Below are 144,179 nucleotides of genomic sequence, written 5' to 3' on the forward strand. Positions count from 1 at the left end.
CTTTTCCGGGCAGATTCTGGCTCCTGGACCTTATGTTTGACACCCCTGCATTAAACGGTTAAATTATTTATTTATGATCTATGAGGATATTAATTGATAATCACTGTGTTTGTGACTAACCAAGCAGATCTTATGAGAATGGCAATTTAATAATCTATTAAAATGTGCTTATATAATTAAAATGGGAAAATACTACACAGTAAAAAAGTATCACACTCATTACATTATTCAAGCCATGATTCATTATGTTAAACTCGGCTGAGGATGAATTGTATTCATTCACTACCCGCTGTACCTATCCATATGCATGTTCCTGTCTTTTTTTAATAAACTATCTGGAGCTGTCTAGCTCACAGACGTACACTACTGATTAATCTTCTGGCACAGTTTAATCCTCACACCTCACCTCAGCCGCCCATTAATTTCCCTTGGAAATGGAGGAACAAGGACTGAATATATGGCTATTTAGGAGAGAGTATGTGTGTCAGGAGCAAGAGGAGTTGTAAAGGAATAAAAAGAGCAAGGTTGTTTAGATTAATAGCTTTGGACATCCAGCTTTTCTCATCTGTACGCCGCCCAGCTAAACAGGCTTCTGGACCAGACTGCTTTGTTGGGTTATCACTGGAACAATGTTTCTGCTTTTAAAGCTTTGCATCCAAGGGGTAGCAAATCAGAGACAGGTGATGGGTTCTGCCAGCAGGACTGGGCTCAAAATAGACTTCTTCCTAACAAATACCCTAACTGTATGGTGGCATAGCTTCTTTAAACAAGCGGCTCATTTTGTAAAGTGACAAGTCCAGAAAATAAAATCTTCTCCTTTTACATTGTTCTTTTTGATATAGATTACTAATTAGCAAAGGAAGAAAAGAAGATTAATTTGAATTTTAAAGACACATGTAAATAGACAGCTGGTGTATGCAATCCCAACCTCGGTGAGCCGAGAGGACATTTTCCCCTGCTTTTTGTAGAAATTGCAGTTACGAATGTCGACAGTGAGTATTGCACCCACATTGACACTCTTAGCAACACTCTCTGTAACCTTCTTAAACTTCTGTGTTTACATTTGTTAGGCGTTACAAATGAACAGTTAAATCATTCATTCAACATAGTCACAAATCGCCACAAAGCCAAAATGTCGGAGCACTTTCTGCATCTTAAACTGTGATGCGATTCAACAAAGGACACTGTATTCTATTGAATTCGGTATGCAATACTCACAGTATAACCTGTGTCCTTGCTAAAATGACTCAGCAAATGTAGTGTGAAATATCACAGAAAAAAAAATTTGAGGAAACTGGACAAGAGGAGGAGAGGAGACAGTAACAGGAACCCGTCTTTAAGAAAAAATCTGACACAGGACATGAGAGATGCATGTGGCCTTTCAGTTGATCCATATACTGCTCACTGAAGCCTCATCCAAAATGGACTCAGTGGAAGGATGGCTGTCAACAACAATAATGAGATATGCTAGATGACACGAGAATTAGACTGAAAATCAGCAGAAACAGGGCTTATGGAGGGATGAATCCAAGTTTGACATTTTTGGCTGAAATCATTGTTAGTTATGCTTGGTGAAGGTCAGGATAACAGTCACCTGTGAAACACAGTGGAGGCTCTGTCATAGTTTGGAACTGCATTTCAACCTTAATGAAATTATGAACATGTAACAAATACGGTCATATTTTCATCTTCAATGCAATACCATCTGGCAAGCATCTGATTAGTAGCAACTTACCTGGATAGAAAAACAAACAACGAGGCACTCAGTCATGGACTGACCTCCCCAGAGCCCAGACCTTAATATTACTGAAGCAGTAGAAAAGAACAGAAGGCCCTTGAATATCCTCCAAGAAACCCAGAGAACTATTCCTGAAGACTCTTTAAAGAAACTACAAGAAAACTTGTCTAACAGAGTTTAGGCTATGTTGAAGAATAAAGGTGGCCATACCAAATATTGACATTCAGCCAGACTTTGTTTTAAATATTGTGTACTGTATTTTCATGTATGTTTGCACTTTTTTAAATAAACTACTTGACCTATTTCCCATTCCCCAGAAAAATATTAAGAAATGGAAGGTGTCTCAAGATTTTTGCACAGCACAGTTGTAGACCAGCTGAAGTTTCACTTTTGCTAACTGTTTAAATTTAAAGGAAATACAGACATGCAGCATGTGGGAAACGTATTAGATAAGAGTTGGGGATGCATAATGGTGACCTCTCATTGAGAGAGGTTAGAAACCTTTGGGAGTCATCTCATTAACTGCAAGCATGTGTGCCTGCCCATAGATAGACACAGCCCTGGTCTAATTTTACTCCAGCACTCAGGAGATACTCTGAGGCTTCCGCAATTAATAAGTCTAATGGTTATTGGCAGGAGCTAGAAACCACTATATGGGATGTCTGATTGACCTGAGGTAAACATGACACTTTACGGGTTAACAAATCCCTAAACTGGAAGGAAATGGAGCTTTTACTGATGGAATATAAGGTGCCATTTATAGAAAATCACAGAGAGTATTATACTAATGCGCCTTATAGTCTACTTGCATGGTTGTGATTTAATTAAGACCTATGGCACAAATTTTTCTTAAGCTAAATACACCTGGGTTTTCTCTGGTGCAAAGGCAAGCCTGCAGCATTTTTTTTTAAATTTAACTACCCTGCAGTATTTGACGGAGTTAAAGCTGACTTTCATGTTAATGAGACAAGTGATAGTTTCATTTGAAAAGTACAGCATCTTACTTTTTAGCAAGTGCTTTAGGATCTCTTCACTCATAAAGGCAAGCAGAAAAATCAGACAAGGAAAATGATGATTTGCCACGATTCTTCCAGGTGGCAGAAACTATTGATGGTTTGTTGGACGGATATTAGCTGTGCAGGACTGTCACCTTCAGCTCTGATTGGCTGTGACGCTACTGTGCTCTTTCTCCCAGGTTTTGGTGCACTGCAGCCCTGAAATCTTGTAGACGTGCTGCATTGATATTCAGGGCCTGTTTCTGATCCCCATCACTGCTCTCATTCTCTCTCTCACCATACTTCACCATAAGCTTCTTAACTAAACTAAGTCACTATACAGGAAATAATGTTATAAAATGTGGTGAAAAGTTATCCAGTCACTACAGTACTGTATGGATCCATTCTAGGTTTTCTGTTCTGTTCTGTTCTGTTCTATTCTAGTCATGATCCCGACTTTTGCGAAGATAATTCTATTCACATTATCTGCTTTGTGTTTGTTACCTGCCAGAAACGTCTCTTCACTTCAGACACATCTGCTTCTTACTTCCCTGCAGTTACTTCCCGTTCACCCATTCACTCCCCACCACACAGGACGTTCTCGTACTCTTGTCATTTCGAAGGATGTTTCGTTTCTTAAGGATGAAAAAATGTAATTAAAAGCATCTCATTTTCAAAACCAACTCAAACATTCGGTGTCATTGTTCCCAAACAAACAAGCAAAAAAAATTTTTTCTCTGTCAGTCATTCTGTTGTAGGTATTACTGCTGTATTTGGAATCACTGTCTTGTTGCATGATTCAGTTTCAGTTAGGTTTTAGCTGTCAGAAAGATGGTTTCACATTTATCTCTAGAATGCTTTGGTATACAGAGTCGTTCACCTTACAGTCACTGAGTTGTGACAATGTAATGTACACGTTGAGCAAGAGACAGGAATATAGGCATTGGTAAAGCAGAGTGTGTGTGTGTGTGTGTGGGGGGGGGGTGGGGGGGGGGGTGATGAAGACATAAAGAGTGTGGGGGGGGGGTGATGAAGACATAAAGAGTGTGAGGTTGTACCCTCTCTTCCTCCTCCTCCTCCTCTCTCCCTGCAAGCTGTGGTAGGATAAGATCTGGGATACATGAGTGACAGTGTCATGAAACTGTTGCTGTTACCTTCTTCTGGAGCGCCTGGCTTACACAAAGGTCTTGTGTCCTGCAGCTATAATGTCCACTGGGGTGAGCTGTATCCAGGTCTGTGGGTCTTATATGGGAATCCCGATCTGCAGAATGCAAGAATAACGCATGCCCTTGAAAGTTATCCCTCCTCTCCATTTTTATTCACATACTGGCTTCTTCTTTACATCTACAGCTTTTTATCGCGTTTCTGTCTTCAAGGCATTTCAAATCTTGTCCAATCACCTTCTAATTTCTAAATTCTTTGCCTTTCCTTTTTCACTTTGCCCCCCCCCCCCTTTTCTTTTGTACATCGTTTATTTATTCACTGTACGTCCCACCAGCCCACCCCTCCTCTTTTTTTTTCTTTCCTATCTCTCTTCCTTCTTCTGATATTTCTAAAAACTAGGTTGCATGCATGTCTACACTGGACCTGCTGTTCTGTTCTCGGGGCAAAATGTCAATGAGAGGGAGTAAGAGACCCACAGGGATGTAGAGAACAGGATTCACCATCATATCCTCTCCTTCCTGTCTTTTATCCTCTCTATTCTTATCAATCCAGTTATCGGTCTTTCTGTCTATCTATCTTGAGTGATCCAGTCAGATAGTGGAAGATCTGCTATGCAGCACTGTCCACACACACACACTTTCTCTCTCACGCACACACACAAACACACACACACACACACACGCACACATACATACGCCCACCCCTGCTGCCTGCCGACATGGTACAGGCTGTGCATTGAGACAGCCCCAGCTGAGGCAGTAGCAGTGAGAGTGCAGCTTAGCGAGTCTCCACACACACATGCACACCTACACTCACACACACATGCACGCACACATATCGCACGTCGCTGTTGTGCCTAGTCCCCTGCTGCATGTGCCGTTGCAGTATCGTTTTTAGGTGGGATGGTTTTCACGTCACGGTGACGGTGCTTTTAACCTTTCTGCCATGTAAGTATGCGTTGCTCATGTATGAAAATGTAAATTAATCAGCACTTTTGTTTCGGGTATTTTTGTGTGTGTTTGCTGGTTCGATCATTTGCTTTTGATTCTGTTAAATAAATCAGCTGCATGTGAAGACACTGAATTGTACACATTGTTCCATGTGTGTCTCTGGTTTGTGACAAAGAGGACAAAGATAATAATGTAACCCTGTACTGTTATCCAAAATGGTCTAGGAGCAGGTGGTCTGTGAGAGAGGGAGAGGAGAGATGAGGAGATCTGTTAGAGCTGTCTGCACGATCCATCAACACGTGCATAATATATGCAGCGGTGACATTTTTTAAATATGCAGATATGTTGTACAAGTTCTGTCGGTCAATGCTGTGTGTTGGTCTTTGACTTTCAGGTGAAATCAAATGCCCTTGTCTGCAGTTTCTGTATATAAAGATGTTTTATTGCACACCCCTTCTCTCTCTCAGGCCATCTGTTGGCAGAATAAACTCTGCAGTTTCTCTTCTCTGTCATACTTACTGACTGGTTCTGGCATGGCAGCAGGTTTCACTGCTGTAGCTGATCATGTGTTTGCTGTCATTACTGCATTAGCCAACTGACTATTTGGCATGGCCACTGAATTAATTGGGAACATTATCACTTCTCCTCCTTACTCTGTTGGCTGTCAGTTTTTCTTGTCTTGCTGGCTGGGTCTGTGGCACATTCCAATCAGTGGTCAGTGAATTGGTAATTGCATTGGCTGGTTAGTTGATTGGATTTTTGCTTGTCTGATCAACTGACTGGACTGATCATCTCTGCAACTGACTGACAGGGTCAATAGCTTTTCGTCTGGTTGGCTAACCAGAATCGGACACTTTGGTTCACATGTAGTCAGTGTGACAGTTGTAAAAAAAGTCAGCCATTTGCATAGCCACCAAGTTATTCATGCATTCATTCATACAGTCAGTCAGCAAGTCTGCCGTCCAATCATTCAGCTGTACTCTAAGATAGGCTGTCATAGGAAATTGATCGTGCCTCTATTAGGGCTGCGATGACTGTGTGACCTCAACCATCATCTCCACTGCACCAAGACAGCCGGGCAACTCAAATGAGTGTCCCCATTTTATTGCCGTGTTCTTGCTTTTTCCCCTCTTCATGTTTTGCTTGCTCGTTATGTTCAGATAATAAGACATAGATAATAAAAGTGCAAATGTGTGCATAAAAATTAAAAATGGAATACTTTGGAGGCAAAAAGAAGAAAAAAGGTAACATATTCATGAGAATTTAAAAATGTTGTGCCAAAGTGTGTATCTGTTTAGAGTAAACCTTGTGAATTCAATGTAATTACTTTAACCAAGTTTGTAACTCGCAAAAAAACCCAAATAGCAATTTCCATAGCCACTTGTTCCCCAGGATGGAAGAGTCCCTACAAATTAATACATTTTTTGTGTATAATGACCTTTAACCTGTGAAGAAATATTTATACACTAATAGTAATGGTAAATGGCCTGTATTTGTATAGCGCTTTTACTAGTCCCACCTAGGGACCCCAAAGCGCTTTACACACCCAGTCATCCACCCATTCACACACACTGTTGGAGGCAAGCTACAGTTGTAGCCACAGCTGCCCTGGGGCAGACTGACAGTAGCGAGGCTGCCATATCGCGCCATCGGCCCTTCTGGCCAACACCAGTAGGCGGTAGGTGAAGTGTCTTGCCCAAGGACACAACGACTGAGACTGTCCGAGCCGGGGCTCGAACCAGCAACCTTCCGAGTTACCTTACAAGGCGAACTCCCAACTCTTGAGCCACGATCGCCCATAATAGTGGTGGTCTTTCCTGGATGATTGTCCCTCCCTGCATCTATGGAGGTTCACTGAATTATGAGTATGAGTATTATGATACGATTCCCATATATGACCTTCACAGTCATATCATAAATGCACACAGAATGTGCTCTCCACCCTTGTTGAAAAAAAGAGTACCATCCTTCCAAAAGATTTTCAGAGAGCTGGACAATCATTTCCAAGACACATTGGATGAGTTTAGACTGCATGTGGCATGACTTTTTGTCATTTAGTTTCTTGCCTGTCTGTAAATATAAATTATTTTGTCATTGTATGATTTATTTATCACTAGGAAGGATAACTAATTACAGTCAATGCATATCACCTACAGATACAATCCATATGTTGCTCTGCTTTCTTATACACTTCTGTAGCCGAGAGTGGTGCATGCACCTCATTATTTTTGCTGTGTCATCATCACGTCTTAGGATCTTACAGCTTAAAGACAAATAAAAATGATAAGCAAGGCTAACCCTTAACCCTATTTTACCTTAAAAAAGAACTAATATGTAATGTAATGTGATCAATTCTTGCCTTAAATGACAGGAATTGATAGATAACATATAGCAACTTCATTGCTTATTTTTCTTTTATAAGCATTTCTGTCAGTGAAGGAAAGCTATTTTAAAAACCTGATTAGTGGAAAGAAGAAAAAGAGGAGACTGAGACGTATAAATATAGGATTTGGCTGAAAGGGACAAGGCTGCCATTGAGCCAGTTTAAATTCAATTCTTACTCCTACTTCAGCCAAACAATATCATGTCTGGAGTAAATGCAGCAACGAAGGCAGGAACAAGAATAAAAGGTGGAGAGGTACGATGAAACTGAATGAAAGAAGGAACATTGCAATCCAATGAGGTGGCCATCATTTTCTAGGGTTAGTGAGTATTGATATACAGTTGTGTGTGGATTGTACAAGTTAGTGGAAGTTTAAGATCTGTAATTTAAAAACCAAAATGAAACCAAAGAAAAACTTGACTTAAAATCTCTACGTGTGATTTAATGTAATTTCCATGGACTAATGATTTATTGTGCTTTATGTGCAGTTTAGAAACATTAAGTATATTAAGTAAATTATATATTTTATATATTAAGCTGAGTTCCTTAAATAGAAAAGGTATTCTGTTAAGGACAAATTCATATCAGGTACCATATCCATGCCAACTTTATTTATAAATCACTTTAAAAACAGCCTCGCAGGTAGAAGTGCTGCAGGTGATGGAATAAAAGTTTGAGCACTTTTGTTGTTGATGGTTTTTGTTTCCTCCAGTCATGAAATCTTTCAAATTTTTGAAAGAAAAATATTTTGGCTGGTGAGACAGTGTGAAAAAAATGCACCTCTGATAACAAGTGTTCATAAGATGGGTTGAAAGCCTGGGTGTGAAGCAATTGAAGACAGCCACTTGACATTGACACCCACTTGCTTTGAGTGTAGTGACACATTAGAGAGTCCAGTGTTTTTTCTTTCCAAATTTTTCTCAGGTGAAAATACTTTTAGTTTTCCTACTGTGTGAAAATCTGACAGCACAAAGTGGGTTTGTACATAGGTGTATGACACAATGACTAATAATTTTTCCTCCATGTCTATTCCTGTCTTGTAAGCGATCATATTTTTGGTGTCTTGCCTGCTGATTGTTTGAAATCACTTTTTATAGTGTCCTGGTGATTCAGGATGTGTTTGACATGGTGAGCTGTGAGCTAGTAGTTGATGTTATTTTCTCGGCTTTCCTTTGTGTAAGTGTATAATCTGAATTGATTCCATAAATTGTTGATTCCATAAATTAAAGTTGAAATGAGATATAGATAGCCGTGTGTTGAGGACTAGAAGCACGCGTTGCTGTTTGATAATGGGACAGCAAAGGCTGAAACGTTCAGATCTTGCATCTAGGAGCTTGTGCCAATACAGCAGTGTAACACGTGACATTTGTTGGATGTGGTATTCTCTTGAAGTGAAATTGTTTGCATTGCTTCTGATAGTATTTTTTCATCTACTTTGCTTTCTTCGCTGCTAAGAATTATTATGAGGAGAAAGAAATAGTGACGTTATAAACCCAATAAAATATCATATCATCAGCAGCTCATGCTTGATGAAACATTGGTGCCGCACTTGCTAACACTAACACATACATGTAGTGTTAGCAAGCTTTTTATAAGGTCTTGGTTATTGCTTTACTGGTTACTACTACTGGTTAAAAAGACCAACTTCATTCATCATGAATTGATCATTGCAGCATGATAAATGGATGCTTTTTCTATTTTTTTCTATGTATTTGATATTTCTGTGAGAAGGTAATGAATATTTGTAATTATAATTAGGATATTTGGATTATCGCATAGAACGTGTTGAATTTGTTTATTGATGATGGGTTTTTATGTGTATTTCTATTTATTTAACTGCAGATGGAAACTAAATGTGGTGAAGTGCATCTTTCTATTTAGATGAATGTTTTTTCATACATTGCGCCTGACAGAAAGAAGAAGAAAAAAAAAAAGTCTAAAAAAATCAATAAAAAAATCAAATCGAATCCACACCATAGTTTTTAATCAGCAACTCTATTATTTAGACCAGTCAGTCATTTCTAAGATGTTGCAAATCAGAATGTTATTTTAACATCAACATTTTCTGTCGTCCATGAATCATGTCGTTTTTGTAACGGCAGGCTCTGAACAAGCTAGCTTAAGTTGATGTTTATCAATTTAGTAACAACAAGAGGTTGGCTGTTACTAAAGGATCTCAGAGTTATGGTTGTATAAGTACCTAATACTTGAATTTAAAGTATGATAAATTAAATAATGTTTTAGATTATTAGTATTATTAGATAAGGGGCGATCGTGGCTCAAGAGTTGGGCGTTCGCCTTGTAATCGGAAGGTTGCCGGTTCGAGCCCCGGCTTGGACAGTCTCGGTCGTTGTGTCCTTGGGCAAGACACTTCACCCGTTGCCTACTGGTGGTGGTCAGAGGGCCCGGTGGCGCCAGTGTCCGGCAGCCCCGCCTCTGTCAGTGCGCCCCAGGGTGGCTGTGGCTACAATGTAGCTTGCCATCACCAGTGTGTGAATGTGTGCGTGAATGGGTGGATGACTGGATATGTAAAGCGCTTTGGGGTCCTTAGGGACTAGAAAAGCGCTATATAAATACAGGCCATTTACCATTTATAAAATTAAATGTAATGGTGTCAAATGTAGGGATGTCGATCCATAAAGTTATATAGGCTAACTACTGTTAAAGTTAAATTAGTTACTACTAATAATAAAAAAAATATCATATTTTGTTTGAATGACTTGAAAAATTTTAATTTCCAGGCAAACTTCAAAGGAAACTGTAGTGCTTCCCTTCTCTCCTCTTCTTTTGTCTACTCTCCTACATCACAGTTCGCTTCCATGTGTTGAATTTAAATAGCCCAATAACTCCCTCATGATTTTTTGAAGCCTCATCTGGAGCAAGGAGAGGGCTACGGCAGCCTTTTTTCTTTTCGTCTAGCAGTGACCTTGCAGTAGGAAGTTAATATAACATATGTGTGTGTGTGCAGGCATGTTTGTGTCCATGTGTCAGAATGCACAGAATACAGCATATGCATATACATAAGAAGTATGAGGTCTATGATTTTGCTTAATAGACGATAACTATGGGTAAATATACATGAATGAATGTATATATGGCTAATATGTCTAAATTATCAGTACATCCAATTTCCACAGGGGAAAAACAAAAACAAATCAAATTCTGCCTTTCAGTCTTCAGATTGCATCTAATCTTGATACTTAATCAAGATAAGAAAACTATGTGTCACATTATAATGTGCTTATTCAGTTCTAATTTGAAACATGTGAAACTGAACAGACTGCTGCTGGTGCTAATTCCGGTGATAAATGGGTTCTGGTGGACTAAAATGGCTACCAGTAAAGCTTTTGTAAGCCCGCTCTTTTGTTCTATTAACAGTTAGATAGATGTGCTCTACTGCATGCATACTGCAGCCAGTATTACACAATTTCAGTTCCTTCTTATCTTCCCGCAGACAGCTGAATTCAACGTTGTCTCTTTCTCTATTTTTGGACTATTTCTCAGTGAAACCTGGAACATCGGTATGATTCCTTTTATTCTTTTGCCTGAACAGATGATTTCTACACCAGACACAGACAGTGACACAAACATATCACCACACTGAGACATTCTAGCTGTTTTGTAGATGTGCACGGTCTCATCAGGGAGATTGGTTACAGAACCAATTTGTCACATGCATTTGTCAAACTCCGCCTAATGTAAGATCCTAACAGACTCTAGTCCGTCTCCAGGAAGATTCCAGCATTATATAATGAACCACTGGTGGGCAGAGAAGCACGCAGGCACAAGGAGGTGAGCCGACAAAGGAGAAGTTTAAAGAGAGCACAGGCAGACAGATGGGATGGTTTATTTAAATCCAAGTGGGGAACAAGACAGGAAAAAATTAGAATAGTTATATTCTGATATTTAGAAGTAGACATAAAAACATAATACCTGTGAACTGATTTGATGTCACACAAGAATTTCTTTTTGTTTTCATGACTGTCTACCTGAAATGACTAAACACACACACACACACACACACACACACACACACACACACACACACACACACACACACACACACACACACACACACACAAAGATGTGCATAAGTGTGCATATGTCATCTGACAGGTATAAGTAATTCTAGCCACAAGTTTCTCTGTGACCAGTATTTAAAACAGACCAGGCTTGTATAAAATGAATAAATGGATGACACAGCTGGCGCTAATTAGCTTTCAGCTGGAGGATTAACAGCTTTATTTGCTTGTTTTCTGACCTGTATGTGATCATCAGTTGTACCGCACTGATTTTTTTTTAGACGTTTAAATCTTGCAACGTTAAGTCCAAATGGTGACAGGCTACAGCGTGTGTTTGGATTAGATGCTGACGAGTGCTCGCATTAAATGTTGTGCTTCCACCACACACAACACTTTGTTTTTTTTGTGTATGACTTAGATGATGATGAACGAGGTCTAGCAGTCTGCGATCCTTTTAATCCTATGCAGGCTTCCCATGTTGGACTTGTTAAAGTTAAATGTGACACCCAGTGTTTACAGCAATGTTAATATTCTAAAGCTACTTTTGGCTGCTCCCTTATTTACAAGGGTCACCACACACTCTAAAAAGGAATTCAGAGGCTTAGTAAATATCACTATAAATATAAGTTAGATGAGCCTGAGATAAAATATCCTTATAGTAATTATCTGAGTTTGATAAGTTGAAATAAATGTCTAAAATGTTAAATTATATTTTGTGTTAAATTAAGGTATTCATTTACATCTCAGGCAAAAAATTCAGTATGTGGTTCACAGAATACCTTCTTTGCATGTGCTTAATATTTTTGTTTAAAATGGAATCAAAATATTTGAGAAATAGGTGTCTATACTCATCAGTATCTTGTACTAAAATCATTCAGTAATTCACACACACATTCAGGATGACTGAATGTAGTGTAAAGCGCTTTGGGGTCCATAGGGAGTAAGTAAAGCGCTATACAAATACAGGCCATTTACCATTTCTAATATTAGGTATAATTTTAATTACGTTCGGTTTACAATATTAAGTAAATGGAACAAAATTTTGGATTAACTGACCATCTATATTTCAGTTACATTGACCAAGCAAGTCAGTGTTATTTACTCAATTTTTTCATGTTTGTGTAACAACTACAATTATTTATTTCAACTTAATATGTTTAAGCTTTAGTTATTCAATTGATCAAGTATATTGAACAGATTTGACTGGTTTTGAATCTACTCAATATTTATACGTGTAAAAGTGTTGCCTCAAAAATTCAGTTTTAGTTTTTAGAGTGCAGTGGGTACCTCCACATGTTTGATTTGTCAGATTTTTAATTCTTATGGAAGCTTGTTTCTGCCACTGAAAAAAAAAAAAGTGTGAATATTATGTCAAAAGTAGGGCTTAATAACTCAAAATTTGAAGATATCTTCTTAATTTCAAGCCATTTTCTCAGAAGTCTGAGTTAAGAAGTTGAAATTTTCAGCCTGAAATTTTGAGATAGTAATTTGAAATTCTGACTTTGGGATGGCAACAAAGGTATTTTTCAATAGCAGAATCAAGTTTCTCTACCTTCCTGACTAAACACCAAAGGGATTTATCTCTCTTCCTGGCTGGCTCTAATTAAACTGGAGATCTTTGACTTCTGAGCCACAGGGGGGATAACTGGTAGATCACTTGGGTTAAACTGAGTTTTGATACTTAACATTTAGTACTTGTATAGTAGTGCTGGTGTAGTGACAAATTAATTTCAGGCTCTATATTAAAGTCATCTCTAAAAATTGCCAGAAACCAGAAGGCTTCGGGCCATTCGTGCGACTCATGTGTGGCTCTGCACATTTCCTTTTCTGTGACATCTACAGATGTGAAAGAATTGCTCGAGCTGTCGTCTCTACTTCCATCATCATATACTGTAGGTAACCTCTTCTGGCAATGAAACAGCATGAACTTTTGACATTTGACATAAACCACTTTTTCTATAAACCATTGCTTACGCGCTAGACTTGGCTTTAGTGGCATTTGTGAAGAACCGACATAAAATTTCACTGTCTGTGCACATGCTCATATGAGTAGTCAGAGCCTTAGGTATATCATTATGTCAGAGATTTATCCCAAAACCAGACCTTACAAGTTGGAATTCACAGTCTCTGCCTCATGAAATCTAAGCTTTGACCATTCATCCCTGAAAATGGTGGTGACTCAAATACTTTGCAGGCTCTTTCTTGGTTTGAAACCCTCTGCAGCAAGTGCCAGGCTCAGTGTCTTTTCCTATTCACCATACCACGTGTGGACTGGACCATGTGACATAATATGTATGGATTAGTAAAATCCCCATAAGCACATGTGTCATTCACTTGTTTAATGTGATACTTTCCTCGAGGAGTAAACCAGAGTTTGAAATAAAATAAAAGAGACTTCTTGTAGGTTGGACTAGGTTCAGGCAGGTAAGGTTATGATAGCTGGATGTGAGCCTGAAGCTAAAAGGGTGTGAAAGTTGTTATCCATCAGAAAGGTCAAAAGTGAAAAGGTTGACCCCATTACATTTTCTTGGTTCTTTGTGCTCATGTTTTAATTGAGTCTGCCAGGTATTGCCTGCCATACATGTTTCTGGCGATGTTCAGGGAGGCTGTTTAATATTTGAACAATGTACCACAGATATGGGTGAGGCAGTTTAAACTGGCTTTAATTAAGAAACAAAACCTAGAGCCAGATTTATTAAGCAGTGCAAATTGGTGTGATGCTACAGTCTTCAAAAAACACACATGGAAGTGGAATGTTTTGTAGGTGCCCAAATTTATATCCAGGTCATTTTGTTAATGACAAGTGCAAGCTAATTAGAGCTGCACAAACTATTAAAATATTGAAAGAAAAATAAATAAAAGTGTATTTATGATGTTGCAGAGCTGCAAACCGCCCCACTGGCTGTTAAAATGAACACATCAGTGTTTTAAGTAATGCATCCCTGGCTTCTTGTATAGGGAAACCATATATTCTCTCTTCCTTGTTAAGCTCTGTTACATTATAAAAGTAGCGTTGCAGACCATAAATATGCAGGGTCAGCTCCAAAGATTTAGGCCGAGTCAGTGGAGAGCTACAGTACAGAGCCAAAGCCTTGGCAAAGTGTACACAGCAATCCACCCGTGCCAGTTACATGCCCATTTTGATAACGTCGCCCTCTGTCATTCCAAATAAATCCACACACCTAGTGGTAACTATTGCATATATGATGTTTTGTCACTATTGCATTGTAATGTTTGCAAAATAATAAGATTTGTTTTTGTTTCGATAATAAATAAGAAAGAAAATTTAAATTCCCACCTGAAACCCTTAGTTACAGTTAAATCGGTAGATCCATCCCAACTGTCATAACGTGAAAGGCAAGCTACAACCTAGGCAGGTCACCTATCTATTGCAGCTCTAATACTGAGACAGGCAGTTAACTGTTCGTGCTCACATTCAATCACCAGTTAACCTAACCTAGAGAGAACCCACACAAGCATGCTGAAAACATTTAAACTCCACACGGAAAGGTCGTACGCGTCAGAAGGAACGATTATCCAGGTTGTGCGTATTGGCTAATGGCTATGTGACTGACTAATGAGATTGACCCCTTGCTAATTTTCAGTTTCAGCATCTCATGGCCTCATGTAACATAAACAACTGAAAAGTTGAGAAAGACTTGAATAAATAAAGTAAGGTAAAGGAGACAGCTGGCTGGAATTGCCTGTAATAAGTAAAGCTAGTAATGAAAAATGTAGTCCTTAAGATTTAAACAGGCTAGTTATAAAGGACACATTAGTTATGAAGGGCGAATTAGAGCTAATTAGAGCAAAATTATTTTTGCACTGGGCTGCGAATGTATTCACTTGAAAGTACAAAAAAGTTATTTGTTGCAAGTCTTCAAATAATGAACCAATGTTATGGAAAAAAATGCTGTACTTAAAAATAACGGGAGAGACTGAGAGTGTCCAGGCAGTATAAGAAGAGCATAAAAGCATGGGCATGGCAAGAGAAAATGTCACATCGCTGTACCTGCCAAAATTGTACGGTGTGCTTCAAAAGAAGAAAAGCAAAAGTAGCAGGTGGAAGTCAGGATGCAAGCAAGAGATGGCATTGCAACAGCGACACACCAGAGATGCAAACTCATGGTCCGTCAGCAAAATATGCCTTATTCTGTCTCACTACTAAACAAGTTAACCAACAAAGTCAGCGAGTATTAGCAAGTCTGAATGGGAGTGCAGGTTGGAGAAAAAGACCTCAGTATACACGTCCTTGTTCAAGATGTGCTTATTCTACAAGTTCTAACAATTCAATGATCAATAGTTTGAAGGTATGACATTGATGTGTTGGTTATTGTAGTGGTGGTGAGGTCAGCAACAATATCTGCTTATCACCTTTTATGTGTTTTTTTTGTGGCCCATTTATCACTCTAGCTGTTGCAGACGTCCTTGATCCCTCTCCTCTTTCCAGATCTATCCTTTTCCTCTTTACCTCTTTGGATTCTTTGCATCACGTATGATTGAGACACTAGTCGTCTTCTAAAAGAATTATTTTTCTTGTATAGCTAAAAGATGCCTTTCATGAGAGCTTCACTATTTGGTGCAAATGTTTGCATTACTCACTGCCTTGTCCTCTGTCCTTTAGCCCAGTCGTTTTACAGCTATAGCATATTATCATCAGGTCTCACCTATTTGCTTCTTAATCTTAGTCTGGAGTGACACATAGCAACCCCTGCAGCCATTGGCATTGTCTGGCCAACTGACTGTCTTCAAAAGCCCCTCATCAGCTACCCCTAGCACACAACCACAAACAGAGTTAGGTCCATAAATACTTGGGCAATGGTCAGTGGATTTAAAATCAAGATGTGATTGAACTGCACACTTAGCAATTTAGAAAATGCATGTGATACAACGCCTTTTTCTTATATTTTTATAGACATTTCTCAGTTGTAAAAAAATAATTGGTTGGACTAGCATCATTTACAAGGTAAGGATTGTTTGTTTTTAATACGTGGGTGAAAATTCTTTGCAGTCATCCTTTTGCAGACTGCCTGAATTTTAGAACAAATCACCAAATGCTGTTTCCTCCCCTAAGAGGCTTTGCGAGGTCTTTAGTGCAGCTGCATTCAGTTGCTTGTTTACAGATCACAGTATAGCCTAGAGTATAGCTATGTACACTTCAGAAGTCATCCATGTAATTCTAACAGTAATCACGTTACCACCAAAGACCAGTGACCTGTTTCTACTGGCAGCCATACATGCCCATGCCATAGCATTGGCCCCACCATGTTTGACAGATGATGTGATATGGTTGAGATCATAATCTGTCTCTCTTTCCATCATTTTGATGCCGGTTCATCTTGGTTTAATCTCTCCTAAGATTGTTTTTATTTATTTTTTGCTTCCAGATCTGTTCGACTCTGGCCTTCCTGTTTTCAAGCGTAACAGCTCTCTGTATTTCCACTGATGAAGGCGTCTCTTAATTGTAGATTTTGACACTGATACACTTAGCTCTTCAAGTGTTCTGGGCTTGGTTAGAGTTTGTAGTTGCTTTTCTCAACCATAGAAATAATTTTGTCATCTTCTCTTTAACTGACTTTTGTGGGCTTTCAGGCCTTTTGGAGCTAATGAGCAAGCCAGTGCTTTGCTTCTTTTTAAAAAATAAACCAGACTGTTGATTTGGCCAGTCCTAAAATTTTTAACTGTCTAAGAGGGTTTATTTTAAGCCTAATTATAGCTTCGAGATCTCCAGTTAAAAAATATGAAATGCAAGTTTAATACTTGGAATTATCTCCTGATTTTTTGTCTGCTTAATGTCTCATGAAATATTGAGGGATCATGCCTCACCTGGCCACGAAACTGCTTGTCAGTCAATTCTAGTGTTACTTTTGTGCCTCTGAAAATAGTAGACTCTTTTAAAATAAAGCTTTAAATCTGTACTTCAATCACATCTTGATTGTTTGATCTAAAATCAGCTGCGGTGGTGTACAAAGCCAAAATGATACTACCAAGTACTCATGGACTAACTGAACAAGTACATATTCACATGGGTATTTGTTGCTCTTCCTCTTCCTGTGATACCTTTCTTGCTTTCTTTATCTTCTTTTTAGCTTGACATGGGTTGGATCTGCAGTCGTTATCGAGCTCCTGCATTGGTTAGTGAAGAAAAAATGTATTTATTTTTCGTCAGGCTCTGTCTGCACATAGTTAGCGTGACAGCTGTTTTCAACCCAATTAGAGAGCACTGATGGTGGCTGAAAGAAGAATCTCTGTGTGGTTGTTATATAACAATTCACCTCTGAGACAATGTCAGTTAATGTGTCTTTCTCTCTGTCTGGTTGTGTGTTTGTGTGTGTATGTGTGTGTATGTGTTCCACAGCAGCTGCTACCTAATGCACCATGTATCTGCCTTTTTTAATTGCAGAAACTGGCAGTCTTTTGCAGGTTATGCATTATGATGCTGTTTTAGTGATGGAGTTTATTGAACTTATCATACATCACTGTTTATAAGTCTTTGCATTGTAACTCAACCCCACTCAAACTACATGCAATAAATGGTACATTTGAGAAGCTTGTATTATATTTTTTTGAGACTTTGGTAGTATGCTGTTCATTTTTTCCTTTCTGTAATTTGTAGTGTTATTTTTGTCCCGCCTGCATGAACGCCTAAAAAAAAAGAGTGTTTTTAACATTTAATAAATTTAAAGCATGATGTGATTTCACGAACTTGTGAGCATTTGTAATACTGAAATTACGATGTGACATCTGTGAACTGGCAAAGGTGCAGAACAGCTCTTACTAAAGTCTTCTGCACTATTTTATGTCACAGGCAGGGGGGGCTGTATGCCAGCTATGCTGGTGGCAATGTTGCAGTGGGCACAGCTCATACCTCAGCTCTGCCTCACTGTGCTCAAGGACATTTTGAGAGGCACAGAGAATGCACATGACTTCACTGGAGGGCAGCAAACTGCCCACTTCTTGTCAGACCAGGAACTTTACATCAAGGAGAAAGCAGCAATTATTAGAACACAGGTTCATCATTAGCACTTGTTCTTTACAGTCACAGAGCAGAAAAGAGAGACCAAGGAGAGAGAGGACTAAACATAATGCAATACATCAATGTTAGCATTAAAGGTAAGATCAATTTTAAAGTTAAATATATATTTTTATACTGTACATATTGTGCAGATTTGAAATCCGTCCTTAAAATGGTTGCAATATTGTCATCACACTGCATTTCAAAATATTATAACCTGTATCCTTGAGTGAATCTCAAGCTAAGTGTCCTAAATGGAAATCTTGCGAAGCATAATGGCTGAAAAATAGTGATAAGATAGTGGGATGACAATACATTAGTGGACTGTGCGTGCTATTTGTACTCTGTAAGTACTTAGAAATCTCTATCTGTGACTATGACATGTCACAAGCTTTATAGATAACAGCTGTTTGGTTTTATGTAAAAGGCCTTTTTTGTGTCTTACCGATAATGCGTTCCTCTGCGATTTCTTAGGAGTTAGTTAGAAGGCAAACACAATATAATGTATTATGGTCAGATGCTCTTAGCATCTGGTTGTTGGGCTCCACATTTTAATGTTGTTCCCATATGGTGTTTAAGTTCATAAAGTCCCATTAAGTGTGTTACGCACTTTAGATAAAAAGCTGTTAATTTTTGCAAAATGTGCACTTTCTCCTTCAGTGTTTAATCAGATGTTACTCATTACTCACTGTCAGCTCATGAGGGGCATGCCAACAAATATGTAGATGAACTGGCACACAGGCAGGGAATTAGACAGAAGGATAGCACAGCAGGAGGAGTTTCAGTCAGGTGCAAATAGACAGGAAAGCAAGAACACTACATCGAAATTTGTTGTATTGGGTGGCACTATATGGAGAAAAACAGGTTGGGGTGGTAGCAGTAGAACATATTGGTGTCATCAGGATGCTAAGAAATCAACAAAAGATACAAATCTTTAGCACTTTAGTTAAGAAAGACGCCTACAACATTGAAGAATGATCATACCTTTTATCAGAGTTTCATCTCAGTACGTAAAACCACCAATGGCTCCCTTTGCAGCCACAACCTCCCTTCCAAGGAAAGAGGAAATCAATTGTGCGCATAAAAGATAGTGTAAATGTCTGTATGTTTGCAGTCCATAAAAGTAGAGCATCAGCTGCTTTGAAGTTACTCGGCTCAGGTATTAGCATTACACCTCACCTTTATCTACCCTCTGCTTTGCACTTTCTCTGCTTTCCCCTCTTTATTTCATGATTATGTATCACTCATTCAAACTCTTCCTTTCATCTATGCCTTCCTCCATCTTTCAACTTTCCTCCCTTGGCTGTCTCCGGGTTCCTTTTTTCTCTCTCCCTTCCTCTCATCTTATCTCCCACTCTTGCATGTGACTATAATTTAAAGATAGCCAACTGCACACCAGCAGAGTATAACACCACCATCACCAGCAGCAATGTGACCACATGAAGCTTGAAATACAAAGCTTCACGTGGTCCGTAATAAACAGATGTTGTTAAATGAGCTGCACTGACATTCTGCAGTATATTAGTCACGTTGCGCTTCATCCTGCAAGCCAATCTGGAATCAAGCTCTAGTTTGGATTAGATTTTAGCAACTTGTTGATTTTCCAGTTTTCTTTGGCAACTCATTCCTAAAAAATGTCTTTAAACTAGTTTCAGACCAATCAATATGTAGTTTAAATCCTATTATGGATAGATTAAGCAGTGTTTTATCCCCTTTTATCTCTGTGATTAGGGAATGCACCCATTCAACTTTTTTCATCAATGATAGAATATTGATACCTTGAGTACCCATCTGATACCAGTGTTAAATAAATAAGCTGTATTTGTGACAGAAGGGTAGCAACAGGAGTCAAAAGAGATGGTTTACAAGATGTTAGTGAGACCTGCTATGATGCATGGTTTGGAGAGGGTGACGCTGAGAAAAAGACAGAAGGCTGAGCTGGAGGTGGCAAAGTTAAATATGTTAATATTTTTGTTTCGAGTGGCCCGGATGGACGGGATTAGAAGTGAGTACATCAGAGGGACAATTCAGGCTGAGCGATTTGGAGTTAGAGAGGTAAGACTGAGACAGTTTGGGCGTGTGCAGAGGAGAGATAGAGGATATATGGGAGGGTGAAAAGGGGAAGACCACACAGAAGATTCATGGATATAGTGAAGAAGAAGCAGAGGGCTAGTGTTACAGAAGAGGAAGCTAGGGACAGGGCGTTGGAGGCAGATGATCCAATTTGGCGACCCCTAAAGTTAGTAGCTGAAAGCAGGAGAGCAATTTCTCACTGTGAGGCTGTGAAACATTAGTTCATGTGTACGTTTCCATCAGGATTGACTTAAACATTGCTAAATTTGCTAAATAAAATCTAGCAAAAAATCCCGTCCAAAAAAGAACATTTCCTGAATTGATATGTATCAGTAAAATTAAAGAAGAGGCAAGAAAAAATTTATTACTTTAACAGTTTGTTTATCTGCACTCATCTCACTTCAGCTCAAATGAAGTCATTAGCCGTCTGCATACTGCAGTCATTTATAGTTGCAAGTTAAATGAAATCTTCCCAATAAGTGTGAAAACAACACTACTTTTTCCTCTCTGACCATGCATTAGGGAAAGTGAGCCAGAAAGCGAGCTGGAAAGAGAAGCTTAAGCACTCCCCTCATTGGAGCTTTTCCATCACTTGAACGCACAGTTAACACACTTTGCAGTTAAATAATAAAACTTGTTCAAACATACAGAGAAAAGCTGTTGGTCTCCAAACTGCACCTATTTCAGCTATGTTAGCTAAGCCTCAGATGCTGGTAAATTAAATACATAAGAACATAGACCTGAACTGAAAGATCAGCCCATACTGTAGATCGACAAGTTGTCATCAATGTCTGATCCAACCTTTTGGATCAGGACTCTTCTGATATCTGATACAAATGTGGGATTGTTGCATCCCTACTAATGATCAATACTCAAGTCAGGTCTTTTGATCTAATGATCAGTTTTTCTTAATTGTTATTGGGTATGCTGGTAAACCCCGGAACAGTCTGTGCTTTGCCAGTTCAGATTTGCAGTTTCACAGTCTACAAGATGCACAGCCTAGTTTGTTTCCATTTGTCTCATCTGATTATCACTTTGGCTTACTGACTGATTTGCTGATAAATATAAACTTGCAGGGCATGATAATCTTTGTTACAGTGCAGGTCTACCAGCATAAAAGTGATAGTGGCCATGTCCCTGTCTTTTGCAGGTGGTCCATCTGGTGCAAAAGAGAATTACCTGTGATGTCGTTTCTGTTCTCATTCAACCACACACACACACACATTCTGGGAGAGCATTTGTTTACTTTCATCTGACAGTTTTGGAGGATCTTGCAGGCGCAGATGTCTGCCTTGGCACGCACACAGTAACGCCAACATTGATTGGACCTGAGGGGCAGGCGAGGGGTAGGGGCGCAGTATAAAAAGTTTGAGAAAAAACAGAAAGGAACATCCAGTCTTTCAAGTTCACCAAATCAAGAAACCATCAAACACTGTTCATCACAAATGTAATTAATATGCTGGTTGTTAAAAACAGAACATTTTTCTGAGTTGGAATCACTTTCTGTAATCAGCTTTACTAAAAGGGTGAACACATTTGTTGAGTCGTAATGTCCGAGTGGCTTTGCCATTGCCGTCTAACTCTATAACTTCAAAAACAGCTGGAGCTCATTAGCATTGCAGCGCTGGAGCCTGTGGAGTTACACAGTGCATCCATCCCACAGATGCATATTCACATGTTGGCAGGGTCTCTCAACACCATTCTGTGACAAGGTCGTGTCCTGCTGTTTCCAAGCACACTGTTGTGTCATTGTGTGACTAGTCCTATCATCACACTTGAATGTACACCTTGCTCACTGTGTTAGTCTGGCCAGTTTAAGCAGGTATATCCCTAGTAGTTTATTCCCATGGCTGCTTCCAAACAGGAACAAATGTGCAGACAAATGTCATAATGTCCTGTCTGTGGCTGACTTATAAATAGGGACAAACAGGGCATATTCAATGACATCATAAAGCATACAAGTAAAAAAGTAGCTCTGTTACTTCTTAGTTACAGGTTGCACTTAAAGTCTCAGCAGCGATCGCTGGGAATGTGTTTTAGCTGTTTCTTGTTCACTGAAATCACTATGGATACACCTCATTAATGACAATTTATAGCACAGATTTGCTCCATTGGCCTTTTACATGTACAAATTTGTTGCTTAGTAAAAAGGTGAACTCTTATCGCCTTAAATAAAAAGAATACTGTGTGTGGCCTCATAATTTGTGGGATGGACTGACAAGATATTGACCAGCCACGCTATTAGTTTTTTTTGGGGGGCTGACTGTGCTTTTCGGTGTGATTATATTATCTGAATAAGCCAAGTGTCTCTGAGGGCCCTCAGACAGAAATTTTTTTGCAGTATTGATGTTGTGCAGTACAGATGATGGATAGACAGTATAGTCATTGCAGCATTCAACCAAATACAAAATGGTGCTTTGATTCCAGGTCCCCCCCTGAGTGGGTGGGTGGTGATAAAGGGCAGCTGTGAGGCAGTGGTTGACTTTGAATAAAAACATCAATAATAGATAGATAGATGTTACTCCACCATAATCAACAGATAAACACTTACAATAAAATAAAGAGCAAAATTTGCACTTCAGAACAAGACACAGAACATCTAATTAGCATATACACAATATATACATTTAAATCAGTAACACTAATGAGAAAAAGATCAGTGAGAACAGTTATGCAAAAAGGCAGCAAATTATATATGTAAGAAAAACAGGGTGTTCAGATAGTATAGCAAAAGGTACACAGTGTGTCTGTTGTTAGTTTTACACAGAGGGAATGTGCAATGTTTGTCATGGAGGGGTGCGCCGATTGTGTTGAGGAGCAGGACCCAGATGCAGACACTGGAAAGAGGAGTTGGTGGTTGAACAAAAAGCGATCTTTTATTTGGATGGTGGCAGCAAAGAACAAGAAAACAATGAAACTTAAGAAAGAACTGAGAACAACTATGAACACTGTGTAAACTAAGGCTACTTTGAAACACAGTGAAAACTATGAGAAAAACCTACAAAACACTATGGCTAAGACTGTGGTGGGAATAACAGACGACCTGACAATGAGATACAGGAAACAGAGGACTTAAAAACACAGGAGGTGATTAGGGGAACTGGGAACACATGGGGAAAGCAGCTGACTGACATGAAAATAATGACGGGACAGGGGAAGTGAAACTAAATACAATGACAAAGGCACGGTAGACTCCAAAATAAAACAGGAAACATGGAGATGTAGACATGACATTAACTTGACAACAAGAACCACACAGACATGAAACATGACAGATAGACGCACCAGGGAGACTTAGTATAGGGGAGGGTGACAAAAGGAACTAAGAGACAAAGGACTAAACAGCAATCTAGAAACTAACTAGATGAGCTAAACTGGAACACAAATAAATGAAAAAGAAACATAAAAACTCAAACACTAGGCCACACGACCCAGTACCATGACAGTGTTAACATGAAAGGTAAAAATAACTTCTTAAAACATTTATGGCAGCAAAGCTGAATGTGTCTGTTTCAGGCTCCTCCTTTTTCTGTCTGTGATGAATGTTGTCGAATGGGTCGTGCATGATATAGAGCAGTTTCTTCCGTAACCTCCTGACTCCCCGTCTCCAGGTTTTGACCAATGGTAGTTCTGCCTTTGCGAATGAGTTTATTGATCCTGCTGACATCTCTGGCACTGATGCTGTTCCCCTGCAGACCACAGATGGTACTTGCAGCCACAGATTGGTACCCAGCATCTTGTTGCACAGAGCGAAAGATCTGGGCTTCCTCATAGAAAAACGTCCGTTCCTCCCCTTTATGTCAACAGCACCAGTGTTCGTCCACCCATCCAGTCTACTTATGAAACGTACCCAAGTATTTGTAATGCTGAATTCTTACCTCGTCACCTATGAGGATTAAAGGATTGTTAGAAAGGGTACATGCTACCACATAGAGTCTTTGGAGACTTTCTGTACGTAGCATGAGTCAAAGTCATCCTGGAATTAGAGTGAACAGAGATTCTCTTGTTACATGTGTATTTTACTAGCCACTTCAAGCCAGGAGGTCCCTAGTTGAATAAAACAGGGATGCTTTAACAGATAATTAGCAGCCCAGATGAGAGCAAATGCCCTGACTCCCATCCTGAGGAGTTTCTAGATTAATCTAGTCAGGATGCGATCAGCATGTGGCATGCTGGGTCACCGATGGTACTGATTAAGTCACTTAAATTATAAGGTGTAAGGATTCTGTATATATCTGTTGTCAACATATCATGCAAATTGTTGCTTTTTGGTTTATGTAATACAATAAAAGAAAACATAAGCAAACAAGCAGAAAATGAACTACATGAGCAGTCTGGGTGAAATTTTAACCTCGTGTGGATGTTTATTCCAAGCCCTGGTACTTAAGATCACCAGATGTCTGTTAACTCTTATTTAGTGATTACAGTCGTCATTGCTTTTAAATGTAAATGCAAAGAGAGAGGCGAAAGAGGTGGAGACATTGATTCAGTTCATTGCTGCAAAGCATTATAAGACAACAGGTGGAGAGGAGTGTGTCACTGAGGCAGAGTGACTGCATAGAAAAGGTCATATACTGTAGTATGAGGAAGAACGAGTGGTGAGATAGCAGCAGCAGCAGCAGCAGCAGCTTCACAGCTCAGCCCATCCTCCCATGACAGCGCAGAGCTACGTTCTGCCTCTCCGCTTTGTCGTCAGAGCAGCCCCAGCCTCCCGCCCGCGCACAACTCCTCTCCGCTCTGCACCAGAAAGGAGCATTCTCCTCTCTCCCTCGTTTTCATATCCTCTCCCTCTCGCTCTCTCTCGCTCTATCTCTCTCTCTTTTTCTGTCAGTTAGTGTGTCCTCAGAATGAGGTTAGCGGCACCAGCAGCAGCATCAGCAGTAGATAGAGACAGCAGAGGAACAGTTACTGCAGCAGCCAGGAGAGGCTGTCCTTCAGCCGTGCACCATCTACCGCTGCATTCACCCCTGCCCTGAGAACGCAACGCTCATCCCTGTGCTCTCTTTCTGTGCCTCTCCCTGCTCCTCCCTCACCTTCTGTCCTCCTTGAATTCGTCTCCTGAATTCACCCCCCACCCCTCTCTCTTCCTCTCTTTCTCCATAGCAGTGATGGGGGAGACCACCATGTAGAGACAGAGAGGCAGCGGAGGCAACAGCAGAATAGCAGCAATGGGAAGCCACACATGGAGCGGGTCTGGACTGCAGCCGTGGTGAGCCTGAGACCGACAGGACTTGCATCTACCATCACTGCCCTTCTCAGGACCTGACCACTGGGGCTGTCCAGTGCTTACCTGGATGCTCCCCACTTGTGTTTTTTCATCCCCTCCTCTTCCTCTCCTCTGCTGCTCTCTCTTCTCTTCTTCTTTTTCTTCTCTGATGGTTTTTTGTCTGCTGAAATCTGTCTTTCCTGAAACAGAGAAGCTGCTCATCAATTTATCCCCACGGATTTTTTCCGCTTTTTAATCCCTGTATCTGCTTACTTTTCTTTGAAGAGATTTTTTTTTCTCATTTTGTTGCTGTTGCCTCATTCACACCTATTTTGGATTTTTTTTTCTTGGAAGAGACTGAGCTCTCTTGTGAAAGCTTTTGTTTGATCTATAAGCAATAAGAAACACTAATCTAACTGACTTAACTAGCTGACATCATGGGAGACATGTCCAACAGCGATTTTTACGCCAAGAACCAAAGAAATGAGGGCAACCATGCAGCAGCCTTTGGCTGCTCGCTCATGGAGCTGCGCTCGTTGATGGAGCTGCGTGGAACAGAGGCGGTGGTCAAGCTCCAGGAGGACTCCGGGGGAGTAGAAGGACTGTGCAAACGACTGAAAACCTCACCCACAGAAGGTGAGTTACCGCGCTTATTTATGCATGTGCGTGGTTGTGAATGTGAAAATGGATGCAGTGGTACTTATTGTACCAAAGACCATTTCTCGAAGAATATGTCCTCCTATGCAGACTGCAGATTTCCAGTATCTGTTCTGTATTTTATTTTTTAATTTTATGGATTACCATAACCTTCTGAATGGATAACCTGCTTCTTTGATACCAAAATCACTGATAAAATCACAGACATGCAGCAACCTTGTAAAGCACCTGGAGAAATGCATAAACACAACATCAGCAAAGTACACATGGGAGGGAGTCCCGTTTGAGGGGACTAATGAAAATTTCTGTTCAGTATGCACAGAAATCTCTGTGGACAATTTAGCCCCCCCTTACTCCCCCCTCCCCTGCAAAAGCATCCCACCCTCCCTTGTCATTCTCTTTTTCAACCAATTGGCTATAGCCTGAAGGAGCAGGTCGCTGGAGCAACACGGTAGAGATTTTGGCCATGTGGGATGTGCTGCGGTTCTTGGGCATGAGAGAAATGGCATAAAAATATCCAAATCCTAATCTGTTTCCTACTTCTTATTTTTAATTAAAAAATAAAACAGTAAGAATTTACATGCAGATGTGCCTCTATGGTTTTACCCTAGTGTGCGTAGCATGTTTGCTCTTACAGATTTTCATTTAAGAACATGATGCAAAAATCCATAATGGTGGTTGTATTTCTTCCAGCCCAATCACTTAAAGCAGTTTTTTTTAATACATACCTAACATAGCTTTGTCATCATAAATCATTCATTTAAATATATACACGTCTAGTTATTCTATTTCTACGCATAACTTGCTTTTTTGGGGGGTTGCATAATCCCCACAAGCAGAAAAATTGGCCTCTCGAATAGCTACACCAGCGTATTGAATATTTATCACAGTACTTAAATCATCTACCTCCCCAGACATTGGGATAATTGATCAGTATTCCTGTAGTGTCACCAGTGTGACATCAGAGGTAGCCTGTAACGTTATAGGCTGACACCCAAAGAAGATTGTGTTTCCTGATCGTCTCATTTCTGTCAGACCATTTCTAGGTCAACTCATGGTTACGCCCACTGGCTATAAGAGCAAACTAGATAAATTTAGGGAAACTTTAAAAATAATTCTTTTATTATTATTGCACGGTTAAATAAATAGTGAATAAATATTTTTAAAGAGATGGATTAAAACAAAACTGAACACAGAATCAGATAGAACACTGATTCTTACCCTTCAGTTTTCTCAGAAGCCTGGTTCCTTGATGTATACCTACACCCGTGATGTAGTGGCTGACTGGGAGGTGAAGAGCTAGCATTTCCTTTAGGCAGCCAGCTGGTGAATGGCACGAGTCATTCAGGGGCTCAATGGACTGTCGGGCTACAGCTTGGTTTCCAAGAACAGTTGGCATTGAGTTGCTTGGTGAATGACCTGTTTTCCTTCAGATAGGAGAGAAGACTGTTGGTGGATACGACTGTTTTCTCAAGAGACAGTAGAGACATGCAGAACGTCAGTAGGTCCACCTTGGTAGAAAGCAAAGAAATACGAAATAACTTTATGGACAGTGTTGCCCCTTGAGGATTGGGGGGATGGAGAGATGCTCGGGGAATTGAAAATCTTTAATACTGTGGAAAAGCAAGAGTAGGAGGGTCTTGACCCAGAAGAAATTATTATAGTACGGAAGCCACAATATGCTCAAAACACCGCTGTAACACGCATAAAATTGCGAGTGAGCTTTTCAGGAAAACATGCCCTCACATTTGGATAAAATTCCCTAACTAGAGAAGAACCAGTAATGCTGTAAAATACTCACTATTAAAAGGTTACGCTTCAGTTTATATTATAGTGCCACTTCTTTAGCCTTGTGCTGAATATCTAATTGTGGTGACTACTGCTCATCACCATATTCGCAATATGAGCAGAAACAATGCCTGCAGTGTTACAGTGATACTCAAATAAATTGAATTTGAGCTAGCAATAAAATTATCATACCAGACATAAAATTATAATTTCATTTTCCCATTCTCACGAGGATCATGATTACATGATTGAATATTACATTTTATCAGTCAACTAAATACTAACCCAGGATCACAGCCTGCCAATGTGCAATAACACACAAAAAATTTTAAGCTAATGTAATAAAAAGAGGGGACTTGTAATCATTAACATACTGTTGTCTACACCCATACTTAATTACCTTAAAACATTAGACAAAAGCAAATTAATCTGCTCAAGGAATAATTACAAATGCATCTCATTTAAAACCTATGAAGGTCTCACATTAAATCACCCAAAACGTCTGGCATTAGATTATCGCCTTCAAATGTAGAACTCCACGGTCCTTCAAAATATACTGCTTTCTGCTTGATATACCCAGTTTTTACAATAAAATAGATAAAAGAAGTGGGAAAAAAATACATCTTTGTGGTGCAGTTAACAATATATATGAGTCACATACTGACTGCATTACTTAAAATAGTACATCACATCGAATGTGTGCACCATTAATTATTAATTCACCATACAGTATGTACCATTTAGTGGATTTACTTCAGCTCAAGGAGGTTTACCCGTATCATATTTATTTATTACTACTTTTAGCTGCTTTTAGGGGTCACCACAGCAGGTAAGTCTGAATATTTTATTTGGCAGATTTTTACAGTATATACCCTTCCTGACACAGACCCCCATGGGATTTGTGTCTCCAGGGATCTTTCATTTGTCAGGCATATGTGTCAACCACTACACTATAGACACACTATCACGTATATTTTAGGATATACCATATTTATTTATTGAAGATTTTTAATTGGTCAGTCCATTTAACAAGTCATTTTTTCAGTTAGGGTCTGAGCTCTATTGCTAACAAGCAGGCTGTCTTCTCCCTGGTGCCTGGTTAGGCTTAATTACTTTTGATAAATTAATTGTTTTCTTTGACAGGATCAGTGACTAAATTTAAACTGAGTGGGTGGGTGGTGCAATTGTATATTAGAAAATACATTATATTATATTAGAAAGATGATCCTGGTAGCTCTTTCAAGTTATTTTATAAGGCTTGCCGTCATGTGTGTTGTGTACTATGAATGTGTCCCATGGGGCTGTGTTAGATCATAAGAGACCCTCGTGTTACATTGTTTCTATGATGATTCATCCTGTATTTGGAAGCAAATTCCCAGGTCTTCAGGTCTGTGTAACAAAACCAGCTGAAACCAGTCAATCAAGCTCAAAAACCAGCCCAGTACTCAAGAATCAGACAGTCAAGAGCAACAACACAACAGCGTGTATGCTGATCTGGAGTCAGTTCATTAGTAAAATTTGAGTGTTAAAAATATTACAGTCATAGTATGCTTTGAATTTGTAGCTATAATTTTTATGCAAAACAGATCTACCAAACTGGTGGACACGTCATTTAACCTACAGCAACTCTTCAGCAGTAACCCAGTTCTGCAGTCAAACCACCAGATGTACATTATTCATACAATCGCTATAAAATCAGCACATACAATAGTTATATTTCTGGGAAATACACTGCACTGAAATACACTTAAATTTAAAATTTCTGGGTTCTCCAGTTCTTAGCCTTCAGAGGTTCAGTACCTTTACCCAGGATGTAGTTACCAAGAAGGTGAGTGTAGGAGTGAAGAGCTAACGTTTCTCTCAGGCAGCCAGCAGGTGAATGACATTAGTCATTCAGGGGTCGGATGCGCTGTCAGGCTACAGCTTAGTTTCTGAGAAGATATGGCATGAGGCCGACCAGCATATGACCTGATTTTCGGAAGACAAAAGGAAAAGGTGTTTTTCGTGCGAGTTGACTTGCTGGTTTCATAAGACACAGTAGAGAGCTGCAACACATCAGTAATCCTCCTCGGGAAGAACGAGAAATCAACAGAGAGAGCTCAGCCGTTCCTCGAGGGTCTGGATGATAGAGAAGTGCTCAAAGCATTGATGGTTTTTGATGCTGAGAACGAGGGTAGGAGGATACTTAGGCAAACATTTGCAGGGAAGCAGTTGTAAATATAGATGGGATTAGAGCCCACATTTTATGGACAGTTTTTCTACATTGCAAAACTACAGTGGTAATTTACATTAAATTAAGCAATAAATACTAATTAATACATGAGAAACTTTGAAGATGCAACAATAATAGTAAAATTCAGATTTTCTTTTTCACACAACCTGTTCTAGCCTCTCTGAGTCTGAATAATTAAATTTCATTTCTTCAAACTCACACCTTTCCTTTAAAATGCTTTTCTTTGCCGTGCCTCATTTATTTATCACTGTTACCTACAACTCTCAACCTCTGCTTGGACACAACTTCTAGAACTACATAGACCGTTTCACACCTGTTTTTGAGTCCTAACTAATTAGCTACAAACCTTAACTGCACTGCAATTGTGTATCTAACAGGATTATGCTCACAGCTTGATCATTTTAATACCACGACCTCATGTCTACTATCCACCACTTTTTTGCCTCTTCTTCACTCTACAAAAAGTTAATAGGACTATTTCAAGCTTGCATGGGTTTGAAAAAAGCTAATCTGGTTCATTTTATACACACAATGTCAAGTTTTTCAGGTGTGAGGGTGGCATTTTTCAGTTCAATTGTTAGAACAGAATTTGCGTAACCAAATGGGATCTTTAATTTAGGTCAAATGTAGAGGTCTGTGCACTTAAAAAAGTATGGGAAGAAGCTGGGAAGAAATTGCAAGTGGCAAACAAGAGGGATATTTGATGATTGTGCATCACGCTGGCTGGCTGTTTTCCCCACCCTCTGTGCTAAACTGTTATCTGTCTGCAAGAAAAAAACCTGCAGACCTCAACATATTGAACTGACCTTTTTAGAACTGGTAAAATGATTTGCTCTCACTTTGCAACCATGCCATGGATATCTTCTCGCTTACGTTGTCTTACTTTTTACCTGCCTTTGTCTTTATTTGTCCTTCCTACTTCCACCAAGCTTCCTCCTAATCAACCCCCCCCCCCAGCTGCCCTTTATCTCTGTCTCCCATCCCTATCTATCACCACACCTTACCTCTCCCCCCTCTTCTCTTTTCTTTCCTCTGCTCCCATTTCTATTTCAGTGTACTGGTCGGTCGCTGGTATCCCAGTGGGCCAGTGTACAGCGTAGCCTAAATAGACTTGCTCTAAATCTATAACCTTCATCATCTCTGTCTTCCATTCTCACTTCTTTTACTAAGTTAGCAACAATGCAATAATGCTATGAAAGTAGCTCCAAATTTTTAAACTTGTCTGTCTCTAACCTAGTAAAATATTTTCACATAATATAAAATTTACTTTTTATTGATATAAAAAAAGACTAAATTTCATTTTAAGCAGATTGGCTTTCATAAACCACAGAGCATAGTAGGCTTTGATGAGTAACACACATGACTGTAACTGAGTGAACACAGATCCAAGAAGGGGACTGCTCCTGCATGGCCTTGTGTGGCAGTAATACCAGCGGCGCATAACCAGATGGCACATCATGCACGTTGCCTGCACTTCTCATGGGAAAACTTGGTTCTTGAGTAAACAGTTCCATCTCTAAAGTGAAAACTGAGCTTATTCATCAGAATGTAATTTGAAACCAGATTTGGATTGCCTCCTCACACAAAGACACAAGTTAGAATTAGGTTTACACAGCATCAAAATCCTTGTAGAGGAAAATCCACATTCCACATTTTCAAACAACTCTGTACACTTATTTAGATGGTAAGTTATTAAACATTATATAAATAATATAAATAAATAAATGGCAAAAGGACATAAAAATTGCATGTTTAGCGTAACCAGCATGATTATATTTCCACCCTGTTTTCTGTTGTTGATTTAAACTGAGAATTTTTTGAGTTTGATGCTTATTCCCATTCTGTTTTTTTCTTTAGTGTTGTTGTCCTTCATATCTGTCCTTGCTTTACTTTAGCGATGGACATAGTTACCATGATGTCAGCTTCTGGTTTTTGAAGTCCTGTTTTGAAGCTTCGAGATGAGCCTTTTTGCTTTTGCCATGTTGATCCAGATATAAAAATATCCTTTTTTTATTCAGTATGTTCTAAAATCAGTGGTTAAGAATAACCATAAAAGGTAGCCATTTATATTTTTCCGTAGATTTCTACAGGGCTGGAAGTATTTTTGCAACCACAGCTATCGCCATATGGTGGCCTTCAAATCAAATGCAGGTGAACGTGCTTGAAATCTGCATTCTTTCTAATGGCCAGTAGGGGTTGAATTATACCCCTGTGAACACTTAACTGATTAGTTTATGGTTTCAATCACTAGTTTCATGTCGTATTAAATACAACATGATTAATCTTTTTTGTAAATGATGGTCTCCTGTCGAGTCAAAACACAGGGTATGCCTAAGGGTGGGCTTAACATTTGGCATATGTTTGGCTACAGTACAAGAATACGCTCAGTCAGATCCTCTCGTTGTGCAGTTTGAAAACCCAAGATGACAGCAGCCAAACTGCTTAGCTCGAGGCTTTAAAATATGATTTCACCAACCGAGAGATTCCATCTTTTATATACAGTTTATGACTTCATTACAAACTGTCCGATTTGCTTCTGTTCAAAATATCAGCTTAATGTGTTTCCACTGCTGAGACCATCATCCCCTGAAAACAGTCACACAGGAACCGCTGGTTTCTTTTTGTACTATGCTGTACTGCTGTTACTGCTTCTAATCATGCAACTCTACACACTTTAGTCCCAATGTTCTGTACTGTTACTGTAATGAGGGCTTTATAAATTCTATACATTGCCCAGGAGAGTGTTTTCTCCCCTCATTTGTCATCTGCTTTTCTCACTTCCTCTTTTTCTTCACCTCTCCTCTCTCTTTCCCTTCTGGGACTGCAGAGTTCAGTTGAAACACACCACCTGTTCTCCCATTTCATCGTCTTTAGTCCTCATTCTAATGCATTCACTCCCATATTCTCTTTGTTTTCCTCCCTGCTTGTGTTCTCTTCACATTTCAGTGTGCATTCTGACATTTCTGCTCATTCTCCTCTTCTGATCGTAACCTCCATTTTTCTCATCTATTTGTCCCTCATCACACCTTTCCTCCTCACCCCCTTTCTTTTCCACCCTCCCTCCATCTCTCCATCCCCGATGTTCATACTAATCACGTCCTCCAGTCGCAGCACCATGAGCACGTTCCCCTCTGACGCAGTCTATTTAATCTCTGTCCCACAAGGGATCTCTCACATGGCGCTGCCGTCTCTTTAATAAGGACAATTTCTCCTGCTCTGCTCCTCCTCTGCTCCTCTTGTATCTGCCCTCCTCTTGCTCCCTCCTCCCCTAGTGACTCTGTAAAAGGGCTGGAAGAGGTAGGGGAAAAAAAAGAGAGACGGAATGAAATTGGAGGCAGCGAAGAAGGGAGAGAGAGAGATGGCTCTCAGAGGACAGATTATAAATGATACACAGCCATTTTGCTCTGTGAGAAAGCAAAACCACACTGTGGGCAGACACGCACACGTAGACATGTACACCACTACTCACACAGGTGTTCTGCAGTGTAGTAGCAGTGACCTTGAGGCAGACTGAAGCAGTAATCTGGCACAGCAGTCAGTCACTGCAGTACCACTCTATATGCGGTATTAAGAAGATTTACACTGGTGCCCTAATGAGTGGTTCATGTAATACTTCGGATGTCATGAAAAAAAGTCTGTTTTCAATAAAGGCTCATCAATAATTCATCAATTCTTTGCAAATTAGTGATAAGCAGTAATCATAAGAAAACAACATGGGCTTGCTACAGTGCACCCACAAACAAAAGTCTCTCTGATGTCTTTTTCTTGTATTTTTGCACGTTTTTTCCCCTTTTGCTCAGCTGTTGTGAAATAGTGACCAGATGACAGTAAAATTACACTATATAAAGCACGATATCATGCATAAATCCAGTTATTAAAAGATGACAAAGTGCTTTTAAATGATCCTAGACTGTCAGGAATGTGAAATCAGGAAAAAAAATAACCTTTCAGCTGCACTGACACTTGAATCTGAAAGCTTGATAGCGTACTGAAACACGAGAAGTCAGCTACCTCACATGCCATCAAACCTAGAGATATAAAAGCTTTGATGGCTTGATATAAAAGAGAAACCCATAAAGGTTCACCCTAGCAACCTAAATGATTCCAATTAAACTTTGATAAAAGATTAGAAAAATTGGTAGTGAGAGCTAATAAACCATTTGCATGCCTTATTACAAAACTAGTGCAAACTTTTTTTAATTCGGTGTAATAAAAAAGGACTAACAGATGTTAGGGAACAATAATAATGGCTGGTGAATCTTTCCACTGCACTGGGAAGTGCAATCATTTCTCAGAAGCTTAGACTTAGGCTTTTATCGCTGTTCCTAGAGAAGTACAACCTCAGCTACAGGGATTTGTTATGTAAGAGAGTGGCCTCCAATGTATACATTAACTGTATACTTTATTATTGACTTCCTGCATAACAAATGTGCTCATTTTGGTTTGAAGATATTACCAGCCATGTCAGCGAGGTGAGTCTGTGTTTGTTTTCATGGTGACGCACCTCCTGCAGGAACTACAACAGAAATGGTTTTGGTGAGTTTGACAGGTTTTTATATTTGTGTGTCTGGACAGATTTTAGTCAACATGATGACTACTGTGAAAGGTATAGCCAAAATGAAGGGCCACTTAAAAGATGGGTACAGTCTGACTCATGAGCATTGAATAAAGGGTAGCTGAATCATGTGCAAAGAGGCAAGATTACACTCATGTTCCTGCATTGGGTTTGATTCAAATATGGTTGTGGTCTTATAATGCGCAGCAATATGTATATATTTAAAGTATCTATATATATATATCTATATATATATATATATATATATATATATATATATATCTATATATATATATATATATATATATATATATGTGTATATATATATATATATATATATATATATATATATATATATATATATATATATATATATATATATATATATATATATGTGTATATATATATGTGTATATATATATATATATATATATATATATACAGTGGGGCAAAAAAGTATTTAGTCAGCCACCGATTGTGCAAGTTCCCCCACCTAAAATGATGACAGAGGTCAGTAATTTGCACCAGAGGTACACTTCAACTGTGAGAGACAGAATGTGAAAAAAAAATCCATGAATTCACATGGTAGGATTTGTAAAGAATTTATTCGTGAATCAGGGTGGAAAATAAGTATTTGGTCAATAACAAAAATACAACTCAATACTTTGTAACATAACCTTTGTTGGCAATAACAGAGGTCAAACGTTTACTATAGGTCTTTACCAGGTTTGCACACGCAGTAGCTGGTATTTTGGCCCATTCCTCCATGCAGATCTTCTCGAGAGCAGTGATGTTTTGGGGCTGTCGCCGAGCAACACGGACTTTCAACTCCCGCCACAGATTTTCTATGGGGTTGAGGTCTGGAGACTGGCTAGGCCACTCCAGGACTTTCAAATGCTTCTTACGGAGCCACTCCTTTGTTGCCCGGGCGGTGTGTTTTGGATCATTGTCATGTTGGAAGACCCAGCCTCGTTTCATCTTCAAAGTTCTCACTGATGGAAGGAGGTTTTGGCTCAACATCTCACGATACATGGCCCCATTCATTCTGTCCTTAACACGGATCAGTCGTCCTGTCCCCTTGGCAGAAAAACAGCCCCATAGCATGATGTTTCCACCCCCATGCTTCACAGTAGGTATGGTGTTCTTGGGATGCAACTCAGTATTCTTCTTCCTCCAAACACGACGAGTTGAGTTTATACCAAAAAGTTCTACTTTGGTTTCATCTGACCACATGACATTCTCCCAATCCTCTGCTGTATCATCCATGTGCTCTCTGGCAAACTTCAGACGGGCCTGGACATGCACTGGCTTCAGCAGCGGAACACGTCTGGCACTGCGGGATTTGATTCCCTGCCGTTGTAGTGTGTTACTGATGGTGACCTTTGTTACTTTGGTCCCAGCTCTCTGCAGGTCATTCACCAGGTCCCCCCGTGTGGTTCTGGGATCTTTGCTCACCTTTTTCATGATCATTTTGACCCCACGGGATGAGATCTTGCGTGGAGCCCCAGATCGAGGGAGATTATCAGTGGTCTTGTATGTCTTCCATTTTCTGATGATTGCTCCCACAGTTGATTTTTTCACACCAAGCTGCTTGCCTATTGTAGATTCACTCTTCCCAGTCTGGTGCAGGTCTACAATACTTTTCCTGGTGTCCTTCGAAAGCTCTTTGGTCTTGGCCATGGCGGAGTTTGGAGTCTGACTGTTTGAGGCTGTGGACAGGTGTCTTTTATACAGATGATGAGTTCAAACAGGTGCCATTCATACAGGTAACGAGTGGGGGACAGAAAAGCTTCTTACAAAAGACGTTACAGGTCTGTGAGAGCCAGAGATTTTCCTTGTTTGAGGTGACCAAATACTTATTTTCCACCCTAATTTACGAATAAATTCTTTACAAATCCTACCATGTGGATTCATGGATTTTTTTTTCACATTCTGTCTCTCACAGTTGAAGTGTACATCTGGTGCAAATTACTGACCTCTGTCATCATTTTAGGTGGGGGAACTTGCACAATCGGTGGCTGACTAAATACTTTTTTGCCCCACTGTATGTATATATGTGTGTGTGTATATATATATATATATATATATATATATATATATATATATATATATATATATCCCCTTGTTGCATATGTGTGCAACTCTCTGATGAAATCACAGCTTTAGAGGGAATGTCAGAAAGATACACACACAGATGCTGGGCATGTCCCAAGAGATGCCTGACTGAATTAAGAGGACAGCTGCCAAAAACCAGACTCTACTGGCCTGTTCCCATGGAGCCTGGTGCTGACTCATGACAGTATACAGTATGTCTGTCTGTGTGAGTTTATAGTATAGTGTACAGATTGGCACAGTAAACATGGTTGAAGATGTAAAATTTATTTTTAGAATCCAAAAAGTGACTGTAAGCTAATCCAGTGCTAATAAAAAAAACAGGACATGTGCTTAATAAACTTTTACTTGGAAATCAATTTAGAACAAACTTAGGTGCCCTCTCTTATGGATATAACCTTATATTGGATCATATCTTTATTTGAAAAATAATTTATTGTGTTTGCTTAGAGCTATTACGCCTATTAAGTCTGGCTTTGTAGAAGTATTTAGATCTTTGTCCTAGGTTGCTGTTGTATATCTACATGCAGTACTTGTCTGCTGAAATGTCTTAAATCTGAAATGCTGGAAGTCAGAAGTATCTGGATAGGGAGTTGACAGGCACGGCAGTGCTTTTAGCTGGATATGCAGAGTCCGGGTGTATAACCGGCTTGTTTCTCTCCATGTCAGCTTTTTTCCTGAGTTGACCTCTCTCCTCTCTTTTCTCCCGCTGTGGGGCAGAATAAGGGTGTTACCACTGCTGCCAAACAGACAGACAGCATTTCCTTCTCAAGGGCACATAAACAGATAGTCTTGAACCAGATCCAGCCCTGCCTTGCTCAAGGGCACAGAGCAGCTGTCTCTGAGCTTTGAGTTTACCAGTAGTTGAAAACTGTATAACAAGCCTGTCACATCAGAAAAGACAAGCACAAACAAGGAGATAGAAATAAGCTTTTCTGGACCTTTAAAATGTATCTGTCTGTGCCATACCCATGATCATAAAGCAAGCAAAAGCTTAATCTTGCCTATTTTCAAATTTTTACAAAACCTTATTCAATGCATCCCTATAAACTCTTGGAGACTTTAATGATATTTGAAACTATTTAGGAGATTTTATAACTTAAAGAATTTATTGAAAATCCTTTCAGTAAATCCACTTATCTAGCCGTTGTTGCAGGTGTTGCTGGAGACTCTCCGAGCTGTAAAAGGCAGGTTACACCCTGGACAGTTTGCCAGTCCACTACAGAGCTTACACAGAAACAAATGTTCACGCTCACATCCACACCTACACCTACAATTTAGAATCACCAAATTATGCATGTGTTTGGACCGTGGGAGGAAGCCTGAACACCTGGAGAAAACCCACGCAGGCACAGAGAGAACATGCGAACTCCACACAGAAAAGCTGGTTCAAGGAGTTTAGTTTGCCTTTTTCTCTGTGACAAATATTTTACCAGTATTTATTTCACTGCAGAAGCAAAGCAGAGGCTTCTGACACAACTGCCAAGATGCAGAGGATAAAGATTCAGCAGCACTCGTAGCACATTAAAGACTTTTATTATGTGTTATATGTACTTCAAGTGCTGCAGTGTTCAGTCAGTATCTCTACATCACTGTGTAAGTTAGAAGCACAACAGCAGGTGTATCTATTTGTGCGGTAAAACTGCAGTAAACAGGCCCCAGGTTTGAACTTCTGGGCTTATATAGCTTATATAGATACCAAAGTTGAAAATACAAATTCAAACATTTTTTGAAAAGAAAAAAAAAAAAATATATATATATATATATATATTATTATTTTTTATATATATATATATTTAAAAAAAAAATTTTAATGGTAAAAAGAAATAATTACATATATAAAGCAGATGGCTTCGTTTAATAAAGGTCATTGAATAGTGATGCACAGTCAGCATTTTTTTTTTTATTTATTTCACTGGGCCATTTCTATGTGTGCAGTTCAGATGTTCTCCCTGTGTCTTCCTTCGAGTGCTCTGGTTTCCTCCCTATGTATAGACATGTATAAGCTGTAGGTTTGGATATGGGAGCGTTGTCTCTCCTTGTGTTGGCGCTGTGTTTGTTTTGTACCCCCCGTCCCCTGTACATGTCACTAGTGAGAAAGTGACTAGTGATATGTCTGGGGGAGGGGGGGGGGGGGGGGGTGTAAGGTGGGATTGGCTCCAGCCTCCTGTGACCCTAGATAGATAAGATATTTAGAGGATGGATGGATGAATAGATTATAGCTTAGCATTTTAAAGCATTGTTTTGGCTTTCTAGTCCAATTTCCTGCACCCAATGATCAGAAACCCAAACTCTGTTTCTTCCCTGCGCTTTCAAACAGACAGATGATAAAGGGGGCATTAGAGTGTGTTGATTTCCCTTACCTGTTATGACTATTTCATGACTCTCTCTGGTAGTTTGAATTTTAATAGCTGTCCCTATTGTGTCTGGAGCTTATCTGAGCCCCTGGGCGAAACCAGAGACTGACACCCAGATGGGAGACAGCAGATAGACCACTGTCACTCTCCCTTTCAGCCTCTTGGCCCTGGATGCTCTCTCTTTTCACTCCCAGGGGGGAAGGATTGTGGATTTGTGTGGGCGTGCATGCACTGTGTATGTGTGCAGTTAGAAATGTTGGAAAAGCCCGGGTGACAAAATTAGAGATGTCAAGACTATTTTAAACTAAATTCTTTGAGTTTAGTTTAAAATAGTCTTTAAATTGTCTTACTGCTTACTATTGTATTCTTTGAAAACAAGAGTAAGCATCACTTACTTTGTATGCATTTTTTTCTCTTTCAATTTTCAATATATCCTGTTACACCATTTTAAAAGCTCATGCATGTTTTACATAATCAAAATGCACTTATATTTCTGCTATTATGAATACAGCAGCTCATACATAACTGCATTCACAGCCTGGTCATACAAGAGTGGAGTAGGCAACAGATGTGTTTCTTCCATGCATGTATGCATGTGTAAAGGAGAAAGTGAGAAACAGATGGAAAAAAAAGTCAGAGAGGTTTTTTTTTGTTTTGTTTTTTTCTTTTGGGGGGGTTACCGTAAGTAGACACCTACAGCTTTTATTTATTTGATCGTCTATAAGGTATAAAGAATACAGTAGCAATAACATTTCATGAATGACTGACTTTCAAAAAAACATAAATAAATAAAAAGAAAAAACTCAGTAAATTTGTGTTAACTGGATGAGCGAAGAAGAATGAGAGCTACATGGTGGATTGATTGACTGAATAAATGGTTGAACGGTCTGGAATTACAGGATGAAGTTACTGACCTCATTACACTTTGCCCTTATCACTAAGTAGTTGTGTCTAAACATGCTGGCAAGGTCTCATTTTCCCTTACAATGCAAACACACACACACACACACACACACACACACACACACACACACACACACACACACACACACACACACACACACACACACACACACACAGGCTGTAAACAGATGTCTCATTAATGTTGTGTCCACATGCAGGGCACTGGAGCCAGCTAACTTTACAGTACTTTCAGGTGGTGGAACAGATACACTGTTGACTAATAAATTCAGTCAGGCACTTGTATTTTTCTTCTGTTTTTTCACTTTCGGTGGATTCATTTTAAGATAAGTTTCCACAATTTCAAACTTTTTTTCTGTTTAATTCTGAAAATATTTTGAAAGCTAGGTTCAATGCAGCATCTCTGTCCATTAGATGCAAACACAGCAGAATTGTTAAGAATGAGATTGCGCAGAGATCTTAATATGATGAATCGTGCAGCCCTAATGTACGCCCCCGTTTGTGGTGTGGACCTCGCCCATGTGCATCATTTTCACAGAATAAATAACCGTGTAATGAATTTTGAAAGGAGCCATATGAACTGCTTATGAGTCACAAGGAGCCTGCTCCCCACCCCCCACCCCTACATTTGCTCTCAATGTGCTACTTTTCAGGCCTCCAAAAAGATTTTCGAAGAGGTGTAAATTAAACCTCTGGGCATTCAAATTCTGTGATATGAGCATCTGTCACTTCAGTAGAGAGAAATACTTCATGATTGATTTTCTTGTCATTCTTTTGAAAAAGCTCTGCACAAAAGTATCATTATGGAGCTGTGTATACTGGCTCAAAGCTTTAAATTAAATATTCAATGCTTTATTTATGTTTTTGAGCCTGTATTTTTGGTTCCATGTTCATTCAATTGTCACTACACATTTTCCTTCCAACATTTACGCTGATATATGCTGCAAAGTACGAATGATAAGTAATTATCAGTTATCCTGCAGAGTGCCTGGTGTGCGTGTTTTTGTGTATGTATGTGTTTGTAAGAGAGCGCGAGCTGTGAGCTGCGTTGTCTCACTCCACTCTGCCATTTCTCGCATGAGTCAGACTCATAGAGCACAGTGCCTGACAGCAAAACTCACCCACTTGTACAGCTGCCCCCACAGACTCTCATGCGCACACACACATGCACACACGGTCACACATTAGTGAATATTTTATTTTCGGCATTGCAACATACATTTAATTGTGGTTGGTGGGACACACTGCTCTGCCATTTGAGCCTTTTAGTTATTAGCAATTTATGTAACACCAGGGACTAAGTAAAGACTTAGCATTTTATTTGTCTTTGTAATAAAAACTTTTAAGACCAGGTGAAAATTGTGTTTCTAGTGAGCTTGTATGTGAGCTTGTAGTAGCTAAGTAAAAAAAAATCACCTCGGCTGTGTAAGACGTGGACGTGTAGATGTCTAAGACTAATGATTTGACATTTGGAGAAAAACCCCCCACAGTAACTTAGCTGAGTTGTCCATTAGTTGCATGGCAACCAGGCCCAGTAATAACCCGACTAATAAAATGTTGAAATGTTGTATTTTTTCATATCTTAATTACTGACTTTTAGAGGCACTGTTAGGTGGATTTAGTTGCATTTGGACTGAGCCAGTTTAGCCTTTACCCTCTATTTTTGTGTTAGTCATGCTAAGCTAAGCTAACAAGCTACTAACTCTATATCTATCATATATGTATAGAACTGTGCAAACATAAATGGAAATACAATATATAAGGCAAAAAAGAGTTTGTAGGTTTCTAACTACCCTGAAAGTCAGTATTTGGTATGGCCACCTTTAGTCTTCACCACAGCCTGAACTTTCTTAGTCAGGCTTGTCCTTTCTTTAAGTAGTCTTCAGGAATAGTACTTCTGGCTTGAAAGCTCTTCTTTGGTTGTTGACAGGCTTGTGTTTTGAAGATGATCTGTCAAGATGATTTCAGACTACTTCAATAATGTCTAGGTCTGGGCTCTGAGGAGGCCAGTCCATGACCAATAGCACTTCATTGTGTGTTTTTCTATTGAGGTACGCTTTTAGTCCATTGTTCGGGATAATTTTCACGCTGAAAAATGAACAGTGGATCAAAATGTTGAAGACTTTTCCTTGTTCACGTTTGACAAGATCCCCAAGACCACTGATCTCAACAAAGCCTACATTGTGTTTTACAGATGGCTGCAGACACTTACTGGACCTCTCTCCTGACCTCCTCCATTCTGATTATAATTTGATCTTGAAGTTTTAAATTTGGATTAGTAATCTGGAACAAAGAAGACCTGTTGCCACAGATTTTCAGTCCAGTTCTTGTGCAATTTGGCATACCTCAGCTTTTTTCTCCTTTCCTTAACAATGGCTCCTTGACAGCCAACTTTCCACCAAGACTATTTCCGAAGAGTAAACAGTAAGATGGATAAACTGAAGGGACAGATGTTTTTCATATGTCAGTATTTTCTTTGTTGTTATTGAAAATTAAACAAAAGCAGATATAATATATAAAGATATGATTTAAAGGTTGTACTTTTTATGTTTATCTGTTATATGTGGACACAATACTGCTTCACCCCTTCAGTTAAGTGCCTTTTTTAATGCTTGAGTGAGTTACAGGTCAGTGTTAAGTGGCCCAACAAACAAAAAGGATTAGTCTGAAAATAGCCAGCTGTATGGACCGACCTGAAAAATAATGAGAAAAAGGTTAGTTTGCAAAGAAATTGGTAAAAGCCCTGCAGAAAGCCTGAGTAACTATTGCTCAAGACCACTTTAAACAAATTCCAAGAAAATCTGGCTTTTTGAGAGCAAAATATAAAGAAATAAGAGGTGGCTCTGAACTTCTGGACAGCACTATTGTGCACTTATTATGCAAAAACCATGGTTTTGCATAGTTTCAGTTTCCAGCCTATTAGCTTTTAGCTGGGGCTGACCATAGGAGAAGGAAAGATAAATGTATGCTTGTGCATGTGCATGTACTCACATATTAGTGTTTGTGTGACCTTGAATCCTCATGAAATGAAAGAATTTTCATTCATGCTTACACACAGAGCATTATGTTTCCTTGCATCTCTGGCTTCTGAAAATATGTCTGATTATAATCTGGTCTGTGAGCAAAACTGGAAGATTGCATATGTGGTGCGTGGAGAACAAGCCTCCTGCCATGGCCTCTTCACTCTGAATCTTGACACACTGTGGAGTCCCTAGAGAATCTGTGCACCCAAGCACTGATTAAATAGTCTATAAATCTAAGACAAAACAACTCCTTAAACTAGAGTACACTCATGTCCATCAAAGACACTGTTGGCAACCCCAAATATTCAGTCATACCATGTTTAAAAGACGTGATGGCACATATTCTCTTACTATATGTGGATACTGGCGATCAGCATCTGCAGAGAATGAAAACAGTATTTAAAAAACCCCATCAGCTTAAACATGTATGGGCATGCATGCATACAGCAAAAGTATCAGACACGCTTTAAGCACTGTTTGTGGTGAATGGCAGAGTGTCCTCTTTGCTGCAAGCAGACACAGTTGGGGAGCAGCATGTGAGACATGGGTCAGCAGATCTAATTCAGGCTTTTGCTTACTTCTATCTCCTCACATGTATTTTATTTATTTGTTTATTTATTTTTTGCAGGACTCTCTGAACTTTATTTTCATCAAAAAAGAAAACAGCTTGGCAGCATGTGTGCTGTGAGAAAATGCATCGCCTTGGAAACTGAACTTTGATTAAATATACTATATATTAAACAATATCACTAAGCCATGAACCATTTGCATCAGTGTTTACACACAGACTAACTGATTCACAGTCAACTTTATTGGCCAAGTATATGAAATATATTAAGCATACAAGAGATTTTTCGAGTAGCTCTCAGAGTATTTTAATACAGATGCGTGAATAAATGTAAAGAATTAAAGATATAGCGTAAAAGCAAGGAAAAGTAAAAAGTCATTCTAAATGATTATTGGAGGACACAAAGGTGTTTCTTTTTTTTGCTTGTTACATATATTTTTCTTCCTTTTCTTGTAGTAATGTGTCCTTATCTAATATTCTCTGAATCTTACATTCCTACCTTTGTCTGTCTCACATCCTCTCTGCAGCCACAATGCATCATTTATACCGTATCTTTTACATGTCATAGTGTTTTCTTACAGTATTTTATACCTGCCCATTTTATCCATGTTGCCTTTATTCTGCCTTTGCACACACAGTAACAAACCTCTACTCCTTTATGGCATAAAATGATGTCATTATTATGGAGGTCATTCTCAAGGACACTGTGACACATTTCTCCATCAATCCCTCTTCTAATAAGAGCATGATAATTATCCACATTTTATCCACTGATGGGTTATTATTCATAGAGTTACTCCACATCCAGCCTAGTCCCCATCTCTCTGTTCTTCTTGTTCTCTTGCTCTTGTGCTCTGTGAGTCACACCTCAACAGCCCCCCCCCCCACCACCACCACCACCACCACCACCACCACACTCTATTTCCCTTTCAAAATGGTGAAAGCTGAAAATAAATGTTGAAGCTATTGATTTGCTTTTTGGGGGGGTGGCGGGGGGGGGGGGGGGAATCAGCATCATCATCATCATCATCATCACCATCGAATTATGTTGCCATGGCAACTTGTTTTGGACACTTTAGCGCACAGTGAAAGAAGGAAAAAAAGTTGAGGCAGACAAGTGTAAAGGGGGGGGGGGGGGGGGGGGTGTGTGTGTGTGTGAAGGGACCTGCTGAAACACCTCAAAAAACGACCTTCAGCTCACTATGTGTATTTTTAAAAAAACACCCTTTGTTTCCCGCACAACGCTGACGAGCATACTTTTCAAGGACATTTAGAGGTCATCTCGTTATTTCGGTCTGCGCACACACAAATACGCAGGCATGCGTTCACTTTAACACAAAACACACATACGAAGCGCACAAAAACTGACACCCACTTACTTATTCACACTTTCTCTGAGGTTGAGAGTTGCGGGTATTTCCACTCAACGAGTGGGATGCATAGTGTTTCCATGGAGATCTATTTTTAGTTGCTGACAAAAAAAGGGCAACTGTTAAAATATACCATCATATTCCCTCTGAGTGCAAAAAAAAATCTAATTTCGTTTCATGCAGGGGTTTTTTTGTTTTTGTTTTTTTACAGTTCCTTTTCCTGTCCCTTGTCATTTGGAATTCGGATGTTAGGCCAGTGCCATTTGCCAGTGTGGATTTTGATCTCAGGTCTTGCTGCTTTTGACTGATAAATATATTGCCAGGCATTTAGTATACGAGAAGAGTCGCCGGGGAAAGGTAGAATTGATGCATTGCTAATAATCCTCACTGGGAACTAAAAAACTGCTTAAAAAGTTTTCTGATCACAATGAGCTAAAAATGTTTTTGGAGCCGAAATCTCTCTTAGGTTACAGAAGTTTGGACAGCTTATCTTAGCCCTGAACCAGAATACCAAGAAAAGTCATTACTGATAGCCTGCGATGCAGTCTTTTCCACGAGTAATAAAATAATCCAAACGTTTATCGAAGTGGGAAAAAAACAACGAAAAAAGGATTTATTGTTGGTATATTAATGAAATTTCCCTTTTCTTTCCCAAAGGATATTTAAACAATACTGTTTAGTTATCTTATCCCACTATTCCATCAGTATTGTAGACATAAAGTGACTTTATGTCTACAATAAAGTCCGGTTCCGGGTCGCTGCTCATGCGGCTGACCGGCCAGCTACCTAGTCTGACCTGTCTCCCCAATGTGATGTTTTTGTATTGTATGTGCGGTCGGCAAGGTCAGTCTATCAATTGCCCCTCAGGGATAAATAAAGTCTTCTGAATCTGAATTTATTTGTGTAGCACTTTACACACAAAATAGTTCGGACAGTATTACAGAAGGAAACAGAAGAGGAATAACAAATAAAAAACATTGTAAAAATGAAAACATGTTTGTTTAACAAGTAAATGAAGAAAAAGCAGACACATGATCAAACACAGCACATAGAGGTTATATAAAGATATCAGCTGTTAAACGGGAACTGCTTACGTTTGGCATAGCTACGAGCTAATGACTCTTTAAATAGCAGTGGAATTGGAAAATAGCAGAGGAAGAAGGGCTTTACAGTCTTAGAGGTAACACACTTTAGTGCTTTGTAGACAAACCTCCGTGTTTGGTACAGTGAGGTGGAGTAGTGTTGGGGTGATGGAGACAGAAGGGCTACTGAAGTTATGAAGGCAGCGGAAAAATGACAATGAAATGAAACCATCAATGACTTTAATAAAAACAGAGAACTGTTTGACATTTGATTTAAATACCTTGAGGGTTTTTTGCCATTCGTTCATGTTCTTTGCATGCTGTTGACATTATAGCTTGTTGTGTTTGAGTTTCATTACTTGGTAATGAATGGTCACACAAAGACTCCTTTGCAATCAGCCTTGATCCTTTCTGAGAAAGTTGTGACTCATTTGTGTGTCACCACAGTTTAAACTGCCTCCACTGCCCGAGCAGTTAGTTGGGTAGACTGACAGCATTTACATGGCAAGCAATATTTCATAAAAGGCCAAATAGATGTTTTTCTGTAAGCAGTATTGTAATCAGTGATCCGGGAATGAAAGATAACTAAGCAGAGGCTTTTCCAGGAAACACTGAGTATTTAATGACTGGGGAGATTGATTACAGTGTAGCTTGCATTTCAAGGGCATTTAAGGAGAATGTAGTTTAAAGTTTTAACAAGGTTAAAGGTCATTTTAAACCAAAGTAATGCCACAAAGAATTTTGCCTAATACATAACAGGTCAGATATCATCTAAGTGAATGCTAGGATTAGTATATGCATCCATTGTTTTATCATATTTATTTTAAAAAACATATATCACTGCAGTATCAGCAGAAATTGACTTTTTTTAAAAGATAGAAAGGGTTCATGTAAATATGTATTTATAAGCAGCGTTTATCTTTGTGTGTGCGTGTGTGCGTGTGTGTGTGTGTGTGTGTGTGTGTGTGTGTGTCTAACCAACTGGAACTGGCTAAAGCCCTGTTATATGAGCTCTACTCTTACTGTTTGATATTGCAAGCAAACTGCAGGCATGCTTGGCCAAGCTTATTAAACACACACGCACACATGCACACACACAAAGCTCAAGCAGTCTCTCAAGAGTCACGAGCTTATACTCACACACATGTGCGCACACAAGCACATACACTTGCTTTTGTAAGATGTGAGGCAGGATGCTGTGGAGATCAGTGGATGTACATGCTAGGTTTTCTCAAGAGACAATTAAAAGGGAATAGATAATAAGGTTATTTATAGACGGATCTATTTGTAACCGGGGCATTCTCCATCGTAAGAGCTGGGAATTGTTCTCTTTCCTGCCTTCCCTCCTTTTGTTCCCATCTCCTGCCTCTCTCCTACACCGTCTCCGTTTTGTATATTTTTGCTCCTTTCTTTTTTTAAACAGCTCTGTCATCATTTCTCGCTTCTCCTTTAGTGGATGACCACTTATTTTCCACAAATGTTACTAATTTATCGCAGGGAATCGGTGCGCATTTACATGTGAAACATTGTCATGCAGCAGCGATGTTATCAGGTGCAATCCAGGGCCACTCCTGGGAAACCCAGTGACGCACTACGCATGACATAATGCTGTGGTAATGTCTGCATTTGTGGGGGAAAGAGACAGAGAGAGCAACTGTGAAAACACACTGGGCTTATGTGCACGCTCAGCAAACACCGAACAGCAGCCGGGTAGATTAATGCAGCTTGATGTAATGTCTGTAATAAATCAGATTTTATAGATGAACATTTATATATATATCATGTTTAACATGTTATACACAAATTCGAAGGCCATTATGTAAGCGAAGAATGCTGGTAAGAGATACAAAATCCACCACAATGCTTTTTTTTCATATCATCCCCTGAATTTGATCCCCTCAAATCAATAAAACTGTACAGACCAAAACCTTTTTGCATAGATCTGAACCTTCTGTGATTATATAATGTCCTTATTATTAGCGTTATAATGTTCAACTGTGGCTCTTGTCAAAGCATTGAAACTGTTGTAATTTGGGCTCGTGTACGAGAATCATTTTCTGGGCTGTAATCTAAAAGTAAACTGTGCCTCAAGCAGCCAGTATGAATTTCTTCGCATAAAAGAGCAAAAGATATTTATGTGCAGTAGTTCATGGCATACAAGGAGGTGGATGAGGTCAAAGCATAAGGTCCTTATCTCCCGAGCAGAATTATATAAGGAATGCAGAGCTGTAGTCCACCATGACTCAAACTGGTAATTAGAGATATTTTGTTTGTGGTGCTATGTTATGCTATTAAAAAAAGATTGCACATTTTCCCATATCTGTGTGGATTCTCTCCAGGTACTCCTACTTCCTCCAACCGTCCAGAGTCATGCAGTTACTGGGGTTAGGCTAACTGGTGATTCTAAATTGCCCATAGGTGTGAATGTGAATCGTTGTCTATCTCTCCGTGTTAGCAGGGCGACAGATTGGCAGCCTATCCAGGATACTCTGCCTCTCACTCTATGGCAGCTTGGATAGGCTCCAACCTCCCCACAACCCTAAATTGGATAAGCAAAATAAAATTGATGGATGCATGGATGGATGGATAAAGCATCCACGCAACATTAACTCTTTATCTGCTTCTGTCTCCCTATCTATTTCTGTGTCTTCCATTTTCAGGTCTTGCAGGTGCCCAAACTGACCTGGACAAGAGGAAAGAAATATTTGGTAAAAACCTGATACCTCCAAAAAAGCCAAAAACCTTCCTGCAACTGGTATGGGAGGCCCTGCAGGACGTTACCCTCATCATCTTGGAGATCGCTGCCCTGATCTCCCTGGGTCTCTCTTTCTACCACCCTCCCGGGGAGACTGGCGGAGAGTGTGAGTGAAACAGCTCCTGTGACTTTAAAGTCTGTACATTTTTGCTCTGCGCCATTATCTGTGGTATCTTCTCTGTTGCGGGGAATGGAAGTGGGGCTATAATTGTGCTGGCGCACTGGCATCACTTCCTCTGACCTGACTCGCCCGGGCTAACGTGCTTACACCTACATGTTTGCACACACACTTTTTAATTGCCGAGGCTGGTCATACTTTGTTTGTGGCCTTGCCTCAAGAGGTCAAGTGACTCATCAAGCATAGGGCTAATTTTTGGTTGTGCGTGTGTGTGCTCGTTTGTGCAGATTATGACTGTGTCAAATGTGTGTAAGAAAGGTACTGGGAAGGTTAATGAAGTGTTGAGTAGAGAAATAACCTTGAGCTCCCAGGGCCCATACATCAGCCTTGTGAGCCGTGAAACAGGAAATGAAGACAGAGACCATAACGAGGTGCTGAGTCAGCTACATCAGTCATTGCACCCTGCCTTATCACAGTAATGGAATTCAGTTACCCTGCCAAAGGGACAAGTCATCATTTTAGGGGGTTTAAAAAGTCTCATCAGGCTGGAAACATTAGAAAATGAAGAAGTGGTTACCATTGCATTAGTTGGATGTGTTTATTTAGTAATTTCACAGTTAATCCATGTTTAGTTGTTTGAGCGTAGCAAACAATACATGATTTACTAACTCAGTCAAATAATTACACTATAAATTTGCCTAATTGGAATCTGATCATCAGTTATGATGTCAGGACACTTGTTTCTGTTCTTTGTGTCGTTTTAGCTGCTTAGCTTTATGAATGAACTCCCTGTATCAAATAAAGCAAAGAAATGCCGAGGGTATCGCAATGCTAATAACTGCACTATCTGTAGATACATTATCAAGCTTCTCTTTAACCGGCAGCAGAATAGGTGCCAGTGTGCAAGTCTCTTTTCACAGATGATATGAATATGTATGGATGTAAATCAGGGACCTAAACTGTTATGAATAGAAGCCAGTATCAGGGCGATTGAGATAGATATGAATTCAAAGCATTTTGTCTCACCTAATTCAGAGAAATCCCAAATGAATATGTGTTTGTGTGTTACAGACAAAGGCAGAGCTGGACATAAGGTCATAGAAATGGAAGGATACTTAGAGATTCAGATCTCTCACAAAATGTGAGAACAAAAACAAGGATGATAGGATGATAAGGATGATAATAATGAAAGAATAGTCCACAGAAATGATTTGGATTGATGCAATAATTTCTTTCTTTTTTTTTCAAATTTGACCAAATAAAATGGCAGAAATACTACGTATAAATTAAATTAATGCAGTAAACTGCATTTTAAAACAAAAGAAAAAAAATTAAATATATGTGATAAGCAAATATTGCATTTCTTCACCTATACATTTGTCCATATACATATACCAAGACAAAGAAAGTCTGACGACAAGAAAACATATTTATGGCGTGTGTGTGTTTGTGTGTTGGGGGAACTAATACAACCCCCCCCCCCCCCCCCCCCCCCCCCCAATCTGATCACACACCATCAACCCACACATCTCTCCCTGCTCGTTTACTGTTTTTATAAATAGATCAAAAAGCTCAACAGTCCAGAAATAGAAGCTGGTGGGATGACTTAATGCTCATTTCCATATGAAAAAGATTCACTGCAGTCGAATCAGATGGCTCATTATTATGTCTAAGCACGTAAGATGCAACATAGGAAAACTTTGAAAGACCCATATAGAAATCAGCATGATTAAGCAAAATGTGAAAGTGCCTTTGGAGCATATGGAAATCCACCCATTCATCCATTTTCTTAACTACTTACTCAACTGGAGTTCATTCTAATAGTAATAAGGCAAGAAGGAGAGTACACCCCATGCAGGTCACAGGTTTGTGCACATTTATTTAATCATGTCCATGACAAGGTCAGCTGCAGTAGATGCAATAATTTGCTCTTCGTCTTTTTCAGATGCTTTAGTGCTTTGCTGCATTAATGTGTGAAGAAACGTCATTTCAGTACCATGGACAGCTACTCACTGACCGTGTTACCATCAGTGTCTTGCCAAGCAGAATAAGAAAAGGGAAGGGAAACTACTGCAGGACTATTTGATGATTTAACAATGTTCTTTAAAAATAACAAAGTACTATTGAATTGCTTTAGATCAGATGAGTGTTTTTATTCATTTTGTTCTGAAAAGCTTTATTGGGTACTTTTTTGTTTGCCTAACACACCCATGTCAAAATATGCACACTGTTGCATTCGTAAGTATCAAGCTGTCTCTCACAAAAAGAAAACATAAAAATCACAGGATTTTTTGTGAGGGGGCATTTGTCCCTGTTAAACGACATAAAACTAAATACCATGTTTGTCTAAATTTGTTGATCGTAGCGAGTACATAGTGTATGGTTTTGTATGTTTTTGTGCGTACGGATGGAGTACAAATCAAGGAGGCTATAATCTGTTAATTAATGCAGTGTATCTACTTAATGAACATCATATTGATTGGAGTCACTATGTTGCATACTAGTTGGTCCAAATTGCTTCTTGGAGTCTGGTTTTTGGTTAAAGCACATCCTGCACATGTAATGTCTGTAACATGGGGTTTCTGCTCATTCCCTTGTGAGCTGCAAGTGTTTTACAGTGCAAAGCAAATCGCTCCGCTGTGGGCTTTTGAAGTCCGCTAGCCAGGAGTGTGCAGCTCAATAGCTCCGAGAGAATTACATGAAGCTGCACAAGGAGGGCTGGGAATAGGCCTTGTTTCATTCCCATATATACCCCAATCTGTGATTGCACAGCCAGTAGACTGCAGAGCCGCGTTTGAAGTAGAACAAATATATCAAGAGAAAGAAGTAAATACACTTAAGGTTTTTTCAAAGAGAGTTCATATAATTTCACAGTCATTGCTCATATTGCTCATACAAATAATTTCCATAAGCCAGTTCATAAGGAATAGATTATTAAATAAATCTAAAATATGTACGTCATCTGACCTTGTCACTGCCCACACTCTAGCATCAACCTGAAATCAAGAGAGCGTTTTGAATGAGAGTACAAGCTTCCCCCTAAGAGAGAAGACAGATTTAGAGCCTACATTTGAACGTTGCTGTTGGGGCTAAGCCTGTGAAATGCTGTCATCAGTCGTATGAGGAATAATTGGCTATAGTTTTCAGGACTGCAGTGTGTGCAGACACGCATCAAAGAGCGTTATGCTTTTTTTTTTAAGGAAGCTCCAACACTGAATAATATGGGAAAAGAAATTTTTAGATTGCAGTATTTTCACAGATCAGATACTCAAATTTCATAAGGGCTGTTATGTTAATAAGTTAATTTTTTAATAAGTTAATTACTAAGACTGTATACCCTTACTCCTTTTTAGTGTGAAGGGAAGTTAAGTTGTGTTCCCAGAACTTGCTGACATTGAGGCTCAGCATAATTTATATGCACTGCAATTGCAAAGACATTACACACACAGTCACAGCTGTGTTTATGTGCAGCTTCTCTATTTCCAGTTTGAGCTTTGATTACATCTCTTTGTATATTTTTCTGAAGTGTTCACTAGTAGTAAATGTAAATACCTATGTATGAAATTGTTGACTTGATTTGTGTGAACAGAGTGCGTCAGCATTTATCCATGTACGAAAACGCAGCGTGCTTACATGTGCATGCATATCTATCTGTCTGTCTGTGTGTCTGTGTATATATATATATATATATATATATATATATATATATATATATATATATATATATATATATATATATATATATACACACACACACACATATATGTGTGTGTGTGTAAATATCTAATGTATCTAATATACTTTATTTGACTATGCTTCTCTTTTCTGTCACTGTTCTGAAATTGCAGCCTGTGGCGCAGCAGCAGGTGGAGTGGAAGATGAGGGTGAGGCAGATGCTGGCTGGATTGAGGGTGCCGCTATCCTGTTGTCTGTAGTGTGTGTGGTGCTGGTGACGGCCTTCAATGACTGGTCAAAGGAGAAGCAGTTTCGTGGGCTGCAGAGCCGCATTGAGCAGGAGCAGAAATTCCAGGTGGTCCGTGGTAGCCAGGTCATCCAGCTGCCTGTGGCTGACATAGTGGTGGGGGATATCGCACAGATCAAATATGGTAGGTGCAACAAAACTGTCAAGATTACAATAATTAATTATGATTATGAACCAAAACTAATCAAACTTCCTAGAATATTTTGATTAGTTTGGCTTTGTTGGACGTGCTTACTGGCTACCACAGTTGGCTCTGTGTAAAGTAATTTTCTAGGTTCATAAGCTGAAAATAGACGACAGCCTCATTTCCAAAAGGGGATTAAAGTTGTGAAGTCCACCTTAAGCAATTAAACATAGTTAAGCTACATTCACGCAATTAATTAGCTGCAGACTGACCCCATGCATGCTGAGCAACACATGCACATCTTCAAATTCCATAATGTGAGTGACAACTGTCAGTAATGCCTCACAATGGTGCAGAATAAATGTGGTTATCCTGAGTGAGCCTGTTTTTTTTAGTACTTAGAAAGCAACAAAGCCTCTTTCATTGTTACAGGTGATCTGCTTCCTGCTGATGGTGTGTTGATCCAGGGTAATGACCTGAAGATTGATGAGTCATCACTGACCGGAGAGTCTGACCACGTCAAGAAGTCTGCAGATAAGGACCCAATGCTGCTGTCTGGTATGGATTCAGTTTAGTGTAGTTTATGAATGTTATATAGTGTTTGTAACAGCCATTTTTCCCTGCATGTTGTTTGGAAAAACAAAACAACAAATAGACAAGTCTGGGGTTTTTTCTGCCAGTGACAGCTTGAAAAACATTGTTTTTAATCAAATGTTTCTCTTTACCCATTTTGCTTTTTGCTGCAGCAGAAACACAAGTGCGGTTCTTGGACTGCAGGATTATTAGAATTTAAGAATATTCCTGATAAGAGAAATGTGGGCTAATCGGATCATATTAGTATGTTTTGCTGCAGATAATTAGCTGTGTGACTTTTTGCTGCCTTCTTTAATTACCCTCGTATTCACCTACACCAACTTATTTTCCCCAAGGTTAATGATGTTCTGTGTGCAAATACAAGTCTGGCACATTATTAGTGTGTTAAACTTGTCACTCTAGCACATTTTATATGAAATGAAAGAGAGTTTAAATTATTACTCATGATTTTTGAAGGACTCTGTCTTTAAGATGTTTGAGATTTTTAATCCCTTTGACATATATAGTAATCCCCCATTTTTAGGTCAGTGAAGCCACTGATGTAAATTTGGAATCAATATGCACTTTTTCCTGGCTTCTCACTTTACTTGTGATCGATGAAAGCCAGCTTTGTGTTCTGGTTTGATTCTTGTTGCTTGTTAATATGTGTGATGTCACTGTCATGCATAAATGAGCAGAAGTGACAGAAGACCATAGGTGGCTGCACAGCATGGAGATTCAGAAAAGCATGTGGACAGTTCCTTAACAGCGACATGCCCATCATGTCTTATTACGTGAATCAAAGGTCTGACATCAGCTACACTGATATATAAGCCATTCTAAAGTAACAGTATAGGTAATGCAACAGGAGAGTGCTGTGTGACACAGCCTCCTTTAATCACAACAACCAATTTGCCATCCTGCTGTAATGCTAATCATCAATCACACCAGTGTTTTCCTCCTCCTGAATCCCTCCAACTGACCCAACACAAAATAAATAAATAAAAAATGTATCAGGCCAAAAGAAGAGACAAGCTGCAGCCTTGTGGTCCTGACTAACTTTACCACACATGATGCTTTCCTCTTACCCTTAACTAGATTTGAGCCCACTGGATATAATGAGAAGGATCAATCTTCAGTCAGGAAGCATGACACATCCGCTATGCAACATGTCACACCCTATACTGGCTAGTTATGAACATTAGATTAGAATGTTAAATAGAAGCAGGACATAATGTTACCCTCACCATAACCAAATGTAACCTTTAAAGCATGCCTTCACCTTGCTTGCTATCCAGTGCGTCAAGACTCCCATTTTACCCTACTGAGTGCACTGGTCACTGTTAACAGTCTAACTCTGAAAGAATAAAAAAAAATACCAAATGCCCAAACTGGACAGTTCCCAGTGGGTCTCAAGATTGCAGCATCAATCAACGTATTCCTCTTTTGCTCTCTATGCACTCTTCACATGGATACAGCTAAGCCCACTGTAACAAGATTAGCCAGTATTACTCTGTATATAAATGGAAGCCAGACAGCGTCTGCTCCTATAACCTTTCTCCTAGTCTACAGGTTCTGCATATTCATTGATAGATATGATTTTATTAAGATTGGGACATAACAAGATCAACTAACCTGTTTGTAAAGCGCTTTAATGTTATTGATTGAGCAAGTTAGTCGCATAAGTCTTTGTATTAGGAATGAGCTGTTATAGAAATTAACAGTCAACTTTTGCTAGAAAAGCTCTAAAAAGTAACAGAAGTGTTTATCTTTTTTTAAGTTACTGAAAGTATGCATATCTGTAATATAGAAACTGCTGCGCTTTCTTTAGGGACCCATGTGATGGAGGGCTCGGGCCGCATGGTGGTGACGGCTGTCGGTGTCAACTCTCAGACTGGAATCATCTTTACACTGCTGGGGGCTGGTGTGGAGGAAGAGGAGAAAAAGGAGAAGAAAGGTACGATAATTTGATCCTTATATAATCTTCTCATATATAACCTGCTCCATACTCAGGAGTACTGAGTAATTTGCTTTTGTGTCAGTGTTGCCCAGCAACATACCCCTGAAAACAAGCTTTTCTCATTTCATTACCTTATGTTCTCAAAGTCTGTATACCTCATTGCACAATGTCAGTGTTTTAACTGTCTTTGTAAACAGAGGGGTTCTAAAGAATGAACTCACAAATGGACAAATGCCCACCTTTTGTAGGTGTTTGTAGTACAGTATTCAACACTAAGTGAATGTGTATAGATACTGTATGATATCAGTATTGGTGGCTCAGTAATCAGCTGCAGTATGCAGGTTCTGTGGGTTCAGGTGCATCATTGTCCTTACTCTCTTATCGTTCCAAATTTGCCTCGAAGGAGGGGCAGTGGAAGACGGACACCAGAATACAGGTAGAGTATCACCTTTCTCTGACCCCTGGAAGTGGTACAGTACTTGAACCTTTTGATCTTTAACCCCTAGTGCTTACCAGTAAACCACTGTTGCTAGACTACCCTTTTCTCTAACAAAGCAACCTTGCTTCTGTTAAACTCCTCACTTAAAAAGAGAAGCATCATAATCACAACACTGCATCTTTTTAAGTGTTGATAGATAACACATTTCACAATGCATAATCCTCTCCTCATATAACAGGCTCTGCACTCATCAGACTAACTAGCTAGCATCCAACATAAGCCCTGCTTCATAGACGTGTTGAATGCCATGAATAAGAACGGGCTTTCAGACTCATCTCATTGCTGTATTACAGAACAATGATATGAGAGCAATAGCCTTGTGGGTGCACAACACATGTACCAGCAGTAGGGTGTAAACTAGTTAGTACAAGCTTGTATAAGATGTACTCTTTTACATCTTAATATGTATATGTGCACAGTTTATCCTTTTAGTAGTGTCTTTGCTACCACTTCCGTATTTTCATTAAATTAAAAATAGCTTGCATGGAAACATGTAGTGATATTATAAAAAGGTAAAGATTTGTTAGATCATCCCTCCAGCTTAAATCTAATGCTGTGTGTCTTTTTAGTGTGATGTTTATAATAACTACAGTTCTTCAACAACAATACGGTTTTAGGTGCATTGCTGCTATAATATTCATTCATTTACTTTTTTGGTTTTTATATATCTAATTTGATTGGCTAAACCAGGGGGGAAAAAAGCTTCTATGATGATTCAAAATGAATAATAATTACTGATCAACAATGATAATTTGACAATTTCATGATCAAAATCATACCAAAATGTTGCCACACATTTGAATATCCTTTTGCATTTAATAATTGATTCACATTTGGTCTAAATAGTACAGCTCTGACAAAGTTAGGATTAAGACTTTTTAAAGAATCATATCTGCCAGATGTTGGATGAGATGGATCTGCTGTGAAAATTTGAGACCGGAATCACAGAAGTCCTGTGTTTTTAAATGAGATGATTGAAAAATTAAGTTATAATGAAACTGACAAACATTTATGCACCACGCTTTGTTTTAATTTTGCTGAAACCAAAAGGACACTAAAACATAATAAAAATTTCCCATGTTTATCATTTAAAAATAGCAACTATAACAACTATGGAAAATAACAGGAAAATGTTTCCTGTTAAAGATCATTAGTCTCTTCACTTAACTGGCTGGCACATGTGTGTTTCACTGGCTAATGAGGTGGATCTCTCTTATTTTTTGTTTAGTTTGGACTGGGGAGTTTGACTTTAGTTTTAATTTTAGCTCATTTGTTTAAATTTTTGGCTCAAATTAGGATTTTTGTTTTGCTAAATGATATTACACGAATAACATGGTTTTGATAATATTGCTAAAGGTTGGGGGCACAATTGACAATACATGAAATTTGATGGGTAAAATGCACAGAAACAAACAGGTGTCTAAATTTGTCTGACAACCGACTTACTTCTAGTGTAGCTGTGGTTTCATGTTTTATTTTATTGTTTCCCCCAATGTTATGTTCAGGTTTCATGTTTCATGTCCGTCCACTGTTATACTTGTCTTATTATTAACATTTGATAAACATCTTCTATCAAATCTAACATTAGCTAAATACATAATAATAATAAAAACATTTGCAAATGCATTTTTTTCCCCACACTAATCACACGGTCTTTACACGGTCTACATATGATGAATCTCTTAAATGTGCTATAACCATGTTATTTCTGTTCACTGTCTTGGGTGTGCACGTGTGTGGGTGTGTTTGTGTGTGGGCGTGCGTGTGTGTGTGTTTTTGTTCATTCATGTTTGGCCCTTATTGTTACTGGCTAGACTGCTCCCATCCCCCTATCCACCCCATCGCAACTATAGCCACGGATGGGGCTGCAGGCATTAATGCCCCTGGCAGTGCCAGCCTAATTAATGGTAGGTCGATAAAACCTCTGATCTCTGATCTCTCTCTTGTGACTTTTGACCCCTCCTACCTTCTTCATTCTCAAACTGCCTCCTCCTACCGTGGGTGCTCATCTTTTGTTTTTCTCTCTGTTGTTTTGTACCTTTTTCATATCCATGCTATCAGTGCATGCCATTATTATCTGTAGAAACTGTGTTTCTTGTTCTTCTCTATATGCTGTTGCTTGTCTTGTAAGAGTTTTAACGAATATAGCCATCATGGACACATTTCTAATGTTTTTCCTCTGCATGAATCTTTAAATCAAGACTAAAATAAATAAAAGTCCCCAGGTCCATGGGTCTCTATAATGTTGAAAAGCAAGGAAGATCTTTTGAGCATTTTTATATTGTCAGGGATAACAAGAATAACATTAAAAGTGACTTCATTCCGTTTCTTGCTCAGAATCTGGTAAGAAAAAGGCATATAACATATAACCCCTGCAGTGTTGTTGCTACATATGAGTTTTTGAACGATTAGGCCAGGATTTACAAGGCACTTTTTTATTTTCAGACATAGACACACTAGTCTTTTCCCTATTTTATAGTCTAACTGACCTCTTGGCAATAATATGGTGAATTTGGATAGTTTCCACATTTGAAACCCTTTCTTTATATTCTACTCTTATTTTCCGTCATAGTTCAAATTTGATTTAATTGTTGAAATTTGAAAAAAAAAAAAAAAAAACACAGGTTGATGACTGATGGAAAAATCTTATAGTAGGTCCAACCCCCTTTAGTCTGATGTCCCCTGAGGTCGCTTAGTGAAAATCCTCTATTTCTGTGTTAGCTGGACACAGTGCAAAACGATTAACTTCATTGTGGCACTGGGTTCTCTCTTATCTGTTTCCCCTTGGAGAGCAGCCCCAGTGTGTTTGTACCCAAGGCAGGAGTGGTAAGATTTGTGCTGTAATGGTGACCTTGTGCTATCCTGGGCTGGAACAAAGCGATTTGTCATCTTCAGCTTTATTGTGACTCCGGGGAAACTGGCTAAAGTGGAAGTGAAGGTGAAATGAACCAGCTCTGGTCTGATGGTCTTACAGCTCTACCTGAACAATTTGTGACATTTATGTACAAATCCCTGAAAGACAGATTTGGTCAACTTTCTGGCCTGCCTTCCACCGACTCCAAAAATAATGGGATCAAAGCTGCAGTACAAAATAAAATGCTTCTTCTTTTTTTGGCACACTGTGTATCTATTTTGTTTGAAAGTGCAAGACGCTTTACTAGATGCTTAGTCTTATCTTTCACCGGCTGCAAAATAACATATATTTTTACTTCTAACAAGGTCTTTCACAGCTCAATTAGACTACCCCCAAGTTGACTGTATAACTTAAAACAGCACTGTGCGATTAAAGTGCACATTTAAATTAAGTTAACTCCTTTTGAGAAGAATCCAACAGCATAATAAATTCATTGTCTCCAAACTTATTTCAGTTTTCTTCCAGTTGTTCTTATGTAACTTCACCATGTGGGAGGCTTTCCCTTCAGGCTCTCTCTTTCTCCCTCTGTATTGTTCACATTTCCAGTCTGCTTCCCTTTAAGTGTGTGATCGTGTGATCTTGCATGCCTGAACTTTCCTCTTATGCATGCTGTCTCTTGTTTCTGTGTACTGTACGTGTGCTTTTGGTGTACCCTCTCTCACTGTCAGTGTTTGGTGTAATGCCTTATCTGCTGTTTGTCTTATATCTCATTTGATAACCCGACAATTTGATTCATGTTGTTGCTAATGTTGCGTGGAATTGCCTGTGCTCACAGTGTGAGTATGTCATTCAAAACAATACAAAGAAAATGAAGAGATTTTTTAAAAAGTGCTATTTTAAATGTGAATTTTACATCACACTTAATATACTTTGAAGAATTTCTTTCTTTTTTTTTTTAATTTAGAAAGGCCCATTAATTGATTTTAATTACCTAATTAATTTCTTATGCAATGAAATAAAGTGTATCAAAACAATGGTTTCTCCCATTTTGTAGTAGTCTACACAGCAGTATGTCAGTGATCTGTTAGAATAACCCGTTTAGTACGTTTTAGTCTTTCTAACTCCTTGTCAGCTGTTGTAGCTACTAGTTGCATCACTTGCTTATCACAAGCCTTTCTATGTGACTGTCACAGAGATGTATTAAAAGTCATTTTCCTGTCTCCCTGTTTGTGAATTTTGGTTCTCATTGTTTGTGCTGTCTCTGTGGTGATAATTTGTTGACCTGTCTGCCTTGGTTATTTTTGTTGTTGTTGTCTTGTATGTCTCCATCATAGGTAAAATGCAAGATGGCAATATGGAGAGCAACCAGATTAAAGGTAACCAAACCATATCTTTCACTCTCTCCTCTTCCTCCCCCTCCTCCTCCTTCCTTTTCCTCTTCTCATCTCTTCCCTTTTATGGTGTGTAGCGTAAGCTCTGGGTCAAATGCAGGTTACTTTATTTTTATCAGCCCAGATTGTTCTTAATAATGGTCTCTTTAAGCGTTGTGCAGTGCTAATTCAGACTGGATTCTGCTCATTTTTGTGACTGAAGTCTATTGCAGGCTGAAGCCAATCCCAGACACTGTATGTGTTGGAAGGAATTAGACCTTTTATTTGACCCAGGTTTTACCCACAGTCAAATTATGTTAGACATCCCGCTCTTTCCCACTGTCTGTCACTGCTGTGTCGTCCCTGGTCTGTTGTTCTGTTCTTCTTGTTGTTTTGTTGGCTCATCTTGGTCTTTCTGAGAAAATAGCAACCTGTCCCTCAACTATCCCCTGTCAGCCTTAGCCAAGTCGCCTTTTATCCAGGGACACCGACAAGTGTCCTCTCTATAATAAAGTTTTCCTTACAGAATTTGATTTAAATTGGTGTCAGATTAAAGGGATCCTCTTTCATTTTTATTTATTGTTTGGTCTCTGTAGGGGTGTGGGTAATGCTGATTTATATTATATCAGGTTAGACTTTGGAAAGAAAGCACATAACACAAACACCATAGGGATTTCTTCAAATAGTGTAATGTGGCTGACAGTCACAAACCACTAGGCAATTAATTTCTCGAAAATATTAAACAAAAAACAAGCTGCTACTGCTCTCAGATTTTTCATACAAAGGTTTCATTAGAGGTATGTTAACCTTAGCTCTGCTGATTGATTTAGTAATGATGTAGTAGCTGCTTGTCACATGCTTATTTGATGATGTCAATAAAGGTGTGACAACATATAATAGAAATGATTAATTATTATATTGTTAAACTTTGTTAATCTTTCCATAAATATAGGAAATATGTGGAAAATAACTCAAAGAAGACTGTTTCATGAGTAAACAAGAAGCATTCAGAGAGTACAAACCAATGCCAAGCCAGCTCACACGAGGCGGTATCCATGTTTAAGAAAGCAGTCTTTTATTTTACATATATTCTATTTGCTTTCTTTGTTCTTTTTAAACTTACTTCAAGAAGTTTGTAGTGCAGTAAAAATAATGTACTTTGGGCAATTCTTAATCTTAATATGATATTTAGAATCCCAATATAACAGTATAATTTAAGGCAGTAAGATTTTAAGCATATTTTTAAAGATCAAAGACATTTTATGAAAGATTGACCTTTTTTGACCTTGAAGATGAGGTCGGGGGTCCTGAAGTATTGTGATTTTAGAATCCTCATATATCATTCCTTATATGGTGTCAATGAAAACAATGGCAGTAATTTATTAGCTCTTCATAGGATTATTGTCACTTTGACCTTTAGATCAATCTATTGACCTTGAAGTAAAGGTCAGAGGTGAAATGTGACATGATTTATTAAATCTTGATATGGTGCTTTCTACATGTTGATATACAGTGGGGCAAAAAAGTATTTAGTCAGCCACCGATTGTGCAAGTTCCCCCACTTAAAATGATGACAGAGGTCAGTAATTTGCACCAGAGGTACACTTCAACTGTGAGAGACAGAATGTGAAAAAAAATCCATGAATCCACATGGTAGGATTTGTAAAGAATTTATTCGTAAATCAGGGTGGAAAATAAGTATTTGGTCACCTCAAACATGGAAAATCTCTGGCTCTCACAGACCTGTAACGTCTTCTGTAAGAAGCTTTTCTGTCCCCCACTCGTCACCTGTATGAATGGCACCTGTTTGAACTCATCATCTGTATAAAAGACACCTGTCCACAGCCTCAAACAGTCAGACTCCAAACTCCGCCATGGCCAAGACCAAAGAGCTTTCGAAGGACACCAGGAAAAGTATTGTAGACCTGCACCAGACTGGGAAGAGTGAATCTACAATAGGCAAGCAGCTTGGTGTGAAAAAATCAACTGTGGGAGCAATCATCAGAAAATGGAAGACATACAAGACCACTGATAATCTCCCTCGATCTGGGGCTCCACGCAAGATCTCATCCCGTGGGGTCAAAATGATCATGAGAACGGTGAGCAAAGATCCCAGAACCACACGGGGGGACCTGGTGAATGACCTGCAGAGAGCTGGGACCAAAGTAACAAAGGTCACCATCAGTAACACACTACAACGGCAGGGAATCAAATCCCGCAGTGCCAGACGTGTTCCGCTGCTGAAGCCAGTGCATGTCCAGGCCCGTCTGAAGTTTGCCAGAGAGCACATGGATGATACAGCAGAGGATTGGGAGAATGTCATGTGGTCAGATGAAACCAAAGTAGAACTTTTTGGTATAAACTCAAGTCGTCGTGTTTGGAGGAAGAAGAATACTGAGTTGCATCCCAAGAACACCATACCTACTGTGAAGCATGGGGGTGGAAACATCATGCTATGGGGCTGTTTTTCTGCCAAGGGGACAGGACGACTGATCCGTGTTAAGGACAGAATGAATGGGGCCATGTATCGTGAGATTTTGAGCCAAAACCTTCCATCAGTGAGAACTTTGAAGATGAAACGAGGCTGGGTCTTCCAACATGACAATGATCCAAAACACACCGCCCGGGCAACAAAGGAGTGGCTCCGTAAGAAGCATTTGAAAGTCCTGGAGTGGCCTAGCCAGTCTCCAGACCTCAACCCCATAGAAAATCTGTGGCGGGAGTTGAAAGTCCGTGTTGCTCGGCGACAGCCCCAAAACATCACTGCTCTCGAGAAGATCTGCATGGAGGAATGGGCCAAAATACCAGCTACTGTGTGTGCAAACCTGGTAAAGACCTATAGTAAATGTTTGACCTCTGTTATTGCCAACAAAGGTTATGTTACAAAGTATTGAGTTGTATTTTTGTTATTGACCAAATACTTATTTTCCACCCTGATTTACGAATAAATTCTTTACAAATCCTACCATGTGAATTCATGGATTTTTTTTCACATTCTGTCTCTCACAGTTGAAGTGTACCTCTGGTGCAAATTACTGACCTCTGTCATCATTTTAAGTAGGGGAACTTGCACAATCGGTGGCTGACTAAATACTTTTTTGCCCCACTGTACACACCACACTTTTAAGAGTCATAGTTTCTAAGTTATAATGTTTTTAGTCAATTTTCGACCAATAAATCATTAAGTTGACCTTGAAGATTTTGGTGGATGTAAGCCAAATTGTAATGGATTGTTAACATGACCTTACTCTACACCCCTTAATGTAATGTAAGCATTTATTAGTGAAGGCGATGTGTATAGTATATACTATTTTATGCTTCTTGACAATATGGGTATCTGCAAGCCTTGATTTCATGGCAAATATAATAAAAGCATGGTTATATAGAATAATAGACACAAGCTGAAGAAAATCCCTATCTTCAAAGAATAGGCACAAATTAATACTTTCCTATAGTAAAACTGTGGGGTGTGGTATGATTACGATGATAATTATTGCTAGAACGCTATTTAAAGAACAAACAGTCTCTTTCAGAAGATGGACTTTAGTCAAGAGTGTTTTAATTTTAAGTAATGCTCTTCTCCTGAATCCACCTGGATACGGGCGATATACTCTGTCTTGTGTCGAGGGGGTGAAAAAAACAAAATGCGCAACCGGAGAGTATGACAAATGCTCAACATTAAAAGGTTTTTCATGACCATCAAACAAATGCCTCATTGTGATTGGGAAACTGGGCTGAAATGATTCTTGGTAATGGCTTACATTAACAGAGAGGTTCACTTAATGTGTCTTTTCAAGGGGAGAGCACAAGAGATGGGGTAAGGTAATCGTGGACTGGTTTTACTGCCTAAGAGGTCCCCCCCCCCCACACGTACACAGACACACACAGAGGACTTTGCATTTATCAAATCATAAAATTTCATAACGTACATAAAATATCAAATACACTTTAAGTGGGAGTAGAAATTGCATATATATATTTTACATGGGCCAAAATATGTCTTAGACAACAGTCTTTAACAGCCCCTTTGAGTTGAATTCATTTTACTTTCACTGTGTTATCTTTGTGTTCCAGTCTACTCCATATGCATTATTTCAGTTAAATGTATAGTCCTACTGATTATACTGTCTTACGTGATTATTAAAAACACACTTTTCAAAATTTCAGATACGTTAACTGATTATTTTGCTAGAAAAGACCCTTTTTTCACTGGGTTTCAACACTACTGCCAACTATCATGAGTTTGAACATTACTCAACTGATTAGGCCCAAGATATATTTCTGGCAATCAAGTTCATCATATCTTTAGGAGCTTGTCTACAAATTGTTCTCAGTGGGGGGGAAAAAGAAAACACAATTAAAGACTTGAGCAGTTTTATGCCCATTTTGTAGATAAAAGCCTAATACACTGATTTTGAATTGTTCACATTACCTGAAACAACAACCCAAATATCAGCAATTACAATTCATCCTGAGAAACAATGACTGTAATATCTGAAAATAAGTTTTTCTATCATTTAATGAAGCGATCAAAAATTACGATTTTAGATTTAAGTCATTTTGTTTGCATGGTGTGAAGGCAAAGACTTGAATTAAACCTTCAGTGAGTTTTACGCTAAAAAGAAGATATTTACTTCTCATGTTTATGTAGTTTATCTTTTACTTTTTTCTTGACTTCAAATTGTGCTCTTCCTCACTATTATTTTGTATTTTTATATACAGTACAGGAAGTGTAATTTTCACATGGTATAAATGATCCTGAAATGATCAGCAGACTTCTAAATACTCTGAAGGTCTAGATTTTAAGATAGTTAATGTATGAATAATTTACGGTAAATATGTTTTTTTGATGAACGATGGGAAGAATAAGTGTGTCTCTTATACTATGTTATATGCTATAAAAGTGCAACATGTTTTAGTTTTCTTACACATCATACAGTAAGATGGTCAGAGCCAAGCAAAATGTCATTGGATGTAGTTATTTTTTCTTGGTTTTAAGTCTAAACTGTTTGCCTGTGCCGAATGGTACTGGTGCGAGTAGCACACCTGGGTGTTAAGTGAAGTCCCTCTTCCTCCTCATTTTATTGGTCTAATCTCCTTATCTAACACTGGTGCTGTCTGTTTTTTGTTGTTTTTTTATTGTTGTGTTTACAGTGAAGAAGCAGGATGGAGCAGCTGCCATGGAGATGCAGCCTCTAAAGAGTGCTGAAGGCGGAGAGGCTGATGAGAAAGAGAGGAAGAAAGTGTCAGCTCCGAAGAAAGAGAAGTCTGTGCTGCAAGGGAAGCTGACCAAACTGGCTGTCCAGATTGGCAAAGCAGGTACAACAAATTGCACACAGACAAGTCTATCATTCAGTCACGCAGATAGATCCGGGGAAAAAAGAGGCACTAAACCATCATCCTGTCCATCAAAGTTGCACAGATAAGACTGCTTTTTATTTGTTTGAAGCAATCAAAGGAGTTTAGAAGAAACCTAAGGTATCTAAATTACAGAGCTCTGGAAGAGTGTGTTCAGTGTTTTGTTTTGTTTTTCCCCTCTGCCCTTGAGAAACTGCTGAATCATTGTACTAGTAGAAACAGAGATTTTGTCATGCTGGTCGCCCAGTTTTGCAATGTTACACACAATATCATAAAATGTTGTTTCTAATATAATTTAGGGTAGGGTTTAGGCCACTGAGGAGCTGATGTGAGGCACATTTGCAGCATGTGAGTCCTTTCAAATGAAGGTAACACATCGAGAAAACAGGACCAGTGTGAATATCGTAATTTGCTTTTCTTAATCTGCCGCGTTTTCTCAGAAATCTTTAACCTTTAGTGCACCAAATAATACCTGTTTTTAAATAACTGTTTGATTTTTCTCCCAGACATTCATATACCACGACAGGCCTGCTTGGGTAACAAGTGACTGCATAAATGTTTTAGTTCCAGCTTCATCAAAATAAGTGAGATTTCCCTTTACACAATCAGCTCACTATATTGGGCCAGCCATTTTGAGTAGGGATTCAAATCTGTTACTGCCTGCAGTGCAAAGGTAATCCACAAGTGGGCAGATTGTTGGGAAGTATTAATTATGTTGATAACATACAGGCCTCGAAAGCTTGAGTGTACAAATGGTGCTTCTGTCCTTAAAAGCTGTTTAGGAAGTTAAGTAAACAGAGCTTCCAGTGTGCTCTAGTTCTTATTTCTCCTTGTAAAGAGTTGAAGGTTTACAGCTTCAAGAAGTCCCTGTTTCTACAGTGTGCTGTTACATCAAACTGTTGGCCTGAGTGATGGAATGAGGACACTGTGTCAGAACAGTGAAATACCAAGGATGGATTAGCATACAAGCAGTGCTTGTAAGATCATGTGGCATATTGGGGAAAATACTGGAACTTCAGCATCTGTGTGTCTTAAAAAGCCACACCCAAAATGTAGCTATTAGCTGTCCTCCTTTAACAAGCTGAGAAAGAATAAAGACTGCAAATAGTTGCTTTTATTAACATTTAACTTTCATAATTAGATAGTTATGGCCATTAAAACATGCCCAAAGTTTATAATAATGAGATAAGCATGTAAACATATATAAATATGTGAGCCAAATGCACAGCCTTCAGTACATAGAAAATGATCCAATGCTCTTAATTATGTTTGCGACAAGCTGCCCCAAAACTGTGGTTTTCTTGATCAATTTATGTATATGTTCTTGCATGACAAGCACCATATAATTAGTATTATAAGCTTTTAATGTACTCCAACATACAAAAAGTCAACTATGCATGGAGATATACAGTTCTCAGGAATACAGTTTTACCAGCTATGATACCATCAATGTTTCTGACAGCATACATTTTCCACTTCAGTAAGCTTTTCAGCACATGCCTATTAAAAGGGGCTCGTTTTGATAAAGATATATTAGATGTATCAGTCATGAAAATATTATGTCAGCCCAAGCAGGCAATGAGGACAAACGGTGTACCAAATGGAGTCATCCAACTGTTTTTATTTATTTCATTAAATGTTTATGCTGACAAACAGGGCATACCACGCCTCAGTATGATTCCCAGTATTGACCAATCATAAGTAAATGTTCTTTTAGGAATGGGGGAATTAAAGAACCAGTAGCCAAGGCTAGGCTGGAGGGCTGAAGGGCTGAAGGGATCCACAACACTTAAAAAATGTTCTCAACCCTCATAAATATGAAGCAATAAGTTTGAGTAAAATGCAACTGAAATATATAAAGTTAAAGGTTTATTTATTCGTATAACTGTCATTATGGAAAATTCCATTTTCATTAAGGGAAATCTGTTTGGTATAACATCAGTGTTTACCAGTCAAGTTAATTTATTTTGACCAGATTTGACCAAATTAAAATTATTGTTTTACATTTTACTCATGTAACTAAATTGCATGGAGATTTTTCATGCAATCAAATTACTTAAAGTCAGCATTTTCAGCATAAATATTTCTGAGTGTAAGCAGCATGAAATGCTGTAATTGCAATATAGACTTTTTTTTTAAAACTGTGACTCAGCTGAGTTAGTGTACCAGAATAAAAAAAAAGTTTATTAAAGTTGGAAAAATTACAACTCCTACAACATAATTACGTTCCCCTCCCATAGGTGCATGAATGAAATCCATCTCCATTATTCAGTTAGGTTTAAGTTACAGCTTTTTCCTACCCTAGCTTTTTTGTTTTTTGAACATTTATCATCTTGCAGTTCCTGCATTCAGGTAATTCATCTTAACCAGCATATTTATCATTTCAGTTTTTTTCAGCAGCAGGCAGTTTAAAGTAATAAAAATGTCATAGATTTTGGAACCACCCTTTTAGTTCCTGGCAATAACAGCTTGTCAGATCTGGCAATAAGGTGCTTTGGCTGTCAAACCTGTGTTTCACTATGTGTTTGCCACACAGAGTTTAGCTTAACAGTGATTACTGAGTGAAAATTGAGCACTGGAAAAGGGAGGGTAGCTTGCTCACCTAGCTAGACCTCACTGATCAGTCAGAGTTTTCCTGACACTGATACACATTAATATAACATATATTATTCCTTTGATAAATTATTTTATCTATGAATTTAGTCAACTCAGATTTTAGGCAACTCACAGCAACAACACACTGAGTTAAGTCCCGTGTGTGGCCATTCTCTGTGGAGTCATCATAAAGCGCTTGGCACTAGGAAGGACTTGAGCTGCTCACCACATGCCGCACTGATGGATCGAGTAAGCAAACTGAGTAACCGGATTTGTCCACAGTCATCAGTAAAGTGTAGAAAAGCGATTCTCTGCTTAGACTCCTGTATCAAACTGTTCCCCTCTATAGTTTTGTTTGATTACATGCCTCACTTTGCCATTCCTTTCCTCAGCTAATACTCGCCGTACTTTTCACCAGGTTTGCTCATGTCAGCCATTACAGTCATCATCCTGGTCCTGTACTTTGCCATTGACAACTTTGTGATGCAGAAGCACCCTTGGATGCCTGAGTGCACTCCTATCTACATCCAGTACTTTGTCAAGTTCTTCATCATTGGTGTAACTGTTTTGGTGGTGGCTGTCCCAGAGGGACTGCCGCTGGCTGTCACCATCTCCTTGGCTTATTCTGTTAAGGTAAGGTAACTTTTAAGCATTGTAAGACTCCATGGTCTCACATTTGTCATTAATAGATTTGTTATGTAGTTAGATATTGTTGTTTTTCTTTGTCTTTGCATATGCAAATGTGTGCACCTTTCACAGAGATGAGACTTACATGCATACTTGAGGATTCAGGGCAATTAATTCTCCCAGCTGTGTTAATGTGCTTATTTTATTCACAGCGGCAAATATGTAAATAATTCAATTAAGTCTGACTGTGCAAAGAATTACATTTTTTTTGAATGACATGAATCAAATTAAAATGTTATATGTACCGACATGTACGGTGGCCATTTTTGCCACTGAAAGTTAAGCAGTGTGAGGCTCGGGATAGGCACTTTATTGAAAAAAAATACTTTAAAATGGACCACATTGTTTTCTACCAACAGAAAATGATGAAAGACAACAACCTGGTGCGTCACTTGGATGCATGTGAAACAATGGGCAACGCTACAGCCATCTGTTCTGACAAGACAGGCACGCTAACCACCAACCGCATGACAGCTGTGCAGTTATACGTTGGTGATGTACATTACAAAGAGATACCAGATCCTGGAGTCCTGCCACCCAAGTCATTGGATTTACTTGTCAATTCCATCTCAATTAACAGCGCCTATACCACAAAGATACTGGTAAGTCTTAGAGAACACAGTTAATGTATAAGTATAAAGTTAAGTGAATATTTGAATAACTTATCTGTCACTTTTATATACCAATTCATGCTTGATGCTCTCCGTGAACCAATATTTGGGCTATTGTACTGTACTACACTCAGAGAAGATAAACCTATATTATCCTGGGTTAGCTTCTTAGATTTCAGCTTACTCTGTGTAAACAGTGACACCATATGATGGGAGCAACCCTGAAACAGCGAGACAGCTCTGCAGTGCTTTCTTTTTGGCTAAGCAGGCAGGCAGTGTCCTTGGCTGCTGCTTTAGATTCATTAGGCATTCACTCAACTTGTCACCTTGAGAACGGTTGTGTAATTTTGTCTTATCTGATATTCAGAGCATAGCAGACTGTAATTGAATCCAATCTGTCTAAGTGCTGGAGATGTTCTCCTGTCTATAGTGAATGCAGCAAGGAGACATTTTCTCTAAGCCAATTAGACCTGCATTCAATAAGAAATACATAGATATATGGAGAAACACACTCATGCTGTTTCGTATTCTAATCACAGAAAATGTGACTAGTCTGCATGGAAATCTTGTCCAGGACACAGGTCTGAAACATTATTTGCATGATAAAGCGCTTGGTTAAACAATCTAAAAGCAATGATTGCCAAGATTAGCATGTCTTCAGCCTGTTGGAACAACATGCCTGAGTAATCCATTTCCTGGCATGTAGACTCACCTGCACACAGACACACAGACACACAGACACACACACACACACACACACACACACACACACACACACACACAGACACACACACACACACACACACACTGTTTGTGCCGATCTATTTGTCACCATCCTTGTAAACTCCTGTAGAGTCTATTCATTGATGGTTGACCAACTGACAAATGCCCTTATGGAACAGTGAGCTGAGCAATTAGGACATCTATGAACGAAGAATCCAACAGATTTCACTTCCTACCTTTCAAGGCACAAATACTGTGCTTTCACTTTCGGAGACATTGTAAGTGCAGGGACATGGGTCCTGAATGGAAATCTATGAGAGAATTTTGCAACATTAAAGCTAGTGTTTGTCCTTCCCCTGCTACCCAAAGAACCGATCAAAAACTGAACCAGTAAACATATGTGGCAGTCATGTTTTTGATCACGTGAACACACAATGGAGTTTCATTATTAAATTAAAGATGAAGGTAGGTGTACTAATGGGAGTTATAGCATTTGTTCAAGTGATTAAGCACAGATGCTGCCTGGCTGTACTAAGGATTTACTCAATAATGAGCCTTTAATGCTGTGAAACTTTAGGTATAAACCTTAGAGGGGGGGAAAATGTTTTTAAAAACTTATTTTAGAGTATAGTTTCTACATGTGCATTTTTCCGTCTCTTAGAGCGTTGATAATAAATGGTTATCTCTCTTACAATTTATTTAGATAGCTCTAAAAAACTGCGTAGATCTTTTGCAAAGATAGCTTTGAGTGCAAAACATGCTACCAGAATGATTTTGGTTGGTCACCTGTGTCTACTATCATTTCAACTTTTCATTTTTTTTATTTGTAAAATTTACTGATAGACAGTAGATTGAATTCAGTCATTTTTGCCATACAATTACCCTTCTTATCATAATGCCAAGTAGTACAGAGATCTGCTTGTGTCCCTTTAATACTAGTTTACAGTATTGAACTATATTGCCAAAAGTATTCACTCATCCATCCAAGTTGTTGAATTCAGGTGATACAATCACTTCCATGGTCACAGGTGTATAAAACCAATCACCTGGCCATGCAGACTGCTTCTACAAAGTGAAGGAATGGGTCGCTCTCAGTATATCAGTGAATTCCAGCATGTTACTGTGATGGGATGCCACCTGAGCAACAAGTCTAGGCATTAAATTTCCTCGCTACTAAATAGTCAGCTGTTAGTGGTATTATAACAAAGTGGAGGAGATTGGGAATGACAGTGACCCAACCATGAAGTGGTAGACCATGTAAAATGGATCAGTGGATGGTCACCAACTTTCTGCAGAGTCAGTCACTACAAACCTTCAAACCTCATGTAGCCTTCAGATTAGCTCAAGAACATTGCGTAGAGAGCTTTATGGAATGTGTTTCCATGGCGAGAAGCTGCATCCAAGCCTCACATCATCAAGCCCAATGCAAAGGGTCTGGTGGGATTGGTTCTCTGGAGTGACGAATCAAGTTTCTCTGTCTGGTAATACTACAGATGTGTCTGGGTTTGGCAGTTGCCAGAAGAGCAGTACTTGTCTGACGGCATTGTTCCAAGTATAAAGTTTGGTGGAGAGGGGATTATGGTGTGGGGATGTTTTTCAGGAGATGGGGTCGACCCCTTAGTTCCAGAGATCATCTTAAAGTTTCAGCATACCAAGATATTTTGGACAATTTCATCCTCCAACTTATTATTGGGAACAGTTTGAGGAAGGTCCCTTCCTGTTTCAACACCAGTGCACAAAGCAAGGTCCATAAAGACATAGAGGAGCAAGTTTGGCCAGCGCAAAGTCTTGACCTCAACCCCATAAAGCACCTTTGGGATTTGAGACAGCGAGCCAGGCCTTCTTATCCAACATCACTGTCTGACCTCACAAATGCTCTTCTGGAAAAATGATCAAAAATTCCCATAAATGCACTCTGAAACCTTGTGGAAATCCTTCCCAGAAGAGTTGAAGTTGTTATAGCAGCAAAGGGTGGGCCAACATTATATTAAATCCTACAGAGTAAGAATGAGATGTCACTCGTGTGCAAATGGCAAATGAATATTTCTTTTTTGTCACAGCCACAGGCTGCATTTCAATCTGCACTCAGTATATAAATGGTCCTTTGATTTGCTCAGTAAGTATTACATTTCCACATTAACTCCACTTCTCAAATACCAAATAATGATACTGCATTTGACCAGGACCCAAACCTGTGTTGTAATTAAGACCACTTAAGCGTAATCTAAGCAGGCTTGAGACTGAGTTAGACTGAATCAAAATCAGGTCATTTCCAATTTTAAGCACTGTAAAGTTTTTGACATTGTTAACTGTTTGTTTGTGTGTGTGTGTTTTTTTATAATCACTGTCAAATGTAATGGAGCTTTAGTTTTAGAAAAACTTTCAATTACATAGGAACAGGACATTCTTGTGGTTCCAGTTTAATACTGTGTGTTCTGAACAGATTACGGTTTGTTTTCTTTCAGCACAAACTGATGAGGTAAATTAGTCCAAACCTGTCAATATTTGCTAGAATTGTGATTACCACTCTGAAAAAAAAACCATGATTAATTAAAAGCCCTCACATGAGAGGATTGCATATTTTCTCATAGCTTTGCATATAACTACAATTTAGGATGAGTATACTTGATACATTGTGGAAGATGCACTAGTGGGTCATGCAAATTACAGTACAGTAAATGGGCAAGAAAGGCCAAAGCAGGCAGACCAGACAAAAAAACAAACAAACTTAAGAGGAGACTGAGACCTCAATCCTGTCACAGTAACTAAGAGGGGGGGGGAAACAGCAAGTCTTCAAATGCGGGTGAATATTTCTTGTCACATACAGTAGTAAACAATGAGAGTGAGGTTGACTTAGTTTCCTTTTCCCACAGCATATTTCTACTAAGATGTACCACAGTTACAAGATGTTATCCCTTAGAAAAATCTGGAGAAATGCTTTGCAGCATTAGATCAGGCTATTGTACTTCTATAGCTGCTTAGCTCAATGGAATTAAGCACTGGCAGAGCACAGCTTATACACTGGGGATTAAGCAGTACATTTACTTCTTTCCAGATCTTTTCATTCGCAAGACGTGACCTCACGCATTGAAAGACAAATTAAACTTAATGATACTAACTTACATACCTTTAAGTTCGTAACTTGCCAGCTTGTGTAAATACAGGATCGTCTGTCTGCCTACAACTTACTGTAGCTAAGACTACATTTATACATCTATATCTTTATGTAGACTTAGACAAATGCACGGTATATAAATGTACAATTATAGTACAGAATATAACATATAAATAGTATAAAAATAACATATGTTGTGTTATTTGAGAATGAATAAAAGGAAAGATAAAGTATGGTGTGAAGTACAATGTAATTAAGGAATGAAGTGAATTCACAAAGCAAGATACAGCAGGAAGCTTTTCTGAGGAATATTTAGTCCATCCTTCTTTGCCTCCCCCAGCCGCCCCCACTCCCTCAGCACCACTCCAGGCCTGCAGTATGCTGGCTGGTGTGTTCTTATATAAGAGGCCAATCCTGTGGGAAGCCAGGATAGCTATGGAAGTCTTTGATGGCCACCACACAAAGGCAAAGAGGCAGGCTTTGATACTCATATCAGTCCCCCTATTGCCTCTCTGGCGTCATAATACAGCTACTGGTATAGCTCTGGTTCATCTGTCAGCACATACAGATTGCTGTATAAAGTGGAAAAGCCTCTTACTCAAGGGAGGAAGTTCGTACGCACTTACACAATGAAACCCTGCACATGGACAGTCGCACATGCTCATTGATCTGGCTTGCATTCATGTTTTCAAAGTATTCATTAATGCATACTGTAAATACATCTTGGTTGCCTTGGATGTCTCTTGCGGGCAATGACATCAATACACAAACGTCATTTCCAAGAACATGCATCATAGTGGCAATACCTGCAAAGGACTGGAATTTTCTTTTTGTCCTTTACCTTTTGTTCTTTTAGTTTTTCATTAGGTGTTTGAAATATTAACATAGTCTGTAATGTACAGGAAGGCTGTGTGTAGACACTTGTGAAGGGGCATACATATATATGACACACACATCTGTCATTTCAGGGATAGTGACATTGTAGGAGGTATTGAGATCACAGGTGTTTATTCGCGCAGCACAGTGGTGTGTGTTTAGCATGGTTGTGTGAGTGTCCTGGGAGCTCAGTTTCATGTAGCTTCAACCACCTGCTCAGGTCATTATTCCGGTCAGGGACAAGAGAGGTAGATAATGCTCCCGTACAAACAAAAAGAGGACAGAAATAAAACTCTGAAGTATATGTTGGAGAACAAATGTCACGTAAAAGGGTTGGCAATGTTCCTATAAATTTATTCAACAGAATGTGTCTGCTGATTTGTAGATTTTAGAAAAACAATATTCAGTTTATGTCTACTTGTCGCTCTACAACAAACAGTTTGTAATTAAAATGAACTTTCTTCTTCTTGTTCTCTAGTAAGTGGTGATATCTTGATATAATTAGCTGTTGCTCACAGTACTTGTGTCATCTGGACATTGCATGCTTGCATGCTTGTTTGCGCAAAAGGAAGGGAGAGTATTTTGGATGTCTTTAGCTTGAAGCACCCAGCCTCTTATGTTTGGAATATTTTGGGAAACTGAGAAGACAGATACACAGCACAACTATGGCCAACAGACTTCTCTTCTCTTCTCTTCTCTTCTCTTCTCTTCTCTTCTCTTCTCTTCTCTTCTCTTCTCTTCTCTTCTCTTCTCTTCTCTTCTCTTCTCTTCTCTTCTCTTCTCTTCTCTTCTCTTCTCTTCTCAGCATTTACTTGACAGTGCTGCTGAGATGACAGTGACGGGATTTGTCATCACATTAGAATGACAGTGTTTTGATGTTTCACGGGCATGGCACTGTATTTCTATGTCACTTTACATAATATATTTAATTTTAGTTTTTAGGAGAGCAGCATCAATTGAATACTTAGAAGAGTCAAACGTAAGGCAAATTGCAGTAAAACCAATGATATTTTATCAAGTTGCATCAATTTGTATAGTAATTGTTGTATAATATATAGCAGTAACAACAACAACATAGCACGGTTTACTTGCCAAAAAGACGGCCAGATATCCCGTGTGAATCATGAATATTTTTTTGTATTTGTTACAGCATGTTGACAAAGAATTTTGCCAGTGATTCGACTGAAACAATCTAATTAATAAACTGCCAATCACTCATCAAAGCCAATGCCCGGGGTAATACAAGAGTCCATATTTGGAATGTTATCAGTCTGAGAAACACATGATTGAAACACATGATTGCATGTGCATCAACAGAAATCAAACTATGTCAAGGCAAATTTCAGGGCACAATTACCTGTTAATATTCAATTCAATTTTATTTATATAGCACCAAATCGCAACAGCCATCACCTCAAGGCACTTCATATTGTAAGGTAAAGACCCTGTGGCTACAATGTAGCTTGCCATCGCCAGTGTGTGAATGTGTGTGTGAATGTGTGTGTGAATGGGTGAATGACTGAATGTAGTGTAAAGCGCTTTGGGGTCCTTAGGGACTAGAAAAGCGCTATACAAATGCAGGCCATTTACAATAATGCAGAGAAAACCCAAACAATCAGATGTTCCCCAATGAGCAAGTACTTGGCGACAGTGGGAAGGAAAACTCCCTTTTAACAGGAAGAAACTGTTAAGAACCAGGTTTAGGGAGGGGCAGCCATCTGCGACAACTGGTTCTGGGTAAGGGGAGGAAGAGAGGACAAAAGAGACTGTGGAAGAAGGCACACTGTTCATTATTATTATTATTAGTTGTAGTAGTATCGGTTTTATTAGTATTGGTGGTGGGTGTAGGGTCAGTAGTAAAGTATATTTACTAGATGCTGATTCTGTGTATTATGACTGCCTTGTGCTTTTGCAGTAGTCAGAAATCTGCAGTAGAGAGGCAAGTAAAGAATATAATGAGACGGAGAAACGAATATGGAGAGAGGGGGATTCAATATGTAGAGAAGAGGCAGTGAAATGCAAAGTAAGGATACATGCAAATCAGGATGGAAAAAGAAAGGGAAACACAAGAGAAAAGACACTCGCGTGACAAGTGTCCTCATCATGCCCTGGAAGACTGTGTTACTGCCCCCCCAGCACTCCTCCAGGCCTTAGCCCAGTTGGCTGTTAGAGTCATGCAGCGAGCAAGGATATCATCTACTCCTACATGCAAAGAGAAAAGAAAAAAAGAAAAGAGAAAAAAGAAGGCGTGGGCTGAGGAGGTGGAGCACCTTGTAAGAGACTGGGACAGCATAAAATGAGAACAGAAAGTCATCCAAAACAACAAAGCAGGATAGGACTAGAGTGTGAATAAAAAATGGGGGGGTCGGTGAAATAAAGGCGGTGTAACTAAAGTAGGAAAAGATTGCAGAGAGAGCATGATAAGGGAGTTGGAAGGAGCAGGAGGGCTGGATTAAGGAGAGCCCCAGGTGGAAAAGGAAGTAAAGTTGCCAGCACTCCCTCTGGCATATGTCCTTGCCTGCAGGAACACCCAAGGACTAGGGAGAGGGCAGCTGGTCGTTAGCCATGTCCAGGCCAGGGTGTGCCAACAGTTGTCTCGTCATGCCAACACTGGGCATCCCATGCCAGAAAGCGTCCTTGTTCGTAGAAACCGACGTCAAGCTAAACCTCTGCGGAATCTCTGAGAATACAAGGCAGCGGTGTTTGTGGCTGTCTTCTGTTTATTATCTGTTTACTCACTGCTTTTCCTGCTGTCTTGTTTTGTTATTGAGGTAGCTGTAAATTCCTTTTATTCTCCGCAATACTCTTCTGCTGGAACAGGAGTTGTGCCAGTAGCTAAGCTGAAGTTGAAATAGCTGTCATTTAAATTAACAAACATGGTTAAGTATTTACTGCTCTAATATACTGTATTTGGATTGATGGATGGATGGGTGGATGGACTATGAAGGCAGCCATTACACAACATTTAAATGGAGTAGTGACTGTTTTCTGTATGATTTAGTTGATCTAAAAGTTACCATTTATTTTTTATACACTGTGCGTTTCTCATTTTGGTCATTTTGTTCAGTCATTTTCATTTTAGAGGTTTAACTTGATTTGGTCTTCTGGCTGGGAGCCTATTCTACCAAACACTTAGCAGACAGGGCAGATGAGGCCATTTGTTCCATCTCCTCATTTGCCAATGACAGGCAGTGTCTTCCTGATATAATCATTGGTCATTAGTAAAAGGCATTAATTCTGTTATTTACCATAAACTCTGTATAAAGTATTTATGCTCTTGTCTGTGTCTGTGAGACATACAGCTAGATAAAAACCAGATATGTCAAATTACTAGGTGAGGATGGGCCAGTCTTCTGATTGGGTTTTAATGATTAATGAGATTTTAGACGACTTTTTCAGCTGGGTCCACTGGCTCTCAACAGCTGCAAGGATAAGTAAAAAAAAATGCCTCAGCCTGAATTAATCAATATCCAATATTCGATAGTCAAGAAGGTCAGAAATATTGAGCTCAAAATATGAGCCTCTAAAGCAAATATTGATAGCAGATACAGTGCTTAACAAATTTATTAGGACCCCTGCCATAAAAACGAGACAACACAAATGTTTTAAAAATCTGTCAAAAACTGAAAATGACTGAATTCACATTTTTTATACCCAAATTTGAGCTGGCACAAGAAGTCAGAAATTAATTCAACCATTAAAACAAATTTTTATATGCAAGTAAATGACTGTAATTTGGCATCTTAATCAAACAATAATAATGTGTTTTTGTGTGTTGATTAAAAGGCTTGCACGTGCTGGTGGGTTAACCGTTACAGAAACAAAAAAATTGATTTTGGTAATCATTTTAGTACCAATTCTGATAGCGGCAGTGGCATAAATTTTTTAAAAGCATTTGATGTGATAAAGGTAAATTCTAGTCAGTTGTTTAGCCTAAAATCACAAATTTACCTTAAATTATTTCAAAACCTGCAAATCAACCTCTTTATTTAGACTTCTGTTTAGATAAGGAAATCCATTAACATATCCAATTCAGGGTTGTGGTTGGGCTGCAGCCTGCCCAGGTCACATTTACACCAATTTCAAATCACCAGTTAATCTAACATGCATATCCTTGGATTGTGGGAGAAAACAGAGTATCCTGAGTCAGACCCCAGTTGGTGGATTGAAACTCAGGACCTTCTTGCTGGGAGTCACCGGTGCTATTTCGCAGCACCACCATGCTGTTTCACATAAGGAAGAACTGGTGAAACGAGGAAAGTGCCCTCCTAGTATTTTCACTCCACATACTTTTCTCTTCTTAGGCCTTTTGTGCATCATTAACCTTAAAAAGGATATCAAAGCAGTTAATCAGAATTCTATCAAAGCCTCGTTAGCATGTGGACAGCTTTAAATGGAGTGCATCGTCAACGTTATTAACTATAGTGCCAACACAGAATCTTTATGAACACGCTGTGACAAGGACCAAGTGAAGAAAACAGTAATAAAGGCAAATACAAATCGTCAAAATGCCAAGCTGTCCTTTGAAATCTAATCCCGGCCGCAGGCTTGTTTAACGCAGAACAGCCTGCAGTCAATCTATTTTGGAGCAAATAGCTCAAGCTGAAGGTGTCTGCTGATCAAGCAACCAAGGTAGAAGCATTATTTTCAATGCGGTTGCTACATGCTGCTGTGTGTGCGTGCGTGTAAGAAGACAGTGTACCCGACAAGCTGTTCTGTAGCAGTGAGTGTAGGTGTCAAACATACTGTAGGTACTATGTAGCAAACATTCCGGGGAGACTAGCTGTCAGCTCAGTGCCAGCTAATAGGGATCCAAAATGAACTGTATTCCCAGATATGATTAACTGTGTTTTTCAACATGTATACAGCCAATATAATTTATTACCACAAAATTATTATTTACCTTTACTTTTTTTCTTAGTCAATTGAAACAGCGAAATAAAGTAAAATTTAAAAAATGAGTTGCAACTACTATGATAATCTATTTGTCTGACTTCTTTCTAGAAAATCAGTGATACAGTAAATAGTCATTTTTCATTATTTCCTAACATTATCTGAGCACACTATTTTTTTAAGAGTGAAGGTTAACAGCTTTTTAATTTAGTTTTATGTTTTTATATTTTAGTCAAATGTAAATAGGGTTGAGAGGATGTGCAGATTTGAAGAGGCGTGTTATGAATAATAACAGCAGGGATCGCTCCTGAGATGTGTCTGAACATATGAGTCTCTGTAAGATACATGCTTTTGTTTCATTGCGATTGGATTGCTGCGGTGCACTATACACAAGTCTTACCAAAACCTCCCTAGAACGGTTGTTCAGTATGTTGCTGACAGACTTCTGATAAAATCCTCAGAGTTTCCACGTGTGACTCAAATTTTGACGCAGCTGCACTGGCTTCCGGTTTATTTCAGAGTGCAGTTTAAGATTCTTTTACTGACATGGAGAGCTTTTCATGGACAGGCACCAGGTTACACCAGAGGGCGTCTGCACTCATATGTCCCTGGCAGGTCCCTGAGGTTCTGTGACTTTGGACTGGAATGCTCTTCCTTTGTTTTTTCATGCGTTGTTTGGCCCTTTACTTACTAAGATATTGACTATAGTGAGATTTATCCTGTCATAGTGACAGGTAGTTTCTGTACATGCGTTATTTCTTCCTAAATAGAAAAAAGCTCTGGAAATGTTAATGAATGGGGGCTGGGAAAAGAAACGCAGAAGGATTTGAGGATATGTGTGACATGAAATGAGGGAAAATCATGAAAGAGGAATGGAGCCAAGGAGTAAGAATCCCCAAGTGGTCGAGAGTGCACCCTCTCTTTTCCCAAGTCTCTTCGTGTTCTTCTTGTTCTTTTGCCCAATGTTACCATGGCAACGCTGGGCCTTTGACAAGCTGACCACATGCACAAACATTCGCACTCTTGCTTGTAGCGTGAGTGTGTACATGGTGGCACACATGTACTGTAGCCACCTGCACAGATACTGTATCACACACAAACTTACACACACACAACTGGCAATAGTAATGACTCCTAATGGCTGCTAATAAACCCAAAACACTGGATGCACACCTAAAACACAGAGTACTTATGAGCCTATCACAACACATTTCCAACCATACTTGCATATGTTAGGTAGAAAATGATATTACGTGCTATGTCTATCCACTGACATGTTCACTGAACCAGAGCAATACATGGTTCCAAGTATACAATTACAGATTTCACAGGGTTGAGCTGTGTGCCTGAAATAAGACGATCTAAACCTGATTCCATCTATCTCATCTTCTGCCCTCCCACACAAAGTGACCCTTTCACCTGCTAGCTGGTTAATTATCACCAGCAGCTATTTCAAGCATTACACTGGTTGCACTGAGCTGAAGGAGAGAGAATCTCATTCAGTGAATAGATCACATGAGTGTATGAAATATATTACACTGAAAACTTACTCTCTGTGGCAGGATTATTTTCATTTACCCTATGAGGAAACGCAAACTAAGAACATTTAAAAGTCGAAGTGTTGGATTAGGTAGAAACAATATGTGTAACAATGTTGTAAAATTATCTTAAGTTGCAGTTAAGTGAATAACAATTACAGATAGATAAAAAAAAAAAAGTAAAGCCATATGTACAGTCATGGAAAAAAAAAGAGGGTAAATTCTCTGACGTCATGGAGTTCTGTGAAAAACTGAGTACATCCCATGACTCAGTACCTTCAACTTGTATTGACATTTGCAGACATTTGTCTGTGCACAGCTCTCTTAAGGTATCACTGCCGTCATTCTGTCGTCATTGTCCTCTTTTATGACTCACTTTCAGTCAGGCTTTAGCTGTCTGGAAAATGGCCTTATAATTGACTAGAAACCTTTCATGATTCATTCAGGGGCTACAAAGTGTGCAGGTCTGGTGGCTGCAAAACACCAAATCATCAGCCCACCACCACCATGCTTGACAGCTTGTATCATATATTTATGGTGATATGCTGTGTTTGGATTTCTCCAAAAGTGGCACTGTGCATTATGGCCACATATCTTCATGTTGGGCTCATCTGTCCAAAGTATATTGTTCCAGAAGTCGTGTGATTTGTTCAGATGCAATTGCGTCTAGGTTCTTTTTGGAAAAAAAAGACCTTCCAAACCTGGAAGATCTTCCAAAACAAGTCATAATTCACTTCAGTCTTTTTTTTAATTGTATTGTTATGAACTTCAGCATTAAGATGTAGCTTTTGGGGGTTTTTTTTGCAGCATTGCATGGTCTCATCTTGGATCTGATCCCCTACCCCAAATCTTTCTCATTGTAAAATAATGGAGTAAAAATTGTTTGGAAATAGGCTTGTAGTCTTTCCCAGATTAATGTTTAATCCAGATTCTTCTTGCTAAGGAAGAATAAATCTGTGCTTCTTAAAGATCATTGCAGATGTGTTTAACACGCACCTCAATGCTCCAGACAACTTTTTAATCAAGTGCAGTTAATTAAGAGCATTTGATCAGCAGCACCTGGTGGCTGCTGCTTGTTGACTTCCTCTTAGTTCCTATGGAAGCAGTAAGTGTGTATTTAGTTATTCACATCACTGATTCTTTATTTTGGCTTAGTTTTTGTTAAGTAGTGAAAGGTGTAACATGTCATGTTTTGTTGTTCATCTGCGGTTGCATTTATCTAATTGTAAAACTTGCTAAAGACCAGTTTATTTTTTATTATTTCCTGATGCGTAAAACCTTAGGTCTTCTTTTTTAGCATGCCTACTTAATATTAGACTAAAAATATAACTGAACACATTTAAATCTTTTTTTTCCTGTCCCTCATTTTACAGCCCCCAGATAAGGAAGGCGGTCTGCCGAAGCAGGTGGGCAACAAGACAGAGTGTGGCCTGCTGGGACTAGTTTTGGACCTGAAGCGGGATTACCAGCCAATAAGAAACCAGATCCCAGAGGAGAAGCTTTACAAAGTCTATACCTTCAACTCTGTCAGGAAGTCGATGAGCACTGTCATAAAGCTGCCTGACGGTAGCTTCCGGATGTACAGCAAGGGAGCCTCTGAGATTGTACTCAAAAAGTGAGTCTGGTTTAATGGTTTAAAATAACCTGGAAGTTGCAGTTATATAATTTAATAAGGTGCTCTGCAGATTTACACTACATTCAGTGTAAGTTTCTAGCAGTATGTCTTACAATCATGTCATTTTGCAGGGCGTTACAGTAACATTACAGTGAGTGGTTTTGAGAAAAACCTGAGATGCAGAAGGAGAAATGTGAAATTCTATTTGCAGCATTGCATGGTCTCATCTTGGATCTGATCCCCCACCCCAAATCTTTCTCATTGTAAAATAATGGAGTAAAAATTGTTTGGAAATAGGCTTGTAGTCTTTCCCAGATTAATGTTTAATCCAGATTCTTCTTGCTAAGGAAGAATAAATCTGTGCTTCTTAAAGATCATTGCAGATGTGTTTAACACGCACCTCAATGCTCCAGACAACTTTTTAATCAAGTGCGGTTAATTAAGAGCATTTGATCAGCATTAACATTAAAGTCATTTTATGACTTTAATGTTAATGTTAAATAAAAAGACTTTTTATTTTATGACTTTTTAAATAAAAAGTCATAAAATTACTTGAATTCAATAGTATTTTTTATGTTTCTACATTATAGGTGTTACAGTTAATATAAACAGAGATTCAATAATACAATGTATGAAAGGTTAAATTCACATTTTTGTCAAGCTGACAGGTCCTAAAAGGACATTTGCATTAATTATGGTTCAGTTGCTTTTCCGTAAATGATGTACAGCATTTGTATTTGGCTGTATGCCAGTACACCTGTTTGTTTTCAGTTTGTCTGTTGATATATTTAACTTGTTTAGCAAATCAGTTTAGTCTTGATCAAATGTAATTATCTTTTGGCTACAGTACTTTAGTTATTTAGGAAATGTGTTAGCTGTTTTTTAAAAATCTTTTAGAGGAAATTGTTTGTCCTCCATTTGAGCTCTCTACAGTGTGTACCCCAATGCACTTTCTTTTTTTGTAATATTGTGGTATCCTGCCACAAAAGGCATATTAGTCCCTATGTCTTTTCTTTTGCACAGCATTGCAGTTCTCAGTGCATCCTTTTTTGATTCACCAGTATTCATTTAAGCAAAGCAGTAATGCCAGGCTGAGAGATTTGACTATATATTTTGTTCTTTTTTAAATGCTGGCTCATTTCCAAGCACTAAAAACACAGACAATACCAATGTTACAGTATATAATTTAAAATGACCCTCTCAACCTACGCCACACCCTTGTTTGCAGATGCAGCCATATCCAAAACGAGGTGGGTGAGCCAAGGGTTTTCCGTCCACGAGACAAGGATGAGATGGTGAAGAAAGTGATTGAGCCCATGGCGTGTGATGGCTTGAGGACCATCTGTGTGGCGTATCGTGACTTTTCCAGCAATCCTGAGCCCAACTGGGATGATGAGAACAACATCCTGAATGACCTCACAGCCATCTGTGTTGTCGGAATAGAGGATCCCGTCAGGCCAGAGGTAGGAGAGATATTTTAGTAATGGACTGAGAGGAGGGGGATGTCGAACAAATGGTTTATAATACCAGCTTTCAGCAGCTGTGTCATAACCAGTGGTATGTCCTCGCTGTTACTTTGAAGCAGTGTCTCTTTACATAAAGGTTTATTGTATAGATGAGGATCAAAGTATTAATTTGAATTTTAAACACCAAATCAATTCTTAGATGAGACCAGCTTATTTCTTCTGATCACTTTTGTAAAATCATCCGTTGAAACAAAAAGAAATGTTCAATGCAATAAGTGATTCATCATAAAGCAATTTCTTCAGGGGTACAGTTTTTAATGATAAATTTCACATGAAGGAATAGAGTGTATTATAATTGGAAGAAAGAGGTATCTGTGTACAGTAGGAAAGCTGACCTCGCTTCACAGCTCCAGTGCAGGGAGAAGGAAGCAGGAAAATTAACTGACTACTGGATTATTCAACTGCTTCCTTTCATCTTGTTTCCATCCTCCTGCTCTTTCTAGAACAGCATTGCTCATTCAGCCCCAACCCAACATGTTTTCTCCTCTCCACCTCTGTCTGTGGTGATGTTCCTCTTTTTGATGACTCCTTTTCCTTTCGCATTTTCTGCAAATCTCTTTCTGTCATTGTGATGTCTCTATCTTTCTCTCCAAAGCTGAGCTATATTAACTGAGAATCCCCTCTTGTATTGCAATATTATGGAAGGTTTTTTGCAATTTGGGGAAAATTATAGTGTTCAGATGAATAAATACAAAAGAAATCAAATATTTAATGCTGAACATACTGTACAGTAAAATGAATATGTAGTGTGGCCACATTTACATAGTGTTTTTATGTTGTTACTGTCCACTCAAAGTGCTTTAACTAGAAGTCATATTCTGAGCATATACTAGCAAAACCCTGCTCTTATTCTTTTTTTCAAAATTATATCAATATATAAGCTGTCAATATAGTGTCATAAACATCAAACAAATGTACACATAACATAGTTACAATTATGTTGTTGGTTTTGAGATCAGCTGCTACACACATATAATTTGTAAGAATTTGAATGTTATAAAATAATTCCTGAAAATTATTAGTATTCCCTAAACACAAATTCAATAAAGCTATTGAATAATAGAAATTGATAACCCTGCCACCTTAGACAGTTTATTATACTTTCATCCAGATTGATCGATGTGTCTAGGAGGAGTTAGGGAAAAGACACGAATACAAAACCTGGAGTTATTATAGACTTATTATTGTAGAGGTTATCCACTGCATCCATCCCATAAACTGTTTTACATCCATGGCCAGTTTAGACTTACGCGTTAACCTGATGTGCACGTCTTTGAACTGTGGGTGGAAGCCAGAGTACTTAATGGAAACCCATGGACGCACAAGGAAAATAAGCAAGCTCTGCACAGGAGGGTCTCAGTTTGAAGCAGGAACCTTCTTCCTAACCACACCACCACTATGCCACCCATATATACTGTGTTAACATAGCCCTTCGCAGTGATGCATAGCCTCAAAGTTTGCAGATTACTCTCTCTACTCAACCCTAGAGGTCACTCGGTATCTGTCATTTTCAATAACCCAGTTGAGAAGCAGTGCACAGAAACTGCTACAATCCAGTAAAGACTTTCCAGGCTCTTTGCTAAAACTGGTTAATACTGGAAATTAGATGACATTCCATTATTTTAAAAGGGTCAAACAGACTAGTAAACATGGTTTTGGTTTGTTTATTAGTCTCTAATTTCTTCCTCTGTAATGCAATGTTTGTTTAATAAGTGGATGCTCTCTGAGAACGGCCCCAGAGAGACGAGAGAGAATAGTGGAGGGAATGAGAGACTGAGAAATGTTCAAAATCAGATTTCTGTCAGAAGGATGACAGAAGGCAGGAGGATGATGGGTAGGAATGGTAGAGAGAAATGGTAGAAAATGAGAGTGTAACCAGATCCATATAAGAGGCACGAGGTGCTTGTTTCCCAGTCTCACCTACTAGACTCCTACTTTCTTCCTCTGATGGACCAGATTGTATTTTTAATAAACCTCCAGTCTTTTCTTCACCTCCTAGTTTCAAGTGAGCAGTCATCTTGAGCAGTACGAGTCCAAGAGAAATGAAAGGTTTAACTAAATACCAGGGATGACAGACGAGCCAAACAGGAACCTGATATCTTGATAACAATGAGTCAATATCTGGATAATATAGAGCATGAGCTTGTTTAACTTATAAAAATCACATTACTACATATTACTTTTTTCTTTTTTTTTTTCTGTTTACATTTGAAGAATATTTAACTTCGTTGACCTCTTCAGAGTATTAACTGGTATACGTATTAGTTGGCTATTTTATTTTGTGTAATTGATGAAATGACAGGCTGATATAGGTTAAAGATGGTTTTGTTGTGACTGAAGCAAATATTGTTCTTCTTCAAATATCGAATTAAATGAAATAATTTCACTTCTTTGACTGTTGTAGGTTTTCATATTTAGGATAATCATTTTTGCATGTAGCAGCTGCTGTGCAAAAGTTATGTAGTTCTAAGTAGGCGAAAAAATCCTATCTGTTTTTATTTTAACCTCCAGCTTATTAAAGACCTGCACTCCTCCGCTGTATAGCCATACTTTGTAAAAACAAACTTCTCTATGCTTGCATGCATAAGCAGTTCGATTCGGCAGTTTAATGCATGATGCAAGCGCACATTTCAATGATGGATCCATGTTTTATGTTTTTTATGTGTGAAGGCAGAAAGAATTACTTGCCTGCATGTATGTGTAAACTGATGCAAGTTGTTATTATGGTACGTGAGCACAATTGTTTATGTGTGGGTTTGGAGAGCAGAGCTCGCCCACACTGACCTTTGCAAGGAGAAATATGTGTTTCTGAATTACTACTCTTTTGCAAGATGCTTCAACTACAGATCCATATCCATACATGAGTAGTCATAATTAATTTATTGCAATACTATCTGGAGAACTTAATAATAATGGGGCTTTGATTTACTTGCTTGCATGTGTTTGTGTTTTGTGAATAACTGCAAGATTGTTTTTTCATTTATAAACACTACTCAAATACTGAAGCTCTGAAAACTGTGCATGTGCCACCAGATGGCAAATGGAATTTAAAATTCCCTCAGGAGTTGGTGGAGAACAAAACCAGAGAAAACCAGAGAAAAAGTGAAAATCTTAATTTAATTCATCCAGTGGTCAGAAATGCAGCTCCTTCTACTACTGGGTATATCAGAAGGCTTCCTTGAAATAAAAGGTTTGCCAGACCTCCGCACAGTAAAAGCTGGCTGCATTATGCTCAGTCTTAGTATTAATTGGTTAAATTTGGTTAGTGCAGCTTTAAATAATAGGTGAAATATGCTTTCCTTTTTACATATTTCTGTTGTACTGAATGATTGTGCATGTGTCTCCCTATTTTAGGTCCCTGATGCCATTCAGAAGTGCCAGCGTGCAGGCATCACAGTGCGTATGGTGACAGGAGACAATATAAACACAGCCCGAGCCATAGCCATCAAGTGTGGTATCATCCACCCAGGAGAGGACTTCCTGTGCATCGATGGCAAAGAGTTCAACAGGAGGATCCGCAATGAGAAAGGAGAGGTACAGCAAATACTGTCAGTGTGAGAGGAGGTAAAAAGTGAGCCACTCATGGAAGAGAGTTGCAGAGGTTAAGGAAAAATAAGCAAAAGTGTTGCTCTTGTTCCTCTCTTTCAATTTGTGTTTGTGTGTGTCTATGTGTGTGTGTGCAGGTGGAACAGGAGCGTATCGATAAAGTTTGGCCTAAACTCCGAGTACTGGCTAGATCATCCCCAACCGACAAACACACACTCGTCAAAGGTGAATTGGTTGCACACTTTTTGCTCTGACTTAGACAGAGATCATTACTGTTGCCTTTCCTTGTTTCTTGAGTCTTTGTGCTTTATGTGTATATGCACTTCTTCCTATGCTGCTTTGTTTATCTCTTTATTGCAGGCATTATTGACAGCACTATGGCAGACCAGAGGCAGGTGGTGGCTGTGACTGGAGATGGGACCAATGATGGGCCTGCTCTAAAGAAAGCTGACGTTGGATTTGCCATGGTAAGCAGCCCTTCTTTCCTGTTTTGTTTGGCTGTTTGTTCATGCCTTATCTTGCATTCTTGTGAGACTGATCTCAGTCAACATCTGCAGATGTCTTTTTCACCTCTGCAGTGTTTAAGAATTCTTCTCAGGCGCTCTCACTCTGGCTGCGTGGATAAGGAGCTCCCCCTAGTGGATTTCATTATTAACGCAGTTATTCTGCAGAAGCTTGTTCAGCTTGTTAAAAACGTTATAGCAAAAACCATATATATATTTTAATAGGTCTTATGTAACATGAGTTGCAGCTCTCCTTCTACACTGTGGTCCTGTAAGATACTGTAAAAAAGTATTTCAGCTTCTGTGCTTAAGCAGGAAATCTGATTGAAGGAGATTGGTTTGGGCTCAGATTTCAACCTAATCACGCACATTAATTCATTTAATGAGACATGTTTAAAAAGATGTCCGCATAAGTATTCACTCCACACTTTCACTAATAAGGGCATCCTTGTCCAAATCCAGCCACTGCCTAGAAGGTGCTGCTCGTGCTTCTCCTTCAAAATATAACATAATACAGAAAGAGAGTCCCTCCTACAGTCTGCGCTTTACCTGATTACATGCACACTGACTCCTTAGGTAGCTGGTATTATTATTAAACACAACAGTGACTCATCTACAGGGTCCAGCATTGTCCAGTTGACTGCAGAGTTGATTATATGCTTCAACGTTATTTTTAACGTGGTAGGCTGAGGAATACTGCAGTGTGATGAAGTTAGAAGGAGAGCAGCTGTGAAATAGAAAACTCCAGTTTCTTTCTCACTGCAGCTTGTCATCATTCTTCCAGGGTATTGCTGGTACAGATGTGGCCAAGGAAGCATCAGATATCATTCTCACCGACGACAACTTCAGCAGCATCGTGAAAGCAGTTATGTGGGGCCGAAATGTCTACGACAGCATCTCCAAGTTTCTTCAGTTCCAGCTTACTGTCAATGTTGTAGCTGTCATTGTGGCTTTCACTGGTGCCTGCATCACACAGGTCAGAAGGATGAAAAAGATTGCAAAGTAATACCAGCCCGCTATCATGGTCATTTTTAACACAGTTGATGGTGATGAAATGGAATTTCATCCAAGTTGGTTTACTGTTGCCTAATCAGTAATTCGAAAGATGATAAGTGCTTACAACTTCAAGAAATACACTTATGTTTCATGCCTGGTTATATTGTAGTTCTATTATTCTATTCTGTTATTGATACATGTTACTGTCACCTTTCTTTAGGACTCTCCTTTGAAAGCAGTGCAGATGTTGTGGGTGAACCTTATCATGGATACTTTTGCATCCCTGGCTCTGGCGACAGAGCCTCCCACGGAGTCTCTGCTTAAGAGGAAGCCATACGGTCGCAATAAGCCTCTCATCTCCAGCACCATGACAAAGAACATCTTAGGACATGGAGTCTATCAGCTCATTATCATCTTCACACTGCTCTTTGTTGGTACGCACGGTTATTTTGCTCTGTTATACCGATGTAGGATATTACAGATTTAAAGACTATGGCATAAATCTGACTCCCTGACTCTTTTTCTTTTCCTTCCAGGTGAGCAGATCTTTGACATCGACAGTGGCCGCAATGCTCCTCTCCACTCTCCACCCTCTGAGCACTACACCATCATCTTTAACACCTTTGTCATGATGCAGCTGTTTAATGAGATAAATGCCCGCAAAATCCACGGAGAGAGGAATGTTTTTGACGGTATCTTCAGGAACCCCATTTTCTGCTCGATTGTTTTTGGCACGTTTGCTGTGCAGGTAAGTGGATGCATTAATTCCTGAAATTACTTGTTTTTCTCAGTTATTTTTAATTTTAATTATTAATTATTATATTTTTTTCAGATAAGTAATGGTAATTTTCAGTTTTCTGTGTACTTTATACTTTGCATAGATCGTGATTGTGCAGTTTGGAGGGAAGCCATTCAGCTGTCAACCTCTAGACTTGGAAAAGTGGATGTGGTGTGTTTTCCTCGGGCTGGGGGAGCTTGTGTGGGGACAGGTAATAGGCAAAGTTTTCCCTTTCTAAGTCTTTTGGTCAATTTTCCTGTCTGTGCATCTCTACAGTAAGTACATCACTTAGTGCTTTTACTTCTCTGCGGGTTAGGTGATAGCCACCATACCCAATAGCAGACTGCGCTTCCTGCGGCGGGCAGGGCAGTTAACTCAGAAAGATGAGCTGCCAGAGGAGGATGTTAATGAAGAAAATGAGGAGATCGACCACGCAGAGAGGGAGCTGAGGAGAGGACAGATCCTCTGGTTCAGAGGACTCAACCGCATTCAGACTCAGGTGAGGGCAAGTAACAGAGACAGTTCAATCCCAGTTAATATATGGATACAGCATGTGGACTTTATGGTTACTTGTTTAAAAATCAGTTTAAGATTCCCTTTAATTTTACACAATAATATGCTGAGTTCCATAATAATAATATAATAATTTTGTCCAGTTATATAATAAAAACACTAAAAGGTAAATATGTCACCCCTAATATTTACTAAAAAGCTTCTCTTTTACTGTTTGTCTGTGTTTCTCAGAAGATCTGTTTTGTGTAGGTCTCTCCACCTCAGGCATTGCCCATGAGGAAGTGATAGACTGTATTTTATATGTTGGTCATGTTAGTCAGTCACAGTTTTAAAGTCCTTTTATCTCAAGATGAATTACTCAGGAGCATAAAGATGCCATTTTGCCTCGCTGGACTGCCTAGATCACCGCCATGGACCTGTGGAAGCTCCAAGAGTTAAATACAAGTATATAGCCACTGAACTGTTTTCACATTTGTGAGCTCTGCAGACCGGTATCACTGTGATATTGCAGACAGTCCGGCTTGTGTGCTGGATCTGGTTTCGTCTCACTGATGTGTTATTGATGGGCCTGGGTGTAGTACTGTGGACAGATGCTGCCTAACATCCGCAAGAGCAAGTTAAAAAACTACAGCCAGAACAGTATCTGTGCTGTACGCAAATGACAGTGTTTAGTGTTAAAGTATAGAATCCTTATTAATAAGCTGGTTATGATCAAATTAAAATGAGTCATTGTGGTCAGCTGTGGTCAGAAGTTTACATACAGTCATCATGGGCATGAATGTCATGGTACTTTGGAGCTTTTAATGATTGCTTTGAACTGTTCTTTTTCCAGGGTTGAATGATTGTACAGCGAATGTCTGTAATGACTTTAAGAAACAATAACTGGGTGCAAAAGTTTGAATTTATTTTGTATTTTCTCTGATCCATATCTAAGCTCAAATATATATGTACACTTTAATAAAGTCTGCTTAAGGTTCTACAATGCCTTTTAAATTGACTTTAAGGCTTAATAACTTCTCATTAGTGATCATGACTGATCAGTCACACTCACATTCAGAACAATATGAAAGACCAAGGAACTCACTGAGGATCCAAGAAGGACAACTGTAGATTTCTATCTCAGTACAAGTTAATTGCACATATGTACAATTTGCCAAGGTCTGGAATAAGAGCCAAACTTTCATCATCAGATGAGAGGAGGTTGGTTGAAGTGGTAAATTCTGCATAATCATTCTACCCTGCAAAAAGAACAGGTCAAATAAATCATTTAAAGCCCCAATTTACCATGACATTGACACCCATGATGAGTACATATAAACTTCTAATCACAACTGTATATGCATTGGTCAGGAATTTAAACAAAAGAAAGAAAAACGAAACCCAATTTGAACTAAATCTTAACTTTCTTTTTCAGTGAAGATGTCACAAAACAACATGCACTGCATGATGTGAATGGCTGCATCTGTGAATTTAATTTGTTTACATCAGATAGTAAGTCAAAGGGTGGGATCACCCAAATTAAAGGAAAACAAAGCTTTTGGCAATCTTCCTCTTATGCTATCTGGCCATGCAGAAAGTTGTAATTTCCCAAGGTTTTGTAATATCATATTTTAGGTACTGAATACAAGTTTGTTCTGTGGTGCTAATAACGTAGAACAATAATGCAAACAACATCAGTGTTACTCTGGGTAAAAAAGAAACACTATCAGAACGAACATGAAATGTTTGCTTTGTAGAAAGTTCTTCTACTGTAGACTGCTCACGCTTACTTCTCTTAAATTTTACACGAAAATGATTTGTGTTTCTTTTCCAGAGATAAATATTAGCTCCTGAATTTTAATAAAATGTTTTTAATGTTGCTCTGTATCAGCATCACGCAACAAATCTGAAGGGAACCCAGAGTATTTGCATGGCCACCATTATAGCTCACATGTAATTTGGGTGAACCAGCTCTTTAGATCAGATTCAGTGATTTTGCTGTGGGGACACCACACCCTGACTTTTAGCTGCCCTCCATCATGTCATGACTGAGATACTCCCTCTACCACCAGTCACCCTACCAATCAACCTGTGTTACCATTTGGTCTGTGTCACTCTGAGCAGCCATTTGTCCTCTCCTGTCCCGCTCTCCTACAGATTGAAGTAGTCAACACCTTCAAGAGTGGCACCTCCTTTCAGGGGGCAGGGGCTCTGAGACGCCAATCATCCACCACCAGCCAGACCCAGGATGTAACCAATGTTTCTAGTCCTAGTCACGTGTCCTTGTCCAATGCCCTTTCCTCTCCTACAAGCACTACTGCTGCTACTGCTCCTCCCACTACTGGCCGTGAGTCAGAACTCTGTCAGTCTGCTTCTCCACTCTCTTTGCTTCAGGGGTGCCATCCTGTCATGAGCAGAAAGTTATTTTTTGTAGTTTATTGATTTATTTGTTTTTAATTTACAACAACAGTCTCCATCTTGAGGTTGGCATTTCTGAAGTTTTTTTTTTTTGTCTTTCGTTCTTGCTATTTGCGTTTTCATTTTCTCTATTTCTTCTGTCTTTTTCTTGTTCACGCTGGATTTCAAATTCATCTTGATATCTCGTCCCATGGTTGGGTGTACTGTCTTCTCATTGGTGAATGTGTGTTTGTTTCCTCAGAGTGCTAGGAGCGCAGGACTAAGGGTGATACCCACGGCGTGACATTTCAGGTTGTGAGTTTGTCTCCCTCTGCTCATCTTCCATCCATCATCCCCTCATCCAAACCTCACATTTTTATGTCTTTATAGACATTAATGTGAACTAATTCCAATCAAATCACCAAGTCACTGGGTGAACATTCAAGTATAAGTTGCAGTGTTAACTTTGTTTTTGTTTGTTTTTTTTACCTGGGAGTGTGACGCTGTTGTGGCAAATCACATTGGCTTGGCATAAAACAAATTTTACCTCCTACATGTCCTTTGAGCTGAATCACCAGCAGTGACAAGAAAATATTCAGGTAGCAGCGGTATATTTGGCTTAAAATATTTTCACATTTGACTGCCACATTGCAAACTTTGAGGCGAGTGTGTATTTTAGTCAAAAGCGTCTGTGTTATTTAATGATTTGCCCACCTTCATCTTTCTGTCTCTCTCACTCTCTTTTGCACACATGGACACACATATCCTCACTGACAACAACCTGTTATTGAAAATCAAATTAAATCCCATGTGAAGGTTGTGCGAACTGGAATCGGGGCCAGGGTACTCACTATAAGGCAGTAGTGTACCAATAATTCATCCCGTCTTGTTGCTTCATACTGTTGGTGTAGTTGACTGTCATGTTACCATAGTTACAGACATAGATCCTCTGCAGCAAAGTAAAATCAGCCCCCACCCTTTTTTGACACCCCATCAGTGTTACTTGTCAGACATCCTGTCACATGCAATCATCCAGACAGGCTTCTGTTTATTATTAATTTTCATTTCTCTCCTTACACCTACTCCACCACAGTTACTGCAGCACTACCAGAATGTTTGCCATATAATATGCACTATTCTCAAAGCTTTATAAATCTAATATCTTAAAATTAGAAGGAATATTGTAGTCTTAAGGTTTGTGGCAGAGTTTAAATTTCAAATACACTACATGGACAAAAGTATTGGGCCACATTTCGTAATTACTGAATTCGATCGTTTTCACCATAAAGTTACAGAACAAGGTTGTTGTTCTTTTGGGGCCCCAGACAAAAATTCACAGAAGGACCCGCCAACAGCATTTACTGCCACTTTGTTTTAAATAATTTGACTCCACCGCCACAAACAATAGTCCGATAAAATGACAGTAAAACATTACTTATGGCAGAAACCATGTTTATTTTGACAACAATGCCCAAGACTAAGTTAAAAACTGTTAATACTGTAGCTAGCTTCTGTGTTGCTTTAACATGCTAGCTATGCAAACAGGCCCATTGCCAGTGTCCTAACTATGCTGCTCTGCTAGCTAAGTTAGCTAATGTTAAACATCTAAGTAAAGAGAAGAAATAACTTCATGTTAGTGGAAGCTTCATGATTTTGACTGTCTCTCCCCTACATTTAAGGCTAGACTAGTAGCATTTACTGTAGCTAGTGAGCAATATATTTATTAGCCATTATTGTTTGCTTCATTCCCCACTGTCCTGCTTTTTCCCCTCTTCTTCTTCTGTCTATTTTCACTCCTAAAAGGTTTCCTAACATTTGGCTTGTTTAAACAGACTGATGTGTGCCACTTGCGATGGGAGTGAGTAAAGGTGGGCAGGACCCCTTAGGGAAGTCAGGTCTCAACTACTGGCATTGCAAACCTTGCATATTACCATTGCTGTAGTTTGAGGTTGATCAGACCTTGGGGTCCCCTGCTGGCCTGGGACTCCAGGCAGCAGATTGCCATGCCTGGTGACAAATGAAGGCACATAATGTGTAAAGGTTATCAAGTCTCTGCTGAGTCAGTAACTGCAGGGCTCCAAAACTCCTCTCGGATTAACATCAGCATAAAAACTGTGCAGCGGGAGCTTCACAGGCATGGGTTTCCTGTCCCAGTATTTTTGTCCATTTAGTGTATTCACTGCTCCTGTGAAGAATGAGAAAACAGGTTTCTTATGTTTAATTAAACGTTTTATTAACTGGAAACACAAACTACATAAAAGCATTGATATGTTGCTACATTCAACAGCAATTTATTTTCATTTCTTTAGTTTCAGCTACTTTAAACGAGAATTGAGTTAATAATGTAAATGTAAAGCCAATTATCAATTAAAACCCAGCAACAATTCTGATGCAGTTTTTTCCAAATACCTCACATTTTTGTCATGATTTAGTTTCTTGTAAAACGTTAGTAGGATGTTTTTACAAAATAAATTGAAGATGCACACAGGGTTTATGAAAACAGCAATTTGCCATAGTCTGTGACTACTGTGCTACTTTTTAGTCTCAATAAATTGTCACATAGTTGTTTGGACCTTATACTTGAGTGTTTACGTCGACGTGCATGGACTCAGGAACATGCTTTGACCGTCAGACGTCTGACAGTAAAACTCTTATTTTCATTATTCACTTCCATGTGTTTAGTGTCTGTACTCTGTGTGCCGGTGTTCACCACTCCCTCACTGTCCTGTTGTCATGTTGCATGTAGTTTGTGTTTAGCTCCTGTTCATTTTCTGTGTTTGTCACATTTTAACCTGCTGTGTTTGCTCGTTGTCTCAATGCCACTGTTTTGCTTTTGGTTTTATTGTTTTGTTGTGAGTTTTTACACTGCGATGCTTGTGTTGAGCCAACCTCATGCAGGCTTGACTGTCCATTGCCCTGTTTGAGACCATGCCATACCCACCGTGTGCTATACTCGTGTGTTTGTGTGTCCCACTCAGAGTCTGTGTGGATATTGTCCCAGACAGTGTTCTGGTATCTTCAGAAGTTTGTAAACCACTTGATTGGATCTCTCAGATCTAACCTCCTTCCTTCTTACTGACCTCGTCCACCAGATTTCTACAAACTTGCATGTGATATTCTCCTTTAAATTTTCTGTAAGCATTCCATTTATTAACGTGGCTTGTTTCTAGGTATACAGCACATTGGACTAAAGCGTATACTTACAACGAGCATTCGTGTTGCTTTGGTATTTGTTTTTCTTGAAATGTATGATTTTGTTGTGTTTTTTTATGATTGTGTTCCTCACAGTTTTCCTTAGTGCACGCCAAAATTGAATGACTTGTGACTGTAGTCATCTTGTGAAAGCAGAACACAGGCTGCAGTCGCCTTCTCCCTTGCTGTTCCTCCACCTTCTGCTCCTTCTTTAACTCTTTATCCTCAAATGAGAGGATCCCTCCTTCTATGCCCCTTTTCTCTTCAAACCCTCCCACCCCCCCGCCTTTTCTTTCATCTCGAGGGTACCTCCAACCCTTTGATATTGTCTCCGGCATCACCTCTTACCATTTTTCTTCTTGTTTTTTTGTTTTGTTTTGTCCCTTTCCATGTCAGATCCGAGTTGTGAATGCATTCCGTAGCTCCCTGTATGAAGGCCTGGAAAAACCAGACTCCAGAACATCCATCCACAACTTCATGACACACCCTGAGTTTAGGATAGAAGACTCCACGCCCAACATCCCCCTTATTGATGACACGGACGATGATTCTGCTCGTAGAAGGATGAAGTACTCAAGCCAGCCCTCGTCCCCTAACAAGAACAACAACGCTATTGACAGTGGCATTAATCTCACTATCGATACCAGTAAATCAGCTGCGTCCTCCAGCCCTGCCAGTCCTCTGCACAGCTTGGAGACAAGCCTCTAACCCTGATCCTAAACTCAGCTCTAACCTCTAATGTTGTTTCCTCACATTGTCGGGACACCTCCTCCAATTCCTCCAGACCTTTAACTGTAACCATACAAGTCTTCACCCCCAAATTTTCACCCAATTCTCAACTTCGAGCTCCCCCAAACCGCTACCTACCGGCAACACAGTCCTGGGGGGAAAATGTCCACCATTTTCCCTTAGCCTAGAGCCCTTGAAGCGCTCTGCTCCTTTCAAAGCAGAGAAAATCTAAGTAATATGTCAAGGTGAAAAGAAAAAACAAACTAGCATACAATCAAAAAAGCGCAACAAAGCCACAAAACCTACACAGCCATCCTGCTTTTGTGGTTGTATGAGTACAGCGGCAGTCACGGTGGTGTGTACGACAATACACTTGTACTGGTTAGCATGTACTGTATAAGCGTGGGTCTGACTGCGCATATGTACGAATGGTGTCTTTAGCGGCACTGGGAAGAGGACGATGAGGAGGGAGACTGCTGAGGAGTAAAAATCACACAAGAGGACAGACTTTAAACTCTGCTCACTCTTCCTCTCCTCAACGAAAAACATTGTTAATACTGATAATAGTTTAAATTAAATTGAAAAATATTGTTATTATTCTAATTCTGATTCTGATTATTATTGTTCTTATTATTGTTGCTCCTGCATGAATGTACATTACCCAGGTTTTATTTAAAAGGCTTTTAATTTTATTGGAGTTCTTTGGTTCTGATGGGCTAGGCCTCACTGTGGACTGCGATTTTAAAGACAGCATCTCTGAGTTTCTGGCCTGCAAAGTCCCCTCTTCTGTGTGGCATGAACATGTACCCAACTGTACAAATTTATTTCATCCATAAACGGAAATGTGTATCGAGGTGGTAGGGCTCAACTTGCACAACAGTTTTGCACCTGTCCGTAAAGAGGAATGCAAAATAATAATAATGATGATAGCATTTATGGGATATATTCTATAAATTTAAATACATATAAATATATTTAGAGAGAGTTTATCTTTGTTTGTTGGCATGTTGCCTTGTTCCTGCTTCAATGGCTCCAATACCTTTGACTTATTTATGTCTTAAAGAGAATGTAATTTGTTTACAACCTCGTAGAGATAAACTTCCTGGTTTCTAGAAGGAGGAAGGCGAAGTCGAAGCTCAGATGGACCAGAGCTGTTTCGGTGTGTTATTACTGAAAAACCCTGTGCTGGAATTTGCCTGCTGTCTTGTCAAATAATGTAGATATTTTTAGAGGTTTAACAACAAAAAGAAACCAAAATATAATGGGATACATAGTAATTGTGGAATCTTAGTATTACTCTATATGATTGTTGGGATCAAGTTGGAGTGGCTTGCCTTTGGTTTTTTTCTAAACAGAGGCCTCCTTTTTGTGACAGAGGGGGATATTTTATTCTTTTTATCCACTGCTTCTTCTCTTTTGTTAAGATTATGTCTTATTTTTCTCTGTGCTTCAGCACTGGCCTGGGGTCAGGGCTCGAGTCAAAGGCTGATATCAGGACCTTTATAGCGAACTCTTCTAGATAAACCTGCTTCTTCAAAGGACTTGAGGTTTTTAAAAAAACAAAAAAAAACAAATCTATGACCATCAAAAGGCTGCAGCTGAGTCATATTAGAAATTTGCAGTTATATTTGGCTTCTCTGTACCGCTCGGAAATCAAAACGTTTCGGTTGAAAACATGGAATATTTTTTGCGTTGTGTCTATTTTTTATTTAACCTATTGGTTTATTTTTGATTAAAGGAGTTTCTTTTCCTCTAGCAGAGACACATGCAGCCACACAAAGCTGCAGACATTTTTAACATCTAAGAAAACAGAAAAACTGAAAAAAAAGAAGAAATGAGAACAAAAATGGAATGTTGCTTTGACTCTTTTTCTATATATATATATATATATATATATATGAGAGAAAAAAGATTTTCTGCACTATCTGGTTATGAATGAAAACTTCTGTGGTGTAATTCTAGATGTGCTTTTGTGTGTTTTAACCAAGCTTGTCTTCCTGCCGTCACAGAATATACAGTACTCTAGCATCTCAACTGTACTCACTAGTTGTAAACTATTTATTGTGCTTTGACCAATCAGACATTACCAGACAGATGTTACATACAGAAGGCACATTTACCCAGTCTTATTGCACTCCGAAGGACAAGGCCACTTAACTAGCCTGTACTATTGTATTTCTATTACTAATCGAAATCACTGGCAAGCATGACGTGATAGGCTCATTATGCAACTTGAAAAGAAAAAAAACCTCCAGATTTTTCTAAAAACAAAAATTCTATAAGCTAGTAAAGTATATACAATCATTTATCCAACAAGTTCTATCTCTCTTCTTTTTTATATCCTCCTCCTCTGTCATTTCCCAGCCAATCTGTCCATCTGGAGAGGGTGCACAAGCTTTACCAGTCAGCTCAGGCGTGTTGAAAACGTAACATGGACCATCTGAATAAAAAAATCTGTCTTATTTAAGTTGGAGAAAGAAAAAAACCCAGTTTGGGTTCTAATATTTTGCTCGAAAGCTGTTGATTTCTTTTGTTTTCTTTCCATTGTTTTAACTTGACAATTTATTTGTTTCTCTGTAAAAACTGTAAAACAATAAACAAAACAAATACAAAACAATAGCATTTTCAATAATAATAATAATAATATTAAAAAAAAGACTTGAGCCAACATTCTCAAACCACTTTTACATCCGGGAGGACATTCAGCTTTAAGGGGATGCAAAGAAACTGAGTTTAAAAAATAATCTTTGTAAATACAGCGATGAGTCCATCGAGGACAGGAACTCCACTGGTGTGGACACAGGAGCTCCTCCTGACTACATCTACCATCATGCACCACAATGAGTCATACTGCCGATGCAGCCGTTTGGCTGTATGTGATCAATCACTGCTCCTGTCAGAAAACACCGTGATTACATCCCAATCATAACACGTGCTGTAGGAACCAATAATAACTTTGACGATGACACTGATAATGATAACGATGATGATGATAACAATGATACTTTTTGCAATATACTCTCACCTGCCTCGATGTACTGTATTTAGCAGCATGCAGTTTGTGGAACAAAGAAAAAGAGAAATGCCAACAAATAACTTTTTTGGCATATAGCCATTTATGGGTAAGTGATTTAAGTGTTCATCTTGTTTTTATGATATTTTTTTTTATCTATACAATAATTGTAAATAAAGAACTCAATGTCTTTGTTCATTTAATACTATGCAAAAAGTCATGCTTTTCTGATTGTTACCCACCCTTATTCCTAGAGTGTGTTGCTGGAATGTTTGTGGTCTCAAAAGTCAGTAAAAACAATGTGATGTAAATTATTTTCTAGCTTGAGGAAAAAGTTCAATAATGATGATGATGATGAAATTATTATTATGATACCATTAGGAGAATGATAATAATGGTGGTGATAGTGATGATGATGATAATGATGATGATGATGATGATGATGATGAACTGTGACTCTTGCTGCTTGACTGTCCCATTTACTACACTCCTGACAGCGCAAGTGAACAACATAATAAACAAAAAAAAGAACAAAAAAAAAAAAGGAAAAATCACTAAATAAATCTCCCAGAGCAGCATGACCCAACATGGTGTGTCCTGGCCCCATCTAACATGTCCTGTTCTGATTTGGTGTACGTCGCTTTGTAATGTCAGTGATGACTTTGATTGTTTCACTGTTTTCTGTTATTTTTTCTTTCTTCAACTTTACTGATTTACTTCAAAGGATTTCACAAATTTTAGGATTGTCAGCATCACTGAGAAAGAACTTCCTGATGTTCTTCACCTAAAATCCTTTTATTTTTATGACCGCTTATACTGAGGAAACACCAGAGCGACCTAGGCGACGACCACATAATTGCTACGTCCTCATTTCAAGTTGGGCCAGGACTTTTGTTGTGAGTCAGTTCTTCTTTCCCTCTCTCTCTCTCTTCCTTCCTTTTTATTTATTTTCTGCTCTAATACTCTTTTGCACTGTAACAGGTTCAACCAAAGGAAGCTCTCTACTGTTGCCTTCAAAATGTATTTTTAAAGCTAATTTTAACACAAAATTTAAAACTAGTACTACGAGTTAAAGGTGCCTTATAGAGTTTTCTTTTAAACTAATATTTAATATTTGAATGTATATATCATATTTATGTGTGTCCTTAAGGTTCCGTGTGAAACAAAGCCATAATGAGCAGATTGACTTAGCTACAGTAACATCACCCACTGATTGGTAAAATGAATATTTTCATCCTCGTCATCCTTTTGGAACCAGATGTGACTACAAGGGATGGATCTAAGTACATGCTCAGGGATCACTCACTTGTAAGTCACAAGTTGGTACCAGTGACTATGAATTATCCTCTGTTCTCATCCCTGCTGAGGTCCTGGCAGTCAGCCTTTTCTATAGCCTCCTGAGACCTATCCTATTCATGAATGTCCTCTGTAATGGACATTTGTTTTTGGTCTGTATCTTCTTACTTGAGCTACCCTAAAAAGTCCTATTGTACTCAGTAGAGGACATCCTGGCCTTACCAATGATATCTCATGTGTTTGGGTAGCCTCCAAACAGGCAGGAAATCACAAAATCAGTTACAATGAAAGATGCCTTTTTCATTGGTTCTCAGGATGATAGTTATTATTTTTCATTCTCAGCTATTGCCTCCTAGTGCCTGAAACAATGCAGGTTTCAGGCACTTCTACTTTGGCTTCACCTTTCGAATCCATCTTTTTTTAACCATGACTAGAAGCCAGCTACTATCAGTCACATCAACTGGAACTCTTCACTATTTTTGTAGCGTTGATGCCTTTTGAGAGTGTTTGCATGTGCACAGTTACTTTTACAGTCTACACAAGAATTTTTCAGAATTTTTAAATTTCTAGTAGTTCTTACAAAAAACAAAAAACAAGTGGCCAATAACCAACATATTACACTTGAGGCTTTCGATAAAGGGTTAAACACCAGTGGGTAATGTCACAGCAGCTACATCAATTTTTATGAGAGGTCTGCGAGAAGAAACAAAACAGGAACAGTGTGTATGGTGAATGTGCATGATTCAAAAAATTGAAAACAGACAGATGTTGAAAGTGTGACTATTGATCTGAAACTCCACAGGGTACCTTTAAACTCCACACCAAATTTTAGAGGGTAAAAAGAGCACATCGGGTTTTAAATATATATGTGTGCATATATATCATACACTACATCATAGCCGGAACACCACAGACTACACCTGACTGGACCCAGCTGTGTAGTGGAAGGGAAAATAAATACACTGGGTCCAGATACTTTAAAGTCACCTCTCCTCAAAAATGATCTTTCACCAGTGTCATTTGTCTTTGATGTTGTGTGTTGTGTGAGTTTATCTAGTTTGTTTTCAGATTAACTCACCAAGAGTGGAAAGCTAACACGTGTACTGTATTGCAAACACAAGAAGATGGATCTAAAGCAGCGAGAGAGACAATATCAGAACATGAACGTGACAGAGGAGAAACAGTATATGCTTCTGAGAGGTTTTTATAGAGACACGTACACTTTAACCACTTTTGGAGGACTAATATAGCATTGAAAAAAAAAATGAAAGTGATGACCAAATGAGTCTGAGTAGCAGTGTGATTTTCTCCTCAATCTTAGTACAGTTTTGGAGAGAGCCTACATTGATATTCACCCAGGTACACCTAAAGCTGCTCATTACAGCAACACTTTTATCTGTTTGTAGAGCCCAAGAGGCCTTGCTCATGTCATTTAAGCAATGGTAATGAAGGAGCGGAAAGTATTTATTTTGGTTTGGACAAATTACACAAGTCTATGTTCAAGTACTTACAGAAGTCCAAGTATTGAAATTTTAGGTTGTGCTCGTTAAAGGAGTTGTGTTTAAGTGAAATACATTTAAAAATGTGGAAGAACATCTGCCCATACCTGAAATCTGGTGATGTCCAAAAGGTTCTCATGGGACTGGTCTCCAGTGTTGAGATGGAAGGCTTGATGATGTCTTTTCCACTAAGTTTGTGTAAGTTATCAGTCATTCAGATCATGGTAGTTTTGGGAGCTTGCCTTCTTTTCAAGTTCTCATGAGTTTTCTCTCAACTTTATTAAAAATGTACTACACCTGCCAGTATCAATATAATCAAACTCAGTCATTATTTATTTTTATTTATTTTTTGTTGCGTAATAGAAAGGTCCTGGTTGATGTTTATCTGAAAGTTTGATTCCACTGGAGGGCAGTATTTCACTAGAGATGGCATATGTCCTTGTTCATCCATGGGAAGATCGCGAGAACATCTGTATGTCTGTATTATTAGACAGAGGTTGTGATGATACAGGCTGGTCATTCTGCAGCAGAGTATGTTTTCATGAGGTTGTCATCACATCATTCAGTTGGATGTATTAGATTCACTTTGGTGTATTCATTTAGATGCAAAACAACTACCCTTATTTTCTTGTCCTTTACTTTCTGTCATAGGCTGTTATCAGGATGTTTGGCCGCTCTGAAAACAAACTTGAACAGCTTGATTGTAATCGGAAAAAAAATCACATTCCAAGCAACAACTTTATAAATGAATGACATTGCATGCAGTTGTGAAAAATGAAGCCAGTAATGAGTGTCATTTGAATTTTTGATAATATTTTGATAATACTGAGGAGGAGACTCCTCTGGGTGCAAAAGAAATTCAGGTTTTATAATAGCCTATGAGAAGATGTCCATGCTGAGAGGGAAACAGGTAATGTGATTGAAAATCTCACGCATACACATTGTCACATCTTATTCTGCAAGCTCTCACACCTACAGCCTCACATGTTTACCTTCATAAAATAATGTGTTGTTGTGTCAGCTACAGCAGTTACACATTTGTAACTTCTGGTATAAATTAGGCATCATCAGTACTTGGAGTTTTAGGGAAAATTTAATACTCTCATTTCAACCTTTCTCTTTAACTGCTAAATGTTTCACTGTGTTCACCAGCGACATACTGTATTGATAGCCCTGTTTGGCCTAGCTTTAGCTGTGCTTGTAGGATATATAGTTTTTTAGTTTTTTTCCTTTTAGCAAATAAGACCAAAACAGTACAGCTACAGACAGGGGAATCAAAACAACAAGCTAAAGGGTGCTAAAATGCTTCAGAGGGCAGAAGAAAAGGTGATCATCTGCCAAAAAGCGATTGCTAATGTCTGTTTGTGGGTTTTTTATGTGCAATATTCTTGTTAATATTTGGGGGCTAAGCTGTAGTCAACATGAAGGGGTTATGAGGGGGTTATACCAAAAATTTTAAAAATGACCTGTTGTACCTCCTCTGTGGTCTACATTACAATGAATCTTGCCCCTTTGTTCCAATTTCTACTCCCCTTTTGGCCACGTCTCTTGAAAAAGAGATATTTAATCTTTTTTTCTGAATAAAATAAATAATATATGAAATTCACTTAGTCAACATAATGATTGCAGACTTTACATTTGTGACATGTTCTTTCTAGATGACTTATAATAAGTCCTTTTAGACAGTTTAAACACAGAAAAATGAATTCTTTTGGCAAATGACAACAATCACTGTTTGGCAGATGATGACTTTTGACACAATTACTTCCAGTACTATTAGATAATAAGCAATGACATTTGATAGGCAGGTTAATGCATATTACTGTCAATACATTTTTCATGTACTGCAGCCTGACGTTGCTTCCAGTGCTCACTGATAAGAAAATAAAAACATGCCGTGGCTGTTGTTTTTCTTCTTATCCCTTTGGTGTATTCATGATGTAGATGTAAACTCATGGTTGCTGTACTTCAGTATCTACAGTAACACAGAAGAGGAGCAAGCATGAACAGTAACTTGAAGTAATAATTTCGAATGCAACTTTTCAAACAGCTCAACAAATATCACCAAAAACACAAACCGTTTCTGAGCAGTTAGCTACAAATGTGTTTGGGAACTAATGTAATGTAATGCCATGTTACTGAGAGAGAGAGACATTAGTTTGTGACATTAAGAGATAAAAAGATGAGAGACAGAAGAGGAAATGTGAGATTATTCTCAAAGGTAAGCACTGCTCAGCTGTTAAACAGGACATTTTTAAACTTTACCGTTATAATTCATTTAAAATTCTTCTGATTCTTTAAATCAGATATTAGATCTATACATTATGTGTGCCTGATAAATAAAGTGTGCGTGTTAGTCCCCATAGGGAAATAGTTCCTCTGCATTTAACCCATTCACCCAGTGAAGCAGTGGGCAGCCACCAATGCAGCGCCCGGGGAGCAGTGTGTAGGGACGGTACCTTGCTCAGGGGTACCTCAGGGTTGCCGGTAGCAGTGGAGTCGAGCCCCCGACCTTCCGATCATGGGGCCACCACTCTACCTACTGAGCTATCCCTGCCCCCTTTTTTTTTAATTTTTTTTATTTTTTTATGATGTGTTTCTATGAACAATCTCACAAAAGAAATTGAAGTAAACTAGGTTTGTGTACCACACTAAGCAGTGTGATACGGTTTAGTGAAGGCTAAACTGGTAAGTTGGGCTGACATAGAGCACATATGGTGTTCATGGTCAATGATAGGTTACATCAACTTCTACCCTTTTAGCATATAGGGTTTGGAAAATTACACATACAGCTTGTTAAACATTTGAATGTGTCTTGTTAAGTTCAGTTGGCTACATCCACAATGAGCAATAAATATCTGAGTACCAACACAGGTCAGCTGATCACAACCTCACAAAACAAGATGTTATGTTGCTTAGTTCTAAGTATTTCTTTTTCTTATGTTTTTAGGCTCCCCACACCTGCAAAATCTCACTTTAACCACTGTTGATAGGAAAAAATAAATCCCGTCTAATCAGCTATCAATTTGCATCATACATGTCATAATGAAAAGCCACAACAGGAATGAAAATCTCTCTCCATTAACACACACAGCGTTTCAAATAAGAGGCTGATAAATTAAAGGGTGCAGTTTCAATCATTGACATGCGGGCTGTTATTTCACTGAGCCATCAGGGCAGAATAAGATGCAGATTATTAATCGACTGCTGGCTGGTTAAGCACACGCTGAGGAGGAGTAGATTCATTGCTGAGAACATTATTAATGAGGCAATGAAAACACGGTCAGCATCTAATGATAGTGAAGGTGTCCTCAGGTTAATAGATGACGATGACCGTCGTCCCTCATGTGCCACTCACCAACAGTAATGAGTATAACCTTGACCAGTGTGTTTGTTTAACAGCTTGTTTAGTGTGTTTTTAGAAAACTATAACTAGAATGGGACATCCATACTTACTACAGTATAACTTCCCTCTGAGCTCATTTTAAATACCAGTGTGACAACTGTTGGGACTCATTCAGTCTGACAGATTTTGATTGCAATGTATGCTTCCCAATCCAATCCTTTTAGCCACAATAGTTTGGCCTATAGTAATGGCCCAAACCTGGTTTTGCCAGATAAATAATCAGGCACAGGTACAATATATTAATTACACCCCTGATTTGGCCCATGTATGCTGGCTCAAGTCTGGATCCTGAATCCAAACCAGCTCTATCTCTTGCCCAAATTCAGGTCACCATACATGGACCAGACCACACATGATGCTCTCAGCAATTTGAGATGACACTTGGCCTGGCTGTGAACAGCTTTCTACTTCAAGTGCATGAAAACTGTTCACACCATTTTCGTGACTTGCACTGGAATTTTTTTTTGGGAGTTTGATGCTATACATTTATTCTGGAGGAGGAGGTAAAGTACACAAAACCCGGGACATTAAAAATACAACAAAAACAAAACACAAAGCTATTTACATGGCTTGATGAACAGAAGATTTTAAGTGAGAAATGGCACGTTGCTAATTTATTTTACATCCCTTTCATGTCCTAATTATGATCTAATATGTTTGCTGGAAAGAATAATGTAGTTCGGTACCTTATTATGGGGATCACAAAAAGGTTTCAACATACCCAAGAAAATATTCTCTTGTTTATTCTTTATTACTGGAAACTTTATTTCTATACATCTTAAAATATATCCTTATCCATATTTGCAGAGCAAATGTGATGGACATATTAGCATTAACCCTGACTTAGCTTTAGCACTAGCTTAGTGCTGTGTGTAGTGGCATCAGCATGCATGGCTGTGCCTGCTGGGGTCGCACAGCCTGTGAATATAGATTGGACTCCCACAGCTCAGGAGATTAGCCTCAGGCCGCATTCAAGTCCATGTGCGAGGGCTGATTTCCAGGAAGAATAGCCCTTTACTGGGCCCCAAGTTGAATCCTGCTGCTTCCCTTTGGCCCAATAGAAGACTGCGGTAACTGACAGTCCTTTACAATCAGCCAACACTGGTTGAGGTTTTGAGGCTCTCATTCTTTTTTCACTCTTTTTCTTCAAAAGGATTGATTTTGAAATTACTCTTTCTCTGCCCAGTGTGTGTGTATGGGTCAGTATATTTGTGTGCATTCGTCCGTATATGTGTGTGTATGGGTGTGTGTGCTTTCGGACACACATGCACGCACGCACAAACACGCACGTGCACACGTTTGAATGCCAGTCTTGGCAATTGTCTTAATGGGATAAGGGGAGACTATGGTTCCTGTTGGGGGGATGGGACTGTGGGAATGACATGGGAAAACACACACGTTGCATTCACTGCACAAACAGCTATGTTGTTGGTTGATTCAAAACAAAGGTGACTATGTGGTGACTCATTATATCCCAAAGACACCTCAGGGCCATGGCTACTATGCAAACTAGCCAAAAAAAGATATGACACGCCTTTCGGCAGAGTTGAAACTTGCAAAACAAAATACAGCAATAATGAAAGTGCGTTGATTTGTGGTTCACGTGTTAGACTGCATTGTACTTGTGAAGTATGAGATCATTTTCTTGTTGCTGATTATTTCACATGCAGCAAAGCTAGGGGTCAGTCGAGGAGACTGAATGAACATCACAGAGAACTGAAGGTGGATGAGTGAAGGGCTGGAGGTGGGAACATGCATTGCAAAATTCTGACCAGCAGAGGTCATCTGTGGCATAATGTTAGGTCTGCCGTCTCTGCTGTTTTCAATATTTCTGACTTTCAGCCTGTTATGACAAAAGTAGCATTCGTCTGTGGTTTCTTGTGAAGGATAAAAATCTGAGATACTGATAATTTTAGGAGAAAATGTCTACCTGTTCTTTTAATCCAAAAACAGTTTGGGGCCTTTCTGTGTAAGTTTGCATGTTCTCCGTGTGCCTGTGTGGGTTCTCTCCAGACACTCCCATTTCTTCCCACAGTCCAAAGACATGCATGTTTGCATAACTGGTGGTATCTAAATTGACCACAGGTACCATAGGTTTGAAAGTACGACTGGCTGTCAGTCTGAAAGGCCCTGCAAAGAGTGGTGGCTTTTCATGCGTTTACTCTCAACCCATGGAACCCAGTTCCACCACCACCACCCTGAACTGGATAAGCAGAATAGGATGGATGGATGGATGGATGGATTTGTTTCCTCTCATTGTGTTCATCATTTTAATGTTCATCAAGTACTCCATTTTTTGGTTTGGTCACAATCAATCACACTGACCAGATGAGCATGAATTAATTAGTAAATAAGAAGGAAAACTGTTGATTCAAATCAAAACTTGATGAGTTAAATGTCAGTGGGCCCAAAAAATGAAAGAAAAAAAAAGGTAAAGCTCTGGCAGTCACATTTCTTCTGTCAAATCAGATGCATAACCCAAGAACATACACAAAAACATCCTAGCCCAGATATTTGTCTCTCAGACACACAATCACACTCAATTCTCCAGTGACAGCAGATGGACAGGTCCGTGATTACCATTCTACCTCAAAACCTCGCAGGTATAATTGCTCCATTCCCCTGTTCACTGTGCCGATACCAAGATGTCACGCAGCGATAAGTGAAATGATAAATTCAGAGGAAGATGCAGAGGTGTCATATTTCCTAGACTGATCAACATTTCGTCTTTATGTACGGATGGACTGAAGAGGGGGAGGACTGATGAAAGTGAAAGAGAGAACAGAGAGGAAGAGACCACCAGCTGCCATTATTTGGGTAATATCTCCAGTTTGTCTTCATTACCTATGGTCCACCACACTCCAGGATGTGGTAATAGCTCATTCATCAAAAGGTTGTCTGGCAGGTGAGCATAGTAGACAGACAGAGCTAAGAATAGCTGAATGTATAATTGCACATCAGGTTTAATATTTCCAGGAACCCATGAGAAATCTCCAAGGTGAAGGGCTTGAATGAAATTATTACCTGGGTAGCTGCTCATCAAGACGGTCATTGTGTGAATCAAAATGACAGTTATCAATACTGACATTTTAGTCTATATTCAACATTTGGATGATAGAGTGGAATCACGACTGTTTATAACTACAACCCCCTTTCAGAAAACCAGTGCATTTTTTTGTGATGGAAGGAGGATTTCCTGCAGACATTTGGGAAATAAATCTTTGTTATTTGCACTAACCCCCAAAATAAAGTCATAAACAAGAAGGTTTTCTGTCATTTTGCCCAGCTGTGTGCAAGATTACATGACAAATGATCTCAGTTGTTGCACCATCTAACTAATTAACACTTCTTTGGAGCCATGCTGCTTGCTGAAAGCAATTTTGATGTAGCGCCGAGGAGCGAGTCTGGTAAAAAAAAGGGTGAACAACACAAGTCTTCAGTGCCAAGTCACTTTACAGACACAGTTATTCATTCCGTTCTACTTTTTAGGGTATTATTAAGACAACATTTTAACAGTGTCACACTCGTTCAGTCTTCAGCTCACTATCACAATGCATGGCGAGAAACAATGCCTGTCAGGTAAATGCTGAATGAAGGATGAATGAAGGACCAACAGCTTGGTCCAGACTAAAATATTTGTACAATTACTTGATTGATATTCTTTTATACTTTTACACTCCTGCTATCACTAAGATCAGTAGCAACAGCCTTCTAGTAGTAGTATTAATAACAGTGCCAATGCCCAAGGGAGCATCTTCTTCTTCTTTCAGCTGATCACCATAGCGGATCATCTGCCTCCATCTCTGTAGGATCCTCCTCTGTCACACCAACCCTTTGCATGTCTTCCTTCACTGAATCCATGAACCTCATCTTCCTCTTTTCCTCTTGCTTGGCAGCTCAATAATCAACATCCTACCTCTCCTATGCACATGTCCAAACCATTTTAGCCTTGCCTTTCTAAATTTGACCCTGGTATACACATTTGTTATCCATTTTGGTCACTCTGCTACCTTCAGCTTGGACTCCTGTTTTACAGTGCATGTACGCTTAGCAAGCACTGGAAACACAGGCTCAGGCAGGAGGTCAATCCACATGTCAGCCACAAAGTGTAAAATAGTTGGTTTGATGGTTTCTGGTAGGTGTTAGTGGGAAGCGCTCCCTAGCATATTCCTGTGAAACTGCGATCTGTGTTCTGCTTCAAGTCTTTGTTATATCATTTTTGTTTGTGTATCAAGATAACATTTTATCTATTAGATTATTAGTATGACATAATCTTTTTTAAGGCAGAAAATGAAGATGTTAACTGATATGGGAAGTGCTCTGTTTACTTACAGCCACAACACTGAAAGCTGTTTATTTCTGGATTACTTAATTGACTGTTTTGACTTTGTTTATGCTACTGTTTTAACTCTTTTTTTATGTTTGTGTATAATTCAGGGCTTTTAATCCTGTCCTCTCTGTTTCTAGCACTGTGGCTGTTGCTTCATAGATGCATACTGGGAGTTCACTCACGTTTGCTGGCAATATAATTGGTATTTTCATGCTTGATTAGCGTTTTAATTTGCAATGTAGTGTATTTTGCTCAAACATGGAATATTTTCAGTGGGTAGCTGGATTCCTGCAGATGTGGAATGACTCTCTTCTTGTTTGTTTCCTGCTTTTGATACTGTTATATTAAAACATTAGATTTACCCTGTGTAGCTAAATCTGGCATATTTTCATGATGAATTTAATAAGCACTCATATTAATTTATATGCGCGGTCTCTTAAATAAACATACACAAATATAAAGGTTTTAATAAATAGCCAGTTCTGGGCCTTTACTGTATCTGTAGGCCTTTAACTTAAAATCTCACATTATCTTTTGTATATTTTTTGCATTAGTGTCCAAACAGTACCAAAACATATAAATCAGTCTGCTGCTATAACAACCTTCACCCATTTAAGAGTGCTCACCTGAGGATTTGGGTTATCTTATGTTGACCAAAGTCATCCACGCCAAACATTTAAGATCTTATCCATGTCCACAGGGATTTAAAGAGGCCTTTGAGTGTAGAGAGTATGGAGAGTATAGCTCTGTACATACCTCACTGTTCAGCCAGCTACCTCTACCAGCAATATTAACATCATCAATAAACACTAGTGGCTTAGTTCCACTGGTGGCTGTCCAGTAATCTGCTTTATAAAGTAACCTAAATCAGCCACCTCTCTGCTAAAGGGCTAAGATATAGTTGGTTTTTTAAGTCATTGCCCTGTATTGACTCCAATCCATGGCGCTGTCCTCAGTGCTGAAATAGTACTGCTGTCTTTTATCTTTATTCTTAGAATGCACTCCACCTTTCCCTCAAGGTAAACAGATTGTCCTCAAAGTCAAAGTAATAATAATGCTGTACAGAGCTATTTAAAACTATGTTTCTTACATATATATCAGGATTATAAATTAACATTACTTTGGACCTCTGACCTCTTCTTCAAGGTCAAATAAGTTCAAACTTTAATGTCTTTAAATTTGACTCCAAACTGTGTTATATCTGTAAAGTAGGTACTGTCAAGAGGAAGAGAATGAGCTGTCTAGTTAGTTAGAAATATACTGTAGTATAATATTATATAAGAAGCTCAAGTTAATAATGTCCAGTTAATTACACCTATTCTTAATCAAAGTTAACATCTGTCATGCTATCCTTATCTGATTTTTACTCCACTACAGACTTGTCTCAGTACGTTTAAAAAGACAAAGAAAATAAAATGATAAAATGTAAATGAGAAGCATCCCCTGAGCAGCAAATGGTGGCAGAGAGAGAGCTGCTATAGCGGTAAGGCCGATATTTTCATCGCAGCTGAACATACAGGTGAAGTTGACCATTTGATTTGGTCACACCTTATGAACAAATGAAGACTTGTCTCTGCAGAAATGTATTATTATTATTTATTATCACATTTATTGATCCGGCCTTTGCATTTGTCAGTGACTTTAGTCTTTATTGAGTGTATTCAGTAAAGTAAGACTTTTTTCGAGTATTGTTTTTTGTCACTTTTATGCTGCTTTAAAACAATGTTCTCATTTTTGTGCATATGCTAGCTAGCCAGCACCAGAAAGATCTGAAGCCTCAGACTGGTATTGCATTTGTACGTGTTGTTGCTTTAGTATTATGCAGCAGTCACTATGAATTAATATTCATCCTACCAATATCAGCTTTTCTCAGCTCTACTGGCATGTGCCCGGGGGTTTTGCTGGCAGGTCTCACTCACTACTGGGTGGCCTGGTTGGTAGCTACTCAACGCTCCTTTCATGCCAAGCATAGAAAGCTATTGGACTCTCCTAAGAAAGCTGTAAGGTGGGGTCAGTGTGTGCACTGGTGTGTGTGTGTCAGTGCCCACGTGTATGTTTATGACTTAAGATAAATAATCACATTCTTATTGTTTTACACTGTCACTGATAGTGCTAGTCTAATAATGTTGCACTACTGATGAGGGTAAACAATATCTTTTGTTGGACGGCGGGCTAAGTGTTGCAAAGGGATGAAAGAAATGTGGGCTGAATAATTGCTGTGGATTGGCTGCAGCCAGTTTGTTGAACATTAGTTTGGGATCTGTTGCACTGGGCTCTTTGTCTTGCATTTCCCCTGGCTTCTTTTCTTTTCACCTTACCTCACAGTTTCTTTTTGTGCTGGTGAAAATTGTGCATGAATGCAGTCTAAAGCTTTCTCAGTGAAGTGACCCGTGTTTAAATGTTCTTGGGGCATCTTGGTGAATTGCTCAAACAAATTGCTGTTGATATGAAGATGTGGGGTTGTGCTTCCAATGAGATGAAGGCTTATACCCTTGGCACAATTTTAGCATTGCACGACACTGAATGGTTGATGTGGCTGAAGTTATGGCTTCATTCTTTGAGTAAGCTCAGTTGTATCTTAAATATGCCAAATGAAAACTTTCAAAAGAATTCCATTCAAATTTCTCCTACAGAATAATGTTTAATCAGAAAGACTATTCGTCAGGCATAACATTAAACCATCTGACTTATTGTGTAGGTCCCCCCTTGTGCTGCCATAAAAGTTTCGGGGGCATGGATACAGGACCTCTTGGGATGTCCTGTGGTGTCTGGCAGTGATACTGTAGTTGGTGGGATGTGTGTTGGAGCCGCTATGGATCTGCTCCTTCTGGTGTGTTCTGTGAATGCTCTACTGGATGATCATCTGGGGAGTTTGAAAGATGGGACAGCAGTCTCTATGAACTGTTGCTGTGCACAATCTGTAGTGTGTTGGAAGGCATAGTCCAGCTGGGGGAGCCCCATGGGATCAGGGTGGGGTGGGAAATACGTTTTTCTTTTTTTCACAGCTCACATCATTATATTAATGACAAATTACCTCGGTAAATAATAATAATAATAATACGCCATGAGAACAAGGTGTCATGAACAAGCAGTGCCCTTATCAGTGCCCTGGCTCACACACACATACACACGCACACAACAATCTGTTACCCAAGCAACAAGTTTGCAGCAAAAAAACATTTGCAAATTTCACACATTATGTGTTTTTTTTTTAATCTACAAACATGTCGAGTTAACTGAAAACAACATTTAAAACATAAATAACATTGGGTGAGGATTTTGTTTTAAATCCTAAAATACAAAGTCTGGGAAAGGTTGTGGAATATGTCCAAAAAAAAAAGATGATGATACACAGACAGTAAAATACCTAAAAAACACACCCAACAACTGACATCAGCTGCTTTTTTAAACTTTTGATTCATCATTGCTTGACTTGTTCACATGCTTCATTGTTAAACTGCCACATTCTTTCAATCAAGGCACTTTAATTTGTACACATTTTTCAAACATTCCCAGCAGAGTCCTAAACACTGTATTATGCCATCCAGCCATCCATTCACGTATCCATCCATCCATTTTCTACCACTTAGCCAGGTTTGGATTGCAGGGGCAGGAGTTTGAGAACAGCCCGCCACCTCTTAATACCATCTAATTCACAAAGCACTAAACTCCAACGGCCTCTAATGTAGCTTCTTAGGGCTAAAGCCTGGCCACCAGACACTCACCCTTGACCCTAGGATTGGCTCCAGGATAGGAACCCAGTAACCCTGTCCCAGGGTCTGCTGGAACCTTTATTTTGTTACTCAGCTTAGGGATGGTTTGAATCACTCTTTGTCTAGTGCCTCACCAACATCAGTTGGCATTGGTCTATGGCTTGCCCAAAACAAAGAGAGTGTTGACTTTTTATGCTCATATTCACGCCTGTAGTCAGCTTACATGCATATATTTGAACTGTGAGAGAAAGGCTCATTACCTGGAGAGAATGGAGAACATATAAACTCCACACAGAAAGGTCCACCGAATCTGATCTTGATGTGAGGCAATCGTGCTAACCTCTCCAATACCCAGTGTTACTAAGATTTCATAATTAAATGAATGACAGAATAAGTTTTTCAGGGAAAAACAATACAGCATCTTCTCAGAAATTCAGAAAAAATGGGATATCATTCACAAGTAAAGGGGGGGGGGGGGGAGTTACATCATATGAGAAATGGGTGAGATACATTCGGAGTGACAGCTTTATCAACTCTCCCCTCGCTCTTTCATTTTTCATCGTGCTTTTTTCCTTTCTGTCTAGTTCTTTCTTCTATTTTTTGCTGCTCATTCTTTATATGCCTCCTATCTCTGCCTCTAACATACTTTAACTTGTCTGTTTTCTTCAACTATTTTCACTTCCAGCGCCTCGAACAAACACTGATCTTAGGTATCCTGGCAACAAGTGCTTTTTTCCCCTCACTGTTCTAACTGGACAGCAAAGAGATGCAACTCAAACAGCCAATGAAACAACCACTTCGTGGTCCTTCAGGACTCAGGCAGCCAATTATTTCGCAGCATCTTTGTTGTTTCGGTGTCAGTAGGCCACAAGGACAATGGTTAAGTGGAAGGACCTCCTGACAGCTTGTTAACAGTATTGAATCAAAACTATTTTTTTTTTCAATTTTTAAAAATTTGCCAGTGTATTAGAAAGCATTGGAATTTATTTGAAAAACTTTTATCACCACTTCTTGCACTGCAGCTACACTAAACATTTTCCAGAATTCTTCTTAGTAGGAATATATGGAACAAACACAGAGGAAAACAAGCAGGCTGAGGCAGTTTCCTTATTAAGAATTCACCTTCTGATAATGTTGTGCAGGGCAACATAAATAAAGAAGTTGACTCTGCCTGAAAAGCACAGTGACTGTTTGCCAGCCTCTTTGGGTGGCCATACTTTTTATGCAGGGCACTTCCTTTAAGCTTCTAATGACGACTGACCCTTGCATGAAGGGATTCTTAGAGACTAGGTCAGGCTTTTAGAGTCAGGGGAGTTCCTAGTGCACCGATCATCACGCCTGGAAACCAGGCAATCGACTTGTGTATGAACAAACCCTATAAACTCCCTTTTTAAGCACATAAGGCGATAATCGTTTTGCAAGCAGCATGGGTTATTAGAGACTTTATGACAGGCTGGTCATTCATCATTAGCTGCTGACAACAATCCAGTGTTTCTCACTAAAGAAATCCACCCGTGTTGTGTTATCAGGTGCAGAGTGACTTTTAGGAGAGACAAAGACGTGTGAGTTGGTATGCTAAAAGCAAAGCTTCAACTGCATTGACATAGAAGACCAGACTGTTGACATCAATTCATACAGCAGACAGGGTCACTGCCTCACTGAAGATTAGGACTTGACTTCCCACAACTGTTCAACCAACAAAAACCTCAAGTAAAAGAACTGTTTAACCTGTTGTTACACACACACACACACACACACACGCACGCACGCACGCACGCACGCACGCACACACACACACACAATTTTATCAAAAATTTGTGATAGAGGGCAATAATAATTATGTATTACGTGACAATCTAAAATATATGACCAAGACAGGGTGACAATCAAACGTTCTTTAATTTAAAAAAACCCCCAACTTTAACTATATTTTAATTATTTAAAGGTGTGTAGATGCTCTCTGAAAGTGATTGGCAATGTATGTTTGTCTTATTGCTTAATTATTATAGGGTATTATTAACTAACTGTTATTAACCGTTCCCTTAAAACCAAGTTTAAATAGAAACTTTCTGTCGTGCAGTGGCTCACAACCCAGAATATTAAAAATCTGCTGATATTTGGCAGAACGCGAACACTTGTTAATCTTTGAGGGAAGCTTTTTTTCACTTATTCATGAAGGTAGACCACCAATTATCCACACAGTTCGTGCCCCAGATCGTCCCTGATCCCATTTATGGATTTACATGCGTGTGTTATCAGTGTGTTAAAGTAGTCACACGACAAACAGTATTGGAAGTGCGGTTATTTTTCAACTATAAACCGAATCCCTAAACTTACATCTCCCCAACTTTTTTCTCGTGCTTGTCCAGTCTCCCCTTATGGCCACCCTGCTCCCTGTGCCGTGGTAACGCTGATGTGAGAGCTAGACTGGTTACCAAATGGCTTTTATCCAAGTAGAGGCGCTTGAGAGTAGACCGCTCGGAGAGTGGGAGCGCAGTCGCAGGTTACCCATCGCCTGGTGCAAGATCAGCCGTTGCTCTGCCACGTCTGCGATCTTCCTTTATATAGACGCGAGACTTAACAAAATCACATCACTCAACGCGGACCCAGATTTCTTTTTCTTTTTCCTCTTTTGCCCCCTCTCGCCTCTTTTCACCCCCCTGATCAGGCTTAACCATCCCGCGCTCTGTAAAGGCAATTGTTAGTGCGCATCATCGCGGGAGCCAAAAAGGAGGTTAGACATTGTTCCATAGGAGACTGGTAAGTAGAGCCACTCCGACTTTATTTTCAGAAAGTTTCATACTTGAGCCAGAATGTTTTAACTACCACGTTTGTTGTCTTCTTGTTCGACATTTTTTTTAACTTACTGTGCTGCTATCCAGTAACTTCATTTTGAGTCATTGTGACGTTTATATGCGTTATTTTTTCTTTGCTGAAGAGGACGATAGCTTTAACACTCAGCATTTTTTTATGTTTATTTATTGGGTTTTTTTTCCTAGATTTGCAGGTGGTCAAAGTGCCTTTGACCGCAATAATTAACTGGACAGCTTTCACTTGGTTGGAACCTTCGCGTATTATTCAAGTCTGCGCTGGGAGATGGGCGTGGTTTTGCACAAACTGGACACTCATTCAGATGTTCCATTAAAGATGGAGGAAAAAAGAGCTGAATTCGTTTAAAGTTGTCGTTCTGTTGTCACCTTTCTTTTCTTGTCGTTTTTGTTTTGTTTTGTTTTTTTCATTTCTTTCTGCTTGTGTTTTTTTCTGTCTCAGCAGGCTGCTGGAGCGTCATGACAGCTGAGAAGAGCGGGCCTGTTATAAACGGAAAACCAGAGGATGGCAGAGACCCGGAAGGGTCAAGCTCCAGCCTAGACAGTGGGGGATACAATGAGAGGGGCCAGTGGAACAACAAGATTGAATTCGTCCTGTCTGTGGCTGGAGAAATCATTGGGTTGGGCAACGTCTGGAGGTTTCCTTACCTCTGCTACAAGAATGGAGGAGGCAAGAAAGTTTCCTTTATTTAGGGGTAGTGGGATGGAAATAGAGTTGCTCTTTAAAAATATAATATAAAATTTATATATTGAAAAATAGAGATAAAAGCAACTGCCTTACACGAAGGCAGACTAAAAGAAAAAAAGATTGAGACTATGTTTTAATTTTTTCAAGTTACATAACCAATTCCTGCATAAAAGACCTACAAGTTATTTTTTGAATTCTATTTATTCTGTTGCATCATAGGAAAAGTTAGAACTTTCACTTTATGAAAATTAAACAGGCAAGTGGTTTGAGTAATTTATTATATCATCTATTATGCAGAATATTGTCAATAACAGGCAGGTTACCTCATTAGGCACCATTAGACTGCACAGTATGGCTTTGCCTCATGATCTAAAAATGTCATCCTGCAGTGTGAGTGTGACACGGTAATGAGTGCTTTCATGTGAATTTGGTTGTTTTGCCCTTTACTCTTTTTTTTCATAGATGCATTTGATGCAGGAATTTTGATCTGCTTTTCTTCCAGACGTGTTACTCTCTTGTATAGATCGCATATATTGATGTACTGTGTGTGTTTTTATTTGTCTACAAGGTGCATTCTTTGTTCCATATGTCATCTTCTTCATCTGCTGTGGTATCCCCGTGTTTTTCTTGGAGACCGCTTTGGGTCAGTTTACCAGTGAGGGAGGCATCACCTGCTGGAGGAAAGTCTGCCCACTGTTTGAGGGTGAGAAAACACACACTTGATATGTTTCTTCTAGTATGCGCTTGACTTTAACAACTGATGAGAAAGCCGATGGAAGACACATTAGTTTGGCTGATAAATGTTGCCTGTTTTATGAGTGCCTTATAACCACTGGAGCAGTGAAGGTTGCAGTCATTTATAAATCTTGCTATTACCTGCATTTTCTTTCCAATTTCCTTCTTTTATCAGCCTCACGTTTCTTTTTCAGGCATTGGCTATGCAACACAGGTGATTGAAGCTCATCTAAACATATACTACGTAGTGATCCTCGCCTGGGCCATTTTCTACCTCTTCAACTGCTTCACCACTGAGCTGCCGTGGGCTGGCTGTGGGCACTACTGGAATACAGGTAGGAGGAAATAACAGTGGAGCAAATTCTTAGAAAAACAAATACGCCTGCGAACCTGTGCGGAGGAAAGAAAACAGAAATTACCTTCTAGGTTTGATGTGCAAAGCCAACTCTACACATACACCTGCATGGTGGTTTCAACATGATAACCTATTGTGTATTTACAGAATACTGTGTTGACTATTATGGAGAAAATGCCACCAACATCACAAACCCTAATGCATCTTCTCCAGTCATTGAGTTCTGGGAGTGAGTACACTTCTATTTCTATATTTTCACATCTGCTTGCAAGTGCAAAACCTCATTATTTTAACTGAATCACCATTTGCCTTCTAACACCATCCTTTGTCAGTTCAGGCAATCTTCAACGCAACACTCTTCCCCTCCATTCTTAATGTTGCCATATGCTTCAAGCTCCAGACTCTTTTGCTGCCCCCACTAACCTTACGCCCGAAAATTAGTCAGCCCTTTTCATATTTGTGTGTCAGCAGGCCCTGGTTGGCCAGCTGTCTCCCAGCTAGAGCCATGTGTGTGGCAACAGATCAGGCCTTGTCAGTGTGTAATGCTGACCACACTTCCTGTCTCACTGCCAGTAGCTGTGTTTACACTGCTGGGTCAAATCAAACGGGCAACCTACTTAAGAATATTTTTAAAACAGCATATTTTGATCAAAACTGTTAGATTTAGATTGTGGTTAGGTTCAAATTGAGAGAGACGACCAACTTAACTGTCATAGAAAATGTCAGATCTGAGCCAGGAACATAAACCGAACCCAGGAGTAAGACATGGCCAAATAGCCAACCACCATGTTGTTGGCAAAAATAGAATCTGACCAGGCTTTGTTCAGCGTATGCCAAGAGGGACTGCTTTGTACTGTATGTACAGAATAAACAAACCTCAGGCCTCTAAAAACTGTATTTTATTTTCTTTAAAAAATGTTCTGATAAAAAAATGCTGTTATTGGTCCCTATCGTTTAAAATGCAAAGCTGAGATTACAGAAGAAGAGTTTGAAAGGACTCCTAAACTGACACGTTTTTAGTGCTTCCTAATAATTTTGAATAGAAAAAAATGCATAGCGGTACAGTATTATTCAAGGATACCTGGAGTGCTTAGCTTTGGTTTGAACTATACCGAACCTTTCAAAACTACTAGCCTCCAAAAATACTGAGTGTCACACTAACAAGAGCACGTCAGCATGAATCACCCTTGACCGATTTAAACAATTTCAACAAATCTGAGACCCCACACAACTTTATTTACACACATTAGTGTCCACATCTTGCCCTTTTGGGTGACCAAGGAGGGACAGTGGGGCTGTGTTGGACCTAGCCTGTGGCCGGCCACCAAGAACATGTCACCATGATCAATGGCTGGTCAGAGCCCCAGGGTTGAACTCGGTGGCAAAGATTTGGCAGCACCATGTAGTTCTGTGGCTTCGGCTCCCGCTTCTCATCCTTTATCAATGCTGTTGCCTGGCTGTGTTTTAACAAACAGGAAACACACTGTTGATTCCCCACCACTGATGTCATTACTGCTGATAACATGCTCTGCATCTTGCACCCACACCGTTTAGCATATTGCAATAAGTTTTAACATAAACATTATAAGGGCCATGCAATATGTACTGCTAACACTGATCTACGAGAAAATGGTGATGCTTGTATAGAATTTACCAGTTAGAGTAGCTGTAGTGTACCTGTGGTGTCAAACTGAGTACCCACAATGGTTAGGCAGTTGAGGGCAGACTAGCAGCAAGGCTAGAATTATACTGACAGTTAAGTCAATATAATTCTAGCCTTGCTTTAAAATTTCTTCATGAAAACTTCTACTTCAGAGTTGGTGGTACATACAGTGTTAGGCCAACACAGTGCCACCCACTTTGCTGATGTATGATGTATTTCCCCCAATGCTCACAGCTTTTATACTGGTTTGCTATGTTAGTTTTCCAGCAGATCCATCAGAGGGGCATCTGTACATACAAGGCCTGTGATATTCAAAAAGAGAGGACAGCAGTTTGTAAAGCAGTATTTCCCGTGTTGTCCTAACATTTTCAAGAGTCCACTGTAAATATTTATTTAATTTTTTTTTTCTTAGCAGAAATGTAGATTAAGTAGAGAAAAATCCACTGCATTGTTGCAACTATTCAAAATTTACCCAAACAATCTGAAACTGAGCATGACAGTGAAGGTAAACTTGCTACATGTAGTTGAGTTTGGAGATGCATTAGCTGAAATTTGGCATAGCCACAGCAGCAATCACTGCTGTTTTTGCTCGCTTAGTTTTAAAGGCAGAATCGGTCTCGGGGAGGTTGCAGAGGCGTTGTTTTTTTCTCCGATGCTGCTCCGTCTTCCCTGCGAAGTTTTTAGACTCCTGCTCGTATCACCCAAGAATTTGAACTCAGTCAAATTCCAAGTCTGTAACTGTGTGTTTTCTTGGTCAAATCAGACGCAGAGTACTCAAGATATCAGATGGTATCGAGCACATGGGAGGGATGCGCTGGGAGCTGGCCATGTGTCTGGCTCTGGCCTGGTTCATCTGCTACTTCTGCATCTGGAAGGGACCCAAGTCAACTGGCAAGGTGAGAACAAGGGATAAATGTTTAGTGTTCTATGTGTGCCTTAATGTGTTGGTGTGTGAATGTCTGTATTTGATAGTGCGTCTCACTATTTGAAACTGTAAATATGAAGGATTTATAGTAATACTGTGTGTAGTAATGTGTTTGGATGCTACTCTGCTTTTATACTACCTCTAGTGTTTGTAAGTTGGGGCAGTTTTAATTTTAAACAGCCCCACTGAAGCAGCCACAAGATAAAACACTTTCCCTTCTGGTCCTAAGAGAAAGCTCTCCCACAGGAAGCCAAATGAATTCCCTCCATTAAATGCGAGACAAAGAGGTGTCTACACCACCTACTTCTACCTTTCCTCCAATCACACTTGCCTTGAGTTTTCTCTGGCAGCCATGGGGAGGACAGTAAGGACTTGGCTATGGGTGCTCAGCAGCCCTTGAAAACCTTCTCATAGATTCAGTGAGCCAGAATGAGTAGAGAGATAAAGTGAGAAATAGAGAGGGAAAAAGAGAGTCAAGAGAAAAGAGGAGAGGTGTGTGAGGAAAAATTAATGGGTTCACATTCTACATGACTGGGGAAAAAACAACTAGGGGGACGATGCCTATATCTCCATGAAGTGTCTTTTGTTTGGCTGTGAAGTAAGAGGGGAGAATGCTTCTTCATGGCTGGGCTTTAGCAGCCCGTCCAAGATTGATTCCTGCATTCACTGGAGGAAAGGAGAGCATTCATGAGGAGCATGCAGAGTATATCCTCAGCCTCCGCCTCCGCTGCCTCTCTCTCTCTTCTGCTATGCAAAATTAACCACAGCTCACTCGTCGCAAGAGAGGGTCGCTTTTTTTTCCACAGACCATTGAGTTCCGACTCTGCTAAGCTGTTTGCTTTTGTTGGCCCTGTTTGCCGGCCATTCTCACATTTAAGCCCTCCTGTTAGATTTACGGCAAGGCAGGGGCAAGTTTGACCAGTAAATTTGTGGTGGCTTAAATGTTTGGTGAGCATCAAAAGTTCATGGAGAGATTGAATATTGTCCTTTTCATCTCCAGAGAGATGGAGAGAAAGAGGGAGAGAAGGTTCAGGATGTGTAATCGTTTTATTTTACAAATTAAAGGAGTGATCCGCTGGGAAGGAGGCACATTTTCCCACACTTTCCTTGTGGGCCACGCTAGGATTAGCAGAGCTTAAAGTGGTCAGCCTCATTAAGCTTCATGGATGCTGCTGCTGTTCGAACAGACACTTGGTTAGGATTTCATGTATTTAAGCTTTGATTCTGGTTTCAGTTTCACAGTGACTGAGTCACAGTTGCATTCGGCCACACAGAAATGAAATGAACTTCTTTGAAGTTTGATTCAGAACTTTGCTGTACCAGAACCACACACACACACAAGTTGGTTTTTAGGCCGGTATCTGTGAATTCTACATTTTGCCTCTGTAGTATGTGCGCACCCACTTATGGGCTATGAATAAAGTTGCGAGTGTGTGTCCGCTGGTGCACGTACTCATGCACTTCTGCGCGTGCGTCCAAGAGAAGCACATTTTCCCACACTGCCAGCATCACTCCCGTGGGCTTCTCCTGTTTAAGAGATGGGGCCAGAGGAGCCTTCTTTTCTTTTCACTCTCCTGGCCTGCCTCTCTTCTGTCCTGTTCTCTCCTCAATTGGACTTTGACTGAGTGCCAAAAAGCCAGGGGATGTATGTTGCCCGCCTCTGCCTTCCAAGAGACCAAAGTCTTTGTTCAGTGAGTTTCTAAGAGTCTTGAGATGTCTAGCACAGTTCTGCAAAACCCGAATAGTTCAATAATATAAGAGTGTAGGTTTGAACATTAGCAGAAGCTAGCTAGCTACTGTTTGCAAGATGCTACCACATGAATGTATTCTTGCACTAAATAAAACTGCAGTTTCTTGTAGAACCCCTCCCCCCCCCCAAAAAAAAACACCTTAGATAAGCTGTGAAGCTTTAACGTTCCCAAAAACCTTCAATTTATGTGTCACAATGATTTTTTTGTTTTGTTTTGTAAAGTTTGCCCAATTAATCACTATCTAAATGGCAAATTTGTATGACAGGTTGTTTCAAATGTGTAGACACTTTGTCACAGTTACGATGAACTTGTGTTGCCCCCACATAATTCAATAATATTGATTTACTGCATTACATAATTATTTTATATAATAAAAAGAACTGACCTGAAAGTTAGCACTCTTCAGGTGCTGACGTGCATACTACTTACAGTGTTGGGAATGTTACTTTTAAAATGTATTCCACTACAGATTACAGAATACATCCCCCAAAATGTAATTTGTAATGCATTCTGTTAAGTTACTCAATGTGAGTAACGTATTCTGAATACTTTGAATTACTTAATATATTGCCATGCTTTTCCCAACTACATGAATGTACTATTGCTGTGTGATTTATTACTATTACTGAAGACTACTCGCCACTGAGCTAATATTGTTAGCTGAGGTTAGTTCATAGACTGCTTTCAGAACTGCACGTGATTATTTGCCGCTAGCAAGTTGTTGATGCTATCCATCAAGTCTAACAGCCTGCAGTCTATGAACTAACCTCAGCTGACGCCAGCTAACAATGTTAGCTCGGTGGTGAGTAGCCTTTAGTAATGGTAATAAATCACACAGCAATAGTACATCGAAGATACTGAAGTGGCACATAACCCAGGTAGCTACCACAACTGAAACAAGGTGGTTGCAGTAGGCTAACGTTAGTTTTTTAAAAAGAAATTACTTTTGGAGTCTTTTGACACTGAGAGCAGCTTGGTTGCTGGCAAACAGAGTTTGCATTGCACGATCTGATTTCGCCCATCCCTTTCTTCTTTAAATATGAAGTGGTGTTGGAAAGAAAGAAAACAAAACGTGCATTTTATACAAAATACTATATTATAGAAGCATAGCAGCATGACGGCTCACTGGTTGTTCGGTTAAACGTGTACTTGTGGCCACAGATTCTCATTGACCTCACACTGAGTGCGCTATTATGTAATTAAACAGCGGTCTAATATTTTCCACACAAGTCCTTTGTGCTTAGGACACATTGTCCTATATTCTGTTGTCTTCACCTTGATATACAACCATGAATCCTTTAGAGGGAGAGATGGGAAATTTGCAGGTTAAATACAGTGCCAAATCTAGAGAGGGTGTTTGGCATATGACTTGAGGAAAGTGGGACGTGTTAGTGTGTATGACGCAGTGTCTGAACCAGCTCTGTGGCTTCACTCCATATATGTTCATTGAGCCTTATGAGATTTTATGGCTTTTTAAAGTCAAATTTGTGAGCGTTAAAAATTGGTTGTAGCACTCACATTGCAGCACATTGTTGCTTTATGTTTGCATGCACCAAGAAAAAACAAATTGCTCTTTTATCCCAAAGATTATTTTCCTCACTTACTTTGCCACAATTTTTCCTGTCTAGGTATTGTTGTTTAGATTGCTGTCATGTCCTCTCACCTTTAGGTCTGAGCAGTGATGTGTTATTGTTGCATAGAATACTGTCTCCCAATCTCAGTTTCTGATGCACTTCTAAAACAATGAGTCATTGAGTAGTAGCCATGTTTGTCACAGGCCAGCATTATTCAGAATGTCATTTGCAGACTTTTTGTTTTAACTGTCCTCATTTCATGTTATGTAATAATCAAATTCATTATGTTTGGACAGTAACACTGTACTCATATGCTTGCATATGCCTATGTTTATACCCACAGGTTGTGTATGTGACAGCTACCTTTCCTTATTTCATGCTGTTGATCCTGCTGATCAGGGGAGTGACGCTGCCCGGAGCATTCGATGGTATCAAGTTCTACCTCTACCCAGACATTTCACGACTCTCTGACCCTCAGGTAGGCTGTCTTTCACTAGCGACTCTGCAAAAATCTAAATTTGGAAAGCAGAAGCTGTTGTTGTTTTTAATAACTGTGCCATCTAGAGGTGTTACTGCTTAAGTTTTATACTGGTTTTTTTGTAATCTTTGCTTGCTTTTCTGGATCCAATCCAGTGACAGAGTGACATCATTTTATCACTGTCCCAAGTTTATTCTATAATTGTGTCCTTGGCAAGGCAGTATGACATTCAGATCAATGGAATCAGTCTGATTGCACTGAGTTGTTTTAGGCAGGTTAGTTATAACAGCCTGAGGACACTAAATTAATGACGGCAAAAAGGGCTATGCAGACTAAGCATATAAAGTGTTTTTACTGCAAACATAAGGAGTGTTTGCAGTTTGTTTTACACCTATTACTAGTTGTTCTCAATATTACCTCAAAAACTCTGTTTACTCTGCACAAAACAACTGCAGCAAAAACTGTTTAGATTAAATATTGCAAAAATATGCATTTAAATCTAGTGGTTTAGTGACAGTGGCATAATTTGAACTGACACTTCCTCTGGTGACGGATTAACTGAAGGTCAGGTCAGAAAACCTGATCGAAAGACTTGGCTATGGTCAAAAGATCAGTATTTGGTGCTAATAGAGGGAGTTGCTTTAACATACAATGAATTCACAGAGATACAGACACAAACAAGCACACATAAATGGAGACTCCTTGACCTTGTCTGGAAAAGGCAGACGGTTCAAGTCGCTTGGCAACAGAGGGCTAGAAAATGTCACTGGATGGTGGTCATGACAACACAAATTGAGATAGAGTTTCTTAGATAGATAGATAGATAGATAGATAGATAGATAGATAGATAGATAGATAGATAGATAGATAGATAGATAGATAGATAGATAGATAGTACACGGCTTCAGTGTGATTGTGATATGTAAACATAATGTCTTCATGCTTATAGGTAAACAGAGCTATTCCAACTTCCCAATTTGGAAACACATTACAGCATTTCAGGAAACAAAATGTGTCAATATGATGTTTTCCTTCTTGTCAGACTCCCATCCTGACAAAACACCTTTTTTGAATGTGATAACAAAGAAAGTTTGTTTCTTGGTAATTAAACTAAAGTTTCCCTCAATCTGTAACTATACACCAACAAACCAACCTGTTTCACACAACATGTTGGCGAGAAAAGGTGTTAAGAACATACAATATAATGCCATAATGATGGACTGGATGATGTAATGTAGTGTATAAACCCTATTTTTATTAATTAACAAGTTGTTTTTCCATATAATTATTATCTTGAGGGTACCGATGTATCCCATGATGAATTAAGCTCACTATATAGTACTAAAAGCAAACTATCTGATTTGATTCTTTTATTTATTTGATATACTCTCCAACTGCTGTACAGTAAGGTACAGTAAGATAGTTACATTTGTAAACTGATTAAAATAAGAGAAAGGAAAAAGTGAAACAGATAAATTGTGACAGATTAAGGGGATGAGGACAGATAAATAAAGACACATACAACAGCACAGGGAGAGCAAGAAGAGTAATAAAGAAAGCTTTTGGTTTTTTGCCAGAGGACATTACTTCTGACACCAATGTTAAACTGGCTTCCTCGGGAACAATGAGGGCTCTGTTCTGTTCAACCAGCTTTGTGAAGTGTGTGTGGCTGGGTGTTGCCCTCTCTTTTTACACCCCTGAACTTTGTTGTGCCTTCCACATTTCTCTTCTTTTCTTTCTTTTAGTGGTTGTCTCCCCCAATCACCCTCCACTCTGCACTATGTATCACCCCTCCTTTTTGCACTTTTGGGGCAGTACAGCTGTTGCCCTGTTTTTTCCTAGCTCCTCTCACAGGATTTAGGGTGAGGTTGCAAGTAGAGATTTATGACAGGATCTACTAGGTGTAGCTAGTGAACAGTCACCCAACTTGTTGACTCAATGATGACCTTCAGTAGCAAAAACAAAATGATGACGTAAAAGTAAAAAACCTTTAGCCAAAATATGACAGATAATTTTCACATTGCACATTCTTGGATCCTGAGCTATCCAAGAGATGAATGGTTGTTAGAAACAGGTAAAGAATACACTAAGACTGCTATTCATTAGTCAGGCATATAGTTGTGAAAATGAAAGTTTTCACAAAACTAAGCAGTCTTGTGAAAAACGAACTACACCCGATGATTCAGTAGCTTGCGAAAGTGTTGCTTCAATTCAGTTTGTGGCCATTTGTACAGGTTCTCGCTTAAGGTCCAACCGCAGCATTGCAGTCAAGCTGAAGTCTGGGCTTTGGCTGAGCTACCTTGATTCTTTACTTTCAAAGCTGCTCTAAGGTAGATTTTGCTGGAATTCTTAGGATCATTTTCCTGTTGCTGTTGAACAGTTGAACACATATTTGACTGTAGAATACTTTGGTATAGAGAGGAATACATGAATTCATAGTCAACCTAATGACTGATGACCTCAGCTGTGTTGCCATGATTTTTTTAAAGAGAAAATGCTTTCTCCTGGCGAACCTTCCAAATAAGTCATACCTATTTAAATTTTTTTTGTAATTGCACTGTCATGACCTTACACAATTAGCACACTAGTTCCTCCAGAGTCTCAGATTTAGATTTTACAGTTTCTCTGAGCACTGCACGGTTTGATCTCAGGGTGTCCACTCCTGGGAAAATTGTGGCTTTGTGTTAATAGGACTGACCACATTTTTGCTTTTATAATGGTGGTTACACTTCCTGATGATCAGTTAATCAAGTGGAATTGACTAGGAGCATCTGGCTGCTACACATACTCTTAATTCCTGTGGAAGTTATCAGGGTGTACTTTGTTTGCACTCCAAAGTCCACAGGCTTTTGTTTTGTTTTTGTTTTTTTTTGTTTTTGTTTTTTTTACTATATATCAGCTTTGGAGAAACATTTTTTAATCATTTAATAGTTCAAATTAGTTCATATTAAAAGGTAAAAAGGTTATTGCACAACAGCAGCAATATGCATGTTGGTAAAATAAAGGACTGAAATAAGTGATAACTAATAACTAATAATAACTAATTGTTATAGGTCTGTATTCTTTATGCAGTTGTGATAGATTGTGATAATACTCTGGAACGAAATTCCATTTAATAATGCCTGGCTCAGATGTAGAGGGGCACATAAAAGCTAATTTCATGTCTTAATGCCTCAGTTCAAATCTATAGATCATTCATAAGCAGAGGGAGATGTAAAGCACACCAAGAGTGGTACATTTACATTACAAGAGCACTATCTAACAGCCTATGTTATCCAGCTTTCACACAGTAGACAAGTTTCCTGGAGCCACAGTCTCAACATAACCAAACACGAGCCGGCCAAATTAGGCACAACATCAACAAGTGATTCTCTCTGAGCCTGGGCTTTCAAGGTTTCCCTGCACTGTGCGGCCATCAGCCGAGGTTGAACTAAAGGGAACATTAATGAACATTAGGAGAGAAAGGCCTGTTCTTCCACAGGAACAGTCCTGTGTTTGTGAGGTCACAGAAGTTACCGTGGTTACTCCCAGGAGGGAGCGAAGACCTTGCGTTTGTTAATTGTTTCTCAGTGGGGAAATGAGATTAGTGGCTGAATGGTGATGTGAGAGAGTTTTCAAAGAGCCATGCTGCATTAAGTTTGAATTTGCTAGCACCCCATGCTATCCTTGGGTTTCTGGGGTCCTGTGTTCCACTACAAACTAGTTTCATAATGCACATACTAAAGCTTTCTCACTGATGAATTGTACATATGTAAATATCCCCTTTAGTCAATGACCAAATACTATTTTGGATGTATTTCCCATCAGATATATATTAACATTGTCAAACTTTATTGTTTTGCATTAAAATTGCCACAAGAAAGTTGCCTTTCAGCCCAAAGATGGAAAGACTTAAACTTATTAAAATAACTGAGAGTAGGGAAACTTTCTTTCTTCACAGAATACAAAGTCAATAATAGAGTAAGCTCTCCACATTGGAATTTACTCAGATTTTTACTTGATTAAAGACCAAAACTCCCTCCTACCTAAATGACAAAAAACTTTGGTGACAGAAAACGTGAGATTATTGTTTTACGTTTATCATTACAGTAAGTTTGGGAAACTAAAACTGTAGTTAAGAGAAATACTGGCTACTTTGCAAGAAACATACTTTGGGTACTGTATGCAAATTTCCTAGACTTTCTGAGGTGATGATGGTCAATGATCAAGCTCTCAGTTTCTACTAAGCTTGCCAGGTAACATAAATGAGCCTTTGTATTGGTGCTTATAAAAACAACAGAGTTGGACAACATGGAGGTTTAATTAAGAGTGGGTTCATCCAGAATCAAGTAAGAGTGGCTGTCAACTTTGAACTAAGGGATCATTTCAGCCTGTGCACAAAAAAACAAAATTGTCAATGATGTTTTCACCCTATTTTCATCCTATCATGCTGATATTTGATAAATAAGAACTTTTGCCCGAGGCACATTAAAGGGCAAGCCAAAAGTTCAAAGTTCATTTGCATTCATATATATATATATATATATATATATATATATATATATATATATATGTATATATATATATATATATACAGAATAGGCTCTGTGTCTTCAGACAAGTCCCAAAGTACTCTTTTAAACATATTGGCAACCATTGTTGACAGCCTTTTGTTGCATCCAGATGTAGCATGACAGCTTGTTTTTTTAAGAGTCTGACCTCTTCACTAGGACATACCTCAGCTGAACAAATGGCCTTGCATCCTCTGGTTCAGATCCAATAATTGTTTGAGGTATTAAGTTATGTTTCTTCCAAGGACCCTTTTGTCCATGTGTCATTAGCCAATTTCTTGCACAACATGTACAGATACAGACAAAAAGACACATGATTGCCCCATTGCACAGCATTGTGCCACAGCACATTATTTGGAAATTAATCATCTAGGCATTTCATTAAAATCCTCAACATGCACAAGCTACTGAATCCATTGTCCTCTATGAGATTTTTTTAGGCTGGTTATTGCTTCAGGTGCTGGAGGAAATCTAAGCAGATCACAAAGGTTAATTGAGTTCACTCTTTTGGGACGTCTGCAAAATTGTCCCGATTGTTTTGTGTTAGATAGTTGCTGACATGTTGCCTACTTGAACCAAAGTGACTGACTAACCACCTCACCACCATACAACTGGTACTTACCAGTAGTTATCTGGCTCTAATGCCAAATGAGTGGTCTGGTGGGGGGTTTTTTAGCCACTTTGTCTTTTTTAGGTTTTAAATTCTGTCAAGATCTGTTTCAATTAGAGAGATTAAATAATATTCATTGCTTAATTTAAGCTTCTATTACCCTCCCTACCTCAAATCCCTCCAAACTGTATAAAGTAGTGAACTTAATTTAAATAATGAGCCTCTGAAAAAAGTTTAGAGCTACTTTTAGGATTTTAATTCATAATTCATGCTGCTTCCCTGTCTGTCTGAAGGGAAAGACTCCATTTGAGCTGAGCCATAATTTCATTACAAAGGATTAAAAAAAGGTGAATGAAGGGCAACAAAAGAGATGTAAAGTTTCATTAGAGAAGATAAATGACCCCTAGGTATATCATGGTGATCTCATTTAAATGGGAAAGCATACACAATTCAATTTAATTTGTTTTTTTAAATTAATTTTTACAAATCACAAAGATTGGAAAGGATCACAAAGGATGATGATGATGTTTGGTTTGTGGATATTTAGTGGCAAATGAGCGTCCTTAGAAAAGCCGAGTTTATTGACTTGGATAATTTTTGTCAACACCTTAGAAACACTTTATGTTGTTTTGTTCTTTGATCTTGTCTGTTTCTACACATACTGTATATTTTGGTACTTAGGTATGGGTGGATGCAGGAACACAAATCTTCTTCTCCTATGCCATCTGTTTGGGCTGTCTTACTGCGCTGGGAAGTTATAATGCCTACAACAATAACTGCTACAGGTAAGAATGTAAATTCCAGTTGATGGATGTCTGTCTATAAATAAAACTAACAGTAGAAAACAATTAGCCACTATCATGCAGTAGGATTAAAATGGCCTGGTAAATGGCCTGTATTTATATAGCGCTTTTCTAGTCCCTAAGGACCCCAAAGCGCTTTACATATCCAGTCATCCACCCATTCACACACACATTCACACACTGGTGATGGCAAGCTACATTGTAGCCACAGCCACCCTGGGGCGCACTGACAGAGGCGAGGCTGCCGGACACTGGCGCCACCAGGCCCTCTGACCACCACCAGTAGGCAACAGGTGAAGTGTCTTGCCCAAGGACACAACGACCGAGACTGTCCAAGCTGGGGCTCGAACCGGCAACCTTATATTATAAACACATTACAAATTAAGAAGGATGTGAGACACAGGGATAAAGTGGACAATATCCCTTTGGCCTTTGCTACTGCACACGTGTTAAGTTACATCACTTTGTCTCAACTGTGCTCCGTGCAAACTGGTCTGAAAATCAGTGGCAGCTCTATTACATGACCAAACTCTGTTCAAAGACACTCAGAAATGCTAGAGTGCTTAATTTTCTTTGAGATATTTCCTAGTACAGCTGAAGCCAACAGGTCAGTGTGGTAGATAAATCCCACCTCTCATTTCTTTATAGTTTGCTTCCATGGAGCCAGACTTTCTTGTCATTTTTTAAATGGTTTTGAGCCATCATTTTGCAGTCTGTCTGAGGGTCTGGTAGTTGTTTTCTTTTGACATTGGCTGCTTTTTCAGTCGTGCCCGTCAGAAATAGGAGATAATCCAGCAGAGACCTGACACAGAACTGATGGCATGAATGGAGCAAACTAGCTCAGATGTTAATCAATTATGCAATACCATCTGGAAAATACAACACAGGAAAAGCATACATAGATAGAATTACATCACCAGTCATGGATTGGCCTCCCCTGAGCCCAGACCTCAACATTACTGAAGGCAGCTGACACCAAATGTCCTTCAAGAAGCCCGAGGAACTGTTTCCTGAAGCCTACTTAAAGAAATTACAAGAAGGCTTGACTAACAGAGGTATCTGTGTTGAAGAGTAAAGGTGGTCATCCCAAATATTGGGAGTTTCATGCAGTCTTTAGCTATTCTACACTTTTCTAGCAAGTCTCTTGATTTCATATTGGAGATGCTGACAGAAAAAACACACACAAACAGCACTGAAATGTACCTCCATCTTGATTTTCCAAAATGGTTAATATATAAGAAGAAAGCCCCATGGGTAAGCGGCGAATGGTAAGAATTTATGCATTAGTAAATTATGTATCATTTTAGTATGTCTTTATTACGCAACATGTTTCTGTTCTGTCTGTGCTGCTTCTAGTGTCAGCTGCAATAACAACTCTTCCAATAAGTGTGATCTCTAACTCTCTTTCTGTCTTGGTACTCAGGGATTGCATCATGCTGTGTTGTCTGAACAGCGGCACCAGCTTTGTGGCAGGTTTTGCCATCTTCTCTGTGCTGGGATTTATGGCCTACGAACAAAATGTTCCCATCGAAGCTGTTGCAGAATCTGGTGAGAGAACAACACACAATATAATGACATGTTTCTGAAAAGTACCAACTTTCAAAACCGTAATGAAATCATGTGCTCGATCTACAGCAGCTACTGCAGATTAAAAAAACAGAAACAAAACCTGAGCATTTGTGCTCTCATCCATCATATTGTGCTAAAATGAGTAAACACTCGCAGTTATATAACCGCACACTCTTTACTTAGGCTCTTAGATCACCGCATTATGATTTATTCAAGTCAGTATGAAAGATTTAGTGAAAGAGACAGAGCGAGAAATTTAAAATGTTTGTTAGAGCACAGTAAGGACAGGGCATAATGCTTCAGATAATGTATTTCTCTGGGACAGTCACCAAATGTGGGTGCTAAATAAAGCAATAGCATGCCAGCTCTTCTGTTCAAGCAGTTAGCCTCACAGTGGATCAGATAATCCCAAGATTAGTCACCTGCAAACTTTGTGTTGTAGATTGAATTTAAAAAAGATAATGTGACATTTTACACAAAGCGCTTCAAATAATCCATTGGGAGAAAATATGAAACACATTTTAAATTTCATTTATTTATGCATATTCAAAAATGTCATGTCAACTTTGGCAACATTTGGCACTGTTGGGTTCTCCTCATCTGATTGGAAAGGAAGTCTCTATGAACTTGTGCAGTGGCATCTGCAGGAGACCTCTTGAGGCCACTTAAGGAAAGTCGGATGCTCGTCCTAAATTCACTTTAATTTTGACTAGACTGTCTGGCATCCTGAAATGTTCTCTGCAGAAGGCTTCTGATGGCTGAGTTTAAGTCACTTCCTTGAACCCAAACAAGACTTGGCCAGTTCCAAACTTACATGTGGTTTGCTGAGTGATCTCTGTGACCTCTATAATATTTTCCCAATGACAAAAAATACTGGCTGAGGATAAGAAAAAGACCAAAGCTTTAAATAACCGCTACAAGCAGGATCACCTTTCTACAATGGCTGCTCTGCGTCAGCTAGATGCAAGACTAAAATCAAAGCAGTGTCTGATTTGTAACAACAATAACAACAAGAATCAGCCCAGTTCACATAATGCATGCTACCATTAGGTCTCATTTTTGAGGATTTTTGAGAACTATATAATTTTGCAGAATCCTAAAAAGTGAAGTTTAATTTATTCTTTGTAGACCAAGCAGTCTTTGTTTTGCTGTTAGAATTTTGTACTTGTTCTATCAGATACACTGCCAGCAGTCCTGTAATTGAGAATCTGTATTCTTATATTTTCATTCAGGTCCTGGTCTTGCATTCATTGCATATCCCAAAGCTGTTACTATGATGCCTCTGTCTCCACTCTGGGCTTGTCTGTTCTTTATGATGCTAATCTTCCTTGGCCTGGACAGTCAGGTGAGTACTGCTGTTGTGAATATATCCTGGGAATGCTGACTCTTAAGCTTGTGACAAAGTTGAAGGTTTGCTGAGACCTACGGCTTGGCAGACAACACATGAAGCTTATTTCCTCTAGTGTGATAGCATGATAATCTAGACATAGTAAGAGGGTGAACAACCCTGCTAATCCTGTGAGAATGCCAATATGTGGTCATGAAACACTGTATCTAATGAGTACAAGCTGACATAGTGAAAATCGAGAAAATGAGGGAACGCGTTCAGTTCAACAGTCACAATTTGTATCCTTGCCACATACAATTAGAGTTCTATGTGCCTCTACAAATTTTTAATATTTGTGAAGAAATCATATATGCATGACATGGATTACATGCTCTATTGATTTCAGTTTTATATTGTTGTTTAAATTTTTTGTTTTAAAGTTTTTGGTTACATTTGGGTCGCAGAAGGTTTCTGGCAGGAAACATGTATTTCCAAAGTTGAATAAACGAAGGTAAAATGTTAGCACTTGCACAATATGTCAATGAAACGTTGGCAAATCTTAATTGTGAGCAAAAACGAGATCTGGCGATTTTTTCCCCCTCTGTGCAACTTTTTGGTTCCAGTGTTACTTCCAGGTATAAACATTTCTGGTTTCACCACAGATGCATATACTGAGAGGAACATCCTGCTCAAAGAGTTTTCAGTTTATGTTGATGTATAATATAATGATGATATAATGACCTTATGGTCTTTTTTCTCATCAAAGTGTCTATCCTGTAAATTTCAGTTTTATTTTTTGTATCTAAGTTTGTATGTGTGGAGAGCTTGGTGACAGCTGTGGTGGACATGTACCCAGACACCTTCCGGAGAGGCTATCGCAGAGAACTACTGATCCTAGGCATGTCTATAGTTTCGTTTTTCATAGGACTCATCATGTGTATGGAGGTAAGATAGCTATAGCTTGTCAGTTAAATGTCCCATAAGTTAAATGCCTGTATAATATTTACCCCCACCTGCCCATCCATCCATCCATCCATCCATCCATCCATCCATCCATCCATCCCTTACATGAAATCCAATCAGATACACTGTAGATAATAGAAACCTTTTCCTGTTATTTTAATTGTTTTTAATTGTGCCCTGATCTCTTTTATTGATAACCCTTACACACCATTAGATAACCATTACAAACCTATACATATGGACATTTGACAGCAGTAATTTAGACCTGAAGATCTGTTTCAAAAACCTCTTTCAGCCACTAAAAGCATTTCACATTTCTGTCTGCACTGAACTCCATCCATCTCCACTATGAATGTACAGTACCATTCTTTAGTGTTCCATAATGGAGATGGCACAGGGGATGAAACTTGATAAAATATGGAAGTATAGCACTTTCTCTCTCAGTCTTTTGTCTTAGAGCTTTCAGTTGATTGACCTCTGTTTTTACTGCCTATTCCTTCCTATTACCACTATGTATAAGTTTTATCACTTTTTAATCAACTTCCACCTATAATGGGACTCAAGAAGCTTTATTCAAAAGCTGACAAAAAAGTATGTTGAATAAAATGTCTCAGAGTAGGATTAAACACAGTTTAAATGCTCTTCTGGGAGTGTGGTGCAATACTAAGATATTTTGAGACGATTCTTAGCTTAGCTTTACTAGCACAGTAAAGCTGTGATGTAACCTTCTGTATGATTCATGTGAGATTTTATTTATGACGCTTTTAGTGGAAGAGCTGATAACTTGTCTTGAGTGCAGGGGAAGGTAAAATGCAAGACTACCTTTTGAGATGAAATGTGAAGATGTGAGAGAAATACAAACTAAGAAGAGCTGTAAGGCAGGATGAAAAGAAAAAGATTAATGGATGTAGTGAAGAATTGTTGATATATATAAAATGTTCAAGGTGAAAGTCTAGACCTCAATCACATCTAAATCATTTAATTTAAATCCACTGTGCTAGTCTACAGAGGCATAATTACAAAAAACGTGTCACTGTTCAAAAACATAAATATCAAATTTATGTCCTTATTTTTATTGACCAAAAACTTAATGTATCAGTGGCAAAAAATATATAAAAGATTTTGTTTAGTAAAAGAAATAACATAAAACCAGGCAGGAAATAATAATTCATTAGTTTTAATGTTTTATTTTTAGTGTTACATAATGGTCGGTGGTGTATTACCTTATATCTTACCCCTGACAAATACTCCAATGCATTGTAATGTAAAAATAAACCCAACCTAAAACAAAAAGAACAAAACAATGAAACTAATATGATCTTAACAGCAATTAAACATGTTTAAGCAGTTACGGCTAAATTGAAACCAACAAACACATTTTGGCAACTAAAATGAACCTGAACACAACTATGGTGACCAATGAAGCCCAGTGGTCATCTTTAAAGCTTTTTAGCACAAATTCACAAACAATTGACTCAGTGCAAGTTTGGCCATCAGAGCATGAACGGGAGGCTCCATGCAGTCATCCCTGACACACTATACAACAATGCACCAAATATACTGTAAATGCATCCTTCAGTCAGACTCAAACCAGATTTGAAAAAAAGCATTATAGCTGGTGTCTGTCAGTGGCTCTAATATAAAATATTTATTGTTGTGTAGAATTATTTAATTTTGGGACAAATCCTTATGAAAATACCAGTGTGGGATGTTTGCAAGTTTATTTTGTTTGCTACTGAGGTCTTGCCATTAACCATAATCATGCACTCATCGTTAACTTTATACTTGATTTTGTTCAACTGAGTCTGACATGTAGGGGCTTTGACAGGAAACTGACACTTGTCTTGTCTTGTCAGGGAGGGATGTACGTCTTCCAGCTGTTTGATGCGTATGCTGCCAGCGGGATGTGTCTGCTGTTCGTAGCCATATTTGAGTCCATATGCATCGGCTGGGTGTATGGTAAGATAAGAGTTTTGACCTATACACCTTGAAATATCAAAGCAGTGTTTTCAGTTTTTCACTTCACTTCCCCCTCTTGTCGCTTGAGATTACAGTCATTTGTCTTTTGTCAGCTGGGCAATTGCCACAGATTGCAGCACTGCAAAAGCCATCATGTTTTTAACACTCTGCAATAATATTTCTTCTCTGCCCTCTGCTGGAGATTGGTCTCAAACACATGCAGCATTCTCTTAATTTTGCACCAATCGTTTTACTGATGCATAATAATAAAAGTAATCCTAAAGCAGTGGCTTTCTGTGCTTTTTTAAATAAAACATAAGGTTGTTTTCTGTCTACTTGACTCAAATATTATGCATACATGTATATTTGATAAAATATACATAAGCAATATACATGTTTTTCCCCCTGCGTTTAGATGTCAATACAATTATGTTACTGTAAGTCTAATTTAAACTGACAAACTGACAACAACTTACAAAGACAGATCTATTATAAGCACAATAAATCAGATATGAAGCAAAACAAATTGATCTCGGCTTTCTTGATAGAAAGTTTCAGACTAGATTTCGTCCACCTTGTTAAGAGAGTCACAAACTGTCTTTAAAGATTAACCACATCATTATTTTTATGAAACACACAGAAACTGTCACTGAATCATACTTTTTTTTCAGGTAGTGACAGATTCTACCTTAATATTGAAGACATGATTGGGTACAAACCAGTCTTCTTCATCAAATGGTGCTGGATGATCCTGACCCCGGGCATCTGTGCTGTGAGTGGCATAATTTCAAGAGCTGTAGTAGCACAAACAGCGTATCATGTTAAAAAAAATTATAAATTAAAAAAAAAAACGAAAAACAAAATTCTGAAGATACATATGGATGGCTCTGGAGTTTTATACTGAATCAACATGGATCATCATATATTTTTATCACATGTGCAAATAATGAGTTCGTATTGTGTAGCTGCCGTGCTGTGTCACCCGGAAATGTTGATTTTCATATTCTTAAACTCCTAACTTTGAATAATACATTTGCACAGCAATCCACAAAGATACAGTATTGCAACTTTAATTTATTTATTAAAGCCGTTTCTTTATGTCATATTCTAAATTGAAACATTTGCAAACTGAATTTTGTTTTTGCCACAGGGAATTTTCTTGTTTTTCTTGATTAAATACAAACCACTGAAGTACAACAATGTTTACGTCTACCCTGACTGGGGCTATGGTATTGGCTGGTTCATGGCCATGTCCTCAATGGTCTGCATCCCTCTGGGTATTATCTGGATGATTTGGAAGACTCCTGGCACCTTCTCTGAGGTAAAACATGCATATGGTACACATGCAAATGGAAATACTGAAATCAAATTTACCAGCCTCATATAGAGCTAATCTTGCAGCAGAGAGATATGAAAGTCATAAGATACCGTATATATAATACTTACTGATAATAATAATAATAATAATACTGATTTCTATATATAATTATTATAGAAATCATACAAATATGTGTATCAAAGATAAGAAAGCTATACACAGGTTAGAGCATGTATGATGATCCTGTTCAAAAGTTTATGCTTCTTCAACAAGTCATGATTCTTTACTTGAGGTCTCATGGAGGCAAAATAAAGAGAGACAAACATAAGACAGTTAGGTTGTTTCCTACTAGAATAGTGAAACTTCACCAAACTGAAGGATCATCTACCCAAATCTCTTACAAATAGCTTACAAATATTACACTCATTTGAATATATAAAATGATTTTAACAGTTTTAAACGTACAGTATTGCATTTAGGGCCAAGTGGTGCTGATGCTGTGTTACTGTGTCACCTTCCAGAGATTGAAATATATTCTCTTATCTTTCCTCTTTGTGTCTTTGGCTCTGTGCAGAGAATAAAGAAGCTAACCACCCCCAGCCCAGACCTGAAAATGAGAGGGAAACTTGCTGCCACGAGTCCTTACGCTGCCAACGATGCAAAACTTAAGGCCGATGGGAAAATATCCACCATCTCAGAGAAGGAAACGCATTTTTAACTGACCGCTTGACTGACCAACCAAGCTGCCTGTTGTCTATATAAAATGTCCATGAAACAAAAACAGCATTATCAGCCACTACTCAAAACAGGAAATGAAACAAATGACTCAGAGTGTTATTTTTGTTTTGTAAAAAAAAATGTAAGAAAAAAGGAAAAGCTATCGTGTTATTATGTAGTCGGTTTTGCACAAACTTTAAATAACACGTTTGATGTTCTTAATTAACATTGTGATGAAAGCAGCTTTTTTCTTAACCAATAATATTTTAAAATCAGTTTAATGACATTATATGGATACAACCTGTCCTGGTACCTTGTCAATAATGATCACGATAGTGTCTGTGCCTTTAGAACGATACCCGTGTGTTGTGTTGTACAAGGCTTTCACTGTACATTTATTGGCAAAGTGCTGTGCCACCCTATTAGGTACTAGGTACCCAAATGTGACTTTTTAAGATGTAGCAGTTTGGGGACCATATTAAGTAGTTTTGCTTGTTAAGAAAGAATATTTCAGTGGTGTCTATGTACTGAGGCCGTAGGGGGGCATCAGTTACCCTTCCTTGTAAAACTACACATCAAGAGTTTTGCCACAGAAATCTCACATGTTATCAGTGACAGCTGTGACTTTGAGGCCTGCACACCATTTCTGATCGTCGAGCTGTTCTTATTTACTTGAATTTATTGTTGTTGCAAAAAAAGACTAGCGAAAACTCTGCTTATTGGAATAATGTGAAGGAATTATTAGGTTATTGATTATCATGTTAGCACAAATCAAGTCATTTAGGGTTTTGCAGATTTCTGTGGTAAAACTAAATATCCCTGATTAGATTCAAAAACAATAAACCAATATAAAATATGCCTGGGTTTAAACATTAAAATCACCATTGGTTATAGTTTCATTTTCTAGCTACAGATCTGCACCAGGCCACAAATAGATGTGTGTTTATGTGACTCGCAGGCTGAGTCTAAAAACACACCTCTCTCTCTCTCCTCTAGCCGCCCTCCTATAAGTCACGGATATCTGTCATTTCACAGTAATTATACTGAGCATAACACAGAGTGACAGATAGATGTGCTTCCAACCCTGCATTTTTATTTCCCGCTCTGCCTGTAGAGGCCCATCTGTCTTCTATTCTGATTCTTTTTATTCTTCCCTCTTGTCAGTTTTCTTGTGTTTTGTTGCTTTCACCTCTTCTGACTCTTTTTCTGCTTGTCCACTTCTTTCCCATTTTTTTTTACTTCTTTAGCTCTTCATCGCATGACGTTCTTGAAACTGTGATGCTTTTTATGTCATCTCACTTTCATGCTTTGGCAATGCTCTTCCTATCGCTGTATTTTTTTGGAAACACTTCTTCTGACACAAACCTCATTAAGAAATATACAGCTTTTTAATTTTGCTGTCTGAGCCACTGCAGGTGTGAAAGCACAATCTGACCCCTGTCATCGATGCAAATGCGTTCGGGGTCAATGAGCTGGTCTCATTATTCAGACCAATTTCTGTCCAGTACAAGATCATCCTGTCAGCACTCAAATGACTACAAGTAATCTTTCTACCCTTCCTTACTTTGTCCAACTCTTTCACTTCCCTTTTTTTCTTTCCTGTGTCCTTGTTTCCTGATGAAAATGCAATGAGAGGAGAGCATCTGAGGGAATGAAAAATTCTCTTATAGTTTTTTCAGGAGGAGGCAAAGAAAGCAGGGGAAGAAATAAGAATTTGATGAGCTGAGGAAGTGTGAGACAGAGTACGTTACGAGGGAAATTGGGGAAGTGTGTAGTGACTGAAGCTCCTCCTGTCTAAGCTGTGAAGTCCTTTTAAAGATGTGATTGGTCCCTCCGGTGTGGTTGCGTTCTAAAATGTCCACCTCCTCACTGATATTGTGCAAATTAATAGTTATGTGCATCAGAAAAGATAGCCTGCTGTTTAACACTGATCACTTTAATTGTATATTTTTTACATCTATTTCTAAAAAAAATTGTGGTCTATTTCCTGAGATGAAAGAATTGATGTAATATTAAAGAATGTGTCCTTTGTTTTGACTTTTGAAATGTTCAAAAGGTCTTGTTATAGAAATATAATGAAAGGTGTTTTACTGTTCTGTACTGTTCTACAAACATTTTGGTATTCACAGGACACACAAACTGTCTGCTTACTCATTTTTAAGAATAAATATTATGACGGAAAGCGAAACACAGAGTTTGGTCTTTATCTAATATCATCTCACTAAACAAAGAACTTCCTTCTGACATTTTCTTAAAGTCATGCAAATGGATTTCACTGCCTCTGTCTGTGATGAATAGTTTATAAATGAAATGATAGGATCTGATAAGATGACATTTTCCAAAATCCAAAAAAGTGACAGGATCACTGCGTGCCCCTCACTCTCCAGTAGCTTTGTTCCACTTGGTACTGTGATTACTTCTATGTGTCATTTCATAAAATCCCCAGTATAGCTTCGTCTTCCTGAGATCTAATCATATAATTGTTAATTCCTTCCCTTTTAACAAGAAAAAACTCAGAACGTGGCTCAAAGTGAATCGTTTTCTGACCAGTGTTTGAAGAGAGGAAAGATGAGTACTGTGGATGAACCCAGAGAGACCGACTACTGATGAGATCACACCAGCCATAATTCCAGTGTGTTATCAAAACACACACATTTGTGGAAAACAATTGTGAATTCAATACTTGCCCTATCATGCTACTCCACAGCATGACTGCTTTTGTTAACAAAAAGTACCTCATCACTATACCTTGTATAAAGCTTATATGTTTAGCATGTTTAATATAGTACTTTTTAATATTTATGTGTAAATGAGCATATGCTGCTTTTTCATTTGCATCTGAATGCGTAACGGCTTTGCAATTCTGTTATTCATTGTATAATGCAATTGCAGATGCTGGGATTATTCTCCGTCTGCATGACACAACTGGGGCTAAACTTTAGCTGTTAGACAGACGGTCTCACAATAGACTCTCGAATACCATAGTACTGAGAGCAGTGCATGGTCAGGTCAATGACTGCAAGGTCATAATGACTGTAGCACATGTATGTCTAAATGTTTGTTCCTGAATTTCTCCTAGATGGCTGGTTCAATCTTGATGAAAATGAAGCCTATAAACTATTTAGGGGATCTAGATTCATAACATCTACTGTGATTTAGGCAAATATTTACTTTAAATAAAAAAGTGCCTTTTCTTTTCTACTTTATTTGCTTTTAGAAACTGTGGAATTATGGCTGGTTTACCCTGTAAAGTTGGATTTTTAACACCGTTCAAAATAATATTCAGTATTCATTTAGAAGTCATTAAGCTATTTAAGTGCATTTAAAGTGTATATATGTGTTTATAGGAAGATAATTTTTAAAGATCTATATAACAGTAGACATAAATATGAGCCATACCATGTACAGGATGGACATTTTGTCTTTTTTTATAAGTTATATGTTACTATTGCATTTGCAATAGTTCAGAATTGTTAGTAAATCAATATGTTTTCTTTAAAAGTCACAGCTGTAACTTTACTAAGTTTGCCAGGCGTGTCTATGTGTCTGCCTTTGACAATGGACAATAACATCCACAAGCTCATTCACTGTTATTATAAAAATAATAGCCACAGATTTAACATATAATTGTGTATAAAGAGCCATACACTGATGGCCATAGCTACTTAGTCTGTAACAGTAATCGTTAAGAGCAATGTGGCTGTGAGTACATTATAAAAAAAACATGCAAAGGTAAAGGACATGAGCGACAAGCAAATGCATCCCATTAAACAAAACTGAGATACATATTTATAGAAATATTTATAGAAATAGGATGATGAGAAATGAGGAAGCATAAGCCAGTGCATGGGAGAGTCAGTAGGAGAAAGGAGAGTAAAGCATTCTTCATTCTCGTGGTGAAGGAATAGCAGATTAGTTGACTCACACAGTTTTCTGGGGCAGTGCTTCGGGACAAAGCCGAGATAGAAACACAACACACGGAGGCCAAAAGTCAGCCGTGCACAAAGATCACAGCAACCTACATTTCTATCCAGATCTTTTGATAGTGAGCAGGATGGGAAAATAAGTGGGCAAGAGCATTTTGTGTAAACACACACACAAGTAACCAATTATCCTTTCATTCATTGCTCTCCTAGTAGTCATATTATTTATAAGACCTGATCATTGTCTGTTGGGAAACAATGATCCTTTTATGTACATTTACTAAAATATGTCATGCTTATTTGCAGTATTGAAACTACTGAATGTCACATAAGTCTATCATACGGTGCCATTTCCACCAAGTCTGACAACATTCTGAATTAATGTTTTCAGTGTTTATCTGCGTTTTGTTTGTGGCTTTGATGTAAATTATATCTTTCTCTGCTGATAAGCACCTCGAGGCAAGACGCAGAAGCATCCAAATGACTGTGATGTGGATGATGACAAAGGCAGGGAAAAATGGAGATAGGCAGAAGCATACGGACAGGCAAATAATGGATAAAAAGCAATAATAGGGCAGGCAAAAGGCCAAAAAGAGCCCAAAACCAGATACCATAAGTCAGTAATGAAAGCCCACGTGCAGTGGTTGATAGCTCAGCCACCTGGAAGGAAGAGATTTTTTTTCCTACAAAAACATCATTAAAGAATAGCCTAAGCCATATGACAGTTTATAAAACACCCACTTTACTTTTTGCAACCTTAGGTCACCCACAGGTCATGCGGTCGCCTTAGATTTTACACTAAATTTAATCTGTTTTTGTTCGCTCTTGAGTCCATCCTGTTGTGACATGAGGCTGGAGTCATTCCTTTACTTTCAGCAGGGGGCAGCAAATTCCAAAATACCATGACTGAAGAAGGTTGTGCCCCATGAAAATGAAAGTGAAAATGTGTGTTTTTGTGCTAATGCTTCTGCAGCCGACTACATGTTATGATTGACTTTGTGTGCATGCTTCTAAACATGCGCAATATACTCTCTTCTCAGAAATACATGCATGTGTGCATCTCTTTGCCATTATAGCCAATGTTGCACTTTATAACCTCACCATGCCTTATATGGCATCATGTAATAACAGGCATATTTCATTCTTGCACCTTCTCTCTCTCAGAAAAGCAGATAAAATACTTTTCAGCTCAACAACACTGAGGACATGCCTCTGCACATCTGTATTTTAAATGTGTGCATGCATGTGAGACATTTTCTGCATGCACCTGAGAGTTTGAATCATGACTTCTTGGGGTTTCACATACACAAAGCAAGCGAGCGTGAGTGTGCTAGATGGAAAGTGGGTAACCAGCAGAGGGATGAGCATGCTGAAAAAGTCAAGAAGCGAGAGATGGAGAGATGGATCACGTAGGGAAATAGAGATGGGAGGATCACGAAAGAGAGTAATCTACTGCGTAATAAAAAAATATGACACGGTAAATATGGTTTCTGTACTTGGTGAGGTGTGAGGGTAGAGAGGCTGGACAGAAAACTCTGAGGTCAGAAAAGGTTACATTGTTCATCTTGC

The 144,179-nt window shown here is 38.9% G+C and overlaps 2 protein-coding genes across 6 annotated transcripts; both read left to right on the top strand.

Annotated features, from left to right (window-relative positions):
- Nucleotides 1-25,983: 25,983 nt before the first annotated feature.
- On the top strand, nt 25,984-96,596 carry atp2b2 (ATPase plasma membrane Ca2+ transporting 2). 5 transcript variants are annotated; one of them, XM_085354289.1, is made up of 22 exons: nt 25,984-26,182; nt 48,873-49,073; nt 52,934-53,191; nt 53,624-53,749; nt 55,596-55,721; nt 56,128-56,160; nt 58,038-58,130; nt 60,412-60,453; nt 65,602-65,766; nt 68,819-69,033; nt 69,447-69,689; nt 82,217-82,458; nt 83,687-83,921; nt 87,339-87,518; nt 87,668-87,755; nt 87,891-87,997; nt 88,818-89,009; nt 89,250-89,463; nt 89,566-89,777; nt 89,911-90,018; nt 90,124-90,306; nt 96,285-96,596. In XM_085354289.1, the coding sequence occupies exons 1-22, from the start codon at nt 25,984-25,986 to the stop codon at nt 96,594-96,596; spliced, it is 3,774 nt and encodes a 1,257-aa protein (XP_085210415.1). The 5 variants fall into 5 exon arrangements, with proteins under 5 accessions (XP_085210415.1, XP_085210416.1, XP_085210414.1 ...); XM_085354290.1 differs by lacking the exon at nt 56,128-56,160; XM_085354288.1 differs by lacking the exons at nt 56,128-56,160; nt 58,038-58,130 and adding an exon at nt 92,457-92,549.
- Nucleotides 96,597-117,161: 20,565 nt separating this feature from the next.
- On the top strand, nt 117,162-138,688 carry slc6a11b (solute carrier family 6 member 11b). Its single transcript, XM_085353300.1, has 14 exons — nt 117,162-117,372; nt 117,959-118,093; nt 118,320-118,460; nt 118,628-118,709; nt 120,907-121,039; nt 124,737-124,871; nt 130,713-130,816; nt 132,258-132,382; nt 133,636-133,748; nt 134,538-134,675; nt 136,550-136,652; nt 137,324-137,424; nt 137,803-137,973; nt 138,545-138,688. The coding sequence occupies exons 1-14, from the start codon at nt 117,162-117,164 to the stop codon at nt 138,686-138,688; spliced, it is 1,836 nt and encodes a 611-aa protein (XP_085209426.1).
- The last annotated feature ends 5,491 nt before the right edge of the window (nt 138,689-144,179 follow it).

This window comes from Diplotaxodon limnothrissa, linkage group LG5 (assembly GCF_057381915.1).
Source record: "Diplotaxodon limnothrissa isolate DT_005_m linkage group LG5, D_limnothrissa_male_GT1.1, whole genome shotgun sequence".
In the NCBI taxonomy this organism is placed as follows: domain Eukaryota; kingdom Metazoa; phylum Chordata; class Actinopteri; order Cichliformes; family Cichlidae; genus Diplotaxodon; species Diplotaxodon limnothrissa.

Bases quoted from the DNA above. Each gene is read 5' to 3' on its own strand.
- atp2b2 (XM_085354289.1), top strand. From the start codon at position 25,984: ATGGGAGACATGTCCAACAGCGATTTTTACGCCAAGAACCAAAGAAAT. The intron at 90,019-90,123 runs GTAATAGGCAAA...TCTGCGGGTTAG, and splicing joins GGGAGCTTGTGTGGGGACAG to GTGATAGCCACCATACCCAA. The intron at 90,307-96,284 runs GTGAGGGCAAGT...TTTCCATGTCAG, and splicing joins TCAACCGCATTCAGACTCAG to ATCCGAGTTGTGAATGCATT.
- slc6a11b (XM_085353300.1), top strand. From the start codon at position 117,162: ATGACAGCTGAGAAGAGCGGGCCTGTTATAAACGGAAAACCAGAGGAT. The intron at 117,373-117,958 runs GCAAGAAAGTTT...TTTGTCTACAAG, and splicing joins CTGCTACAAGAATGGAGGAG to GTGCATTCTTTGTTCCATAT. The intron at 134,676-136,549 runs GTAAGATAGCTA...TTGTCTTGTCAG, and splicing joins GACTCATCATGTGTATGGAG to GGAGGGATGTACGTCTTCCA.